At 38.2% G+C, this 123239-nt stretch overlaps 3 protein-coding genes across 3 annotated transcripts; 2 read left to right on the top strand and 1 right to left on the bottom strand.

Moving 5' to 3' along the window:
• Positions 1 to 28548: 28548 nt before the first annotated feature.
• On the top strand, positions 28549 to 36361 carry Inx7 (innexin 7). Its single transcript, XM_034985295.2, has 8 exons — positions 28549 to 28686; positions 29948 to 30239; positions 30848 to 31025; positions 31700 to 31847; positions 32358 to 32547; positions 32967 to 33117; positions 33509 to 33698; positions 35536 to 36361. Exons 2-8 carry the CDS (start codon positions 30000 to 30002, stop codon positions 35708 to 35710), a joined length of 1272 nt encoding a protein of 423 aa, XP_034841186.1. The 5' UTR covers positions 28549 to 28686; positions 29948 to 29999; the 3' UTR covers positions 35711 to 36361.
• Positions 36362 to 52478: 16117 nt separating this feature from the next.
• Positions 52479 to 121152, top strand: ogre (optic ganglion reduced). Its single transcript, XM_034985311.2, has 8 exons — positions 52479 to 52792; positions 72113 to 72493; positions 92595 to 92702; positions 94269 to 94424; positions 112152 to 112309; positions 113025 to 113219; positions 116895 to 117056; positions 117989 to 121152. The coding sequence occupies exons 2-8, from the start codon at positions 72242 to 72244 to the stop codon at positions 118044 to 118046; spliced, it is 1089 nt and encodes a 362-aa protein (XP_034841202.1). The 5' UTR covers positions 52479 to 52792; positions 72113 to 72241; the 3' UTR covers positions 118047 to 121152.
• Positions 77389 to 79897, bottom strand: LOC138402219 (uncharacterized). Its single transcript, XM_069498085.1, has 3 exons — positions 79812 to 79897; positions 79199 to 79258; positions 77389 to 78502 (listed from the first exon to the last, which is right to left on the bottom strand). The coding sequence occupies exons 1-3, from the start codon at positions 79823 to 79825 to the stop codon at positions 78241 to 78243; spliced, it is 336 nt and encodes a 111-aa protein (XP_069354186.1). The 5' UTR covers positions 79826 to 79897; the 3' UTR covers positions 77389 to 78240.
• Positions 121153 to 123239: the final 2087 nt, after the last annotated feature.

The raw sequence follows: 123239 nt of genomic DNA on the forward strand, positions 1-123239 counted from the left end.
CAAAATAGGTAATAAATTACTCGTATTGATGGTCTGGTATGGTGTTACATTTGTAAGATATAGTGGTGATAATTATTACGCAAACTTAAAACTAAAGCTACGAGGGTTCCAAACGCGCCCAGGTCTGAGAAGAGCCCACAACAATAAAACTTAAAGCTAGCCTTATCTAATTACTATATAAATCATGACCGCGTGGAATGGTGCCAAGAATACTGGCTGCATTTCCGCGTTGGACAGCCAGGCTGATCCGTTGCGCAAAAAATGAGCCAGCCCTTCTGTCACCAGATGAGGCTATTAATCGGGGTGAAATGTCTCGTAATTTTTTTTTAGCACTAAGACTCCATGGCCCCAGGGTCTCCACGGCAAACGACACAAAAATGTAACTCTCTATGAGAGAGGCATACTTGCGCCGCTTGCCGTTTTCAGCTGTTTCTGCTGCGGCTCCCGGTCTTGATGCTGTCTTCCTGATATGACACGGGGTAAAACAATTGGGTATTTGACTAACATCAAAAATAAATTATTTTTCAGTGATTATTAAATAGAGGGTCTTTCAGAATACGTATATATATTATACGTAATAACCATTTTAAATTAAGGATTAAACTAAAAAAGTACGTAATTATGATGTGACGTTACATTCCAGTATTTCACAGAATATCGCAGTGCACGTTTCGACGTTTGATAAAAATTTACTTTAATAATTTACCCGTAGTACAAGATTTTACGTCTCACCAAACGAAACCAAATTCGAGAGTCGAAATACTTTCGCGTTACAGTAAAATGGACCTAAACTGCCTTGAATTGAAGTCAAATATTCAATGCCACTGATTTTAATTTCGCAATGTTTCCGCTTGGAGCGCTGGCTGTAGAAGTGTAGACAAACTTGAGCTTTAAAACAAGGCATTTAAGATCCAGTTTACTGTAACGCGGAAGTATTTCGACTCTCGAATTTGGTTTGGTTTGGTGAGACGTAAAATCTTGTACTACGGTACTGATTTGACTAGTGGTCAAATACCTACCGTATTGCGAATATCGGACTTCGAGTCTGTTTTTGCATGTTTGGCTGTGACACGGTAATAATATTATGCATGCTGTGACGAACAACAATGAATGCGTACTTCCTAAAACTGATAATGACAATAATGTACGTAAAGTGAATCATTATACAACCCGAAGCGTAATTGAATGATAGTTAAGTAGGTACAGTGCCTAATCTATATATATAAAATTCAAAGTCCTGACTGACTGACTGACTGACATATATATCAACGCACAGCCTAAACCACTGGTCCTAGAGACATGAAATTTTGAGGGTGTCTTCTCTGTAAAGAGTAGGTATCCGCTAAGAAAGGATTTTTCGAAATGCCACCCCTAAGTGGGTTAAATAGGGGATGAAAGTTTGTAAGAAAGTCCGTCATTTTTCAAGTTATTTGCATGAAAATTGGCATTTGGGTTTTCGGTCACAAATGAAGAAATACGTGTGCCAGGATGTTTGGAAATTCATCCCCCATCTCGATTTTCTAAATTCCACCCGAGCGAAGCCGGGGCGGGTCAGCTAGTATATACATAATATTATTATTTATTATCTATATAATTTTGACCGACACACATTTGGCGTTTTACGGTGTAAAATAATGATGCAATTGGTTCTATTAATAAATGATGTAATTGGAGGTACAGTACCCGGCAGAAAATATTGTACATCGACCTTTAGAAAGAGATAGGTTGCAGTTTCGTAGAGCGTAGTCTCTCCGTCAGAAAATTACCTTACCTACGTACAAAGAGCCTCAATAGCTCAACCGGTATAGGAGTGGACTGAAAACCGAAAGGTCGACGGTTCAAACCCCGCCCGTTGCACTATTAATTGTCGTACCTACTCCTAGCACAAGACTGACGCTTAATTGGAGAGGAAAGGGGAATATTAGTCATTTAATATGGCTAATATTCTTAAAAAAAAAAAAAAAATTACTGTCCATCCACTCCATCCCATTTTATTACCTACCTTTAGTACGCTACAGGTCGAGATAGCAATCGGGGAGGGGACATGTCCCGCACATCCGCACAGGCCCTGTGCCAAACCGGTGCGGGCGAGCGCGGGTGACGTGCGAGTGTGTGGGGCGTTCCCCCGCCTCATACCCCGATTGCCATCTCGACCTGTCGCGAACTATACCTATAACAGTTAAAAAGAGATAATAATCATAAATCATTACTAAACATCGCCTAATTGATACGAAAAGATGGGATACCTAATCGTATTTAATCCACATAATTACTTTAGAAGGCTTGCGCGCAGACGGAGGGGACAGCTGGGGCCCAGAGGGGCATGGCGGGGCAAGGGGAGCCGCGGGTAACACGGAACCCGTCAAACCTGCAATCCGTAGGCCACAGAACCTCGCGAAATGCCTTTTACCAAAACAAACAAATTTAAACCCTATAATTAACATTTTAAGGTTGAAAAATCCTTGCAGGAATATCAGGCTTTCATATGTCAGTTGACTGGAGATCCTATAATATTCAATCTTCGCTGCTGAAGCCTGTGACATAAGTGCCTTATTAGTCTGTGCGGTTACATCAACAATACTCAATAGATTTTCAACTTTATTCAACTTTACATAAAGTAGAAAATTGTGTGTTTTGGTGGAAATGCTTGTTACGTTTTAGATTTGTAATTGAAGGTAGTCTATGAGGCTTTAGTAAAGAGTGTTAACGTAAATTAAGCTTTATTTTGATATAAGTTTAAAGTTTATAATCACTTGTTAAAGATTAAGAAGCTTGTTACATTCAAGAATTGCAATAATTCACAAGTCTTTCGGGTTTGGTGCTTCTTGGAAGTTGGTGGCGTGTCGTGTTGCTATGGTGGGATACTTTTTTTTAGAAAATTAAGTTGTGATTTGAAAACCATAAACATTTTATTGTTTTTAGGGTTCCGTACCTACCTCAAAAGGAAAAACGGAACCCTTATAGGATCATTTTGTTGTATGTCTGGCTGTCTGTCAGTCTGCCTGTCTGTCTGTCCGTTTGTCCGTCTTTCTGTCCAGAAACCTACAGGGTACTTCCCGTTGACCTAGAATCATGGCAAGTATGTAAATCTTATAGCTGACATTTGGGGAAAAATCTGAAAACCCTGAATTTAGGGTTAGATCACACAAAAAAAATTGTGGTCATGAACTAATAATTAGTATTTTCAACTTTCGAAGAAGAAGAAGAAGTGAGATAACTAAATCAAATGGGGTATCATATGAAAGGGCTTCACTTGTGCATTCTGAAACAGATTTTTATTTATTTTTATGCATCATAGTTTTTGAATTATCGTGCAAAATGACGAAAAATACGATTGTAGTACGGAACCCTCGTTGCGCGAGCGTGACTCGCACTTGGCCGGTTTTTTTAATTACCTAGTTTTTTATGGGATGACATTATAATAAATAGAGATTAAGTAGATACCAGTAGATACAGATTAGAGTCGTAAACCTCTATATGCCTCTATGATGCGTACAAAATTACTTATCACGCGCCATTTTTACAAATGTGTCAAACATGTCAAAAGTATGATTTTAGTAATTAGTCCTTATTTTAAAGGTGAACCGTACTTTTGACAAGACATTTATTTAGTACTAGCTGACCCGGCGAACTTCGTTCCGCCTAACAGTCGATTCACATTTTCTTTTTTTTTTAAATATCAATTCACTATCAGAAATTGTAAAATCCCCACGATTTAGGACTTCAGTACTTTGCAGCATCAGGATTGAGGAGTTAGGATCCGAAGTTCAATGATGTAGCCTATGCTTGGTACCTAAAATAATTTTGCATCATCCGCAGTTCCTGAAACATTATAGTTTAGGAGTGCTGTACCCTACATCATCAGGGTTGAGGAGTTGAGACTTGAAGTCTGAGAATAAAGTCGTTGCCTGGTACCTACAATATGAATTCACTATGAACACTTCCTGAATCTTGATAACTCAGGCGGGCAGTAACCCTGCAGCATCAGGATTAAGGAGTTGAATCCAGAATTTTTTATGTGACCACCACGAAAACTTTTTTTGTTGATTTAAAAAAAAAATTTGCAAATCGGTCCAGAAACCTCGAAAAAATCGATGTAGAAAAAAGAACCACCTCCTTTTTGACAGTCGGTTAAAAACCGATGACCTTGAAATATTTACGGAACAATTTTTAAAATATCCCCTTTCTAACAAAAAAAGAATGAATGAAATCGGACTAAGCGTTAATGAATTACAACTCAGTATACATTTTAACTTTCACCCCCTCTCCTACGGGAACCATGCTGAATTTCAGGATAAAAATTATCCTATATTCTTCCTCATAGTATAACCTCAAATCGTACCAAGTTTCATTGGAATCCATTCAGTAGTTTCAGCGTGATGCGCGGCCGTGATACAGACAGACAGACAGACAGACAGACAAAAATGAAAAAAATTACAGTTTTGGGTTCAGTATCGATTATAGAGTGCCCTCGAAAAAAAATTTTCAAAATATCTTCAATGTACAGAATTTGACCTGTTACAGTTTTATTATAAGTATATTGATTTACTGTTGACCCATGGAGTTAAAATGGCGCAGGGCACGTGAGAAATCATTTTGTACGGACTAAATAAGATTTTTTTTAAAGGGTAAAGTAAAAAAAGATATTATAAATGCGAAAGTGTATTTGTTTGTTTGTCCTTCCTTCACGTCCTAACTAAGCAATCAATCGACTTGGTTTTTGGCTTAGAGATAGTTGAAAGGATGGATAGTAACGTAGGCTACTTTTTGTCCCGGAAAATGAAAGAGTTCCCACGGGATTTTTAAAAACCTGAATCCACGCAGATGAAGTCCCGGGCATCAACTAGTAGTAGTTAGATTATGTTTGAATTTTTATTAAAAATTAACTACTACAGTAGTAGTAACTAGTAGCATAATTCGGAAACCACTCACGGTAGTTTAAACGCTAATATAGTAGCATAATTTTAAAGTATTTTAAAAGGCAAGACTAAACTTGGTACCTAGGTACTCTCTTTAGATTTTAGCCTAGTCCATGTGCCTTTTCCATGCTGGGACTCTGTCCCACGGCTAAAAAGCGCCGAAAAAATGTCCGAAAAAACCTGAGGCCACGTAACGTAACAAGTTACGTAGGTACCTATGTTGTGAGGTTATTTACCGCACCTTCTGTTTGAGGCTCGACGCGCTATTTATTACGTTTTGATTAGGACTAATGAGCAATTAGGTATGTACCTACTAGTATTTAATTGAATTAATCAAAGTGTTATTGGCATCATTTATCTTCCCTAGTCCGTGCCTTGCATTTCCACGCTAGGACTCTGGCTAAAAAGCGCCGAAAAAATGTCCGAGAAAACCTGAGGCCACGAACAAGTGACGTATGTTGTGAGGTTATTTACCGCACCTTCTGTTTCAGGCTCGACGCGCTATTTATTACGTTTTGATTAGGACTAATGAGCAATTAGGTAGGAACCTACTACCTACTAGTATTTAATTGAATTAATTAAAGTGTTATTGGCATCATTTATCTTCATGATCCAATCCCATTGATTTATGTATATTCTACTCGCACGAAACGTTTTCGCTCAACGTTTCTACTTTCGGCGATACGAAGACGAACTGCTATGGAATGCCCTCCCAGCGTCCGTCCTTCCTGTCACGTAATAATCTAATACTTTCAAAGGCAGAGTGAATAAGCATCCAAACAGTCCGCTGAAACTACGCGTCTTGCTATGTGGAGGTCCCGGCATCAGCGTGGAGGAGAGACTAGCCGAAAAATACAACCTCAGCTGGCCTATCTGTAAGTCGCTCAACCGCCTTAGAGCAGAGGTGGGGAAGTCTAGGGCAAACTTAGCGAGGTGGGGCTTCATCTCTGGACATGATACGGAGTGCATCTGTCATGTGCAATGGTCTGTCTCGGATGACACACATGACGGTGCCCTGCGTGCCGGACAATCTGTACGAACTAGGAGCTACACGAGGCTACCGACCGAGCTATCGCGGTTGCAGATTTTTGGGCCGGTGACCGTTGACTCGAGAAGAAGGAGAATAGGTATCTTCTTGGCAAACACGCTTCAACCTCGTGGTTCATGATCATGATAGATACAGCCCGCTGACGGACGCTTCAGGTAAGGAACCCTAAAAAGTAATAGGTACTCGTATGATTTAGTATCGTACCTATTAGCATCGTCTATTAGTGCTCAAATTATGATTTGAGTCACTAGTGCTTAAAAGATTAAATAGTTACCTACATACTTAGGTACCTACCTAATTAAAAACAACAAAAAGCTTATCAACAAATTATTAACTTAAAGGTTAATCGCCATTTGCTGACCCTGTACCAAGAGCGGGAGGTTATCTTGTATCATAAACGCTATGAACTTAATTAATACATACTTGTCATTTACCGACTTGCTGTAGGTAAGTAGCACAGAAAAGATGTAGGGTATTGAGATAAGTAATTTCTGTTCGAAGAAATTGTTGGCTATGACTGATGATCTAGTAGCGGAGGGAGGTTTCTCCGCGTGTCCGTATGACTAGCAGAGGGCACATTGGTCGCCCGTAGCGCATATCGTAGGTGCGCCTAGAAATTGCTTGCGGTGGCGTGCGGTGTGGTTGTAAAAAAGGAGGGTGGAATGAGGTCAAACAGCTCTTCAGAGCACTCGATAAAGGTGATAGAACACACATAGATAGCTTACGTCTCTGTGGTGCTCCAAACTTTCCAACGAGCCCGTTAGTTTGAGATCGTCCACAAGTCAAACAGTCCGCTTATGGATCCGATCAAATGGAAGAAGTTGGTACTGGGGTGTTCCGGCTCAAAGGTAAGAGCAATACTCCATATTATGTGGGTGGACTTTATAGAGAAGGCTAGACTAATAGACTTTATAGAATACTACTAGAAACGCGCGTTCATCTTACACCTAGTTCTAGTAGCTAGCGAATGCATGGTTCGTGGTGTGGCATGCGCTTAGGGTTGCCAGGTAGCCCAATCTAATAGCCGGACAGACCAGCCAGTTTGGCCGGACATTTGGGTAGAAAGGCCGTGGTAAATTAAACCTGACTATTCATAAGCACTTTTAAAAAGTTTACATGAATAAAAAAACATTCTATTCTATTCTATTATATTCGAACACCCTACATTATTGAGAATTTTTTGTCTTAGTATTAATAGGTACGACAAAAAATTGCATGTAAAATCATGTTTTTTTTAATTATTGTCATACATTTTGTTGTTAGGCGGCACTGCCGTCTGCGAGAGCGACCGACAGTCGACTCGCGTGCGCTCGGCTACGCTCGTTTGCGAAATGTAAAAAGCCTAACAAAAGCCGGACAAGCCGGACACCGTTTATTTTGGCCGGACGCGCAATCAAAAAGCCTACCTATGTCCGGCTTTATCCGGACGCCTGGCAACCCTACCTGCGCTTATAAATAAATAGGTGGGTGGGTAGGTACGTAGTCTTGGTATCAATTACAAAAATTATAAGGACCTGGAGTCAATGATAGGCATGAATCGAGTCCACTTATGCGGGGCAGAGAGGTCGACGCGAGCATGCGATATCGCATGACCGAACACAGTGATCATTACTGATTGTCGTAACCTATTTAGTATTTACACGCATGTTTAATTAGTATAAGGATGGATGACTTTGGAGTTAACTTCTGGTCGAAGTCTTGGAATTCTTATGAAGGTTTAATGGTCTGCATTTTACAATAGAATGCTCTAGAATTATAACAAATTAAGCTTTTGGTTCCTTGTACCTTTCGTCGAAATCAATTTAATGGATTGGCCATGTAAACCTATCAGATAGACAGTGGCAGAGAGATATACCTTTTGCATTTATATAATAGGTACTAGATGATGCCCGCGACGTCGTCCGCGTGTATTTAGGTTTTTAAAAATCCCGGGGGAACTCTTTGATTTTCCGAAATAAAAAGTAGCAATGTCACTCTCCAGGTCTTTATCTATACCCATGCAAAATATCACGTCAGTCCGTTGCACCGTTGCGACGTGATTGAAGGACAAACCAACAAACCAATAAACCAACAAACAAACACACTTTCGCAATTATAGTAAGGGTACTGATAATAATCTTATAGTTATCTACTTATTTTATTACCAAAGAAGCTGTACTACTTTCTGTAGTAGGTAGATAGCTGTGATAGCCTAGTGATTAGCACGTCCGCCTCCTAATCGAAGGTCGGGGGTGCGATCCCGAGCACGCGCATCTAACTTTCTCTCATCTCACCTTTCTGTAAAGAAAACGTGAGGAGACCTGCATGCCTAAAAGTTCTCCGTAACGTTCTCAAAGATGTGTAAAGTCTGCCAATCCGCAATCGGCCAGCGTGGTGGACTATGGCCAAGTCCCTTCTCACTCGACCCGTGACCCGTGCTCTGTAGTCTGTATTGAGCCGGCAATGGGTTGATCATGATGATATTTAGGTACAATAATGTAGTGATCAGTAATATATGTAGGTACTTACACAAATCGAGGATACGCTGATTAGAACTACTTATAACAAACAATCAGTTCTGCTAAGTACAAATGCATTATGTGCATTTATGTATCGATAAGATTTCATGGTTTTAAGTGGACTGCCACAGATTAAAGAAGAAATAAACAACCAAAACCGAAACGCGTCTGGAAAAGCCGATCTTTCCGCTATAAGTCCTGCAAATTGCTATTGCGCTGGAATCATGTCTCATTAACATCGAAATGACGTTATTTTGACGTCAGTCGAAATAAAATATACCATCAGCTCGAAACTTCAGTCTACTGCTGACGTCACTAAAATGGCGGCCACGCGCAGTAGCAATTTGCGGGACTTATACTTAACTTGCATCTTGCACATAGAGAATTCAATCTCAAGAGTACGCATATCCCTACAAGGTTTTGCATGAAAACAGAATCGTAAAATGTTGCGGGGGACAGGGGAGAATGCTTTGTTGTGATTGGTGGACTCAAAAGTCACGTACCTAATCAAGACAATGTGCGCATAGTAATACTTAGTTTTTGATTTATCGTGGAAAATGTCGAAAAAATACGACTGCAGTACGAAACCCTCAGTGCGCAAGTCTCTCTAACTTTGCCGGTTTAAAAAAAATAACGAATGGGTTTATGAACATTAAATAGTTTTCTTGAAACAAGGACTCCATCTTTTTTTACCGACCGACTTCAAAAAAAGGAGGAGGTTCTCAATTCGACTGTTTGTTTTTTATATTTTTTTTTTGTATAATTAGGTATTATGTGCGGAATGCATGATACTGACTCAGTGTCCTATTATACAAATGATACCTATACAAATATGATATACAAATCTTGAAACATGAATTGCACTTAGTATGTGCTATCGAATTGTTATCGGAATAATATAATTAAATCTGACTAATGCATTTATGTCGTATCTACTTACATAGAAGAAAGTCGTCAAAATGATAACTCAGAACGAGGAAACCGTGTCAAACGTTTTACGTGGAATTGCAATCATCATCATCATGATCAACCCATCACCGGCTCACTACAAAGCACGGGTCTCCTCTGAGTGAGACGGGTTTTGGCCATAGTCTACCACGCTGGCCATGTGCGGATTGGCAGTATTTTTTTTAAAATCGACCTTCATAAGCATAGGGTCTTTGGTTCAAGCGTGGGTGATAGCAGGAACCTATCAGCAGAGCTATATCTAGCGCGTGTAGTCATTACTGCATTATCTCGAAGATAGATCGCGGGCGGCAAGGTCAAAGCAATTGTGCGCTTCCCGCGGGACCCTAGCCGACCCGTGTATAGGATCGGCAATCGGCATGCAGGTGCGCATAATGTAAGTACCTATCAGCGATGCAAATTGACGAATACGTATCTATAACTAGCTGATGCCTGCGACTTCGTCCGCGTGGAGTTAGGTTTTTTAAAAATCCCGTGGGAACTCTTTGATTTTCCGGGATAAAAAGTAGTCTATGTCACTCTCCAGGTCTTTATTTATACCCATGAAAAAAATCACGTCAATCCGTTGTACCGTTGCGACGTGATTGAAGGACAAACCAACAAACAAACACACTTTCGCATTTATAATAAGGGTACTGATTTTATAGTGGTTTATAGTAGATCGCCGCGTCCGAAAAATTATTGGTCATCACTGATCAGAAAGAAAGAAAACCGGCCAAGTGAGAGTCAGACTCGCGCACCGAGGGTTCCGTACATTAGTCATGCTGGCATTTGGAGAGTGTGCTCAGGAATTCCACATCCTTGTTCCTCCTTCACAGTTCTACACAGAGCAGCGAGAAGTAGTAAGCATTGGCTTCCTTATGTGGGCGACATGGCCAATATATTCGCACGAAACGTGTTTGTGACACGAACTGCTAAAAGAAACGGGTTTCTGGTGTCCGTGTTTGCTGTCACGTAGTACCTGGCTTCTAGGCAAGAGTATGCATCTTCTAGGCGAGCGCTGTCCATCTTAACCTCAACATGGCTTTCTTGTCGTCTAGCGCAAGCTACTGCAAATTTAAATAGCCTCAATAGCTCAAAGGTTAAGGAGCGGACTGAATTCCGAAAGGTCGGAAGTTCATACCCCACCCGTTGCACTATTTAACCGACTTCAAAAAAAGGAGGAGGTTCTCAATTCGTCGGAATCTTTTTTTCGTACCTACTCCTAGCACAAACTTTATGCTTAGTTGGAGGGGAAAGGGGAATATTGGTCATAACTAACATGGCTAGTATTCTTTTTTTTAAATTTTTTTTTTGAATATGCAACGGAAACATTTAGCTGTAAGTTGTAACTTCTTGTTGCTGAACCGATAGGTCACTCTTTGCGTCATTTTCAAGTCCGCTGTGGCAAAGGTGAGCGAATGACTCAGGTGTACCTTTCTGTGCGAACATGATTCAAATGACCTAAGTCTTAAGCAAACTAACTAGATAGCTTAAGATGCCAATTAAGATAAAGACATCATGATGATTTTGGATAAATAAATAAAAAAACCGGCCAAATACGAGTCAGGCTCGCGCAACGAGGGTTCCGTATCATAGTCATGTTTTGTCGACATTTTGCACAAACGATGATGTATAAAAATAAATAAATATCTGTTTCAGAATGCACAGGTGAAGACCTTTCATATGATACCCCATTTGATATAGTTATCTTACTTCGAAAATTGAAAATACTAATTGTAAGTTTATGACCACAATAAATTTTTTTTTATGTAATGTAACCACATATTCACAGTTTTCAGATTTTTCCCCGAATGTCAGCTACAAGACCTACCTACATGCCAAATTTCATGATTCTAGGTCAACGGGAAGTACCCTGTAGGTTTCTTGACAGACCGACAGACTGACAGACAACAAAGTGATCCTATAAGGGTTCCGTTTTTCCTAAAAATGTGAATAATAGAGTTTTATAGGTAAGTATTTGTATTTTAAGTTTTATTTTCCATCTACACACACGAAACGCTTTGCGTCACCATTCCTCGTACGACATGACTATAAGGCACAGAATATATTGACTAAGCTTTGCAATTTAATCATGATATTGATCAACCAATCGCCGGCTCACTGCAGAGCACGGTTTTCCTCTCAGAGCAAGAATGGTTTGGCCATAGTCTACCACACTGGCCATGTGCGCAGTGCGGATTGATAAACTTCACACACCTTTGAGAATATTATGGAGAACACTCAGGCTGCAGGCATACAGGTTTCCTCACGATATTTTCCTTCACCGTTAAAGCAAGTGATATTTAATTACTTAAAACGCACATAACTCTAAAAAGTTAAAGGTGCGTGCCCGGGATCGAACCCCTGACCTCCGATTAGAAGGCGGACGTCCTTACCACTAGGCTATCATAGCTATAATACTCTTCCGCAATTTGTGTTTTCTAACAATTAGATACAATCTGGGTATCTTTAAGGCAAGAGTGAATAGGCAACTTCTAGGCACACGCGTCCCATCTAAGGCCACATCATCCCTTTCCATCAGGTGTGAACAGTGATCAAGCGTGTGCTTATATCTACCTAGTAAATTAAAAAGTTCTTAGTTACTATGTGATTAGAAGTTAATTCTGCCAGATTGCTCTTAACTGTTGTTATTCCAACACTGAGTAAACGTCTATGTTCCACCAGCATTACATAAGTTGCATGATATGATTTCATTCTTTGTCCGGAATCCGGATATCCCTTTTCCGGTGATTACGACTACCACGAGTTGGAGACTGGAATAATAAAAGTACCTAAGTATTGTGTTACTGTATTGGTGGATTTATATTATGACTAGCTTATGCTCGCGACTTCGTCCGCGTGGACTACAAAATTTCAAAACCCTATTTCACCCCCTTAGGAGTTGAATTTTCAAAAATCCTTTCTTAGCGCATGCCTACGTCATAATCATAATAGCTATCTGCATGCCAAATTTCAGCCCGATCCGTCCAGTAGTTTGAGCTGTGCGTTGATAGATCAGTCAGTCAGTCAGTCATTCAGTCAGTCAGTCAGTCAGTCAGTCAGTCACCTTTTCCTTTTATATATATAGATTATAGATTATAGCCATGATTTTTAAGGGGAAAATTTATAAGACAGTCGTTAGACCTGTCTCGTTGTATGGTTCAGAATGTTGGGCGGTAAAAGGGACGGATGAATACATGCGACTGAAAAGCGAATGTTGAGATGGATGAGTGGTGTGACAAGGATGGATAAGATAAGGAATGAATATTATATAAGAGAAAGTAGCGCCAGTGGTAGAAAAGATGAGGAGCTGGCATGGTATGGACATATAATGCGAAGGGAAGAAAGCCATGTCACTAGAAGAATGTAAAGTATGCATATGGAAGGAAAAAAGAGGAGAGGACGACCAAAGAAAAGGATGGGTTGCGTGAAAGAGGATATGCGTGAAAAAGGAGTTGACGAATGATAGAAGTGAGTGGAAGAAGAAGACATGTTGTGCCGACCCCACGTAGCGTGGGATAAGGTGAGGAAGAAGAAGATAGCCATGATTTTTTAAATAATTTTTTTTTACAAAAAAAAAAAAAAACCGACTTCGATACACAAACACTAAAAATTGAAAAATAATTTAATTTATTACCGAATATATTATGTATACAAGAGTTAATATAGTTCCATAATAATACTTTTTGGTGCCGGTGCCAATTAGCTTTAGCTGCCGCGAATCGTCTAGACTTCATATTTTTATGAGGCTCCACAATGGCACCTCATTGGCACCGACCCCAAAAAATAATATTATGGAACTATATTAACTCTTGTATACAAACGAGCAGGTGGGTCATCTGATGTTAAGAGATTACCGCCGCCCATAAACATTTGCAGTACCAGAGGAACCGCTAATGCGTTGCATTTCAGGAATTTGTTATTCCCTTTGAATAACTCCATATTGTAATCAAATAGGAACACCGCCGAAAGGAGTTGATTCCAAAGTTTGCATGTGCGTGGGAAAAAGAATCTGGCAAAATGGGCGCGGTCGAAGTACGCCAGGCACCCCAGGTGGTGAGGGAGAGGGTGTAATTGCTTGCGGTGGCGTGCGGTGCAGTTGTAGAAAACGGAGGGTGGAATGAGGTCAAACTATTCAGAGCACTCCCCATTATAAAGGCGATAGAACACGCAAAGGGAGCTTACGTCTCTGCGGTGCTCCAGGATTTTCAACGAGCCAGTTAGTCTGGAATCATCCACAATTATTTTTTGATTTATTAGCCTAGTGGTTAAGACGGGAGGTCATGAGTTCGATCCCGGGCATGCATCGTCGACAGCTGATCTACGTCCGCGGGGTCTATTTTATCTGATCTTACCAGCGACTACCTAGGCAGGTATCTCTGATTATAAGATTTCGTATCCGATGGCCATGAGCAGAATCTCAAACGAAAGGTAGCAAAAAACGTAGTCTAAATATATAAAAGGAAAAGGTGACTGACTGACTGACTGACTGACTGACTGAATGACTGACTGATCTATCAACGCACAGCTCAAACTACTGGACGGATCCGGCTGAAATTTGGCATGCAGATAGCTATTATGACGTAGGCATCCGCTAAGAAAGGATTTTTGATAATTCAACCCCTAAGGGGGTGAAATAGGGGTTTGAAATTTGTGTAGTCCACGCGGACGAAGTCGCGAGCATAAGCTAGTCTGACATATTATTATGGTTAAGCAAGTCCTATTTAAGAATCAATACATGATATTATTATAAAACACATACCTATATAAGGCACTTGAGGTAAAATTGCAAGCGTATAAATTCCCACTTATATGGTTAAAAGATCAAATTATAAAAACATCATATCACCAGAAGGTACTCCAGTTATGTGCAGAGGATTTCCACGCTTAAAATTTTAGTAATAAAGATTAATTTACTCTAAACAATTGTAACTTATACATAAGTGTTGTCCAAGAGATATCACATGGCATCCAAGGATCAGATGTTGTTTGGGAGTGTTGTCTTAATTGCAATGACGTAACGGCTAAATTGCCGTGTTATGGGTAATTAGGAACGGTATCACATTGGTTTGATATCGAGTTTCTTAAATTAAGCAATGTATCAAGATGATACGGAGCAGAGATGATTTTTTCAATGTTACATTTTTCTTGAATAGGGACTCATTGATAAAATTGTTATGACCTAGCTTTTGTCGATTTTGTCCTAGTAGGAACTTAGGAAGACAAAAGAGTGGCTAAAATGAGAGATCAGAGAAAGTCTGACAAACTTTGACCTCCTATTCGCGGCGTCCGGGATTCGATTTATATTTTTCAAAATCCCGCGGGAACTCTTTGATGTTCCGGGATAAAAAGTAGCCTATGTGTTAATCCAGGGTATAATCTATAACCATTTCAAATTTCATCCAAATCCGTTCCGCCGTTTTTGCGTGATTAAGTAACAAACATCCAAACACCCAAACATCCAAATATCCACACTTTCACATTTAGGTATAAAAGTAGGATATAATATTAGGATGAATTATATCCTACAGTAAGTAGGTATAAGTAAATGCTTTGCTGGTATAAAAGACTAGACAAAAATCAATCTCTACAGCCCAATATCCCGCATCCAGCATCCATCGATCGCTTACATAAATACAATAGTTAGTGGTGTGAAACAGACTACGCCATTAAGCGGTTGATGAATGTCTGTCTGAGTCATCCTGTCGGGCGCAGGTAGAAACCTGCTTTGTTTTTTCACAAGTCTCGCCCTCTTGCTAGGGATGTGATGTTGATTTGTCGATAGTTCCTGTCCTACAGATCAAAATATGGGAGGAATCTTCTTCAAATACTCTTGGGAAGAAGTAAAAAGGTTCACCCAGACGGAAAAGCGTCGGCATCTACCTTCGTTACCTTGACATCAACCTTCATTACCTCGAAATCACACTTCGTTACCTCGAAATCACGCTTCGTTACCTCGAAATCACGCTTTGTTACCTCGAAATCACCCTTCGTTACCTCAAAACTACCCTTATAATTACCTTGACATCCACCTTCGTTACCTTGACATAGACCGTCGTTAATTGAAAAGTTGATGTATCGGTGGTAATCTACCTTTGTTTGGCTACAGGTGGAATAAAATGGAATTTTCTTCAGATACTCTTCATCATCATCATGATCAACCCATCACCGGCTCACTACAGAGCGCGGGTCTCCTCTCAGAGTGAAAAGGGTTAAGGCCATAGTCTACCACGCTGGCCATGTGCGGATTGGTAGACTTCACACACCTTTGAGAACATTATGGAGAACTCTCAGGCATGCAGGTTTCCTCACGATGTTTTCCTTCACCGTTAAAGCAAGTGATATTTTATTAAATAAAACGCACATAATTCCGAAAAGTTAGAGGTGCGTGCCCGGGATCGAACCCCCGACCTCCGATTAGAAGGCGGACGTCCTAACCACTTGGCTAACACTGCGGCAGATACTCTTGGGATAAATTGGAATACTTGCCTATAGACATCTGCCTCCTGAGTTTCTTGCCAACTCTTGTCAGTAGAATATTTTCACAGTAGAACCGAAAGTAGTGTTCGTAGAATAAGAAATCTTCAACTATAGTTCTAAGTCCAACATTTCTGTGTACATAACCGTGAGTTAAGGTACATTTAGTAGCTGTTGTATCAAATTGTAGTAATACTCCACAAAATATCGTTAAATAATCTACAAAAGAAAGGAAAAATAAATAAATACTTAAGTAGTAACCCATCAGATTTTCTTATGATAGTAAAGTTTTGGCTGTAGGTATCTATATACTAGTAGGAATGTCATTGTCACTCGATAAACAAGGCATGACGAAACACTAACGGTGCTAGAATGATAATGAATGGACTCTGGTTTCGTCATGAGCGAAGATTGTAGTTTAGTAATTGACGTTTCAACGAGATCAATTAGGTATAGTTAATGCGTTCTGAGTAGGGCCGATAAAATATCTGATAAGTCCAGGGTCTAAAGTTCATGTCGATTTAGTTAATCTATTTTAAATATTTTTAGCCAAAACGTAAAAAGCGTTCGTTAGTCATTAGGAGAAAGATAAAAGTTGAATTGATATTGAAAGTAACTAAATAAGGGATGAGAACAGAACTACATTTTTACGAGAAGTGCAAATGAAAAGATTTAAATACTTAGTGAAGTTAAGCTCTGTAAGATTAGGTACCTATAGGGAGGATAGAGAGAGAGATGTAAAATCAATTAGCAAATCAATAAGGCAGATCTTGGAAAATCGATTCAATTCCTTGGTCAAGACTAAGAAACGTAGTGATAGAGATGACTGAAAGAAACATGAAATGTAACCCACCTGTGAAAATAAATGGGCACGATGGACCTTGGACCAGAAATAGAATTTTAGACGTTTAAAAAAAAGAAGGTGTGAAAGAAATCCTGGAATGGAATGAAGAAAATTATTGAGCTGGTGGTCTCAAATAAACGTTTTAAAGAATTGAGATATTATCGTGATGTGAAAAGCGAAATAAATAATATCAGTGAAGTGAAACCTACTGTTTCCTACTGTTAAAAGACAGCAGGGGCATAATAGGTATACTTCTTGCAGTTCACGAAGGCGAGTGAACTTTACTTGTGGTAAAGTCGTTTACATGGGCATTACGTAAGTGTGCGTGCATGTCGGACCAATCAGTCGCGAGCAAGCGCTCGCAAAGTTTCTTGCTGGTTCTTCTCGGTAGAAAAGGCATTCCGAACCAGTGGTAGATGCATCCGACTATTCAAAAATACTTGTAAAAGTTTATTTGAATATAAAAGATTTTTTTTTGAAACGCACACATTTACTGTACCTACTTTACTTATACCGATACGACTTAAACACAAGCATGAACCACTCGGCTTCGTGAATTGCAAGAACTGTACCTATCAAAGGAAAGATAAAATTTTGTAGCTACCAGCAAAAACTGCGTGCCCGTTTCATATTGCAGACAGGTTTATATCATTAGGTAGGTATATTGTTATGCAAATTGCAATCGTGATTTTGGTCACGTTCAACTTGTTGGCTAAACAGGATAATTTTAAATCTTAGAAATTCTATCGTCATAGACTAAATTTGTACTTTTGTGTTTTAGAGAACTCTGGTTTGGTTACACGTCTGGCATTAATGAAGGTGGTCATTGCCATCGCTAGATATCATGGCTTAAAAGATTATAAACTTGTAGTACTTGCGTAATATACTGGAATTGTTGACTTAAGTTTGTGAGGGGTTTTTTTTCTTATTTGAGTTTTTTGTTTGCAACGTCGGACGACCTTGTTTTCAGATTATTTTTATTTGTAAAGTGTTCTTTTGGATTTTTTTATGTCAATTATACTGGCTATCATTATTACTGACCCTAAAGATTTCCTTTGATACGATCAACTAGCTGCCCCGGCGAACTTCGTTCCGCCTAACAGTCGATTCAAATTTTTTAATTTATTCTCTCCGTAAGAAATATCCTCGTACTTCAAGGAATATTATAAAAAAAGAATTAGCGAAATCAGTTCAGCTGTTCTCGAGATTTGCGATCAGCAACACATTTAGCGATTCATTTTTATATAGAGAACTTTGAAAAGATGAAATCATTTTTGCGCTTCGAAACTGATTACCTACAGATTTATTAATTTTTAAGCAACGGGGGACTTGCATATTTCCTTACTCCTGGTTCATGTACCCTCAATATTTGTATGCCCAGATGTCTAGCAGACTCAACTGTATTATTATCGCTCAATCAACTCAAAACCACAATCGATTTGATTACAAAGCCTATCAGTTTCATAACCAGTTAACTACAGCAAGCTTACAGTATCGACATACGAGCTTCACTATTCATGCGTAAACGTAGTAGTCAAGTCTACTTTCCTAACGGGCCATATTTTATCTCTTTTCGACGTGGTACAGTCTGTCCTTGTCTACGTGGGTGTAGGCTGGTAAGATTAAGCAAAAAGGTGGGAAGGCTGATAAGGCCCTTAATTGTGTACTCTTTGTTGATGGAATTCCAGCCTCTCAATATGTTGTTAGGGAACTTTGGTCCGATCGACAATTAGATGATATTGTTAGCAATTCTGAATGGAATAAAGGTCAGAATACCTTGTCTGGTGATGCCAATTGTGTTCTTATGTATAAACTAGCTTATGCTCGCGACTTCGTCCGCGTGGACTACACAAATTTCAAACCCCTATTTATAACTAAAAATCCTTTCTTAGCGGATGCCTGCATCATAATAGCTATCTACATGGCAAATTTCAGCCCAATAGTCCAGTAGTTTCAGCTGTGCGTTAATAGATCAGTTAGTCAGTCAGTCAGTCACCTTTTCCTTTTATATATTTAGACTCTATTGCATTAAAAGTGATATAGTAGGTGTCTTATAAATTTTTTGATGTGGTCATTGAAATTCGAGATGTTACGCAAAGTGCAGATTGCAGAATATATATGTTACCGGCCAAACCCGATTTCAGGACAAACTAGTTTTGCCTAGGCTAAACTAGTTCTTCCTATACGGGATAGGATGAACCTAGTTTAGGCTAGTTCAAACTAATTTGTCCTAAGCCCGATAGGATAGACCAGTTTAGGCTAGCCCAAACTAGTTGATCCTGATGTAAATTACAAAAAAACATTCGACAAACATTCTATTAACAATTGTTTTACTTTGCAAAAGACAGAGGCCAGGTCAAGCCAGGCTAAGTTCTCTATGCCTGTTTTTCCTATATAGTTTATTTTTTGTTGACTTTTCATGTTATTTTTGTTTGTAAACTGGTTTATCCTATCGGGCTTAGGACAAACTAGCTTAGCCTAGGCAAAACTAGTTTGTCCTGAAATCGAGTTTGGCCGGCAACATATTATATATGTACCTAAGTATCGAATTAAACATGTCTTCGCGAAATATTATCGCTGTTTCTTATGCTACTGCACTGAACTGTTTCAAGTTTTCATTTCTTTCAAAGCTCAAATACCTACGTATGTTTCCAGGTGTGCCATAAGTGAATCAATCAATTCATCCATCCATCCATCTGTTCACATGCACACTTCTACCGCTTGCATACATCCACTGTTGAGACTTGAGAGAGCGCTATCAAACACGGTCCTGCGCCTTCCTCATCCACCCGGTTCCCACCACCTTTTTGAAGCTTTTTGGTCGTCGGTCCGGCGGGCTGGAGGTCGTCCCATAAATGCGGTCTCCACTCCAGAACACGACTGCTCTATATAGGTATACATACCAATTACCATCTAAGTAAGTATTACTAAATCTAAAAATATAAAACGAAAAGGTGACTGACTGACTGACTGACTGACTGACCGACTGACTGATCTATCAACGCACAGCTCAAACTACTGGACGGATCGTGCTGAAATTTGGCGTACAGATAGCTATCATAACGTAGACATCCGTTAAGAAAGGGTTTTTTGAAAATTCAACCCTAAGGGGGTAAAATAGGGGCTCAAAATTTGTGTAGTCCACGCGTACGAATTCGCTGGCATAATCCAGTCGTTTCATGAAACGTCTTTTAAAACTTGAAAAACGGGTGAAAGTTGTTTCGCAGAATTTTTCGCAACAGTCCTATTGCTTGGTCAACATTCGAAACTTGATAAGCGCAAAATCTCAATCTAGATTAGTGACTTACCTGCGCCGAGTTGTTTGAAGCAAATTAAAAAATGTGGACTTTAAACCAATTTAATAAAGCACAAGACGATATAATTAATATTCTTGTGATTAAATAATATATTATTTTAAACTCCACTTTTTGTTTCGAACTGCGAATAACTTTTAACGTTAACGAAAACGAAACGATTTTTAAATAAATATTTCGGTAAGTAGGCTACAAATTATTTTGATCGAACGCTAGATGTTTGGAGTACCTACCTAATTGGTAACAATTGAAATTAATGTATGGAGCACTTCGACCGTCCGCTGCGCCAGATCCTTCTTTCCACGCACGTGCAAACTGTGGAACCAACTCCCATCGGCGGTGTTCCCACTAGATTATAACATGGGGTTATTCAAGGGGCGGACCAACAAATTCCTAAAAGGCCGGCAACGCATCGGCTGCTCCTCTGGTGCTGCAAATGTTCAAGGGCGGCGGTAATCACTTAACATCAGGTGACCCGCCTGTTCGTTTGCTCGCTATATCTATTAAAAAAAAAATGAACATGGCAATGCATGGAACAAAAAGAATGGTCAGTATGTATATTGTATAAGTATAAAAATTCGTTTCTGTTGGGTTCCATAGCACACATGGGTCAGTAGTTATTGCCTAAATAGAATAATTTACATGCAAAAAGGCATGTACTTATCTAGAACAGGTTTTACATGTGTGCGTGACTGCATACGTGTAGATTTTTTTTTTATTTTTTTATTCAGATACAAGTTAGCCCTTGACTGCAATCTCACCTGATGGTAAGTGATGATGCAGTCTAAGATGATAGCGGGCTAACCTGGAAGGGGTATGGCAGTTTTTATTAAACCCGTACCCCTTTGGTTTCTACACGGCATCGTACCGGAACGCTAAATCGCTTGGCGGCACGGCTTTGCCGGTAGGGTGGTAACTAGCCACGGCCGAAGCCTCCCACCAGACCGAGACTTACCATAAATATACAGACTACAGAGACTACACATGTTTGCATGTGTAGGTGAGTCACAGGTCAAATTGTGGTCAAGTTTGAGACTTGACTGTCCTCGATAAATAATAAGGTCTTAAGTATAATATAAAGGAAGATATCGTTTGATGAATCCTCATGTAAGAATGCGTTTTATATAGGCTTCCGTTTTAAATGTAAAAGGGATAAAAGTTCGAAGCTGCGGGGCGATTGTCTAAAACCTGCATCAATCGTTATTACAATCTCAATTGTTCTGATTGGCTGAATTTGTGCGATTCTTGTTGCAACAATGCATTGTGGCCAATAGTGAGCGAGCATTAACCAATCAGAGATGATTGCGATCGTGACATTGTAGCTGTCAAACAACCGCGGTAGGGCCACTGTTTCACTTCTCAAGTGAAGTTTCGCAAGTTTGAGCATTTTTAGGGTTCCGTAACTCAAAAGGAAAAACGGAACCCTTATAGGATCACTTTGTTGTCTGTCTGTTTGTCTGTCTGTCGGTCTGTCAAGAAACCTACAGGGTACTTACTTCCCGTTGACCTAGAATCATGAAATTTGGCAGGTAGGTAGGTCTTATAGCAGACATTCGGGGAAAAATCTGAAAACCGTGAATTTGTGGTTACATCACACACAAAAAAAATTGTGGTCATGAACTTATTAGTAAACTAGCTTATGCTCGCGACTTCGTCCGCGTGGACTACAAAATTTCAAACCCCTATTTCACTCCCTCAGGAGTTGAATTTTCAAAAATCCTTTCTTAGCGGATGCCGACGTCATAATAGCTATCTGCATGCCGAATTTCAGCCCGATCCGTCTAGTAGTTTGAGCTGTTCGTTGATAGATCAGTCAGTCAGTCAGTCACCTTTTCCTTTTATATATATAGATTAGTATTTTCAACTTTCTAAGTAAGATAATAAGTTATCTTACTTAGGGTAGGAGGGTATCATATGAAAGGTCTTCACCTGTGCATTCTAAAACAGATTTTTATTTATTTTTATCTATCATAGTTTTTGAATTATCCTGCAATGCTGTTGAAAAGATACGAATGTAGTACGGAACCCTCATTACGCTAGACGATATAACCCTTTTTGACGTCAGCCGAAATAAAAATATACCATCAGCTCGAAACTTCAGTCTAGTGCTGATGGCGGCCACGCGCATTAGCAATTTGCGGGACTCATAATGAATATTTCGAGATTATTAAGAAAGTACTATTAGCAAGCTGAAGTGGCAGTGGGCAGGTCATGCCTGTCGTAGAGGCGATGGCCGTTAGAGCCGGAAACTCCTTGAGTGGAGACCGCGTTTAAGCAAGCGTAGTGTGGGACGCCCTCCAGCACGATGGACCGACGATATAAAGAGGCTGGCGGGAAGTGGCTGGATGAGGAAGGCTGAGGACCGGGTGTGGTGGCGCTCTTTAGGGAAGGCCTATGTCCAACAGTGGACGTCCACAGGCTGATGATGATGATGATGATGATGATGATTAAGAAAGTAAGTATGACCACAGAATATGGTATGACCACAAACATTCAGTTGTCCAGTTTGTCGAGATTGCGGCGAAGAATGCAGTCGCGCTGGCTCGACCACACTATAGTGCTTATAGACGGACTTATTTACTTGCGCTGTAGTGTGCGTGAGGAATACTACGGTACCAACTCGAAAGTCATTTTATTTTCACTTTTAAAATTAATTTAAGTCACTTACGGCTGAAGAGTCAATCGGTATGACCACAGAATATGGTATGACCACAAAGATCCAGTTGTCCAGTTTGTCGAGATTGCAGCGAAGAATGCAGCCGCTCTGACTCGAGCAAACTTAGTGCTTAACACGTAATACACGGACTTATTTATTTGCGCTGTAGTGTGCGTGAGGACTACTGCGAAAACTAGAATGCCAGTTTATTTTCACAGTCATATCCAACAGTAGTGAGTTTTAAGTTGTAACACTGAATGAACTGTAATAGTGGTAATAATATTATAATGAATAATTTGGGTGATTTTTTTGTGCAATATTGGTTTGATTGGTAAGATTGGCGCTTGACGAAAATCACGCTTATAAAAAGCAATAATGAGATCCAAGTTGGAGCACGCTTGCCTAGAAAATCCTTATTCACTCTTGCCTTGAAGGTATTTAGGTTATACGTGGGAGGGAACCCTAATCTAAAACCAAACCTTTAAATAGTTTCTACGCGGCTGGAACGCTAAATCGCTTGGTGGCACAGCTTTGCCTGTAGGGTAGTAACTAACCAAGGCCGAAGACTCCCACCAGACCAGAGAGAAATTTCTCTCTCTCTGCGACGTGTTCCCTATTACTGAGGGTCGCGAGTCGCGACCCGTCGCATCAGGGATCTTCCAGTGGACAACGTCGCAATATGCGCCTGTATTCTTCACAACATGCAGGATTTCAAGGACCTGTTCGTATTATCAAGAGTGGTGCGAATTGACCCGGCCAATACGTCGGACTGCATCTCCGACTTACCGTCAATCACAATCTAGGCATGTGATTACTGTTGTGATGGTGGTTTTAAGGGTGTGTGTGTAAGCAGAGAAATTTCGAAATTATAAAATTTCGAATTGCTCCTGCCAGGAATTGGACCCGAGATTTTCCTCTAATTTAGAGCACAGCATCTACTAAGTCACCACTGTACCAGGGAGGGAAATCGTCAAAATACTAAGTCTATTATAAAAACAATCGAGTTCGAGTGATAATCCCGTGAGAATTTCCAATGGTAGCGCTGCCCCTGTCCGCGGTCGTGACCACACATTTGCATTTTTTATTGCAACAAATGATTTTTAAAGTCCGATAGTGTAACCGCGCGCCGACCGGGCGTTCTGGGAACCGGTAATATTATGACATTAAAATTTCTGATGACGCGACAACCTGAGGGCGTTAGTCGGCGTTACCAAGTGTCGTTATTCAGGTTTTTTCATAAAAAGGAGGATGAAATCTTTATTCATAAATAGATGGGATATGGACTATGCCTATGTGACGATTGATTACTGATCAACGAACATAGATCCCAAAATAATGTAAACTGTACTTATAAAGAGCCTCAATAGCTCAACCGGTAAAGGAGTGGACTGAAAACCGAAAGGTCGACGGTTCAAACCCCGCCCGTTGCACTATTGTCGTACCTACTCCTAGCACAAGCCTGACGCTTAGTTGGAGAGGAAAGGGGAATATTAGTCATTTAACATGGCTAATATTCTTTAAAAAAAAAAAATTAGTTACTTGGATGATGTAAAAGTAAAAGTAAAACTTTCTTCATATTTCAGCTGCTCGATTGCGGTAGAATGACAGCTACAATGTCACGATCGCAATCACCTCTGATTGGTTGACGCTCGCTCACTACTGGCTACAATGCATTGTTGTAACAAGTAGGGCGATTGTTTAAAACCTGCATCAATCATTATTACAATCTCAATTGTTCTGATTGGCTGAATTTGTGCGCTTCTTGTTGCAACAATGTGGCCAATAGTGAGCGAGCATTAACCAATCAGAGATGATTGCGATCGTGACATTGTAGCTGTCAAACAACCGCGGTAGGGCCACTGAATAGCACAAATTCAGGCAATCACAACAATTGCGATTGTAATAATGATTGATGCAAGTTTTACGAAATCGCCCTACAGGTCGGTCGGTACATTATTATCGCGTATCAGCAGCAATGATAACCTCAATTCTCTAAGCAAGAACACCTGCACGTTGACTCGAGCACATTGTAGCTACATGCCTTGTGTAGAAGTGTGACCCACATTCGATGACTGCATTGGAAATAGATACATTGTAGGTAATGGAATTTATACGGGCATTGATATTGATAAAATGAAAAAATGAAAATGAAAATCTTTTTTATTCGTATAAACTTTTACAAGTGCTTACGAATAATCGGATGCATCTACCACTGGTTCGGAATGCCTTTCCTGCCGAGAAGAACCAGCAAGAAACTCGGCGGTTGCTCTTTTCAAATATTTGATATAGGTACAAGATTATGCCATGTATAAAATAGTATTTGCAGTCTTGTGCGTTGCTGGAACGAGCTGCAGGTCAAATCCACGCTCTTTTATCATTTAGAGAATCTTCAATTATATATATAATAGTCAGACAATCAGTCAGGACAAGTCTTTCTAGATGTATAAATTACTAGCTGATGCCCGCGACATCGTCCGCGTGGAATTAGGTTTTTTAAAAACCCCGTGGGAACTCTTTGATTTTCCGAGATAAAAAGTAGCCTATGTCACTCTCCAGGTCTTTATCTATAACCATGCAAAAATTCACTTCAATCCGTCGCATCGTTGTGACGTGATTGAAGGACAAACTAACACACCATCATCATCATCATGATCAACCCATCACCGGCTCACTACAGAGCACGGGTCTCCTCTCAGAGTGAGAACTTCACACACCTTTTAAGAACATTATAGAGAACTCTCAGGCATGCAGGTTTCCTCACGATGTTTTCCTTCACCGTTAAAGCAAGTGATATTTAATTAATCAAAACGCACATTACTCCGAAAAGTAAGAGGTGCGTGCCCGGGATCGAACCCCCGACCTCAGATTAGAAGGCGGACGTCCTAACCACTAGGCTATGACAGCTTATAACTTATAACACTCAAACCAACAAACTAACAAACAAACACACTTTCGCATTTACAATAGGTGTAGTGATACCTTGAGGCTGGAATCGCGAAATGTAAAATCCACTACAAGATTTGGTAATCCGCCGGTTGAAAAGAGCAACCGCCGAGTTTCTTGCTGGTTCTTCTCGGTAGGAATGGCATTCCGAACCAGTGGTAGATGCATCCGACTATTCGTAAGTACTTGCAAAAGTTTATTCGAATAAAAAAGATTTTTATTTTTATTTTGATTTTTTAAAATCATTGGTATAAGGCCCACTTTTGTGACGTATGTATTTGTGTCTACAGACTGTGCGTTTCATGATTCATCAGTCATCACGCACGTTTTCCCTGCACGCATGCCAGTAGAGGTATTCCCATTGAAAAATAAAACTAAGTTTTATGTGAATCACATTTCTTATTGCCAAATACCTATAACGTGATATGCAATATTGCATTTACCTTAAGCAAATAGTCATTCGTCACCATCCTCATCAACCCATAAACAGGTCGCTTCTCAGCACGAGAAGAGTATGACCATAGTCCACCACACTGGCCAAATGCGGATTAGTAGACTTCACACGCACCTTTGAGAACATTGTGAAGAACTCAGGCATGCAGGTGAGGTATCCTCACGATGTTTTCCTTCACCGTAAAAGATTTTAGACACCTACAGTACGCGGCAGAAAGTAATGTACATCGACCTTTAGAAGGAGATAGCAGATTTGTAGAGCATTGTCTCTGTCGTTGAAACCGACAAAACGTCATAAGGGTGTGAGCCAAATTTCATAATTCTAGGTCAACGGGAAGTACCCTATAGGCTTCTTGTCTTGACAGACAGACAGACAACGAAGTGATCCTATAGGGTTCCTTTTTTCCTTTTGAGGTACAGAACCCTAAAAATAAAAATAATTAAAAGATTACTATTCAAAAATAAGTAAATAAAACATGCATAATATAACTTAAATAATTAGTTAAGGACCAATCATCGCATTTCCTCATCATTCTCCTCAATATCCAGAGTTTTTAGGGTTCCGTACCTCAAAAGGAAAAACGGTCTCTGTCTGTCTGTCTGTTTGTCTGTCTGTCTGTCTGTCCGTCTGTCTGTCAAGAAACCTACACGGTACTTCCCGTTGACCTAGAATCATGAAATTTGGCAGGTAGATAGATCTTATATTTGGGGAAAAATCTGAAAACCGTGAATTTAGGGTTAAATCACACAAAAAAAATTAAATTGTGGTCTTGAACTAATAACTAGTATTTTCAACTTTCGAAGTGAGTGACTATATCAAGTGGGGGATCATATGAAACGTCTTCACCTGTACATTCTAAAACAGATTTTTATTTATTTTTATGCATCATAGTTTTTGAATTATCGTGCAAAATGTCGAAAAAATACGACTGTAGTACGGAACCCTCATTGCGCGAGCCTGACTGGCACTTGGCCGGTTTTTTTTAGTCTGATCCATTGATCAGACTAAAAAAAACGTGGGACGAATCAAGTCTCATCAGACTAAAATAAGTATTTTTAGTCATGTGATTTTCAGATATATATAGATATATATATTTATATATATATTATATTTATAGCTACATTGCGACTCCCCGTCTTACAGTTCTATAAGTTCTTAAGTATGGGTTGCCTGGAAGAGATCACTTTAGTGATAAGGTCGCCCTTTGTTTTTTAAGTGTATCTTGTATTCTTACTCTCTGTAAATCTATTAACAATAAAGTTATTTTAAATTAAATTAAATTAAATTAATATCTAAGTATTATATTATATGTCATAATACACACTAAACTTTACGAAAATATTAATTAATCAGTGTTTTTTTAATCCGCATCTAAAATCACCGTCTATCATTGATTAGCAATATCGAGTGGAAATAAAATTGATTTTAATCCCTGAAGAGACAGAAAACATTAGATATAGGCACTCCTTTTTTGGGAAATCTTGTAACATTTATATTATAAACTAGCTTATGCCCGCGACGTCGTCCGCGTGTACTACACCAAACTCCTATTTTACCCCTTTAGGGATTGAATTTTGAAAAAGCCTTTCTTAGCGAATGCCTATGTCATATTTGCTATCTGCATGCCAAATTTCAGCCCGATCCGTCTAGTAGTTTGAGCTGTGCGTTGATAGATCAGTCAGTCAGTCAGTCAGTCACCTTTTCCTTTTACATATTTAGACTAGCTGATGCCCGCGACTTCATCCGCGTCGCGTATAACTTGTTTTAACGGTGAAGGAAAATATTGTGAGGAAACTTGAATGCCTGAAAGTTCTCCACAATGTTCTCAAAGGTGTGTGAAGTCTACCAATCCGCACATGGCCAGCGTGGTAAACTACGGCCAAAACCCTTCTCAGAGAGGAGACCCGTACTTTGTAGTGAGCCGGCGATGGGTTGATCATGATGATTATGATGAATCCTTAACAAATACTGACTCTTTGAAATCGGAACCACCTGACACGCAGCAAAAATATTATAAGCAAGATCTACTTAATCAAACAATGGTACTGATTCTGAACACACCTTAATTTCAGAGTATTCGCATCCTCTTCTTACTAATGTAATATGAAAAGGACAGACACATTTTGACAATTTTAAATTTAATTTAGAGCTGTCAAACCTCGTGACTTTAGCTGCCAGTCGCAAGTAGTTTTTAGTGCACGCTACAGAGTCTTTAAATGAAAAGTTCAGTCCTTTTTTAGCAATATTAAAAAGAAAAAGATGTAGATATATAGGTACTCTAACGTTAGTTTAGACAAAGACAGCAGAATCGGCACCAAATGTTACCTATAAACATGCCGTACCAGCACCAAGCTACCTCTATAAATAAAATGATTTACGATTGTCGAAATGTAATGTAATTGTTTATCATATTATCGTGATAGCTTATCATTATCAAAATGATATCACTGACATACTCTACGGGGCAGAAGTGTGAAGCGCACGTTGCTTCGAGCCGCTTTGTTTCAATTCAGAATTCCCGGTTTAGTGATAAGTGCACTCTTGAGATTGATAAGGATTGAAGGCTGTAGAATAGACTGTGGATGGTGAGTGAGTGTTTATAATACTTTTTTTTATATTACAATAAAACTTAAAGCTAGCCTTATCTAATTACTATAGAAATCATGACCGCGTGGAATGGTGCCAAGAATACTGGCTGCATTTTCGCGCTGGACAGCCAGGCTGATCCGTTGCGCAAAAAATGAGCCAGCCCTTCTGTCACCAGATGAGGCTATTCGCTATTAATCGCGGTGAAATGTCTCGTAAAAAATTTTTTGCACTAAGACTCCATGGCCCCAGGGTCTCCACGGCAAACGACACAAAAATGTAACTCTCTATAAGAGAGGCATACTTGCGCCGCTTGCCGTTTTCAGCTGTTTCTGCTGCGGCTCCCGGTCTTGATGCTGTCTTCCTGATATGACACGGGGCCAATGTGTCAACGCAAGTTGCGTCCCACATTAGCGCCCGTCCCCGTTCCCAGGGAACCAGCGTCAATCCATCAGGTCTCTTGCCATCATAATTAATTAATATAATAATACTTAATAATTAATTAATAATAAGCTTCCAGAAGACATATTGGAGATATTTCTCAACAAGTTCAAAGTTTTCATAAAACGTATGTAAGCTTATTGAAAAATCCTATAACAATGTACCTAAAGGATTATTTGCATGATAAGAAAGCTTGGGAATGAGTTGCTTAACTGCTTTGTGTTAGTTCTAAGTGATTTTGTAAAGTGGTGATAATAAAATAATATCCGGCTGAGTTTGTTGTGGGCTCTTCTCAGACCTGGGCGCGTTTGGAACCCTCGTAGCTTTAGTTTTAAGTACGTATTAATTATCTCCACTATATCATATCATCTTACAAATAAAAATTTATGACAATCAGAAAGCGTAAAATTTTACCAATTATTCTGAATAAATATTTTGAATTTGAGTTTGAATTGATGTCTAGGGTTCCGAAGGGTTCCAACGGGTCCCTTTTAGCCTCCGCTGTCTTTCTGTCCGTCCGGTGGTCTGTCTGTCAGCGAGCTGTATCTCGTGAACCGTAATAGGTACCTACTTAGCTAGTTGTTCACAGAATGTGTATTTCTATTGCCACTATAACACCAAATCACTACCCATATTATAAATGCGAAAGTGTGTTTGTTTGTTGGTTCGTCCTTCGTCCAGCAAAAATCACGTCAATCCGTTGCACCGTTGCGACGTAATTGAAAGGCAAATCAACACACTTTCGCATTTATAATATGGGTATACTGAAGAGTACTGATTTTCAATAAAAAAATATATAAGAAGACGATTTTATTTCAGGTGCGACAGAAATCAAGACTTCCTTAATGTCAAGCTAGCAAAATAAATCAAAATGCTAGTAGCATCCTTAAACACGCTGACACCACGTATGCGGTTCAGCTTCTCGAAGCCAAGAATTGATAACATGGTCTTCAAGCTCCACTACAAGGCCACTGTGACGCTGCTGTTGGCCTTCGTGATCCTGGTCTGCGCGAGGGAGTACTTCGGAGATCACATCAAATGCATTTCTGATCAAGGCGTTCCTGATCATGTTATTCAGACTTACTGCTTCTTCATGGCCACATTTACTATTGTAAGTACAGGATGATGTAAATTTAAAGGCTGCATGTTTTTGTAGACAAAGACAGAGAACTCATGTCCACTATCATGCGATGGAAGCTCGCTTTCTTTGGACATTTACAAATGGTTGGATGATATAAGCGGGTGGACAGGGCTTAGCTACCCAAAGTTAAAAGAGGCGGCTTTAAATAGAGAAGCTTTTCGCATGATGACTTCGTTACGAAGAAGGCACGCGATGATGATGATGATGATGATTTTAAAAGTGGTATTATTGACGGCTTCTGCGGGATTAGTGTTGCTTTTATCGATGACAAGATGATGCTGCCAAGTTCGTTCTCTCATTTCTCTTATTTGAGTAGGGAGACTCTAAAGCGTAGCTCTCTCCATCGCCCGCTGAGTGACTCTGAGCTTCCTTATACAACTGAACAACTTGAACTGGCAAGGGAAACACGCACTGTTCGAAGACATTGGTCTTCAAGCACTGAGGAATTTCGGACGGGAAGAGATCTCAAAGCTTCCCGAACACTGCCCAACCAAGTTGGATTCGACAGCTAACCTCCTTCTCGAAGTTAGGCCTACCTAGCTGTCTATTCCTATAGTTCCATACTTTATATTTGACAGGTTCGCCACTACAACGAAAGCCTTCTCGAAACCGGGTTCCTCCCTCACCCAGGGGTCGGACCCATCCTTTCGACGGATCAGACTTTGCACCACACGTACTACCAGTGGGTACCCTTCGTCCTCTTCATACAGTCTGTTTGCTTCTATATGCCGCATTACATATGGAAGAAGAAGGAAGGTAAGGTTCCAAGATTTTTACCATAGAAAGGATACCAGCGCTATCCCAGCCATTTCAGATACGAAAATTTAAGTGGTTAAAGAGCTTGCTCAATTTTTTGCGCAAAAGATCAACTTGGATGTCCAGCGTGGACATGCAGCCCGTATTCTTGGCATTACTTCACCTAGCCATGATTATTGCAGCAATTAGATTAGTTAGCTTTAAGTTATAGGTTGAAGTTACAAGAGTTAAGAAAGTTAGTGGTAGTAATTTGAATTTGAAAAAACTGAATCTCACTTCTAACTTTTCGGAGTTAGGTATGTGCGTTTTGAGTAAGAGGAAACCTGCATGCCTGAGAGTTTTCTATAATGTTCTCAAAGGTGTGTGAAGTCTGCCAATCCGCACTTCGCCAGCATGGTAGACTATGACCAAAACCCTTTTAACTCTGAGACGAAACCCATGTTCTGTAGTGAGCCGGCGATGGTTTGATCATGATGATGATGAAATGATTTTTTTTAAATAAGAATATTAGCCATGGCCCTTGACTAAGAGTGAAGCTAGAGAATAGAGCAACGCAACGGGTGGGGTTGAATTGAACCGGCGACCTTTCGGATATCAGTCCGCACCTATAACCATTGAACTATTGAGGTTATAAATTATGGATTATAAATTTATGAGGAGGTTGTTTATTCTAGGTGGAAGAATCAAAGCCCTTGTAGATGGCTTGCAATATGCCGGTTTGGCGTTAGCAGAAGAGGATATGAAAGTAGGGGCCAATACGGTTCCATCGAAATCCACGTTAGATAGTCGCATCGATCTCATCAAAAAAGATATTATACTCAGGTATTTTTATTTTAATAGCTTAGCCGTCAAGATGGAAGTTATATAAAACCCCCAAATTGCTAATGCGCGTGGCCGCCGTTTTAGTGACGTCAACACTAGACGGAAGTTTCGAGCTGATGGTACATTTTTATTTCAGCTGACGTCAAAATGACGTCATTTCGATGTTAATGAGACATGGTTCCAGTGCAATGGCAATTTGCAGGACTTATATTAAGTGCGATCTATTTCTTTTTTCTATGTTCTTTTTATGGGTTTTTTGACAAAATCTCATTCATTACTTTCCTTTTACAACTTCAGTACAAGACTTTATTCAGTACTTTCTGTTAGGTCTTATTTTTGTGATTTTATTTCCTCTTTAGTTTTTTTTACTATAAATATCATACAATTATTTCAGTTCTGATCGCTGTAAAGTTTTTAGTCTTTGATAAATTACGTACCTACTCCTTTTTTTAAATTTCCGATGTTTACGCTTTACTCCTTACTTTTTAATATTCTGTTTTTCTTCTTCAGGTTACGGATAACCAGGACGTGGTCAACATGGCTGGTCCTAATGGAGATAGTGAATCTAGTCCACCTCATGTTCCAGATATGGATGATAGACGTATTCCTCAATGGCGCTTTCATGGGCCTGGGACCAAGCGTGCTTAATTATAAACAGTGGCAACAAATCAATGATCCACTTGAGAGAATATTTCCTAAGGTAAACGTCTGCTTGATACTAGCAAACTATTGATAAGATATTAATAAACTGTAGTCCACGTGTTTTTTTTTAATTTTATTAGAAAAAATTAGATATATTCAGAGACAGGCTTGCGCTTGACGACAATTATGCTTGACTCATGAGAAACAGAGCAATGATGAGGTCTAGGTTTGAGTGCACTTACCTAGAAGATTACTATCCACTCTTCACTCACTCTTATCCTGAAGGTATTCAAGTTATACTTGGCAGGAAACACGGGCACCTAAAGGGCATTCCACACCTTAGAAGTTCGCATCAGAAACGTTGAGCAGAAATGCTTCGTAAGAGTAGATTGGATGACGACCACATAATGGTGCCAGCGTTCACGATTTCACGCTGTTCTGTAGTAAATATCCAATAAAATTTATTTTCCTTTGCAGGTGACAAAGTGCACCTTCCACAAGTATGGTCCCAGTGGCTCCATCCAACAGCACGACGCGCTCTGCGTTATGGCTCTCAACGTTATAAACGAGAAGATCTACGTCGTGTTGTGGTTCTGGTTTTTATTCCTCTTCATCGCCTCCCTGCTTGGTAAGTTCCGATATTTTTCTTTTGTATATCTGTATTTCAGCGTGTTATAGAAACATAATAATATTTCTTCTACTCTTTCAAATCCCACATCTGGTTAAAATTTATTTAACCTACATAATGTAGAATGATAATGATTTTATGCAAAAATGCGTTAGGTACCATAATTAAGTCTCGAAGAAATATATTCAGATACACACAACACATTTCGCACATATAATTTATTTTGAAATTTTATCATCTTAATAGTCTTCAAATATTTTAAATCTAACATTTCAGTAATTATATACGGTGGATCAGGATTATTTTTAAAATGTTTATTGCTGTGCGTTAGGTCTTTCTTCTGTTTTATCAAACCATTGGTTTCAAATACTGTTTCTTTGCATTTTTACAGCTGTTATCTGGCGATTCCTATCTTTCTTCATGTACCGACGGTCACTCAAGTTCAACGAGCTAATGTTCCGGCACGCTTCTCATAGGAAGTTTAGCCCATACAACGTGATCCAAGTCGTCAATGGCTGCCAGTTTGGTGACTGGCTCTTCTTGTACTACCTCGCCAAAAACATGAAGGGAATCGTGTTTCAGTAAGTTAATCATTTTTCATGTTTTGATATTTTCAGCTGTTCAGTCGTGCAAAAGATTTGGTTCACGATTTATTTTCTACAGAATTGAAACAATTTTATATTAATTTAAAATGATTTTATTTAAAGCGTGGTTGTGACATAACAGCCTGTAGATATTTTGATTAATCTAAATATATAAAAGGAAAAGGTGACTGACTGACTGACTGACTGATCTATCAACGCACAGCTCAAACTACAAAACGGATCGGGTTCAAATTTGGCATGCAGATAGCTATTAAGACGTAGGCATCTGTTAAGAAAGTATTTTTGAAAATTCAACCCTTAAGGGGGTGAAATAGGAGTTTGAAATTTGTGTAGTCCACGCGGACGAGGTCGCGAGCATAAGCTAGTTAAGTATAATTATCGAAAACTACTGTTTTCAAGAAAATCAATAAAATTAATTAAAATGATAAAATTTATTTTCATTGAATAGATATCGTTCTATATATTCAAGTAGCTTATGCTCGCGACTTCGTCGGCGTCGACTACACAAATTTCAAATCCCTATTTCACCCCCTTAGGGGTTGAATTTTCAAAAATCCTTTCTTAGCGGTTGCCTACGTCATAATAGCTATCTGCATGCCAAAGAGCCCGATCCGTCCTGTAGTTTGAGCTGTGCGTTGATAGATCAGTCAGTCAGTCAGTCAGTCACCTTTTCCTTTTATATATTTAGATGATTACTATAATGTTAATAAAAAAAAAATAAAAAAAAATTATTTCAGGCAATGAAAATACAAGTTACAACCCATAACAATATACACACAATATGGAGCAGATTACATTAGACATTGAATTGAATAACAATATAAATGTAAAAAAAAAATGGAGCTAACAATTTAAAAATAAACTAATCTAAGTAAAGGTGTTATTATCGCACCGATGCAGGTTGGACCAATGTTTTGTGAAAGGATTACTAAGATCCTCTACAATAGCACATAAGATAGCGTTGGTACTGTATGTCAGTCTTTCCCAGTAGGAAGCCATCCTCGCTCGGAGTATGGCGAAGAAGTCAGGGACCCTTGCAGCAGCAAACATAGCTTTAGCACTGCAGAAACGCGGGTGCTTCATTAGGATGCGGAAGGCGTTGTTATATTGTACCCTAAGTGCATTATAGCTGCGCTTGGTAAACTTTGTCCACAGCTGACATGTGTAGAAACATTGACAAAAAGCTTTAAATAACGTCACCTTCACATCATCAGAGCAACGAGCGAATCTGCGCGCTATCATGTTAGCCCGTACCGAAAGAGCCCTGTGCTCCCTCTCCATATCTCCGTCATCTTTCATGTCTTCTGATAAAATATGGCCCAAATATTTAAATCTCTTAACAACCCAAACCGACGCGCGACGACCCATTCAAATACACCAGCGGAACGGTCTCCGGGCCCTTGCCCGCTTTGAAGACGAGCATTTCAGTTTTTGCTACATTATATTTGAGAGCATGTTCTGCAGCAAACTGCTCACAAATATTGAGCAGTTTCCTAAGTCCGTTTATTGAGGGGCTGAGAAGCACCATGTCGTCAGCGTAGCTCAAATTGTTAACACAGATGTTACCAATATGGCAACCGACTTTGGTACTTCTCAGCCTCCCAATAAGGTCATTGATATAAAGGTTAAATAGGTCCGGAGACGTCAGCCCTCCTTGACGAACGCCACACTCTAGTTTCTAACTAATTCTACTCCAAGTAACTTGTCCATATTATTTATTGAGAAATAAGAATATTTTTACCAATATAAATTCTAGAATGATTAAGAAAAAAATTCTTAATACTGTTATTAAGTATACATAACCTTATTTCAGGCAACTTTTCGAGCATCTTGCTGAAGAATTACAGAGGCGCGAAGTGCCATTCGGTCACAAAGAGGATGAAGAGAAAGGAGCCGAGCCTATACTATTGGGAAAAATCGACTACGATGACGAGACTCTACCATTGAAAAGCTCAAAGGATGATCTCTTGAAAGAAAAGTTTTCATGAAACGCTCAAGAAAGTTATTAAGTAGACTATTTATTATTCTGTGATAGCAATTTTGCTGTAATATTTTTTATTTTTAAATAAAAACAAGCAGAATTCTTGCTCAAGTAATGTTAGACATTAATATTATGTAATAAGCATAGAAGCTACCGATTTTATTATACTTTAGTCTGTATACAAGTTAATTATTTGAGAGAATGTGTCGAACCTGAAAAAGCGTTTAGTAATATGCACCGGACTATAATAAAGTAAATATTTTACCCGGATATAAAAATAATTGATGTAATAATTATAGGTAGGTAAGTATATTATAAGTCTACCAATCCGCACATGGCCAGCGTGGTAGACTATGGCCAAAACCCTTCTCACTCTGAGAGGAGACCCGCGCTCTGTAGTGAGCCGGTGATGGGTTGATCATGATGATGATGATGAAGTATATTATGTGCTTGGATGAAAATGTTTGCAACTTTTGGAGAAGAATTTATACTTTGTGTCAAAAATTATCGAATAAGTAACGAGATGCTCAAAATTTTGATTAGGTATCAGGATTATTTTAGTTTTGATATTTTTTTTTCGAGACAAAGCCTAGGTAGGTGAAGATTTTGTGTAAAATAAAAATTTATTAAATAAATAAATTCGTAGTACAATTTTCTCAAGGAAGTTCTTTCGTGCTAATTTTATTTCTAACTAGCTGATGCCCGCTACTTCGTTCGCGTGGACTTAGGTTTTTAAAAATCGTGATTGAAGGACAAACAAACACACTTACGCATTTATAATACTAGCTTATGCCCACGACTTCATCCGCGTGGTCTACACAAATTTCAAACCCTTATTTTACCCCTTTAGGGGTTGAATTTTGAAAAATCCTTTCTTAGCGGACGCCTACGTTATAATAGCTATCTGCATGCCGAATTTCAGCGTGATCCGTCCAGTAGTTTGAGCTGTGCGTTGATAGATCGGTCAGTCAGTCAGTCAGTCACCTTTTCCTTTTATACGCATTTATAATATGAGTAGTGATGATGCATACCTACTCGTGAGATTATTTTCATTAAGTATACCTAGACAAAGTTGTTAAAGATTTTATATAAGACTAGCTGATCCCCGCGGCTTCGCCCGCGTGTATAATATAGCCTATGTCACTCAGGAATAATGTAGCTTTCTATTGCTTTCTGTATCAAAATCGGTTCCAGAGGCGTCTTTACCTATGGTGCAGGGTGTGCGGCGCACACGGGCGCCGGGTCTAAGGGGGCGCCGAGCGCCCTCTAATGCGACACCTCCAAAGATGCGTCGAAGCCGGCGCTCTCAAAGACCCAGCGCTCGCTCGTGTTATGGCCGACGCCGTTATCATTTAAAATTGCACCATTCGCATCCGAATTTCCGTTTGAAAATAATATAACTGTTAGTATTCCATTTTGACCCTGCTCCTACTAGACTAGCCCTGCCAGGGTACTGGTTGCACACGGGCGCCACAAGGGCTAGAGACGCCTCTGATCGGTTCAGTAGTTCCAGAGATTACCCCTACAAACAAACTTAACGACATTACCTCTTTATAATATTAGTATAGATAAACATATATGATGGAGAGAGCCATGCTTGGTGATGAAATCAGAAATGAGAAGATTCGTAGGAGAAACAGAGTAACCGACATAGCTCAACAGGGTACGAAGCTGAAGTGGCAATGGGCAGGCCATATAATTCGAAAAACCGATAGACGTTGTGGTCCTAAGGTGCTAGACTGGCTCCTACTAGGTGGACAGGCAACATCAAACCAGTCGCAGGGAGTCGCTGGATTCAGGCGGCGCAAGACCATGGCGTGTGGTAGTCCCTACAAGAGATCTATATCCAACAGTGGACATTTAACGGTTGATAATGATTATGGTGAAACATTTAACCCAATTATTTACTTTATTAGTTAAATAAATACACTCGTAACTGACTTTATTGGTCCCTCGCCACATAAAATGAACGAAAGAATATATCGATTCGCGAAGTGGCGGTGATGGAACACCAATTGTGTTAATTGGACCGATTGTTTCGGGTTTAGGCAGTGGTCCAACCGCCGGCCGGCGAGAAAACGACTAACTATCGGCGATTTTGTCTCTCAAGAAACGCACAATAAATGTACCTACATTTCGATTTCCGTGTAAACGGAAGAGATGCATATATCAAAAGTTGCTCTCTGACTGTCCACACTGCCGGCGACGACTCGCTTTACTAGTCCTGTCGCTGAGCGACGAGCTTTCAAAAATAAATTCGCTCTGCGATATTCGTTCAGCGATGCTCGCTTGCTTGAACACGTGTAACGCGCGCGCAGGTTTGCACAGATAGTACTGACGTAACAGGACTGAGTAACCGCGGGCGAATAGCGTGAATAATCGCTCGTCGCACTTGCACATTCGCTTATAGCCCGACGACAAAACCATCGAAGCTACACACTCGCTTCCCGCTGATCGCCAACTCGTTTAAGTTTCTAGTTCTACTCGTTTCTCGTTCATCGTCGGCGCCATCGTCAACTGCCTTAGGTTTGGGAAAATTTATGTGAAAATTGCTGAACCGATTATCTGGTTGAACAAAGGATTTATGTTGGCTACCTCTGTTAATTGTACCGGATGATTCGGATTGCAGTTTTATTTGCAAACTAGCTTATACTCGCGACTTCGTCCTCGTGGACTAAATAGGTACATAAATTTTAAACCCCTATTTTAAACCACCATTTTCATCTAAATATATAAAAGCGAAATACCACTCACTCACTGACTGACTCTAATCACGAAATCTCAGGAACTATAAAGCCTACAAACTTGAAATTTGGAAGGTAGGTTCTTTCTACGACGTAGGTGTCAGCTAAGAAACGGTTTTGAAAAATTCTCCCCCTAAGGGTGTGAAAGGGGGGGTCGAAGGTTGTATGAAAGTCCTATGTTTTTGAAGTTAGAGATATGAAAATTGGCATTTAGGTATTCTGGGTTCCGTACCTTAAGGTGAGACTGAGTGAGTAGGCCTTTTGCAGTGGGAAAATTTCAGATCTCATGAAGATACCAGAAATTTTACGCGGACGAAGTCGCGGGCAACTGCTAGTATTATATGAGTAAGAAGAGGATGCGAATGCTCTAAAATTTAGTTGTGCTTAAAATCAGTAGTACCACTGCGTAAGTCTTGTGCGTGCATGTCGGACCAATCAGTCGCGAGCAAGCGCTCGCAAACGCACACAGATACGACTTAAACACAAGCATGAGCCACTCGCCCTCGTGAAATGCAAGAACTGTATCTCAAAAGGCAATAGAGCTGAGCACTGCACAGCACGTGCAATGCTAATTCATTCCTGCACGAGTTTACTGCCGAGTGTTGACCCCCAATGGAGGCTTCGGGACGCTGTGCCTGTGACCTACCTATTAAAAAAATAGGTATGCGTATGCTGTGGTCAATGATCTTATGACCTATGTATACCCACTAGACGGGGGTTCCCAATTTTTTTTGTTGCTGTAAATCGCTTATGCTTATAACTTTTAATTGCCAGCTTTGATAACTTCATAGGTATAGGATAATGTTTGTTAAGACCCATCTTGCGTAATACCTGATAATCTTTTTGAGCTGACTACTCTTTCACCTTTCTATTATCGTACCGGTATTGTCAAGATCTACACACATCGGTACGTACTTAATCGAAATTCTACGGACATGTAGGTTACGAACATGTTAGGAATCTTCCAGATCTTCAACTACCTACATCCATGTAAAATATCAGATCAATCCGTTGCTCCTTTGCGGCGTGCTTAAAGGACAAACCAACAAAGCAATCAACCAACAAAAAACAACCTTTCGCATTTATACTTAATACTAGTGATATTTTGTCAAAGAGTTCCTATGGGATTTTTAAAATCTAAATAACTGTAAGAAAATTATGACCGGCTACGCCTTCGACCAGTTAAGTAGATAACTAGGTATAATCTGAACTATGTGTGATTGGTGTCGCTGTTCCCATAATACCTAAGTATTGTGATAGAATGAAGTCAGATTGGTACAAATAAAGTACACGCTAAAGGAAACTATAGTGAGGAAACCTGCATGCCATAGTTCTCCATAATTTTCTCAAAGCTGAGTGAATTCTGCCAATCTATAGTCCACCACGCTGTCCGAGTAAGACGAAGTGGACTATGGCCAAACCCTTCTCATTCTGAGAGTAAGCCCTTGTTCATTCGTGAGCCGGCGATAGGTTGATAATGATGATATCTATGGATGTAAGAAGAACCATCTTAGTACAGTACGCGGCAGACAATAATGTACATCGGCCTTCAGAATATCAATTCGACCTTTCGACTTTGTAGAGTTGAGAGAGTTGTATTTGTCACTTATACCTAGGGTGACGTTTTGTCGGTCTCAACGACAGAGACAGTGCTCGACAAAACAGCTACCTCTTTCTAAAGGTCGATGTACATTATTTTCTGCCGCATACTATACGAAACTGCGTCCCGCAGCACACGGCATACGGCAGTACCTGGAATTTCGGCCGCACAGGTAGCGGGCGACTGGTTTCCCAATAGCACCACGTAGACCACACGTAGACGTATGCCTCGATCGCCCTAGTCGACCAATACTGCTCAATTCATCGATCTATGGCGCCCAGGATTAGATCCGCAAGAGATCGTAATTCACTAATTCATTAAAGACTAGCTTATGCTCGCGACTTCGTCCGTGTGGACTACACAAATTTCTAACCCCCATTTAACCAGAGTTTCAGTTTTACAAAGAACACACACATCTCTATAGGACCAGCGGTTTAGGCCGTGCGTTCTTTTTTTTTTGTTTTTTAAAATAATATTAGCCATGTTAAATGACTAATATTCCCCTTTCCTCTCCAACTAAGCGTCAAGCTTGTGCTAGGAGTAGGTACGACAATAGTGCAACGGGCAGGGTTTGAACCGTCGACCTTTCGGTTTTCAGTCCACTCCTTTACCGGTTGAGCTATTGAGGCTTATGCATGTGCGTTGATATACATATAGGTATGTATAAGTCAGTCAGTCAGTCAGTGCAGTTTTTAGTGCATGTCTACGTTTATGGAACCTTCGTCAAGCCTCTGTGGGTGGGATAAGTCGTTTTAAGGTTCCGTACCCGAAGGATGCCAACGGGACCCTATTACTAAGCCTCCGCTGTGCGTCCGTTCATCCGTCCGTCTGTCTGGCAGCGGACTGTATATCGTGAACCGTAAAACATAGATAGACAGTTGATTTTCACAGAATATGTATTTTTACTGCTGTTATTAAATACAATTTAATAATATAAATAGCCGCCATGAAAATTATAAAAGTAAAATGTGTTATTTCTTGTACGATGGTAAGTAGGTACCTACAGAACCGTAGATAAAGTAATAAAGTAATAAGTTATAAACGGTGCTAATTTTATTAAGTTCGTATCTATTAAATTAATAATTATTAACCGGTAAATGTTTTCTTTGGGTGAGATTAATATAAATTCACGCGTGCATAGGAACGTTTTGTTTAAAATTATTTAAATGGCAACATTACATACAAGATGGCGATAGCGCGCCAGTTTTTAGTAGCCAGAGCTTTGATAAATGCAGTTATCTCTTTCCAACATTGTAAGTTGTAATGAGGAATCTAGCGCTATCGCTTTCACGCATGTAAGGTAAATCATAGATGTATAGACAGAGGGCAGCCGGCAGAGGCTGGCATTGTAATCTGTGGAAAAACAAAATAAATTTTTAAGTGTGCGGGTCGGCCGTGTGTCTGGCTTATTTTATTTTCCTTTCGAAAGGTTACGTTTTTGTGTAATAATAATGAATAACAATAAGATAAATGATAGTAACAGTAAAATAACTTCAGACAATAAATAATTGTGCTTATAACTAAGGCGTTATAATATGATTTAATGTTTCGAAATTTGACTTCCCTTGAGCTGTGGCAAAAACAAATGAAGATTTAAGTTTCTGGACGAGAAAATAGACAAATTGGACGACACTCAGTTAACTGGTAAGTTAGAACGTTAATTATTTCACATAAATTGTTTATAAAACGCGATAACTTTGTACGCAAATTATTAAATACAAATTCGCATTGCGAAAAACGTCAAGGAAAACTTTACTTTTGTTGTTAAAATTGCAATGATGCATAATAATTTTTAATAATATTTAACAAACGACGCGAGTGTTTTGTTTATAAAACATGCACCTACTTGAATTTTGAGGAATAAAAATTAAAATAACAAAAAAACTTGAGAACTTTTGCTATCATATTTACTTATTATTTCAAGCATTTTTTTTGTACTTAGTAAATTACACTGAATTCTTAACATACTAATGGTATTAAATGCTGCAGTTAAATTTTCTCTTGGAAACTCATTAGTTCACTTCACTTTACTTCCTTCACTTTAACCAAATTAATGCATAGTAAAAATAACTTACTTACAATACATATAATAACTGTATTAAATACTTTTAGTAGTGACTTTAAGAACTTGTTTTACACCCCTGAAAAGACCCTAATAAGTATTGTTTGCATGCAAATCACTGCACTGATTTTAGCAGACCAGACCAACTAAATTTTACTACACTCTTTGATAAATTAAAGAACAGTCAGTTGCCGATAAGTTTTAATTTAATTTGATAGAAGCTTTAATAGCTTAATAGTCAGGAAGTTGATTTATATTCAAAAGTTCATAGGTTGAAAACCCATTGACTGCATTGTTGCCACGTGGCCTGATCCGTGGTGATAATGTTTTTGTTCCCCCATAGAGCATAGGGCTGCAGCAGTAGATATCAATGGCCCCCTATCTTTGGGTGCTGTCTTCACACGGTTCCACAAAACATCCACTCTTAGGGCGAAATATATAGAGCACACTCTGACTTTGCTTAGACTTAAGACAGAGTTAAAACGAGACAGATGTATATCTCTCACATAAATCTCTCTCGTTTTAACACAAACTTAAGTCTGAGCAAAGTCAAAGTGCGCTCTATAGATCCCTTAAAGTTGGACTTCCAAGTGTTAGTTGGTCAACCAGGTTTCCTTCGACCAGCCCCATATTATGTGGTCAGAGGTTCAATCCTGGGCATGCACCTCTAACGTACCCGAGTTATGTGCTTTTTGAGCAATTAAACATCACTTTCTTTAATGGTGTACGAGTAATATCTTGAGGAAATCTGCATTCCTGAGAGTTGTCTATAATGTTCTCAAAGGTTTGTGCAGTCTGCCAATTTACACTTGGCCAGCGTCACGGACACAGCATATGGAAACCTGTGCTCAGTATTGGACCGGTGATGGGTTGATCACAATGAAAAGCTCTTGATTCACAGCTGAATAAATCGTTTTAATCATAAGAATAGCTGTGTTAAGTGGCTAATTATAGTTATTTTATCAATTTATAGGTGAAAATATGTCAAAAACTGTCACTTGACTTTTGAAATACTCAAGCCAGTTGCACTTTATCAGAAATTGTCTAGCAGATAAGTTCTGACATGGGTACACTAAAAGGCATGCTTACAGCTCATACATTTTGTATGATTTTTTGTACATTTACAGACTGTCAGAGTTTTGTCCGATCGTACATTCGCTTCTGATTCTCCCAGATTGAGTTTTAAAATATTATGTTTCAGTTAGTATTCATTGATTACTTTATTATAACAAATCATGAATCTATAAATTACTCCAACAAAATTATACCTTCTTACATTTTTATTTGATGTAAGTATTTTATTTATAACTTACAGGTAGTTACAGAAAGTAGTTAGAAATGAAGACAAAGAAAAGTATAGTTAATAACAAGGTTCTAAGTACATAGAAGTTACATAGGTAACAAGTTACAGCTCATTTTACTTCTTTAACTTAAAGCTTTCATGTGGAGTGTATAGGTATGTGCTACTGTGTCATAGACTTTCACTGTAAAACTGCTAAGCTGTCTAACTAGGTAACTGAGCTTAGAAAGTCTGCATATTTTTTTATTAAGTAACCCTACTTTATGCGTTGATAGCCTAGTGGTTGAGTCGTCGGCATCCTATTCCAGGGGTCGGTGGTTTGATTTTGAGCATGCACCTCTAACTTTCGGAGTTATGTGCGTTTTAAGCAATTAAATATCACTTTCTTTTATGATGAAGGAAAACATTGTTAGGAAACCAGCATGTCTGAGAGTTCTTCCATAATGTTCTCAAAGGTGTATGAAGCTTGCAATTGGATAGCGTGGTGGACTATGGTCTGAACTTTTCTCATTCTGAAATGAAATTCGTTAAATATCGCTTGCGTTAACGATTGTGAAGAAACCAGCCTGCCTGAGAGTTCTTCCATAATGTTCTCAAAGGTGCATGAAGCCTGCACTTGGCCAGCGTGGTGGACTATGGTCTGAACCTTTCTCATTCTGAAAAGAGATTGGTGCTCAGTAGTGAGCCAGCGATTGATGATGATGATGATGAGGATGAACCGTACTTAGACTAGCTCGATGGCGCGATGTCTTGTATTGTCAACTTATAAGAGTTGTACATGATACGTTTCTGAAAATACGCTTTTTGAAATAATGCCTAAAAATGTTTCCGATTGTTTTGTTTTAACTCAAATAAAATAGGTATAGAACAATAGGAAAAACAATGCAAATTATCCTTGGAATAGTGATGAAAATATCAATTGGCCGCGGCGCACGTGCGCTCACCCATTAGGTCATGGACCGCATTTTTGTGGTCCGCACTCCGTTCAGCCAGGGCTTGAAAATCGGACTATTTTTCATCTCCGGAGTCGAATTTCGATGGTCAGCGTTCCAAGTCCGGAGTTCCGGAGTTTCGTAACTTTATTGAAAAAATTGAACCATGTGATTAAATGATGCGTTTAATTTAAATATTTCTTGCTCTTTAATGAATGTTCAAATCGGTTAAGCATGAAATAAAACTAACCAGTTAGAAAAATGAAAAGGAAACTTTATTTTACGACCTGTGCCCTGTTTATCAAACATTACAAGTCTACAAGCTCACAAGTTACAAGTTACAAGAACTTTTTTACAAACTCTTGTAAATTATGTTTATCAAATAATTTCACAAGACTTGTAGGATTTTACAAGACTTGTAGAACTTGTATTTTTAATTTATACACTTTATTTTTGCTAAATTGCAAAATAATTTTTCAACCGTAATAAAATGTCGATAAAATAGAAATTACGGTACCATAACTAGTCAAGTTATTGTTAAAAATAAAACTTTTTTCAAATTATTTAATTTTGTGTTAAATAACCTATTTGCAAAACCTATTGCTTCTTATTTTATTTACCTACCTACTTTTATTTATTCTATTTCGGTACCTACACCAACAGGAAGTACCTATACTATACATTATTTTTCATGAATTAAGGTTAGACTTAAAATTTGGAAAAATAGATAGACTTTAAAAATTTTCGCTAGTCGAATTACATCGCAAAAAATGGCAAAATCTGATGCGAAAGTTACAATTATTCTTCAATTAAGTAATTCGTGACAAAAAAGATATTTTATTTGGCGCATTTACTGATAAATTATCTAAAGACCAAAAAATAGCAGAGTGGAAAGAAATACTATTGCTATGTCAGTCGCTTGGACTTGTATCTGCCGAAAAAGATTATGCCAGCATACTCGTATGTACATGAGACACGTTTTGGTCAAATTTAAGAAGAGCAACATGGATAAGTTTAATAAAATTACACCTTTGAATTATTTTATAGTTATTTTACCTATTTACTACTAGGTACTAGATAATTTAATTATTCTTTTATACAATATCATACTTGTATACAACTTGTAAAATAAATTAAGAGTCAACAGAGGCTCTCCAACTTTTTCGTTACAAGTTACAAGCTACAAGCTACAAAGGCATTTTTGATGAACAAAACCACAAATACAAGTGTGAAAAACACTTGTATTACAAGTGATATTACTCGTAGCTTGTAGTTTACAAGTGTAGTTTTGATAAACGCATTCTTGTAAAAATGCTCAAATTTACAAGAGAAACGCTTGTAATACAAGACTTGTAACGTTTGATAAACAGGGCACAGGTAAAATTAATTAGTGAGATTTTCCTTTTACTTTTTTTAAAAAGCTTGTTTTTTTCCTAAAAATAAAATTGAAACTCCGGTTGTGTTCACGACGACTCCGGTTTTATAACGAACCTATATCACGGAGTAATGATGGTATGTTATTACCTTTTTTAAATCGCCGGCAAAGGTGTTTACGCAATCCCCCCCGGAAGCCAACCAGCCAGCCAGGAGTACCCACTAAAACCAAGCGTGTGGTGACCGAGTAACTAATGACCCGGGATATCCATAGTAATGTCGGGACACCACGAGATCAAATGCGTCCGACTACTGTGTCTCCTTATGCCTATAATATAATCTTCCGAAACTCCGGAGTTAGGTACATCAAAACCGGAGTTCCGGAGCTCAAGCCCTAATTCAGACCGTATATATAATTTGGTCCATCCTGCTCTCGCTTTAATCACCTTTAATGGCACACGGGCAGGGGCGGTCGCACTTGATTTATTACAAGTAACAACTAGATTAATGACCACCATACACAGCACCATTTATGTACCACCCTCAATAGATATGAGGGATCAGGAGTTAATGGGCGACAATGCGTTTAGATTGGAATGCTGTAATGGTCCGTGGTTCGGACTTTGGGTGATGCTTTAGGAGTTAGACTGCCGGCTTTGATTTATCCAATATCTGTAATATGTAATTATATTATATTTGGAACTCTCGTGATTTTTTTCTGGATTACCTATTTGATACTAGCTGATGCCCGTGACTTCATTCGCGTGGATTTACGTTTTTCAAAATCCCGCGGGAACTCTTTGATTTTCCGTTATAAAAAGTAGCCTATGTGTTAATCCAGGGTATAATCTATCTCCATTTCAAATTTCAGCCAAATCCGTCCAGTAGTTTTTGCGTTTCGAATTAGTATAGATTAGGATTAGGATCACAAATCATTGCCAACTCTCAGTTAACTAACTACCCACTCATCTGATCAACCCATCGCTGGCTCACTACTGAGCACTGGTCTCCTCTCAGAGTGAGAAGGATTTGGCCATATTCTACCACGCTGCCCGAATGCGGATCGGCAGACTTCACACACCTTTGAGAACATTATGGTGATATAATCTATGTGTAGTGTGCACCTCAAATCGTCATCGTCTCCTTGTTACTATAACGCCGGCCCCACACGTTGGCCCCAACGCTGGCACCGACACTATTCGCCCAACGTGTGGATCGGGAAATTAGCCTTGCCAACGTTGGGGCCAATGCTAATTTCCCGCGGGGTGGTTACATATCTCGCGACAGGCTTGCGACAGGCGTAAATCTCGCGAACATTGCTGTCAAACGTCCGGCTAGAGAGAGAGACCTCAATAGCCACAAAGCAAAATAAGAAGAAGAAGAAGAGATACAGCAAATGAACTGTCGGATTGCTACTGCTGTCGCGTTGCTGTCGCTACTGCAACGTTTTACGTAATCACCCCGCCGATCCACACATTAGACTAACAGTGTTGGGGTGAACGTGTGTAGCGCGCGTAAAACAAGTGTCTGGTAGCCACACGATATGTACAGATAAGGTCCTATAAGGTCATAAAGACAGATGGCAATATAATCTCAGAGCCCTTTACTGACACGGCAAAAGGTAATTAACATAAGCGTCAGGACCAAAGCGGGTCTCTCGGTCAAGGCGAGCAACATTCAAGTGCACTTGTATCAGGTTTCCAGCATAACTGATCGGCTAAACTTCGCTGAGCTTAGATTACGTATTATGCTGCAATATTGGATTGTACATCTTTTTTCAGTAAGTACTTCTTCCTGCGTCGCTCCTTCAACTTTGAGGGTTGTGGTTCCACTTTTCAGTACAATAGGATACTATCTTATGTAGACCTGTGTATAGGAGATCTGCGATGGTAGCCGTCTCCACACATACATGCAATCACCAAGCAACTCCCTTTACGGAGTTTCTGATGACGTTTTCATTAATACTACACATACTACACATACGAGGATAATATTAATACCATGGTATAATTTCTGACTTTGTGACATTATAAAATTGTACCTAGTCATTATTATGTATTTTGCTTATAATTGTTTTTTGACTATTAATTTAATTTTTTGTTTCATTGACTATTAAGTAATTATTTTACAAATTGGTACTCAAAAATATTTGCACACTATTAATTTTGTAGAATGTTATGGCCTCTGATTATAGTGTAATTTTCATCTTTCTTGTACAAACATTCTTGCAAATAAATGATTATTTTATTTTTATTTTATTTTTACTATGAAGGCGATTGTCTAAAACCTGCATCAATCATTATTACATTCTATCTCAATTGTTCTGATTGGCTGAATTTGTGCGATTGCATTGGCAACAATGCATTGTAGCCAATAGTGAGCGAGCGTTAACCAATCAGAGATGATTGCGATCGTGACATTGTAGCTGTCATTCTCCCGCAATCACGCAGCAAGGGTTTGATTAAGGTGAAATGACAGCTATAGTGTCACGATCGACTATCACCGCTGATTAGTTGACGCTCGCTCACTATTGGCTACAATTCATTGTTGCAACAAGATAGGTAATCTTGTCCATAAATTCAACCAATCACAACAATTGCGATTGTAATAATGATTGATGCTTAGACTATAGAGAATAGGATTGATGCAGGTTTTCCGCAATCGACCTACAGAGAGTCACTACAAACAGACACTTTGTGTTTGAAGACCCTGCAAAGACGTCGTATTTACTTGTTCAACTTTTCCCTTTTCCATGGATGGCTTGAAGATGCAATATTTTTCCAGTTGTATGAATTTCCATTTTCTTTGTATGAATCAAGAAACATTACATATCTACATTCAAATGAAATCAAATTAAGTGTAAATCTTCCCAATTGAAATTTGTATTATTTTTTGTATCAGCCAAGTTTATCATGCTGACTAAGATTCCCCCTTCCCCTCCAATTAGGCGTAAAGCTTGTGCTAGGAGTAGATACGACAATAGTGCAACGGGTGGAACCGTTGACCTTTCGGTTTTCAGTCATCTCCTTCAACCGTTGGCTCTAATTAAGTTTAAGTAGGTACATTATGAATTACATTGCGAACAGCGTGAGCGCAAAGTGGTGAAATTTGTGTTATTGCCAGAATTCAGGTAACTCTTGCCAAATCTGTGTAATTTGCCGAAAGGGGTTGGGAGCCAATCAAAAGGATTGCGATTATTCATTATGCAGTAGAGCTAGATCTGGGGCGCTACTACCACAGCTTGTAAGTAGTTTTTTTGAAAATTATAGTGCATTTTAGATGACGAAAATCGGTAAATACTCTTTTTTAATAAATGAAATGTAATATTATAGATATGTATTATAGAATGCTTGTTATATATGCTTCATTCATGGTGAATTTTAGTGAATCCACCGTAAGCAATTTCACCCTCACCACCTGTGTGTCTGGTGCACTTCGAGCGTCCGTTGTGCCAGTTCCTTCTTTCCACGCCCATGCAAACTCAAAATTTTTAATTCACCATGGCAAGTCCACTAGAAGATTGCACCTTAGAAGAGCAGCGCTCAGTCATTAGATTTTTAGTCGCACAAGGTGTAAATCCAAGTGAAATATTTTCTAGAATGTTGATACAGTACCTACGGTAAAAGTTGTATGAACCGTGCGAATTTTTACAATTGGGTTGATCGGTTTAAAAGTGACCGAACAAGTTAGGTGATGAACCCCAATGTGGACGTCTAGTGGAGATTTCTAGTCCCTCGTTGGAATCAAGGATTGACGGACTTAATCGTGATAACAGAAGAATTACTGTTGAAATGATAGCTGAGGAAGTGCTGGAACTGTTCACAATGTAATTTAAACAGTTTTTGAGCTATAGCCATTTGTCTCTTTACTTATTGAATGACCCTCGTATATTTGCATGATAGGTACCCATAAATATAGCGTCAACGCAAGCACACGCAAGTAGCAATTGGAAATAATATTCCGAGATTCGCGTGGTGTCCTCATTAATATTCATAACGCACATAGAGCTGATGAGGTAAAAGCTTTAATTATAATGACCCAACTTTAAATTCTGACAAATGAATCTTTAATTCTAAAATATTACAGGAAAACGTTGAATTAAAGAAGCAATAACTGAAATTGTCATAATATTTGTCTTCTTGTCTTGTGATTTACCCTAGCGAAGTTTTCCAGTCAGCTTCGAGTTTACCACAAAATTGTTTGGGGTCTACTTTGAGATAGATGATTTTAATACAAACAATCGTAGGTACCTTTAGTTGTTGTCTTATATTGTTTGAAGTTTTCGTTAGGAATGACATATTATGATATTTACAAACAGACATTGTAGTGTATTATTCAATAACTAAATACCTAAATACATATCATATGACGCAGTGTTTACACTATGCAGTTCTATCGTTTATTATTTTGTTTTTGTTTACACATATTTAACTGATATTCAATTAATATTGTTTTTGTCAAAAAAAAATATGTGTAAATACTGAAGTGTTTAGTAAATAAATTTCAAATGAATAAAAATATATGACTGTCAGTTCTTGATTCATAATAATATTGTATTAATTTTTGAAAATATTTCATTCCTACTAAAGCTTTGCCTTTTCCTTCCCATAATCCTAAATAGTTACCACGTTACCATGTTTTTGAGGACCTCTTATTCATTTTGCGGTCAACCGAATGATTTTGATGTATTGGTTTTCCTCTATTATTTTTTATGAGAATTTACCTTCTTTAGGCTTTACCATAATATATCATATAGTTACATAGTATATATAGTATGGCTACAACATTTCGCATTTATAATAGTAGTAGAACAACGCAACACAGATAAATATCGTTCCCCGCGACTGGTTGGAGAATGTCAATTGGGAGTGACACGACAATTGGCCAATTTGGGGCGCCCTCACCAACACGAGCCACGAGTCTGGATGTACCGTACTCTGAGGGCCTTTGCACATGAAACACAGGTTAAATAATATACAAACCGTGGGTCAAACGCAACACAGATAAATGCTCTATCATTACCCGCGGCTGGTTGGAGAATGTCAATTGGGAGTGACACGACAATTGGCCAATTTGGGGCGCCCTCACCAACACGAGCCACGAGTCTGGATGTACCTTACTCTGAGGGCCTTTGCACATGAAACACAGGTTAAATAATATACAAACCGTGGGTCAAACGCAACACAGATAAATGCTCTATCATTACCCGCGGCTGGTTGGAGAATGTCAATTGGGAGTTACACGACAATTGGCCAATTTGGGGCGCCCTCACCAACACGAGCCACGAGTCTGGATGTACCGTACTCTGAGGGCCTTTGCACATGAAACACAGGTTAAATAAAAAGAGCAAAAATTTTTACAAAAAAAATAAAAACCGACTTCGTTACACAAACACTAAAAATTGAAAAATAATTTAATTTATTACCGAATATATTATGTATACAAGAGTTAATATAGTTCCATAATAATACTTTTTGGTGCCGGTGCCAATTAGCTTTAGCTGCGCGAATCGTCTAGACTTCATATTTTTATGGGACTCCACAATGGCACCTCATTGGCACCGACCCCAAAAAATATTATTATGGAACTATATTAACTCTTTTATACATAATATATTCGGTAATAAATTAAATTATTTTTCAATTTTTAGTGTTTGTGTAACGAAGTCGGTTTTTATTTTTTTTGTAAAAATTTTTTATTTCACAATTTTTAGTGGCCCCATGGAATTATGCTATGACTGGTTAAAAGTCTACTGTTTACTAAGCTATTACACTGATCGCGAGCAATTTACTCTTATTCGTTGAGGAGTTCCAGTATCTATCTTCGAAGATGTTCATCAGATCTTCACCAAATTGAAATGGGACCAACTTTGAAGTATACCCTTTCAAACAAAAAAATAATTTTCAAAATCGGTCTAGGCGTTTTCGAGTTATCGGGGAACATACATAAAAAATAAAAAAAAAAAAAAAAAAAAAAAAAAAAAAGATTCCGACGAATTGAGAACCTCCTCCTTTTTTTGAAGTCGGTTAAGTCCACTCCTTTACCGGTTGAGCTATTGAGGCTTATGCATGTGCGTTGATATACATATAGGTATGTATAAGTCAGTCAGTCAGTCAGTGCAGTTTTTAGTGCATGTCTACGTTTATGGAACCTTCGTCAAGCCTCTGTGGGTGGGATAAGTCGTTTTAAGGTTCCGTACCCGAAGGATGCCAACGGGACCCTATTACTAAGCCTCCGCTGTGCGTCCGTTCATCCGTCCGTCTGTCTGGCAGCGGACTGTATATCGTGAACCGTAAAACATAGATAGACAGTTGATTTTCACAGAATATGTATTTTTACTGCTGTTATTAAATACAATTTAATAATATAAATAGCCGCCATGAAAATTATAAAAGTAAAATGTGTTATTTCTTGTACGATGGTAAGTAGGTACCTACAGAACCGTAGATAAAGTAATAAAGTAATAAGTTATAAACGGTGCTAATTTTATTAAGTTCGTATCTATTAAATTAATAATTATTAACCGGTAAATGTTTTCTTTGGGTGAGATTAATATAAATTCACGCGTGCATAGGAACGTTTTGTTTAAAATTATTTAAATGGCAACATTACATACAAGATGGCGATAGCGCGCCAGTTTTTAGTAGCCAGAGCTTTGATAAATGCAGTTATCTCTTTCCAACATTGTAAGTTGTAATGAGGAATCTAGCGCTATCGCTTTCACGCATGTAAGGTAAATCATAGATGTATAGACAGAGGGCAGCCGGCAGAGGCTGGCATTGTAATCTGTGGAAAAACAAAATAAATTTTTAAGTGTGCGGGTCGGCCGTGTGTCTGGCTTATTTTATTTTCCTTTCGAAAGGTTACGTTTTTGTGTAATAATAATGAATAACAATAAGATAAATGATAGTAACAGTAAAATAACTTCAGACAATAAATAATTGTGCTTATAACTAAGGCGTTATAATATGATTTAATGTTTCGAAATTTGACTTCCCTTGAGCTGTGGCAAAAACAAATGAAGATTTAAGTTTCTGGACGAGAAAATAGACAAATTGGACGACACTCAGTTAACTGGTAAGTTAGAACGTTAATTATTTCACATAAATTGTTTATAAAACGCGATAACTTTGTACGCAAATTATTAAATACAAATTCGCATTGCGAAAAACGTCAAGGAAAACTTTACTTTTGTTGTTAAAATTGCAATGATGCATAATAATTTTTAATAATATTTAACAAACGACGCGAGTGTTTTGTTTATAAAACATGCACCTACTTGAATTTTGAGGAATAAAAATTAAAATAACAAAAAAACTTGAGAACTTTTGCTATCATATTTACTTATTATTTCAAGCATTTTTTTTGTACTTAGTAAATTACACTGAATTCTTAACATACTAATGGTATTAAATGCTGCAGTTAAATTTTCTCTTGGAAACTCATTAGTTCACTTCACTTTACTTCCTTCACTTTAACCAAATTAATGCATAGTAAAAATAACTTACTTACAATACATATAATAACTGTATTAAATACTTTTAGTAGTGACTTTAAGAACTTGTTTTACACCCCTGAAAAGACCCTAATAAGTATTGTTTGCATGCAAATCACTGCACTGATTTTAGCAGACCAGACCAACTAAATTTTACTACACTCTTTGATAAATTAAAGAACAGTCAGTTGCCGATAAGTTTTAATTTAATTTGATAGAAGCTTTAATAGCTTAATAGTCAGGAAGTTGATTTATATTCAAAAGTTCATAGGTTGAAAACCCATTGACTGCATTGTTGCCACGTGGCCTGATCCGTGGTGATAATGTTTTTGTTCCCCCATAGAGCATAGGGCTGCAGCAGTAGATATCAATGGCCCCCTATCTTTGGGTGCTGTCTTCACACGGTTCCACAAAACATCCACTCTTAGGGCGAAATATATAGAGCACACTCTGACTTTGCTTAGACTTAAGACAGAGTTAAAACGAGACAGATGTATATCTCTCACATAAATCTCTCTCGTTTTAACACAAACTTAAGTCTGAGCAAAGTCAAAGTGCGCTCTATAGATCCCTTAAAGTTGGACTTCCAAGTGTTAGTTGGTCAACCAGGTTTCCTTCGACCAGCCCCATATTATGTGGTCAGAGGTTCAATCCTGGGCATGCACCTCTAACGTACCCGAGTTATGTGCTTTTTGAGCAATTAAACATCACTTTCTTTAATGGTGTACGAGTAATATCTTGAGGAAATCTGCATTCCTGAGAGTTGTCTATAATGTTCTCAAAGGTTTGTGCAGTCTGCCAATTTACACTTGGCCAGCGTCACGGACACAGCATATGGAAACCTGTGCTCAGTATTGGACCGGTGATGGGTTGATCACAATGAAAAGCTCTTGATTCACAGCTGAATAAATCGTTTTAATCATAAGAATAGCTGTGTTAAGTGGCTAATTATAGTTATTTTATCAATTTATAGGTGAAAATATGTCAAAAACTGTCACTTGACTTTTGAAATACTCAAGCCAGTTGCACTTTATCAGAAATTGTCTAGCAGATAAGTTCTGACATGGGTACACTAAAAGGCATGCTTACAGCTCATACATTTTGTATGATTTTTTGTACATTTACAGACTGTCAGAGTTTTGTCCGATCGTACATTCGCTTCTGATTCTCCCAGATTGAGTTTTAAAATATTATGTTTCAGTTAGTATTCATTGATTACTTTATTATAACAAAATCATGAATCTATAAATTACTCCAACAAAATTATACCTTCTTACATTTTTATTTGATGTAAGTATTTTATTTATAACTTACAGGTAGTTACAGAAAGTAGTTAGAAATGAAGACAAAGAAAAGTATAGTTAATAACAAGGTTCTAAGTACATAGAAGTTACATAGGTAACAAGTTACAGCTCATTTTACTTCTTTAACTTAAAGCTTTCATGTGGAGTGTATAGGTATGTGCTACTGTGTCATAGACTTTCACTGTAAAACTGCTAAGCTGTCTAACTAGGTAACTGAGCTTAGAAAGTCTGCATATTTTTTTATTAAGTAACCCTACTTTATGCGTTGATAGCCTAGTGGTTGAGTCGTCGGCATCCTATTCCAGGGGTCGGTGGTTTGATTTTGAGCATGCACCTCTAACTTTCGGAGTTATGTGCGTTTTAAGCAATTAAATATCACTTTCTTTTATGATGAAGGAAAACATTGTTAGGAAACCAGCATGTCTGAGAGTTCTTCCATAATGTTCTCAAAGGTGTATGAAGCTTGCAATTGGATAGCGTGGTGGACTATGGTCTGAACTTTTCTCATTCTGAAATGAAATTCGTTAAATATCGCTTGCGTTAACGATTGTGAAGAAACCAGCCTGCCTGAGAGTTCTTCCATAATGTTCTCAAAGGTGCATGAAGCCTGCACTTGGCCAGCGTGGTGGACTATGGTCTGAACCTTTCTCATTCTGAAAAGAGATTGGTGCTCAGTAGTGAGCCAGCGATTGATGATGATGATGATGAGGATGAACCGTACTTAGACTAGCTCGATGGCGCGATGTCTTGTATTGTCAACTTATAAGAGTTGTACATGATACGTTTCTGAAAATACGCTTTTTGAAATAATGCCTAAAAATGTTTCCGATTGTTTTGTTTTAACTCAAATAAAATAGGTATAGAACAATAGGAAAAACAATGCAAATTATCCTTGGAATAGTGATGAAAATATCAATTGGCCGCGGCGCACGTGCGCTCACCCATTAGGTCATGGACCGCATTTTTGTGGTCCGCACTCCGTTCAGCCAGGGCTTGAAAATCGGACTATTTTTCATCTCCGGAGTCGAATTTCGATGGACAGCGTTCCAAGTCCGGAGTTCCGGAGTTTCGTAACTTTATTGAAAAAATTGAACCATGTGATTAAATGATGCGTTTAATTTAAATATTTCTTGCTCTTTAATGAATGTTCAAATCGGTTAAGCATGAAATAAAACTAACCAGTTAGAAAAATGAAAAGGAAACTTTATTTTACGACCTGTGCCCTGTTTATCAAACATTACAAGTCTACAAGCTCACAAGTTACAAGTTACAAGAACTTTTTTACAAACTCTTGTAAATTATGTTTATCAAATAATTTCACAAGACTTGTAGGATTTTACAAGACTTGTAGAACTTGTATTTTTAATTTATACACTTTATTTTTGCTAAATTGCAAAATAATTTTTCAACCGTAATAAAATGTCGATAAAATAGAAATTACGGTACCATAACTAGTCAAGTTATTGTTAAAAATAAAACTTTTTTCAAATTATTTAATTTTGTGTTAAATAACTTATTTGCAAAACCTATTGCTTCTTATTTTATTTACCTACCTACTTTTATTTATTCTATTTCGGTACCTACACCAACAGGAAGTACCTATACTATACATTATTTTTCATGAATTAAGGTTAGACTTAAAATTTGGAAAAATAGATAGACTTTAAAAATTTTCGCTAGTCGAATTACATCGCAAAAAATGGCAAAATCTGATGCGAAAGTTACAATTATTCTTCAATTAAGTAATTCGTGACAAAAAAGATATTTTATTTGGCGCATTTACTGATAAATTATCTAAAGACCAAAAAATAGCAGAGTGGAAAGAAATACTATTGCTATGTCAGTCGCTTGGACTTGTATCTGCCGAAAAAGATTATGCCAGCATACTCGTATGTACATGAGACACGTTTTGGTCAAATTTAAGAAGAGCAACATGGATAAGTTTAATAAAATTACACCTTTGAATTATTTTATAGTTATTTTACCTATTTACTACTAGGTACTAGATAATTTAATTATTCTTTTATACAATATCATACTTGTATACAACTTGTAAAATAAATTAAGAGTCAACAGAGGCTCTCCAACTTTTTCGTTACAAGTTACAAGCTACAAGCTACAAAGGCATTTTTGATGAACAAAACCACAAATACAAGTGTGAAAAACACTTGTATTACAAGTGATATTACTCGTAGCTTGTAGTTTACAAGTGTAGTTTTGATAAACGCATTCTTGTAAAAATGCTCAAATTTACAAGAGAAACGCTTGTAATACAAGACTTGTAACGTTTGATAAACAGGGCACAGGTAAAATTAATTAGTGAGATTTTCCTTTTACTTTTTTTAAAAAGCTTGTTTTTTTCCTAAAAATAAAATTGAAACTCCGGTTGTGTTCACGACGACTCCGGTTTTATAAACGAACCTATATCACGGAGTAATGATGGTATGTTATTACCTTTTTTTAAATCGCCGGCAAAGGTGTTTACGCAATCCCCCCCGGAAGCCAACCAGCCAGCCAGGAGTACCCACTAAAACCAAGCGTGTGGTGACCGAGTAACTAATGACCCGGGATATCCATAGTAATGTCGGGACACCACGAGATCAAATGCGTCCGACTACTGTGTCTCCTTATGCCTATAATATAATCTTCCGAAACTCCGGAGTTAGGTACATCAAAACCGGAGTTCCGGAGCTCAAGCCCTAATTCAGACCGTATATATAATTTGGTCCATCCTGCTCTCGCTTTAATCACCTTTAATGGCACACGGGCAGGGGCGGTCGCACTTGATTTATTACAAGTAACAACTAGATTAATGACCACCATACACAGCACCATTTATGTACCACCCTCAATAGATATGAGGGATCAGGAGTTAATGGGCGACAATGCGTTTAGATTGGAATGCTGTAATGGTCCGTGGTTCGGACTTTGGGTGATGCTTTAGGAGTTAGACTGCCGGCTTTGATTTATCCAATATCTGTAATATGTAATTATATTATATTTGGAACTCTCGTGATTTTTTTCTGGATTACCTATTTGATACTAGCTGATGCCCGTGACTTCATTCGCGTGGATTTACGTTTTTCAAAATCCCGCGGGAACTCTTTGATTTTCCGTTATAAAAAGTAGCCTATGTGTTAATCCAGGGTATAATCTATCTCCATTTCAAATTTCAGCCAAATCCGTCCAGTAGTTTTTGCGTTTCGAATTAGTATAGATTAGGATTAGGATCACAAATCATTGCCAACTCTCAGTTAACTAACTACCCACTCATCTGATCAACCCATCGCTGGCTCACTACTGAGCACTGGTCTCCTCTCAGAGTGAGAAGGATTTGGCCATATTCTACCACGCTGCCCGAATGCGGATCGGCAGACTTCACACACCTTTGAGAACATTATGGTGATATAATCTATGTGTAGTGTGCACCTCAAATCGTCATCGTCTCCTTGTTACTATAACGCCGGCCCCACACGTTGGCCCCAACGCTGGCACCGACACTATTCGCCCAACGTGTGGATCGGGAAATTAGCCTTGCCAACGTTGGGGCCAATGCTAATTTCCCGCGGGGTGGTTACATATCTCGCGACAGGCTTGCGACAGGCGTAAATCTCGCGAACATTGCTGTCAAACGTCCGGCTAGAGAGAGAGACCTCAATAGCCACAAAGCAAAATAAGAAGAAGAAGAAGAGATACAGCAAATGAACTGTCGGATTGCTACTGCTGTCGCGTTGCTGTCGCTACTGCAACGTTTTACGTAATCACCCCGCCGATCCACACATTAGACTAACAGTGTTGGGGTGAACGTGTGTAGCGCGCGTAAAACAAGTGTCTGGTAGCCACACGATATGTACAGATAAGGTCCTATAAGGTCATAAAGACAGATGGCAATATAATCTCAGAGCCCTTTACTGACACGGCAAAAGGTAATTAACATAAGCGTCAGGACCAAGCGGGTCTCTCGGTCAAGGCGAGCAACATTCAAGTGCACTTGTATCAGGTTTCCAGCATAACTGATCGGCTAAACTTCGCTGAGCTTAGATTACGTATTATGCTGCAATATTGGATTGTACATCTTTTTTCAGTAAGTACTTCTTCCTGCGTCGCTCCTTCAACTTTGAGGGTTGTGGTTCCACTTTTCAGTACAATAGGATACTATCTTATGTAGACCTGTGTATAGGAGATCTGCGATGGTAGCCGTCTCCACACATACATGCAATCACCAAGCAACTCCCTTTACGGAGTTTCTGATGACGTTTTCATTAATACTACACATACTACACATACGAGGATAATATTAATACCATGGTATAATTTCTGACTTTGTGACATTATAAAATTGTACCTAGTCATTATTATGTATTTTGCTTATAATTGTTTTTTGACTATTAATTTAATTTTTTGTTTCATTGACTATTAAGTAATTATTTTACAAATTGGTACTCAAAAATATTTGCACACTATTAATTTTGTAGAATGTTATGGCCTCTGATTATAGTGTAATTTTCATCTTTCTTGTACAAACATTCTTGCAAATAAATGATTATTTTATTTTTATTTTATTTTTACTATGAAGGCGATTGTCTAAAACCTGCATCAATCATTATTACATTCTATCTCAATTGTTCTGATTGGCTGAATTTGTGCGATTGCATTGGCAACAATGCATTGTAGCCAATAGTGAGCGAGCGTTAACCAATCAGAGATGATTGCGATCGTGACATTGTAGCTGTCATTCTCCCGCAATCACGCAGCAAGGGTTTGATTAAGGTGAAATGACAGCTATAGTGTCACGATCGACTATCACCGCTGATTAGTTGACGCTCGCTCACTATTGGCTACAATTCATTGTTGCAACAAGATAGGTAATCTTGTCCATAAATTCAACCAATCACAACAATTGCGATTGTAATAATGATTGATGCTTAGACTATAGAGAATAGGATTGATGCAGGTTTTCCGCAATCGACCTACAGAGAGTCACTACAAACAGACACTTTGTGTTTGAAGACCCTGCAAAGACGTCGTATTTACTTGTTCAACTTTTCCCTTTTCCATGGATGGCTTGAAGATGCAATATTTTTCCAGTTGTATGAATTTCCATTTTCTTTGTATGAATCAAGAAACATTACATATCTACATTCAAATGAAATCAAATTAAGTGTAAATCTTCCCAATTGAAATTTGTATTATTTTTTGTATCAGCCAAGTTTATCATGCTGACTAAGATTCCCCCTTCCCCTCCAATTAGGCGTAAAGCTTGTGCTAGGAGTAGATACGACAATAGTGCAACGGGTGGAACCGTTGACCTTTCGGTTTTCAGTCATCTCCTTCAACCGTTGGCTCTAATTAAGTTTAAGTAGGTACATTATGAATTACATTGCGAACAGCGTGAGCGCAAAGTGGTGAAATTTGTGTTATTGCCAGAATTCAGGTAACTCTTGCCAAATCTGTGTAATTTGCCGAAAGGGGTTGGGAGCCAATCAAAAGGATTGCGATTATTCATTATGCAGTAGAGCTAGATCTGGGGCGCTACTACCACAGCTTGTAAGTAGTTTTTTTGAAAATTATAGTGCATTTTAGATGACGAAAATCGGTAAATACTCTTTTTTAATAAATGAAATGTAATATTATAGATATGTATTATAGAATGCTTGTTATATATGCTTCATTCATGGTGAATTTTAGTGAATCCACCGTAAGCAATTTCACCCTCACCACCTGTGTGTCTGGTGCACTTCGAGCGTCCGTTGTGCCAGTTCCTTCTTTCCACGCCCATGCAAACTCAAAATTTTTAATTCACCATGGCAAGTCCACTAGAAGATTGCACCTTAGAAGAGCAGCGCTCAGTCATTAGATTTTTAGTCGCACAAGGTGTAAATCCAAGTGAAATATTTTCTAGAATGTTGATACAGTACCTACGGTAAAAGTTGTATGAACCGTGCGAATTTTTACAATTGGGTTGATCGGTTTAAAAGTGACCGAACAAGTTAGGTGATGAACCCCAATGTGGACGTCTAGTGGAGATTTCTAGTCCCTCGTTGGAATCAAGGATTGACGGACTTAATCGTGATAACAGAAGAATTACTGTTGAAATGATAGCTGAGGAAGTGCTGGAACTGTTCACAATGTAATTTAAACAGTTTTTGAGCTATAGCCATTTGTCTCTTTACTTATTGAATGACCCTCGTATATTTGCATGATAGGTACCCATAAATATAGCGTCAACGCAAGCACACGCAAGTAGCAATTGGAAATAATATTCCGAGATTCGCGTGGTGTCCTCATTAATATTCATAACGCACATAGAGCTGATGAGGTAAAAGCTTTAATTATAATGACCCAACTTTAAATTCTGACAAATGAATCTTTAATTCTAAAATATTACAGGAAAACGTTGAATTAAAGAAGCAATAACTGAAATTGTCATAATATTTGTCTTCTTGTCTTGTGATTTACCCTAGCGAAGTTTTCCAGTCAGCTTCGAGTTTACCACAAAATTGTTTGGGGTCTACTTTGAGATAGATGATTTTAATACAAACAATCGTAGGTACCTTTAGTTGTTGTCTTATATTGTTTGAAGTTTTCGTTAGGAATGACATATTATGATATTTACAAACAGACATTGTAGTGTATTATTCAATAACTAAATACCTAAATACATATCATATGACGCAGTGTTTACACTATGCAGTTCTATCGTTTATTATTTTGTTTTTGTTTACACATATTTAACTGATATTCAATTAATATTGTTTTTGTCAAAAAAAAATATGTGTAAATACTGAAGTGTTTAGTAAATAAATTTCAAATGAATAAAAATATATGACTGTCAGTTCTTGATTCATAATAATATTGTATTAATTTTTGAAATATTTCATTCCTACTAAAGCTTTGCCTTTTCCTTCCCATAATCCTAAATAGTTACCACGTTACCATGTTTTTGAGGACCTCTTATTCATTTTGCGGTCAACCGAATGATTTTGATGTATTGGTTTTCCTCTATTATTTTTTATGAGAATTTACCTTCTTTAGGCTTTACCATAATATATCATATAGTTACATAGTATATATAGTATGGCTACAACATTTCGCATTTATAATAGTAGTAGAACAACGCAACACAGATAAATATCGTTCCCCGCGACTGGTTGGAGAATGTCAATTGGGAGTGACACGACAATTGGCCAATTTGGGGCGCCCTCACCAACACGAGCCACGAGTCTGGATGTACCGTACTCTGAGGGCCTTTGCACATGAAACACAGGTTAAATAATATACAAACCGTGGGTCAAACGCAACACAGATAAATGCTCTATCATTACCCGCGGCTGGTTGGAGAATGTCAATTGGGAGTGACACGACAATTGGCCAATTTGGGGCGCCCTCACCAACACGAGCCACGAGTCTGGATGTACCTTACTCTGAGGGCCTTTGCACATGAAACACAGGTTAAATAATATACAAACCGTGGGTCAAACGCAACACAGATAAATGCTCTATCATTACCCGCGGCTGGTTGGAGAATGTCAATTGGGAGTTACACGACAATTGGCCAATTTGGGGCGCCCTCACCAACACGAGCCACGAGTCTGGATGTACCGTACTCTGAGGGCCTTTGCACATGAAACACAGGTTAAATAAAAAGAGCAAAAATTTTTACAAAAAAAAATAAAAACCGACTTCGTTACACAAACACTAAAAATTGAAAAATAATTTAATTTATTACCGAATATATTATGTATACAAGAGTTAATATAGTTCCATAATAATACTTTTTGGTGCCGGTGCCAATTAGCTTTAGCTGCGCGAATCGTCTAGACTTCATATTTTTATGGGACTCCACAATGGCACCTCATTGGCACCGACCCCAAAAAATATTATTATGGAACTATATTAACTCTTTTATACATAATATATTCGGTAATAAATTAAATTATTTTTCAATTTTTAGTGTTTGTGTAACGAAGTCGGTTTTTATTTTTTTTGTAAAAATTTTTTTATTTCACAATTTTTAGTGGCCCCATGGAATTATGCTATGACTGGTTAAAAGTCTACTGTTTACTAAGCTATTACACTGATCGCGAGCAATTTACTCTTATTCGTTGAGGAGTTCCAGTATCTATCTTCGAAGATGTTCATCAGATCTTCACCAAATTGAAATGGGACCAACTTTGAAGTATACCCTTTCAAACAAAAAAATAATTTTCAAAATCGGTCTAGGCGTTTTCGAGTTATCGGGGAACATACATAAAAAATAAAAAAAAAAAAAAAAAAAAAAAAAAAAAAAGATTCCGACGAATTGAGAACCTCCTCCTTTTTTTGAAGTCGGTTAAAAACAGTATTAGCACATTGATTGAACATGCTTGATAACTTCGTAGCCATAACTAAGGATGCAGTTTTGCTTATAAGCTTCTTGTCAGTTTAATATATTCTTGTACCCTGCCTACTAGGACTATCCATTGTAACTTCTTCTTTGAGAATCTCGTATTTCTTTTCAATTTAGAATAGAGCCTCAATATCTCAACGGGTAGAGGAGTGGACTGAAAACCGAAAGGTTGACGGTTCAAACCCCGCCCGTTGCACTATTGTCCTACCTACTCTTAGCACAAGCTTGACGCTTAGTTGGAGCGGAAAGGGGAATATTAGTCATATAACATAGCTAATATTCTTTAAAAAAAATTGTTTGTACCCAAAACTTTCCAAAATGTTAATCAATTAAAGGTGATCTTTATCTAATCTCAAATCGATTTTAAATTAAAGAGACAAATGAATGAAAGCGGTTTCTTCGATATATGATAATTGATTGGGAAGAGGCAATTAGACAATTTGGGGCGCCCTAATCTGCAATAGACAGTCAATGGCCAATGCAAGTGCATCGATTTCTTCATTGCTTCAAATTGATAGATATATAGATTATCATCATCACCATCATGATCAACCCATCGCCGGGTCACTACAGAGCACGCATCGCAGAGTGAGACGGGTTTTGGTCATAGTTTACCACGCTGGTCGAGTGCGGATTGGCAGACTTCACGTACCTTTGTATAATGTTCTATTTGGAGAACTCTCATTCATTCAGGTTTCCTCACGATGTTTTACTTCACCGCAAAAACGAGTGATATTTTATTAATTAAAACGCACAATTCTGAAAAGTTAGAGGTGCTTGCCCGGGATCGAACCCCCGACCTCCGATTAGGAGGCGGACGTCCTATCCACTAGGCTATCACAGCATCACAGCAGATAGATGAGTCTTTATTTGCCTGAATTTGTACGATTTTCGTTGCAACAATGCATTGTAGCCAATAGTGAGCGAGCGTCTACCAATCATATGTGATTGCGATCGCGACATTGTAGCTGTAAAAAAAACGAATTTCTATCCTTATTGACCTACTACTCGTACTTACTAGCGGTACACGGTCTTCAGGGCTGCTGAATAATTGCCGATTGCTTCCATGCAACTTGGTCGAGATACTCGTAGATTGTACAAAAACCTCGACCTAACAGATGTTGCTTACTGGGTGGTTATTCTAATTACCTATTCTTTATTGTAAAATTGAAAATATTACAATGAAATTAATCGTTATCTAATTACTGTACAAATCATGCCCGCGTGGATTTTTATTTCAGATTCTATACCGAGAAGTGGACAAGTAATTTTGATGTAATAACATCAGAACATGCTTGCAAATTCACTTTAATTTAAAAAATGTCAGTTTCCTAAACAGCCCGATTGTTATCGCAATATTAATTTAATTTTCGTACCTAATCGTAATAAAACATCTCAATGTCACAGCCCGCGGTGAATTGTTAATGGAAATTAATTCATTGATACAATAGCGAAATAAGTAGGTAATTGTACATTTTTCCGGGTCATAAATGTATTTTTTTGTATTATAGTTATGCACATAGATTAGTTCTATTGACCTCGGCTGCGTCATCAAATGAGGAAACCAGTATATTTGGTACCTTTTTGTTGTTAAGGAAAACAGCTGATCCGATCTGACCGTAGGAAATCATTAGTTATTTTTATCTGAGGAAATAGTAGAAATTTATTAGTCATATTATTACGTTTTTATCCCTCAGAATATTATTGTTTATATCAACGACCTACCATTAACATGCCATTATTAGAAATATACTGTTAATCGGTGTTTAGAAAATTTTCCTTTGTTGTTCCATTGTTCTTATCAAGGCAGGTTTCTGATTGAGGAAACTTAGAATAGATTTATTGTACTTGCTTAATTAAGTCTTTCTCTTATGGCTTACGCAAATATTTTACGCTATTGCTTTATCAATTTTATCATTGAGTTAAGTCTATTTTTATACCTATTTATAATTCTGAGCCGAACAAACAAGAAAGAAATCTTTTCGAAAGTTGTCTTCACAGAGATAATATTAAATATTATAATATATATAAAATAATATAAAAATGAATCGCTGAATGTGTTGCTAATCGCAAATCTCGAGGACAGCTAAACCGATTTCGCTAATTCTATTTTTATAATATTCCTTTAAGTACGTGAAATTTTTTAAATATTGCCTGAAATAAGTCTAAAAACAACACTTTTCTATATTCCCGCATAAAAGATTCGTAATAATACTTAAAAGTCAATTATTTTGAACTTTAATACCATACCATAAAGCTAAAAGTGTTAGTGGAGGGGTTAAAAAAATTAAAGAATCGTTAGCTAGTAAAATATTAAACAACAGAAGCTCATAGACGATCAGTTAATTATATAATAGACAAGTTCGTTCAACACAGACATTTACTTAGCCTACATACCCACCATTCGGTTAGTTACAACAGTTAACATTTCGTCGCCAGTAGTAATTGACATTTTCGGTACGCCCGTTATTCTTTCCACATAATCATCTTGCAATGCTCATCTAAACCTTGAGTTATCTGTCATTGTTCATTCTTGGCTCTATATTCTTGTGCAATATTTTAGTGCTTTGAGGTTAATTACTTGTCCACTGTCAAGTTACAACTTGTAACTTGTACACGCATTGTAGGCGTTAAATGTAGGTAAGCTAGGTAGGCTATGAATCTTAAATACATAAAAGGAAAAGGTGACTGACTGATTGACTGACTGATCTATCAACGCACAGCTCAAACTACTGGACGGATTGGGCTGAAATTTGGCATGCAGATAGATATTATGACGTAAGCATCTGCTAAGAAAGGATTTTTGAAAATTCAACCCCTAAGGGGCGAAAATAGGGGGTTAAAATTTGTGTAGTCCACGCGGATGAAGTCGCGAGCATAAGCTCGTTATATTATAAATCGTTTTCTGATATTTCAGGCTTTTGTTACATTTTGTTCACGTGTATTTTTCATATTCTCTGAAGCAATTTTTTTCAGTACACATGACACTCTCGTTTGTTAGCATAGTGGTGATTTGAGGTCGGCTTTGTTTAAACTGTCAAAAATTTTCACAGTTCTAAGAATACTGTATCTGATCTACATTATTTTGCTTTTTGTAATTTCAATTTTTAGACATTAATTGACCTCAGCAGTGTTAATCACAGTATATTTCACGAAAGTTACAAGAGTCAACAGGGTAGAGCGGTTAAACGGTTAAACGGTTAAACCGTCATTTTGATGATACCTTAAAATTTACTCCAGCAAAGTCAAGTTTCCAGCACCTCGATTGCGGGAAACCTGCATCAATCATTATTACAATCTCAATTGTTCTGATTGACCGAATTTATGCAATTCTTGTTGCAACAATGCATTGTAGTCAATAGTGAGCGAGCGTCAAGCAATCAGAGGTGATTGCGATCGTGACATTGGAGTTGTCATTTTGCCGTAATCGAGCACCTGTAGATATAACAAAGGTTTTGAAAACATGAAGCTTTTATGTTATGGGGTCTATCACTACCCATAATATAAATGTGAAAGTGTGTTTGTTGGTTGGTTTGTCCTTCAATCACGTCGCAACGGAGCAACGGATTGGCGTGATTTTTTGCGTGGATATAGTTTAAGATCTGGAGAGGGAGATTTTACTACTTTTTATCCCGGAAAATCAAAGAGTTCCCACGGGATTTTTAAAAATCTAAATCCACGCGTACGAAGTAGCGGACATCAGTTAGTTCTTAATATATCACAGATAATGTAGTGGGTGAACGATAAAAACAATCGTCTATTCTTCCTTAACGTTGGCTCCAAATTTGCGTTCAAAAGATTATACCGTGCTCACCTACTAAATATTCAAAAGTCGGTAAGCTAGTTTGTGGCAGTCCAAACAACAACATCACCCCTAAATTAACCCCTAGATTAATCTATAATAGCAGTAACATAAAAATAAAGAACACAATTTTGACCTATTTTTATTATTTTATTTTATTTTAAGTAACCAGGACTTCCCTCGTTTGGGCTCGAACAGAAAACCAGCGTTGTGGTTACATCGTGTAACCACAACATTCAGCTGAGTTCGGGCCTTTTCGTTGGCACGACACATTTTAGATAATAGGTACCTATTAGATTTTAAGGAATGTTTTTTTTTGTAAATATTTGTGTTTGTGTTTATCATGTGTCGGATCAACTAATAAACTTCTATTCTATTCTATTCTATTCTATTGAGCGCGTTGTTTGCACAACTGCACCGATTCGCTATACTCTAAAGCGCCGATCCGTGATACGGCTAAGCACCATTACACGAGTGCTCGAGAATCTTGAGTATTTGAACATTCAAGTTACATACTTCAGTAAAGTGTTATGCAGAAGTTTGCAAACTTTTTGTTCGGTTGTGTAAAATAAAATAAAATAAAAATATTTTTTATCAGCTGATGCCCGCGACTTTGTCCGCGTTGAATTAGGTTTTTAAAAATGCCGTGGAAACTCTTTGATTTTCCGGGATAAAAAGTAGCCTATGTCACTCTCCAGGTCTTTACCCATCTATACCCATAAAAAATTACGTCAATCCGTTGCACCGTTGCGACGTGATTGAAGGACAAACCAACACAAACACACTTTCGCATTTATAATAAGGGTACTGTTTCAAAAATATTTTTGAATCGTCAGATGTATCTACCACTGGAATGCCTTTCCTACCGAGAAGAACCAGCAAGAAACTCGGAGAGTGCTCTTTTCAAAGATTTGATTTTATTTGGGCCTTTGCCAACTGTCAATAGGTTGTGAATAACATGTTATGCTCCGTTTAATCAGCACTTTCCAATCAGATAAAATACCGAATATAATCAGTTAAATAAGTTATCTCTAATTTTGTCATGTCTATTATTAGGTAAATTGTGTTTTTGTGTTCTCGTAGCGGGCATAAGCTAGTTTGATGAAATTGTGAAGAATTTATGATGAAAATTTTCCGGTTACATAATGAAATTTTCCAGTAGGTATAATTTCTTATCAAGTCGTTACTCTGCAATTGCAGGTGCGGTATTTATGAACTATAAAAATAAAGCAAACAATAAAATTTTAGACGATAAAAGTCGTTGAACTGAACTTATAACTTAAACATATTAAATTCAACTTCACATATCACACTAATATTACAAAGGCGAAAGTTTGTGTGTATGTTTGTTACTTTTTTCACGCAAAAACTACTGAATGGATTTCGCTGATTTTTTTTACAATGGATTAACACATGGGCTTCTTTGTGTCCTGGAAAATGAAAGAGTTCCCACGGGATTTTTAAATACTTACCTAACTCCACGCGGACGAAGTTGCGGGCATCATCTAGTAAGATAAGAAAACGTACCTACGTACAGTACGCGGCAGAAAATAATGTACATCGGCCTTTAGAATGACATTTCGGCTTTGTAGAGCTTTGTCTCTGTCACTCATACCTATATGACGTTTTGTCGGTCTCAACGACAGAGACAACGCACTACAAATCCGCTATCTCCTAAAGGGCGATGTACATTATTTTCTGCCGCGTACTGTACGTATTTGCGTATCCGAAAAGCCTACTATTTATGGTTTGAAAATTGTTAACCAAATAGTACTTGATTGTGTTAAATAACGTATGCAAATGTCGTTCCGTTTGAGTAAGAAGATATGCTTACTTGTAAATTGATCCATCACGATCTTGTTAGCAAAACCTAGATACCGATATAGACATTGTGTGTTTGGCACGTTTCTCTGTTGATATAAGGATTACTGTAAATTATATGAGGAAACATTATAGAAATGATAATGATGTAATTAATTTAAAAAAATGAATATTATGATCCAAATAAGTTACGAAAGAATAAAAAAAGCATATTTATCATCTCTAATTATATCCCCAAGGAAGAATAAAGAAAGTATATAATCACTAATTAAATCCCTTAAATCTAAAACCGTAATCATTTTAGCACTGAAACAATAACAGCAGCGCGATTGCCGTAAACTGACATGTCGCATTGCAATAGAAATATCCTTAAGGATCGTGATCGTTACAGTTGATAAATTTCGTAGCACGGACGATCGATACACTACATCGCAATCGGTAAGGATCACGATCGCAATCGACACAGATTTAAGGAACTGGATATCGATCATTTATAGTAAAGAAAGTACATACCTACTAAAAGCTTTAGATATAAGATCTTGCTTAGAAAGCGTTAATTTAGAGATCGTATGAAATCGAATCTCATATTCAGTTAGGCCTAAATATATTTGGTACTTATCATATTATTAGCGCTTATACCTACTTGGACGTTGTCCGCGTGGATTTACGTTTTTTAACCGACTTCAAAAAAAGGAGGTTCTCAATTCGTCGGAATCTTTTTTTTATATTTTTTTATTTTTTATGTATGTTCCCCGATTACTCAAAAACGCCTGGACCGATTTTGAAAATTCTTTTTTTGTTTGAAAGGGTATACTTCAAAGTTGGTCCCATTTCAATTTGGTGAAGATCTGATGAACATCTTCGAAGATAGATACTGGAACTCCTCAACGGATAAGAGTAAATTGCTCGCGATCAGTGTAATAGCTTAGTAAACAGTAGATTTTTAACCAGTCATAGCATAATTCCATGGGGCCACTAAAAATTGTGAAATAAATTTTTTTTACAAAAAAAATAAAAACCGACTTCGTTACATAAACACTAAAAAGTGAAAAATAATTTAATTTATTACTGAATATATTATGTATACAAGAGTTAATATAGTTCCATAATAATATTTTTTGGGGTCGGTGCCAATGAGGTGCCATTGTGGAGTCCCATAAAAATATGAAGTCTAGACGATTCGCGAATCGCGCAGCTAAAGCTAATTGGCACCGGCACCAAAAAGTATTATTATGGAACTATATTAACTCTTGTATACATAATATATTCGGTAATAAATTAAATTATTTTTCACTTTTTAGTGTTTATGTAACGAAGTCGGTTTTTATTTTTTTTGTTAAAGATCTCATTGGAATTACTCAAAATTCTTCCTTTGTAGTGCAGCCTTAGGGTACTTAAGGGATATTTCTTCCCAATCCCAAATCTTTAGTTCTACCGGTTTCATCATCATTATCAACTGATAGACGTCTACTGCTGGACATATGTCTCTTGTAGGGACTTCCGCACGCCACGGAGCTGCCTGAATCCAGTGGCTCCCTAGGACTCTTCGAGGCCTTAGGTTATGTCTATCTGTCACTTCCAGTGGTGACAGTCTTCTGTGGTGACATACTTCCATTGCTGGATATAGATCTCTTGTAGAGACTTCCACGCGCTGCGGTCTTGCGCAGCCCGACTCCTTGCTGCTACTTGTTTCGTGCCGTCTGTCACCCTAGTGGAAGGTCGAAGGATCTGTCAGCGCTGTGCTTTCCGATGAAAGGTCGCCAATTCAGAACCTTGTTACCTCTAACTATATCATCCGCCCATTGCCACTTTAGCTTTGTAGTCTGTGTTTGACTGTGTTGGTTACTATGGTTCTTGAACGGGTCTCCTCATTTCTATTAGTTATGGTACTTCTTACTACTTCTTCATGGTTCTTTTTTCGGGCTTTGCCACACATGACACAGTTTATTTCGGCGCTTCTTCTGCTTTAGGCACGTTGGCTTTAATGCTCAAGTGGAGGAAGCGCCGGTATAATTAAAACTTAGAAGTGATATGTGGCATAATTTAAGCAATTAAACGTTTTTCTTTTTTTCTTACTGTACACGGTACTATTGATGACAAAACGATATTGGAATTGCAATTGGTCACTTAAGCACTGATGAGTTCGGGTCTAAGGTTAACTTCAATTGGTCTCAATCTTGCGACACTGTCCGTGGCGGGAATTGAAATTGTTTAATTTTGTTAATTAATACAGTTACTATAAAACTTTGGAGATAACCCAGTGATCTTGAAAACATGTAGAAAAGGGTATTTTGTAAGTTCAAGACGTAGACTAGTCTAAAGTATGGTTTATACGAAGCTAGTGCGCTGGTGCCAGTCCGACTGGCTTGAAAAATAGCTCTATTTTCTTTTCTCGCTAGCGCTGTTAGCCCAGCAACGAGAATGTCTTAATTTTAACAGTGTTCAGTAACATTTAGTAGATCCAAAATTACTGTTGCAGCTTACCTACATTGAAATTAATTATGAGAAAACCTTACAACGCTAGGTAAGACTAAGGATTCAAAAGGACTATTTAATTTTGCTGAATGTATAGCTGGCTGGTTTGGGTTGAACAACTTTTTATACTTGGCCAATACCAAGTTAGTGAGACTGGCAGCCAGCGATGGCTTCGTATAAACAATGCTTAAAAGTTTCTCCCTAGACATTTTGCGGTAGCGCTATATAAACACTTGCTCTTCTATCTCAGCTAAAACTAGTTCCCTAGTCTGGTTTCACACTTGACATTTTATGGTAGCGCTTTACAAAATCTTGGTCCTCTATCTCATCTCAAACAAGTCTCTTAATCAATAACATGGTAAATCTCTCAATATTGTGCGTACAAACTTACATATTTGTCGTACCCTCTCCACGCGAGGTCAAGTCGCACTTGTCCGGTTTTTGAAAAAACATAATTAGTCGCCAAAAGGTGCATGTTATCATGTAGTAAGTATTATAGAGCTTTGATTCTATGGGACTAACTATTCAGTATTTTGAGATCCCTGGATAAAGATGACTGCCCCCAAAACAGCTGTTTCGTTTGGCGCCACAAGAAAGGACATGGCGCTAATCGCTTAGTAGACCACCTACGTACATTTGCTCTACGCGTACCCTTCAGGATTTTAGTGGTCTTATAATTAAGTAGTGGTCTTATAATTAACTCTTTGAAGTAGGTAGGTACTTAGGTGTAAGATAACTGTCTGTTTTACACATTTTTTGCTCTGTCTTTGCGATTTCAATACGCTTTATGACACGCAATATTACTTCTAGACATTTAGTCGTTTTATTATTGGAATCTATCAATCATTTGCGTGCTATCGATATTTCATCATTATGCGAATGCTAAGTAATCATTATTGCCATTTTAATAGTAATTCAGATTTGTTATTTGTAGTTTTTCCCGCAGAATCAGCAAGGCCCTTTTTTCTCACGAATAAGCGATGCAAATTACGTGTTTTGAATATCAATTAAAGTACGGTTTATTGTGTCTGATTCTACCAGCATTTTAGATTTCCATATGCCTTTCGATCCTCTGTTTAATGTAAACTAATTCGTCTTTCTATTGTTCCAGATGCCGACGACAATAAACTAGAATATCGCAACGATACATTCCGCGATATCGAATCAATTGAACAAGACTGATTTTAAGTAGTATACGTACATTCCTCAGCAAATAATGTTAAAGTAAGCAAACACAAACATGTTCAAGTTACTCGGAGGCTTGAGCGTTTACTTCAAGTACCAGCCGATTAAGACAGATAATGCTGTGTTCAGACTGCACAATGTATTCACAACAGTTTTGCTTTTGACGTGCTCGGTGATTATAACCGCGACACAGTATGTCGGGCAGCCCATACATTGTATTGTTGGAGGAGGGCTTCCAGCGAATGTTGTTAACACTTTCTGTTGGATCACATCTACGTTTACGATGCCGGATGCTTTTGCTAGAGAAGTAAGTGTGTGTTTTATTATTTCGTTATTTTTAGATTTTCGTACTCATCTTAGAAGGAATAAAGGAACTCTTGTAGGATCACTCCATTGTCCTTCCATCTGTCGAGCCCCGTTTTCTCAGGAATGCATGGATATCTTCTTGAAATGCCGTCTACTATCGGAGGCTGGCAAACATTAGGGCTATTTGCACCTTGGACACGATGTTCTTCTTCGGCCGTCTGGTCTTCTGTCGGCTATTTTCCCCTGAATAATGAGCTGAAGGAGGTCGTATTTGCTATTTCAAATATTATATTATATTAAAATGATATATGAGTAGTACCGTTTTGAATCTACTATGTCAAAGGAGTCAATTTTATACGAATTGGTTTTCTTGGATTGTGTAAACAATACATAATTTAGACTTGATAAATGAAAACGGTACAGTGTTACGTTACTTTCAACAGATGTGGGCGCGGTCTAAATAACTTGCTAAAGAGATATCAAACATTTTGGTGTTTGTTCTCCTACGTGAGGTCATGTATGTTACTCGGTAGACGTTAGTTATTTTTATTTTACTTAGATCATGCTTAGGTCTAACTCTAGTGGAATTTTATGCGGTTAAAGTTCCGTTACACGAAAAGCTTATCCACCAATAAAAGTAAAATTGGATTGCATAACATGACATTCATATAATCTAACTGACTGACTGACTAATCTATCAACGCACAGCCCAAACTACTGGACGGATCGGGTTTACCCTCTAAATTAATTACTAAAATCGTACTTTTGACATGACAGTTGACACATAGAGCAAAAATGGCAAGTGCGTTCTCAAAATGTCTTCTTCTTCTTCCTTACCTTATCCCACGCTACGTGGGGTCGGCACAACATGTCTTCTTCTTCAACTCACTTCTGTCATTCGTCAACGTATTATTTACCCCTTTTTCACGCATATCCTCTTTCACGCAATTCATCCACCTTTTCTTTGGTCGTCCTCTCCTCTTTTTTCCTTCCACATTCTTCTAGTGACATGGCTTTCTTCCCTCCGCATTAGGTATATGCCCATACCACGCCAGCCTATAACCCCTCATCTTTTCTACCACTGGCGCTACTTTCAAACTACCCCTTATATATTCATTCCTTATCTTATCCATCCTTGTCACACCACACACCACACATCATAATCCATAATTCATAATTTTTTATTGCAAAAAATACACGTGAAGTGGTGTTACAATATTTTTTTGGAAACAGTGTATTACCAAGTATGGCGTGCAATGTTATTAAGTACAATAAATGTCAATAATATATACCTAATTTAAATAAGTCATCAATAATTAGTATTTTAAAGGAGAATATTGAGTACGAAACAAAATAAAATATTGCGATTACAAAATGTCAATTATTAAAATTAATAAAATATAATGTAAACAGACATCAAAAGTGGAAAAAAGTATGTCAACATGCTATCATTAAAATTATTATTAGTTATAGTACTTAGATTAGTAGTTGTTAACAACAAACACTTTATCCGCCAAATAATCATTCTTTGAAATTTAAGAAGTCATTAACCGAGTAAAAACAATGAAATAATAACCACTCGTGTAGCTTCCGTTTAAATTTAGGAAGTGTCATTTCTTTCATGGCCGTTGGTAGATTATTGAATATTTGAATCGCCATACAAAATGCATTTTGTCTATACAAAGTTAGTTTGATTCTGGGTACAAGCAGTCTATCTTTATGCCTTGTTACTCTTCATCCATCTCAACATTCGCTTTTCAGTCGCATGTATGCACTATAATTAAGTTGATTGTTTCCAAACACTAATGTTGAGGATACAGCTGTCGCAGTAAACAATATTGACCGAGCGAAAGTTTCGCTAAAATAGCCAAGCTCTGGCACGGAGCCAAACGCTGAAATTGAAACGGATGGCATGGTGGTAAATGCCCATTGTGAAGTTATGTTGTCTTAAATATAAAAAGGAAAAGGTGACTGACTGACTGACTGATCTATGAACGCACAGTTCAAACTACTGGATACCAACTCTCTTCTTGAAGTTATCAAATGACACAATAATCGTAACATGGCACTTTTATTTATTATATATTATTTATTTTATATCTTATTAGAACGGCAGTGCCACTTACACTAACTAGATGATTAATAATAAATTTAAGTACAAATAAAGGTACAAGAAAAAAGACACAAAATATAAAACGATAAAAGATTTTGATTTAAAGGATTTTGAATATGTACGCTGAGAACATTGAATGACATATTCATGCAATGCTCTCAGCGTACTTCAGTAACTCCCGAACCAGTATTATAGACCCATCATTAAATAGGTCCCATTGAGCATTATTGTCCAAAAGCTCGTTGAACGATGCTAATGAACGGGGTATATTATTTTATGTTCATGTAAAATCGTCTGGTCACGCAGATGACGTCATTTAGATCGCCTATGAGCTCTATTACCGCTTGATTGTGATTGAAATCGCAGGCAATTACCGCTTCACTTCAACACATCGAGATGTGTCATTGTGATTCCTGAAGACAACTAAAGTATATACATCCTGAAGACAACTAAAGTATATACAGGATGTAACCAGAACGCTGGTAAAAACAAAGACAGGTGATAGTACTGATGATTACTGATATGATACCACAAAAAAAAACGCCAAAATAACTATTAAAAAACCCTTCAAGTTTACGATTAATTGCAAATAAATCATCTGACTGACGCTAGAGTTCAACGAACGTTGGGAAAATAGGTCAATCGGAGTCAATGCCGCGTCGTAGGTGAGGCATTGACCCGAGTCTTGCACGCTATACATTGCGGGTTCGAAAAATTCTAAATCACTAAGAGTACAAAACGAGGCAAATGGTTATTGGTATTGGATTGTGTTTAGGTAGTATGACAATAAAGATAAGTTTTTGCTAGCGTGCTGGTTACACCCTGCATGTAGATTGTAGGTAGTTACAGAGTTGCATGTATTTAAGATAAACAAGTAGGTGTATTGATTAGCATTGTGTCAGAAGTCGAGTAATTTGCGATGCATTGTTAAGTTTTATTGTGTGTCACATTGGTTTAATGAATGACAAATATTTTGTTCTTTGTGATCTTGCAATGCCCCTAATATTGGAAAGCTTCGAAGCCGTAAGCGAGAACATTTTGTGTGATTATTCATTACTAGAGTTAGTGAGAATTAATCTCACTATTACTTTTATGGTACAAAGCATACAATGCATACATAGGAATAAAAATTTGTGTCTCTAGCGGATAATAATTTGTGTAACTTTCACAGTATTGACGTGTTTTCTACTGCGTTAACTCTTTTGTTTTCTTAAAAAATATCTCCGTTCGGTCAAACAAATAGAGACCTATTAGTTTGATTTGTTCGTTTATTGTTATTCCATCGAAATTGGCAACTATTAATGTTTCGGCTTGAAAAGTTGAAATTTTGCAGACACGTGTGGTTTTGATAATAGTAGATGATTATAGTACCATTGAGCGTCTTTGATGATGCAGATGAGAGTTGGATATTGGAAGGCATATATTTATGACAAAATGTTCGAATTTGGATTCATTTGCTTTGTTTTCGCGAGTAGGTACTTTCCAAAGTATACAGTGATAAGATTCTCAAGATGGAGTTAAAAGGTGGAAAGTGGAACTCCCTGATGCCATACGATTATTATAGGGCCTTGATTATAGGGTCACAGCCTTGAAATATTTAGTATTTCGTTAAACTGTGGTATAGTCATGTTTAGACTTAAGTACCTATATAATATTAGGTACATATTGTTAGCGACATTGCTTTGCCTACAGTTGAATTTAAAAAAAGAATTACGAGGAGATGTAAAAATGGCGGCCATAAGAGCCGGAGCTATTGATTTGAAGCAGGGAAAATTAGAATTTATAATTATGTCTTGAAGAAGTTAATAGTTTAGAACTAAGATTGAAGTTTATTAAGTATTGTCTAAATGGAATAAAGTCAGTTCCTATAGTTGAGGATATTTTTATTAGTTCCGAAGTGAAGATTACTCATCGCCCACAATTTTGTGAGTATTTGTATTCGTTTATTATGTAGGTACTTTGAGAGTGTTAAATTGAGTTTTAATTGATTCTGTCTTGACTAAAATGCAGAACATACCTAAATATTATAATATTTATCATAATTTATATTTCAAAATATTTTAAGTTGTAGTAGGTATGCATAGTTCGATTCGTTCCTCGAAAAGGCAAAGGTCGTAGACCATACAGCCTGGTAAGTCGTAGGTGACTATTAACACTTTAACTGCGGCAAACGCAAGTGCTGTGTTTTATATTGCGTAACGCGTATGCGGCTCGCACACGCCACGCACGTTCTATACAGGAATGCGGCACAACGAACATAATGCGTTTTTTTCGCCACTCCGCGAGTGCGGGCGTACACAAACCCTGCGTTTTATTGAATGCCAAGCCAGTGAACTAGTCAAATCAGTAACTTTTTATCAAACGTCAAAACGCGCGCTAAGTATACAAGATTCTATGAAATACTGGATGGTAGGGAATCCTTCGTGTGCGAGTCCGGCTCGCACTTGACCTTTTTTATGTTGATTATAATAAAAATATTAAATTATTAGTTGTTTTTTTTTTCCAAATAATATTTGCAGTTGAGAACCACCTCGTTTTTGGAAGTCAGTTAAAATAAAGTCCTATTATCTGCAGCTGGAAAGAGATTAGGAACTCTGTAATATTGTGGGCTCTTTTGTTTAGCAGTAAACGCAATAACAACAAGGCCGGAAGCAAAATAAAGCTAAAGACTTAATCCAAATCCTTTCCCTGGAGAGATTAAGAATAACAAAAATTATTACTTCATTCCACAGATAAAGTATAGATAATTTGGATTGGGTTTATCCTTAAATAAAACAATAAGCTTGTCAGTTCATTTTTATTTACAATTATTTACAGGTTAAAAATTATTATAAAAGAATTATTTACAGGTCAATTATCCATACTAATATTATAAATGAGAAAGTGTGTGTCTGTCCGTCCGTCTGTCTGTCTGTCTGCTAGCGTTTCACGGCCCATCCGTTCAACCGATTTCGACGAAATTTGGTACAGAGACAGCTTGCATCCCGGGGAAGGCCATTTAGGGACTTTTTATCCCGGAAAATCAAAGAGTTCCCACAAGGAGTTCTAAATACACGCGGACGAAGTCGCGGGCATCCTCTAGTTATAAAATATTTACATTACATACCTATTCATTTTTTTTTTTTAATTTTTTTTTTTTAATTTTTTTTTTTTAATTTTTTTTTTTTTAATTTTTTTTTTAATGTACAAGTTCATTTAATAAATTCATTGAGGAGCCCTGGAAAATTGGAGACCCTTGAGCAGTTTAATTGACTCGCATAACCCCCCTTTCGCACGGCGTCCAGTTTTTTGCAGGATCCCGTTTGATGGCGAATGTGTTCGTATGCTAGCGTTCACACGAGCATCCCGCATGCGGGATGCTCGCTAGCATATAAACACATTCGCCTTCAAACGGGATCCTGCAAAAAACTGGACGCCGTGTGAAAGGGCTGTAAGGGTGACTGGCCACTGAAGCGGAGCGGAGCGGAGATGTGTTGAGCAGACCAATCAGATTGTCGGTAAATAACGTAATAATTTTATTCCGTCATCTGACGAAGCTCTGATTGGTCAACTATACACATCTCCGCTTAGCTTCGCTTCTGTGGACAGGCACCCTTAGTGTTAAAATACGAGTCAATTAAAACTACTAGCCCATTTTACCAGGGCTCCTCGTGCCTCGCTCCTAGCGCGCGTTCGTGCTGCGCCACGCGGCGCTGTACGCGTTTTTGGACTGCGGCCATGGTCGCGTCCCAAAGCGCCTGCAGTTCTTGGAGCTCCTGATCCGTCATTGGTGGCCTCCTCCTCTCCGGAGGAGAGCACCAATGCCGCGGCGGCTCCGGCAGCCGCGTAGTCGGAGGGGTGCGGCGCTCGGGCTCAGGTGACGGCGGAGGCGCCGGTGTACACTCAGCTGTCTCCACTCTATAAGATGTCGAAGAAGATAGTTTTATCAAGTCCACTTTGATTACACAAAAACAAAAAGTCAGACTCGCTCACAAAGGGTTCATCACATCATACAAACATGGCAGCCAATTTGAAATTTTTATTATTTTTAGGGTTCCGTACCACATAAGGTATGAGGTACGATTTATAGGATCCTAGCCGAGTCTAGCAAGACCGCTTTTTGCATCCTGGCTGCGTGCGAACTGCCACGGAACCTCAGTCGCCTTAGATGGTGAGCGAGGCTGATTGGGATCAACCCATTCGCAGATATAACGATTGGGATGATTTCAGTGGACTCCACAGCTCAGTCTCTGTGGTCTCAGCTCTCACGAGGTTCTCATCATATGAAATGGTGATGTCCACCAAAAGCACCCTCGACTGTGCCCGGTCCACCACCACGAGGTCAGGCTTATTCGCTAGTATACTCCTGTCCGTGATGATGGACCGGTCCCAATAGAGCCGGACTCCGTCAGTTATTATTATTTTTATTATAGCAGACATTAGAGAAAAATTGGAAAATCGTGAATTTGTGGTTACATCACACAAAAATAATTAAATTGTGGTCATGATCTAATAATTAGTATTTTCAATAATCAAAGTAAGATAACTATATCAAATGTTCATTCTTATTATTTTGCACTATGCAATAGATGAATATTGAAATTGAAAACTTACTTTGCTTGGCAGCAAAACCAACGCTGCCACCACTTAGGCTGGCTGCCTAGCAGGGGATACCTGCAAAAACAAAATCAAAATTCAACCACTCCGGCTGAGATCTATAGAGTGCACTTTGACAGATTTATGTGGAAGATTTAGCTCGTTTTAAGTCTAAGCTAAGTCAAAGTGCGCTCTATAGATCTCGCCCTTAGTAATTCACAATAATTATTAGGTATCTATATATTTATTATAGACTAGCTGATGCCCGCAACTTCATACGCGTGGATTTAGGGTTTTAAAAATCCTGTGGGAACTCATTGATTTCCCGGGATAAAAAGTGTCACTCTCCATGCAAAAATCACGTCCGTTGCCCTGTTGCGATGTGTTTGAAGAGGAAACCAACAAACAAACACTTTCGCATTTATATTATGGGTACTGATTTTTATGCAACTGTCCGGCAGATAACTGTATGTATAGTAGGTAAAGGACAGACAAAACAAAGGTAAACTCTATGTATTGCAAACTTCTATAATATGATGAAACTTGTTTTATGTTGTTGTTGAACGAATTGCTACTACCCTTATGTTGAAACACTGAGCGTAGGTATTTAGACTCCAAAAAATTTACTTGCCTTTCAGTCTCCATCGTGACGCAAATAATCACCGACCAGAAATAAAAATAATAATAAACCGAATAAATTCCATCCACAACTGACAAGTCCGCGTCCACAGATAGTTCACAGACTAGTAATGATTTTTTTTTACGGCTCTGGGTTCTTTTTCTGGCGGCTCCACGTGCTTGGTGTTTGGTAACTATATTCATGATAGGTAGGTTATATAATAATATTGTATATTTTAGTAGGTAGATAATGTAAAAAAACCGGCCAAGTGCGAGTCAGACTCTCACACCGAGGGTTCCGAACGTATTTTTTTCGACATTTTGCAGGATAGCCACCAAAATAAATATAGAAACTTTTAGCAATTTTTTTAATTATCAATAGTTGAACTCTATTAATTATTAGTGATTATACCTAAAGAAATCAGGTTTGTGACTTTCGGCGTAGTCTATGGTAAGCAGCGGCATCATCAAAGGTTTGCGGCGACACGATACAAACAGCGCGCCGCCAGTTACACTCGTGCCGACTGACCAATCGCGTGCAACCGCCATTCGCGTTTGCTCAAGCAACTGGTGTCATATTTTGTTTCACAGAGTACTTTTTACATATTTTTGTTTTTAGTAGGTGTAGCGACGCGAGGTGTACTAGATGGAAGTGAGTACTTACCGACTTTCTCTATTAATTATAGATAGGTATTGTGAGGAACTCTTATGTTATGAAGTTGAGGTTTACAGTTGGATTTTCGAGAACCTATGTAGGTACCTGTATTTCTGTAACAGGAGGTGATGTTTTGGTTTTGCTTATTACCTTATGACATTGTTTATATTTTATGCTGTTGACTAAAGAAGGTAAGTACCTACGTACTTAAGTACATTTATTTTGTTGTGTTAATCAGGAAGATCAAGACACTAATCCCAGCTCGTGGACCCCTGCGGCTGATACCTGCGCCGCGGGCACCGGCTCTGGCGGAGACGGCAGCGCAGGAGAGACGAATTTATCGGCTCTCCTGCGAGCTGCGATCGCTGCCGCACATAACCAAGACGCCGGGCTGTCCTGGCGCAGGACAGGTCAAGACGCAGGGGCTCTGCCATCGGGGGCGGCGGCGTCGCAAGCGCCCCCCTCCGCCGCCAACAAAAACTCCCTTTCTAACCACACACCACCACACCAAAGAAAAACCCTTTCGGCTAAGGAGCGGGCTGCGAGGGACCTTAGGGACGCTGGGCCGTCCTGGGCCTACATGCCTTTTGAACGGCCCAGCGTCCAAGAGGCCTCTTGCAGCCGGCGGATCCTGTCCATCAGCGAGTCTGATGACAGTGACACTGATGGGCAGGGTCCGCGGAAGCGAAGATGTATTCGGAAGTGAATGAGATATCGTATTCACTTCCGAATACATCTTCGCTTCGTAGTCGAACTTTTTAGGGTTCCGTACCCAGTTATTATAATATATTATTCAATTTTTATAATTTTTTGTAGTTTCATTATACATAATGTATTACCTAATGTATTGTACCTAATAGGTACATACCTATAAATATTTCATACTTTCATAATTATTATGTAGGTAAGTACGACGTTTTTGACGTGTAATAACCATTATAAATTATCGATTAAAGTAAAAAAGTACGTCATTATGATGTGACGTCACATTCCAATATTTCATAGAATATCGCATACAAACTGCGCGTTTTGACGATTGATAAAAAGTTACTGATTTGACTAATTGTCAAATACCGTAATATAACGCATCTGATGCGTGGGGCCGCACTGCTGTTGCTAAACGTTTCTCGCAAGTGATGCGTTTTGACCGCACGCTCGTAGCGTCCATTCAAACGCAGGGTACTCGTGCCCCGCACGGACGGTCGAGTTTGCTCCACGAGTGCGGGAACGCAACTGTCGCGTTAATCAGCCGCAATGCTGTATTGATTACGCTATAGTTCGCGAAGCAGTCAATGTGACGTAGATACTTAGCGTAATAAATATAGATGCAGGAACGTTTGTTTTCTCATTCGCACTAAAAAGAGAGCACAGATAAAGTTACTAATGTGATAAATAGAGACGCAGCTAACCTATTTTTGTCCTTTATCGTGTAACTGGGTTTTTTTTTTTCAAGAATACATACAACTTACATACAAGAAGTTGCAAAACAAACTTTGAGATTTCGTGGCGTAATTGTATTTCTCATGAGTTATTTACTTGTTTTCACATAAAAAAACGTTTAATACAAATATTGTTGATCGGTTAATACAAATATTGATTACTAAATAATGGTAATAATTGTCGTGTTATTCATCGTTACGTCGTGCTATCGCTATCTCATACGCGGTTACACAGTAGGTACTTGCATCTACCTATTATTCTATCTACGCTATTAAAATATATTAATTTGGGTTTATAAAAAAAAAAAAAAAAAGTTCTTCTAGACGTTTGCATATAGATAGGCAAGGATTCTCAAGTTTAGATAATTCATATTTTACATCACCGACATTTTTTTTACTGAGCTGTGTTTTGAAACAGTTACTATCCAAGTGTGGAGACACCATAACAAGGAGCATAGAGAATTTGCACAGAAAAAAAAAAAAACTGTAAAAATATATGCGCGGGAAAATGATGCGCGGGAATCATTTAAAAAAAAAAACTTTTACTCGTGAAAATTTACGATAATTACTTATAATTTATTTATTATTTTGTGAGAGGTTTGGAATTACTCTTGAATTAATATTAAATTGTTGTAACAACGTGACTTGAATCGCACGGACCATGTCTGAAAAATCATCAACACCACCACTTGGTAATGTCAAGCTCAGAAGGCGATCAAAGAAACGAAAACGACAACGTTCATCATCAAGTTCATCAAATACGTCAACTTCTAGTGCTAATGAAAAAACGGAATCGTCTTTGCTGAAACAGTTGGTAAAAAGCTTAACTCAAAGCAAACAGGTAGTCCCTAGTGGACACGGGTCTCAACATATGATACCAACATTTGATCCCCAAGCTAAAACACAAACTATGAAAGATTGGTTGAGAAAGATAAATGAATCAGCGTCTGTTTATGGGTGGAATCAAAAGCAAATCAGTTTTTATGCATTACCTCGTTTGGTTGGTCAGGCTAAGCATTGGTATGACGGACTTACTTCTGTTAAATATAATTGGAAACAGTGGCAGGTGAAACTTTTAAAGGCTTTTCCTTGTGAAGAAAATTATGGCGATCTTCTTACCGAGATGTTGGTAAGAAAAAGTCTGCGGAACGAAACCCTAGAAGAATATTATTATGATAAAATTCGTCTCATCAATAGATGTGGCATAGTAAGATCTAAAGCAGTAGATTGTCTAACACATGGTATATATGATAATAATATAAGAATTAATGTGCAGGGCTTAAGCTTTATAGACCCTGAAGATGTGCTTAATTATTTTCGTAAGATGTCATCTAAGAAAGGAGACGTCTTGAACTTTAGAAAACAATTTCTTTCTACTGAGCATCCATCAGTAGAAAGAATCATCAATCAACCGTTGTTGGATAAAACCATAAAACAAGGAGAAAGTTTAGCTCGTTGCTATAATTGCAAAGAAATAGGGCACCTTTGGACGTCATGCAAAAAAGAATTAGTAAAATGCAACCTATGTAATCGTGTGGGTCATGAATCTCAACAGTGTTTTCAGTCGAAAGGGTTCAGAAATGAAAAGACTTAAGTATTGTCCTGGGATAAGATACCTGTGTAGCTTATAATGTGGATGACATTATTATTTAATTTTAATTTAATTTCTTATCTTTATGTTAATTTTATTTCAATTCAAATAAGTACTCTTAAAGTCTTAGTTAATATTTTGGGTAGGTATTAATTAATAAATAAGTTAAACAAACAAGCTATTTTATTACTTTCTATTAATAATGTAGGTACCTAGTTATTTGATATTTTACTGTTATATTTCTAAAGTTACACTCGGTGGGTACCCGAATTTTGGTATGTTTATACCAAAATTCGGGATCCAATTATTACGTACTCCGATCATAATATTAATTGTGCAAATAATTATGTTTTTTTAATCACATACCGATTTTGATTACAAAATACGACGAATAGACCGATTTTTAAAGAGCAATCTACCGATTTCCCACTCTGACGTTCAAAAACACTGGTTACACTGCTTAATTATTATAGTAAGCCTATGCCCTATGATAATTATTACTCATTTAAAGATTTCAGATACTGCTTAATTGTTTTATTTTGTTCCTTTCAAGCAGTTAATAGTTGACATTTAGTAGAACTAAAACCAAAATCAGGTAGGATTAAGTACTACAATAGTTTATGGTCCTTTTAATGATGATTTTGTTGCTGCTTTTTGTTTTTTTTCTGTTTCAGCAAGAATCTGTAATGATGATCAAAACGTAAATGCGGTACAATTAAAATGCATATTAAAGATCATAGTTTAATAGAAAGATTGATGACATACAAGAAACAAAATTTATGAGCTATTGAAATGATCAAAAGATATTATAGCAAGATATGAATGTTGCCATGTCAAATAGACAATATGATGACAATAACGATAAAAGAATGAGACTATTAGTTTGCGGCCATCAGGTTGGTGAGCGGGCCACCATGGCGTAAATGATATAGTTAATTAAGATGATGATTAAAATTATGATTAAGATGACAAGAGAATGAGACTATTAAGTTTGCGACCATAGGCTAGTGAGCGAGCTGCCATGGCGTAAATGATATAGTTAGTTAAAGATGACAAGTAATAATAAGTGAGTATATCTCTAAAGTTAAACTGCATTTACACATTTAAAGAACTCAGATACTGCTTAATTGTTTTTTATTTTGTTCCTTTCAGGCATCATTGACGTAACGATCGTGGATATTTTACTGATGTCATGACGTTGTGGATATGATGACGATCACGATAAGAGAATGAGATTATTAGTTTGCGGCCATCAGGTTGGTGAGCGGGCCACCATGGCGTAAATGATATAGTTAATTAAGATGATGATTAAGATGATGATTAAAATTATGATTAAGATGACAAGAGAATGAGACTATTAAGTTTGCGACCATAGGCTAGTGAGCGGGCTGCCATGGCGTAAATGATATAGTTAGTTAAAGATGACAAGTAATAATAAGTGAGTATATCTCTAAAGTTAAACTGCATTTACACATTTAAAGAACTCAGATACTGCTTAATTGTTTTTATTTCGTTCCTTTCAGGCATCATTGACGTAACGATCGTGGATATTTTACTGATGTCATGACGTTGTGGATATGATGACGATCACGATAAGAGAATGAGATTATTAGTTTGCGGCCATCAGGTTGGTGAGCGGGCCACCATGGCGTAAATGATATAGTTAATTAAGATGATGATTAAGATGATGATTAAAATTATGATTAAGATGACAAGAGAATGAGACTATTAAGTTTGCGACCATAGGCTAGTGAGCGGGCTGCCATGGCGTAAATGATATAGTTAGTTAAAGATGACAAGTAATAATAAGTGAGTATATCTCTAAAGTTACACTGCATTTACACATTTAAAGAACTCAGATACTGCTTAATTGTTTTTATTTTGTTCCTTTCAGGCATCATTGACGTAACTATCGTGGATATTTTACTGATGTCATGACGTTGTGGATATGATGACGATCACGATCAGAGAAAGAGATTATTAGTTTGCGGCCATCAGGTTGGTGAGCGGGCCACCATGGCGTAAATGATATAGTTAATTAAAGATGACGAGTAATAATAAGCATCATTGACGAACGATCATGGATGTTTTACTGATGTCTTGGCGTTGGGGATATGATGACGATCATAATAAGAGACTGAGACTATTAGATTGCGGCCATTAGGCATCATTGACAATGATCATGAATATTAAACTGATGTCTCTGTCTGTCTGATGTGTGAATGAGGACATTCTAAGAAAAGGATGGCCGAAACGAAATAATTGTTCGAATGTAACAATCATCCAAAGAAGTGGTTTGGTTTAAACAAAGATGGTGATTATGAGATTAAGATAAAAGTATGAGTTTGATGAAATGAGAACCCCTGCCAAGAAAAGATGAAATTCTTCGAATGCAACAATCAACCAAAGAAGCGGTTTAGTTTAAGCAAAGGTGATGATTATGAGATTAAGATAAAACTATGAGTTTGATGGAATGAGAACCCTTGTCAAGAAAAGACGAAATTCTTCGAATGCAACAATCAACCAAAGAAATAGTTTGGTTTAAGTAAAGATGGTGATTATGAAATTAATATAAAACTATGAGTTTGATGAAATAAGAACCCCTGACAAGTTCGAATGTAACAATCATCCAAAGAAGTGGTTTGGTTTAAACAAAGATGGTGATTATGAGATTAAGATAAAAGTATGAGTTTGATGAAATGAGAACCCCTGCCAAGAAAAGATGAAATTCTTCGAATGCAACAATCAACCAAAGAAGCGGTTTAGTTTAAGCAAAGGTGATGATTATGAGATTAAGATAAAACTATGAGTTTGATGGAATGAGAACCCTTGTCAAGAAAAGATGAAATTCTTCGAATGCAACAATCAACCAAAGAAATAGTTTGGTTTAAGTAAAGATGGTGATTATGAAATTAATATAAAACTATAAATTTGATGAAATAAGAAACCCTGACAAGAAAAGATGAAATTTTTCGAATTCAACCAAAGAAGTGGTTTGATTAATGAAAAGTTAGTGATCATGAAATTAAGATAAAACTATGAGTTTTATAGAATGAGAATCTCTTTCAATTGAGCCTGAATGTCTGAGGACAGACATGAAGTCAGAATGGCCGATTGTTAGCGACATTGCTTTGCCTACAGTTGAATTTAAAAAAAGAATTACGAGGAGATGTAAAAATGGCGGCCATAAGAGCCGGAGCTATTGATTTGAAGCAGGGAAAATTAGAATTTATAATTATGTCTTGAAGAAGTTAATAGTTTAGAACTAAGATTGAAGTTTATTAAGTATTGTCTAAATGGAATAAAGTCAGTTCCTATAGTTGAGGATATTTTTATTAATATGAAATTGGCGTTTTGTAAGGGAGGAACATAAAGTCGATTTTTGTCTAGTATAATATACATATTTATTTAATCAAAGAATAAACCAAACAAAGAAAGAAAAACCAAAAGAGAAAAAAACAAATGAATTAGGGTTTTCAAAACACAAAAGCATGAGTAAATCAGTACCCTTATTATAAATGCGAAAGTGTGTTTGTTTGTTGGTTTTTTGGTTTTTTGGTTTGTCCTTCAATCACGTTGCAACGGTGCAACGGATTGACGTGATTTTTTGAATGGGTATACATAAAGACCTGGAAAGTGACATAGGCTACTTTTTATTCCGGAAAATCAATGAGTTCCCACAGGGTTTTTAAAAATCTGAATCCACGCGAACGAAGTCGCATGCATCAGCTAGTAGCTGTATAAATTTGAAATAGGAATTCCTAATCAAAAAGGAGATATTTGAGATCAAAGTGGCCAGTACGACAAAACACCAATTTCATATTAATATGTAAGGACCTAATTATTTTGTTTTCATGAATAAGTTTCAATCTATTACCTACGTTAAAAAGGTTTTTTACATTTTCTGATTCCAAGCACAATTTTGTTTTAACTCAGATTTATTTAAGCGTTAAGTGTATTAAAATGTCGGCCTGATAGCAACGTGGTTGGGTCAAAGCAATCAAGGATAACAACATAAATCGGCCGATCGGCACCGGCTGATAGGTGCAATTGAAGATCAACTGACCATTTCCTCTTGCAGGATCGTTTTTGTTGCTCTGTAGATTATTCTTTTCACTATACTGGTTTGACCTGAACTGCAGTAATGTTAGATAAGAGTTTCACCTTTTCGTAGCACAAGAAATATATTTTTGTTTTACCATTTTCCGATGATCTAGTATTTCTCTTCCACATCGATGCCTTCCACATGATATGAAATTATATGCAAAAAAAATTGCACTGTGCATCTCAATGACCTTAATTGAAAAATATCGGATACAATTTATCAATCAAGCATCAGACTACTTTGATGAATGCCTCCTTGACATGCCTCCTTGACTAATGAAATTGCACAAAGCCTTTTTAGGGCTCCGTACCTCAAAAGGAAAAACGGAACCCTTTTAGGATCACTTTGTTGTCTGTCTGTCTGTCTGTCAAGAAACCTACAGGGTATACTTCCCGTTGACCTAGAATCATGAAATTTGGCAGGTAGGTAGATCTTATAGCTGACATTTGAGGAAAAATCTGAAAACCGTGAATTTAGTCTTACATCACACAAAAAAAAATTAAATTGTGGTCATGAACTAATAATTAGTATTTTCAATTTTCTAAGTAAATGACTATATCAAGTGGGGTATCATATGAAAGGTCTTAACCTGGGCATTCTAAAACAGATTTTTATTTATTTTTATGTATCATAGTTTTTGAATTATCCTGCAAAATGTCGACAAAATACAACTGTAGTATGGAACCCTCATTGCGCGAGCCTGACTCGCACTTGGCCGGTTTTTTGTATGAGGGAAGACTTGTTATTTGAACAAGATGTTACGTGACTTGTGCTATAGGTCAAACTGATATCAATGTTAAAAGTTAAAATGAAATAATCTTGCAGAATGTTATTGATAAGTTGATAATACTGGTAGATCACATACCTACTATCTTGGTTCTAATTATTTTATTAAATAAACTAGCTAAGATATTCGACTAATTTCTTAAACTGGACACTTTCAATTTAATTTAATTTAATTTATTTTATTTTGTAGAGACAAACAGTTACAATTAGTTAACTAGATATTATATATATAAAAACACTTAAACCAAAGCAGTCTCCAGTGAGAAATTAACACTTAAAATAAAAATTATGTCCACAACACACGGGCATAGTATGCGTATGAAAAACTAAGCACAGAGTATTTAAAACTAACTAGGTAGGTAAACTTATGGAACACAGAACTAAAATCGACTAAAGTATAAACTATAACTAGGCAGAATTTGATATAACATCCTTAATTGCTAATTTATACCTATGGAGAGAGAGATGAAAAATATCACTTTTCAAGTAAAGATTTTTATATAAGCCTGTGAAGATGATAATGCTACAGGCTCAATTTGAATGCCATAAGACTACTTTGTCGTATTAGTTTACAAATTGCAAAAAACCAAATTAAATTTGAGTTTCGCGGGTAGACCGTGTCTTCCACCTTAACCAAGACGGAGAGGTCACAAATCACAATTGCTCAAGAACGTGGAAAAGTCTTAAAGCGACACTAATAAAATTCTTACTTGCAAATGTGCACCAAGGTCGGCAAGATCTCTAAGTCATCTTACACCACTATGTCGTCACATAGCGTCACATACTGTTCCTTCACGTAAATGAATCAGTACCCATATTATAAATGCAAAAATGTGTTTGTTGGTTGGTTTGTCCTTCAATCACGTCGCAACGGAGCAACTGATTGACGTGATTTTTTTGCATGGGTATACTTAAAGACCTGGAGAGTGACATAGGCTACTTTTTATCCCGGAAAATCAAAGAGTTCACACGGGATTTTTAAACTAAATCCACGCGGATGAAGTCGTGGGCATCAGCTAGTAGGTAGATATATCTAATTAGATGCTGAGACGCATTGCAATACAATAGTTCGTTAGTTAATTAGTTGATAGTATAGTTATGATTGTCAAGATTTATTTTTACTTCATCGTTAACTTGTAACGCCGCCGTGTGAAAATTACATCAAACTATCACCTATGCAGAGCTTTTTATTATTTCGATTTTGGTGGTAATAAGTTTTCTATTACGGCTCTTGCCGCCTCTTCAATTTCAGGTGACGTTAAAGTACTTGAGTTCATCACACTCATTGTCTTCACTTGAACTAATTTTGTCAAATACAATTTACTTTTCAAAATCAATGACGAACAACGAACAATAATAATTTTTCCCGCGTTGAAGTGTTCATTTGTTTTTTTTCCTATTTGTAAGCCACATAGACATTAATAATTATTAATGTCTATGGTATGGTAAGCCAGAAATTTAAATAAAACCTTTGATACGTTACCTCATTGGTTGCCATGTTTCGGAGTAAAAGATGGTTCCATTTTGGAATTACACGACTTTACTATGTAATTTATTTGGCCGCAAAATCACGACAGATATGGATTTTCATACAACTTTTGTCGGCCGTTGCTCGCATGCCGAAGAAAGTTATGCTCAAAATAATGCTCAAATTTCCAAGCATGTTTGAGAAAAAAATATAATATCACTCAGTAAAGCAGCAACCAATCTAAATATATAAAAGAGAAATACCACTCACTCACTGACTGACTGACTGACTGACTAATCACGAAATCTCAGAAACTATAAAGCCTACAAACTTGAAATTTGGAAGGTAGGTTCTTTCTAGGACGTAGGTGTCAGCTAAGAAACGGTTTTGAAAAATTCCCCCCTAAGGGTGCGAAAGGGGGGGTCGAAGGTTGTATGAAAGTCCTATGTTTTTGAAGTTAGAGACGTGAAAATCGACATTTAGGTTATTAGCTTCAAATAATAAAAATCTGTATAATTCAATTTGGGAAATTCCCCCCTTGGGTGGTAAAATAGGGGTGCAATGTTTTTATAGAAAAGTTTTAACAATTGTTATTTTTACTTGAAATTTGAAATGTAGGCTATTTCTTGGGGGTAGGTATCAGATAAGAAAGGATCTAACTAAATTCCCCCCCTAAGGGAGAAAAATGGGGGTGGACGGGTTATATGAAAATCCAATGTTTTTGAAGTTAGAGATATAAAAATTGGCATTTAGGTATTCTGGGTTCCGTGTCTTAAGGTGAGACTGAGTGAGTAGGTAAGTGAGGCCTTTTGCAGCGGGAAAATTTCAGATCTCATGAGAAACCAGTACGCAGACGAAGTCGTGGCCAGCTGCTAGTGTCAAATAAGCTCGGTGGCTATCATTCACTGAGGTAGCGAATCACCCCGCGCTGGTTCGGGATCCCCAACATGTTGGTCCTCCTCACGTGTTAGTCACTTTACGAAGACGACCTTGTTAATGTCATATCACAGTAATATCTTGAAATGTAAACGGATTTATATGCAAATGAGTTCAAGATAGAGAATGATTCATTCATTAGCAGTGACGTCATATGACTTTTATGGCGGATTCCCACTAGAATATGGTATCTAACGGTGTGCGACTGACCCATTGATCTAGTGACCATAACTTTTGTTTCTTTATTCGTTTTAAGATTGTTTTTAGGGTTCCGTACCTCAAAAGGAAAAACGGAACCCTTATAAATCACTTTGTTGTCTGTCTGTCTGTCTGTCCGTCTGTCTGTCAAGAAACCTACAGGGTACTTCCCGTTGACCTAGAATAATGAAATTTGGCAGATAGGTAGATCTTATAGCTGACATTTGGAGAAAAATCTGAAAACCGTGAATTTAGGGTTTAGGTCACACAAAAAAATTAACTTGTCGTCATGAACTAATTATTATTTTCAATTTTCTAAGTAAGATAACTATATCAAGTGGGATATCATATGAAAGGTCTTTACCTGTGCGTTCTAAATCAGATTTTTATTTATTTTAATGTAATATAGTTTTTGAATTATCCTTCAAAATGTCGAAAAAAATCGACATTTACGAGTCGACATGTCGACTGTAGTACGGAACCCTCATTGCGCGAGCCTGACTCGCACTTCGCCGGGTTTTTTTTATTAACGAAAGATGATTTTTTCGGTATTAGACCAGATTGCGGGGTCCAAATCAATTTTTTGAATCGGAATAATTTTCTGAAGAGATTAGGCAAGAGTGAGACATTTTCTTGGCAAGCTCCATCCTATTCATTATTTTTATACTTAACTAGCTTATACCCACGACTTCGTTCGTCCGCGTGGAGTACACACATTTCAAACCCTTATTTTACCCCCTTAGGGTTGAATTTTCAGAAATCTAGGCGGATGTCTGTGTCATAATAGCTAGCCCAATCCGTCCAGTAGTTTGAGCTATGTGTTGATAGATCAGACAGTCAGCTTTTTATACCTAGATTTAGAAGTCAGGCATTTTTGTCGCAAGTCAGAGGCCTACGTTTTAACCACTAGGCTATCACCACTTATCTACGATAAATATTTATTGTCAACTAGACTTTAAGACTTTGGTTTTAAAAATCCTGTGGGAACTCCTTGTTTTTCCGGGATAAAAGTCACATTGAGAAGAACAATGAACCAAAAGCCTTTGTTGCTTTTGGTTCATTGTATATCATGGATTTCCGCAAAGTAACGCCTGCTTCTATACAAGATTGAGAAGAAGTTCATTGAACGTTGACTTGGACCTTGACTTTGATCTTTTAATAGGTGTTTATATGTATGTAACTTAAAGGTTACGGCTTTGACATAACCGGTTCCGATGTTAGGGCAATTTAGAAAACCTTGTCATTTGGGAAAGATCAGTCATTCATCACTACCCATATTATAAATGCGAAAGTGTGTTTGTTTGTTGGTTTGTTGCTTTGTCCTTCAATCACGTCGCAACGAAGCGACGTATCGACGTGATTTTTTGCATGGATATAGGTATGTAGTTTAAGACCTGGAGAGTGACATAGGCTACTTTTTATCCACGGAAATCAAAGAGTTTCCGCGGGATTTTTAAAAATCTAAATCCACGAGTACGATGTCGCATCAGGTAGCACAAATAATATAAATAAAATTACTACAAAATGTTTTCATACTACCTACGTTTGTAGTCGTAGGTAGTAATATACTTACTCGTATTGTAGGTAGTAATTAACTAACCAAGTGTTTGTATTGCAGGTGGGCAAAGAGGTAGCGCACCCCGGCGTCATGAACGAGTATGACAGCTCGCAAGAGAAGAAGTACTACACGTACTACCAGTGGGTGTGCTTCGTGCTCTTCTTCCAGGTTCGTATGTTTATATTGCAGGTGGGCAAAGAGGTAGCGCACCCCGGCGTCATGAACGAGTATGACAGCTCGCAAGAGAAGAAGTACTACACGTACTACCAGTGGGTGTGCTTTGTGCTCTTCTTCCAGGTTCGTATGTTTATATTGCAGGTGGGCAAAGAGGTAGCGCACCCCGGCGTCATGAACGAGTATGACAGCTCGCAAGAGAAGAAGTACTACACGTACTACCAGTGGGTGTGCTTCGTGCTCTTCTTCCAGGTTCGTATGTTTATATTGCAGGTGGGCAAAGAGGTCAATGCTCAAGTTGTTTGCGGGGCACTATACAGGTTAGAAAAAAGAATAAAAAGTAGATGCAAAAAGGCGGTCTTATTACTAAATAGCGATCTCTTCCAGACAACCTTAACGCTAGAGAGAAAACGAACAAATGGACAGTGGGAGGTGGTGTATGTTGTATCTGTCGAACTTTGATGCTAGGTCCGCTGGTAATGTGATGCCTACGATTAAGGGTGCATGTCCACTGAAGCGGAGCGGAGCGGAGATGTGTTGAGCAGACCAATCAGATTGTCGGTAAATAACGTGATAATTTTATTCCGTCATCTGACAAAGCTCTGATTGGTCAACTTTACACAACTCCGCTCCGCTCCGCTCCGCTTCAATGGACAGGCACCCTAATGCTTTTATAACAATCGGGACGTCTATAACGGTTTAAGTCATGCTAAACAGCTGGCCGTTGACTGTTATGTCGCTTCGGAACTTGACCTACTGAGGAAAATGCGGCGCTAAGTGATTAGTGGTAACTTACGTACGTACTGGACGATTAGTCGGAAATAGACTGTTCAGGTCGTTGACCGATAACGAGATAATAGGCCCAAAATAGTGACATGCCTTTACACCCCACTCGTTTTAAACTTTTCGGTGTACACGACTCATAGAGTTGGATTACTGACTAGCTTATTCCCGCGCCTTTTGATTTACGTTTTTTAAAGATACTCAAAATCCTGCCATGATCAAATCCCGATGTCCCCAATGACGGGGATACGGCTAACGAGGACAACGGGACTACATGCCATAGTGTACCTACTCGTAGCTCTAGGGTATCTACTCAAGGAATATTTCGTCCGAAGAATTCTCTAGATGGACTATGACCTAAACCCTTCTCATTCTGAGAGGAGGCCCGTGTTCAGTAGTGGCCTAGTGGACCGGCGATAGATTGAGATGATGATGATACAAGTTAGCCCTTGACTGCAATCTCACCTGGTGGTAAGTGACGATGCAGTCTAAGATGAAAGCGGGCTAACCCCATGACCCTTACCAATGGTTTCTACACGGCATCGTATCGGAACGTCAAAGCACTTGGCGGTACGGCTTTGCCGGTAGGGTGGTAACTAGCCAAGGCTAAAGCCTCCCACCAGACCATACCAGTTTAGAAATTATATAATTCCAAATCCCTGCCAGGAATCGAACCCGGGACCTCCCACTAATAAGACCGCAGCGATTACCACTGCGCCAGGGAGGTCGTCAAAATGATGATGATGATGATTGCTATACCATTACGTTTTCTTCCAGGCAATAATGTGCTACACACCCAAATACCTGTGGGACGCCTTCGAAGGCGGCCTCATGCAAACTATCGTCATGGGGCTGAACGTCGGCATGTGTCACGTCGAAGAGAAAGAGAAGAAGAAAGACGTCATCATCGGGTACCTCCTCCGGCACGAAAGGGTGAGTGACGTGTACTTATATATAGGGTTGGAGGCGTTTGAAGATGACTTTCCGCTTATTATTGTTGTGAGCTCATCTTTGGTATCTCCACCACCTCATCGCCACCTCAAAAGGTGGTTGACGACCTCCCTGGCGCAGTGGTAAGCACTGCGGTTTTATTTGTGGGAGTTCCCTGGTTCGATTCCTGGCAGGGGTTTGGAATTTTATAATTTCAAAATTTCTGGTCTGGGCTGGTGGGAGGCTTCGGCTCTAACGCACTCTTTATACGATTTAGTTGGAGAAAGGATTATTTGTTGTGTTAAAAAAATAGATTCGTTAACTCGTACCGGTCGGCACGCAAAAGATGAACAATCGCCAGTCGCGAGCACCAGGGGAATACCAATCAGCGCTGGGAACGTGAGGCGTGCGCGGCGTCCGTAATGTCGTGAGTTCAACGCTTCTGCTCATTCTTGGATACTATGAGCGCATTGTGAATTGAAATCACAAACGCATAGGAATTAGGGGCAAGTGACATTACCATGGTGCAGTACATACAATAGGTACATGTTCCCACACGGCTTACTGTGCGATAATAAGTATTTTTATTGCCCAAGGGTGGTAAAAATCTACTTAATAGTATTAATAGCGGCAAATTAAGAGCTACGATACGAGCAAATGTATCGCGAAAGAAATAGATTCACTAAGTGGTACCGGTCGGCACGCAAAAGATGAACAATCGCCAGTCATATAAAATTTGATTTTAGTAATAACTAAATTGTTAATTAAGTAAATCTATATTATAAGGTACGATAGGGTTGTCACGTACATAGTGTATAAAAACCATTAAAAAAAAGATATAAAAAAAACAATCGCCAGTCGCGAGCACCAGCAATACCAATCAGCGCTGGGAACGTGAGGCGTGCGCGGCGTCCGTAATGTCGTGAGTTCAACGCTTCTGCTCATTGGATACTACGAGCGCATTGTGAATTGAAATCACAAACGCATAGGAATTAGGGGCAAGTGACATTACCATGGTGCAGTACATACAATAGGTACATGTTCCCACACGGCTTACTGTGCGATAATAAGTATTTTTATTGCCCAAGGGTGGTAAAAATCTACTTAATAGTATTAATAGCGGCAAATTAAGAGCTACGATACGAGCAAATGTATCGCGAAAGAAATAGATTCACTAAGTGGTACCGGTCGGCACGCAAAAGATGAACAATCGCCAGTCATATAAAATTTGATTTTAGTAATAACTAAATTGTTAATTAAGTAAATCTATATTATAAGGTACGATAGGGTTGTCATGTACATAGTGTATAAAAACCCTTAAAAAAAAGATATAAAAAAAACAATCGCCAGTCGCGAGCACCAGCAATACCAATCAGCGCTGGGAACGTGAGGCGTGCGCGGCGTCCGTAATGTCGTGAGTTCAACGCTTCTGCTCATTGGATACTACGAGCGCACTGTGAATTGTAATCACAAACGCATAGGACTTAGGGCCGAGACACATGATGCGGTGTCTCTCGCACCATGCACCACCACATATCCAAGAAACTGCTTTCTTCGAAAGAAAAGAATCTTTTGGTAGAGTGGTGAGGTTTTGAATTCTCCTTCACTGCTGCTCGTGCAATCCCCGACGGAAATAGGCGTGTTCGTTGTGGTCTGAAAGTCTTAACGATTAAGTACATCCACCTAGTTGGCTAATGACCACGTGGACGTGTGCCCTCCACTTGATCTTGTACCACGAGGTGTTCGAAGATACCACTCTTCTTCCTAGAAACTGCTCTTTGAAACTATGCTCCTGAAAAAAGGCATACACATTTATACAATCGAAGATTATATAAATGATAAATGAGCGTGGATTTGAGGCGCAGCTCGCTCTTTAATTTTCCGGGATAAAAAGTAGCCTATGTTCTTCCCCGGGATGTAAGCTAACTCTTTACCAAATTTCTTCAACATCGGTTGAATTGTTGGGCCGCGAAAAGCTAGCAGACAGACACACTTTCGAATTTATAATATTAGTATGGATAGTATGGATTGATAGGTACTGGTTTATATAATTTGAGATCATGATAGATTTCGCTTTTCGGTGCGCGTTTTTTCTCCTGAGTCTATTGGAGCGTGGCAAAAAGAGATCGGGCTATTAAAATTGCCCCGTGGATTTTTTGTATCCGGTCATTGCCCACTGTACGTTCAATGCTCGGTTACGCAACATACGACCGACGTTAACCATTACCTGTTTACTATGTAATATGTACTATAGCGCCGCCGAATTGAACTCGGTTGGGCAGCGTTCAGGAAGCTTCGAGATGTCTTCTTGTCCAAAATTCCTCAGTGCTTGAAGACCAAAGTCTTCGAACAGTGCGTGTTGCCAGTGATGACATATGGATCCGAGACATGGTCGCTAACTATCATGGGCCTCATAAGAAAGCTCAGAGTCACTCAGCGGGCGATGTAGAGAGCTATGCTTGGAGTTTCTCTACGTTAGTCGTTTTCTCGCCGGCGGTCGGGCCACTGCCTTAAGTACCTACTAATGGAGGTTCTATAGAACGATCGGTCGGTGTACGTTTTCCGGTGTTCAAAGCGTGCTCAGTAGCTTTTGTTAGCTCTCCCGGCTTTTCCGCGTTTATCGATTCGGTGGCAGCTGTACTGAGTCACTAAATGAGTTTTGTTTCGCCGAATTTTACCCCTATCAAGGTTTTCGAAAGTCTTCAATTGATCAAGTTTATATTGAACAGCAGGTGGCTGCTGCTCTTGTAATTTTATCGCCCATGTTTTAAGGGTTATTTACCAACTAGCTGATGATTGACTATATCATTAGCTGCTGTGCTTGGGCTTCTCAAAAGGCTACCTGTGCAGGGTTGATACACCTTTGACAACTCGCAAGCGTTGGTAGAACATAGAAACACTATAGAGTCGGAAACTAGTATGAGAAATACAAAGTGCGTTTAATCTAATAGCCACTAATTATGAAAACACGACTCAGCTTAGTAAAAAGGTGTTTTACACGAAATAAATGCCAGTCTTTTAGTGTATTTTAAAGACTACAATAGGGCCGATTCTCTTGTACACAATCTCTAAACTAACTAAATTAACAGGTCTAAATCTAGTGCTATCTTTTTCCGCAATCAACATTATGATAGGGATAGCAATAGATTAAGACGTGCCATTTTAGTTTATACGTAGTACTATTATAGAACTGTTACTGTGGTTGTTTAGAGATTGCGTGCAACGTAATTAACCACATTATTTCCATAGACGCATTTTGCTTTCAAATATTTTTTTCGCTGTTGCCGTACCTATTGCCAACGTCCGGTCTTGGTATATTGTGTTTTTGTCATTCAGTTTTGTTTCTGCATTACGTAGGTATTCATATTTCATACTCATAGTAATATTATTCCGCTCGCTTCCGTAGCCACACAATTTCTCACGTATGTTACTTTACTAACATGTCGACTTACTCGAGCGTGAAGCTTTCATTCAAGAACCATATGTCACGGTGGTTTCTTTCAACTGTTATTGGACTAAGTTGCCTTTGTCCATTTTTATAGCGGTAGAAGATAATGCTTGTGATTTCGTTTGCATAGATTTAGATTTTCATAAACTCCGTGGGAGCTTTTTGATTTTCCGGGATAAAAATTTGCCTCACTCTTCAGGTCTTTAACTATTCTTGCAAAAAAATTCTATCAATTCAAAATCACTACCAACTACACTCACTACAATTTACAGTTTACAGTATATGTATTATGATTTATGACACTATATTCCATCTTATTGTACCCATAACTCTCTATATGAAATTTCTAAATAAATATAAAAAAATTCTTCATACTCGTTCTTCAACGACAACTAGTATTATGTAGTATTTTCTAGAACAATGGTGTCATCGCCACATACATTGTCATTCATATGTCGCTATTCTGTTCTTCACATGCGTGTTTCCTTCGTCGTACGTGCTTACTCGAGCGTGTAACACATTCAAGTGGCCACGTGTTTTCATGTAATTGTCTCGCCTATCGTTTGTTTTGTGTTTTTTATGCTAATGTTTCGGTCGCATGCATCTGTGCTATCAAGTGATACTTGAATTCGTATTTTATCACGTTCCTTCTAGTTTTGATGGATTTGTTTGTATTATTTCTACCGATAGTAATAGGTACTTTTTAAAAGAATACTCTCCTTTCCCCTCCAACTAAGTGTAAAGCTTGTGTCAGGAGTAAATGCGAAAATAGTGCAACGGGTGGGGTTTGATCCGGCGACTTTTCAGATTTCAGTCTACTCCTTAACCGTTGATCTATTGAGACTAATTGAGGAGCCGGTGAACAAAACTGTGTAATTGCATACAATTTTACTCTCATCTCCTCATTTCTGATTTGATCACAATAATGTAAGTACACAGCGTGTACTTCGAACAGTGCGTGTTTCCAGTGATGACATATGGATCCGAGACATGGTCGCTAACTATCATGGGCCTCATAAGAAAGCTCAGAGTCACTCAGCGGGCGATGGAGAGAGCTATGCTTGGAGTTTCTTTACGTGATCAAATCAGAAATGACGAGATCCGTGGGAGAACTAGAGCAACCGACATAGCTCAACGAGTTGCGAAGCTGAAGTGGCAATGGGCAGGGCACATAGTTCGTACAACCGATAGACGTTGGGGTCCCAAGGTGCTGGAATGGCGACCTCACACCGAAAGACGCAGCGTTTGAAGACCCCCCACTAGGTGGACGGACGACATCAGCCGAGTCGCAGGGAGCCGCTGGATCCAGGCGGCACAAGACCGTGGCGTGTGGAAGTCCCTACAAGAGACCTATGTCCAGCAGTGGACGTCTACCGGTTGATGATGATGATGATGATATTATTGTGTGACGTTGGCTACAGTTAGAGTGAAGTACAGTGCCACGATGGCTAGTCGTCGCTGCTTTTTGCCTCACTAACGGTACTTCATACATGTCGCTGTGAGTCAACGCACGCCGTGGAATTGATTTAATGACTTGTGTCAATCACTTCCGTACATTACAAATGATTATGAAAGAAACATTGATGCAAACTTTGATGAAAAATGTGCAAATCATTGCGTCGTCGTCAACCTTAAACTAAAAGTATACCGTAACGCCTCCCCGGCGCGCGTGGTGTTTCCTACCACTTGAACACCTTCAAAGAGTTCAAAGCAATAGTGAAAAGGAATCTTCGAGGCAAGTGCGCTCATTGCTTTTCGTCAGGCATGACTGTCGCATGTCGTCAAGTGCTAGTTATAATGCAAAAAAAATAATTGAAAAGTTAACATAAACGCTACTTCGCATGGTCATTTGAAATGACTGGGAGTTCGACATTTGTTTGTCCTTGGCATCAGCGAAACACAATTAGGCAGACGCATCGGTTTACCTTCCATTCAAATCACGGCTCAGTACCAGTACCGTGTGTAAATTGACCCTTGCTCCGTTCCAATATCAGTCAACTGAATTAGCTGCACAAAAGCAATGACTTCTAAGTTCTATCATACATAAAGACATTGCACAAAAGTGGGTACCGTACCTATTAAAATTAGTACATACCACGGTTGCTAAATTCATTAAGCTTGGAGTCAACTGTCAGATGTTTCTCATCTTTTGGTAAAGATCGGAAAAAAAACTTAGCCTTCGTGACCCGTTGATTTATTCTATTACCTAGGTCCTACCTACTACCTAAGTATAGTTTAAATCTCTCTAAATATATTATTGTCCATTAGTTTATCTTTGTCTATTTCGTCTTGGTATGTATGTTATCAATTTTTAGCTCAATTATAAACCTGCATTATTTTACAAGGTAGTTTAAGCAAGTTTTTGGAATATCGTTTGATAGTGTATCGTGAAAGGAATATTGATAACTGATATAAAAAAGTTGATTGTAATGGATATTTTATCAATAGCGCTGTTTCAACCGATTTCAAAAAGGTGGTTCTCAATTAGATGTGTTTTTTCGCATCAGCTTTCGTTTGCCGTATAAAAACCTGTACCGTGTTTAAATTGGCTTTCGTTTTATTCCGCGAACCAACTGTGCCTGAGTTTACTAGGTACTTTAATTTGTATCATAATACCATTTTCATCATTATTGTTACGACTATAAAAGCTAAGTTCCAGTGGACACGTAAACAAGTAAATCTCATGGAGATTATGATCACTTGTCATTTTGAGCAATTGATAACAATTTTATGTGGACACAGGTTTTTGTAGTCCGCTAAAATACTTTGTTTTGTGTTACTGATTAATATTAAAAAAAAAACATACAGTCGAATTGAGAACCTCCTCCTTTTTCTTAAGTCGGTTAAAAATAGGTCTCTTGTTTAAGATCTTAATCACTGCCTATATTTCACTGCCCATATTATAAATGCGAAAGTGTATTTATTTGTTGGTTTGTCCTTCAATCACGTCGCAATGGAGCAACGGATCGACGTGATTTTTTGAATAGGCATAGTTAAAGACCTGGAGAGTGACATAGGCTACTTGTTATCCCGGAAAATCAAAGAGCACCCACGGGGTTTATAAAACCTAATTCCACGTGGACGACGTCGCGGGTATCATCTAGTAAAAAAATAATTGACCGGGCCTAGTGAGGCTTCAAAGATTATAGTCGACTAGCTTCTGCTCGCGGCTTCGCCCGCGTGGCCTACAGGAAACAAATGGCATTTTTTTTTCAGAAACAAACATTATAACATCAGGACACGCACTCTGAACAGCACCGAATAACACATATAACCTTCCAACCCCCATTTCACTCCTTTTTTTGGGGGGGATTTTCTCATAGTCATTTCTTAGCTCACACCTAACCTCAAGAAAAAACCTACTTTCCAAATTTCAAGTCAATTATAATATCAATAATTAAAACTTTCCCATACAAACTTACATCCCCTATTTTACCACCCTTATGGGCAAATTTTCCAAAATCCTGAAACACGTATTTCTTCATTTGTGACCGAAAACCCAAATATCAATTTTCATGCAAATAACTTGAAAAATGACCGACTTTCATAAAAACTTCCATCCCCTATTTAACCCACTTAGGGGTGGAATTTCGTAAAATCCTTTCTTAGTGGATACCTACTCTTCACAAAGAATAGACCCTCCAAATTTCATGTCTTTAGGACCAGCGGTTTAGGCTGTGCGTTGCTATCTATGTCAGTCAGTCAGTCAGGACTTTGCATTATATATATATAGATATATAGATATTGGCTGGAACCCGATGATTTTTGCAAAAAAACGGCACAGCCAACAAAAACTAACCATTTGTTACAGGGGCAATATTACTCGTAGCTTTCGCAAAAAAGTTTCGAAACCAGTTTTTTTGTATAACTAAAGTTAAGTTTTTGCTTCTTTAGTTTAATATTCTTTATTGTACACCAAAAAATAAAAAAAAAGACACAAAAAGAAACATGTAAAAGAAGAACATACAATCAGCTGAATTTTATACAATTTTGGTATATACAGCAACCGACTCTATTCTTAACTTAATGCATTAGGAAAATATGTAAAAAAATAAATATAAACAATGTATGTAACTTGTATATTGTACGTACGAAATATTTTCAAAAACCCTAAAATATAAAAATTAGGAAGTTTTGTGTAAAAACTATTTTTTGATAAAAAAACAATGCATATTTAAGAACTTAAAAAAGGCCAAAACTACCTTTATTTTCACGTGGAATTTAGTCTACCCCATGTCTACCCTATCTAACCTTTATGGTGAGTGAAAAGGCATGCATTGTTCTTCAAAGGATCAAACAATCTTAAGTACCTTCCATACGCAGTAGATGTAGGTATAACATTCAAATTGGGCACTCTTCAAGTATTCACAGATGCGAATATAATAGCAGCGACACGATAAGGAAAAAGCGTGGGTGTCCCACAAGGTACTCTTTCGGCCCCAATCTTTAGAATGTTCATAGCAAGGGCTGGACTGAAGTGACACTTGAGTCAAAGAACTTGGGGAGAGGGAGCATATTCGCTCAGCTATAATTGTAAAGATATGATTTATTAGTACACTGGTTAGTAGTACATTTTTTGGCTATGATATTTTTCAAAGGCTTTTTAAGCGTTTGAAAAGCTCGCATACACCCTTTCAAACACTTAGATGAAAATAAGCTCTTTTGTTGCATGTTTTAGCTGTCTTTATAAGTGATTTTGTAAAAAAGAATATCATCTGTCAACTCAACTCATTGCCGGCCTACTACTAAGCATGGATCTCCTCACAGATGAGATGGGTTTAGGTCATAGTCCGCCATTCTGACGAAGTACAGATTGCCAGACTTCATACACCTGTGAGAACACTATAGAGAACTCTCATGCATACAGGTTTCCTTACGATGTTTTTCTTCACCGTTCAAGTAAGTGGTATTTAATTACTTACTTATAAGTTATAACGCACATTACTCCGAAAAGATAGAAGCGCATGCTCGGGAGTGAACCCCCAACCCCTAAGAATACGAGGTCGAAGTCTTAGCTAAGTTATAACCACTTGAAAAATATTTTGCCTTACCTGAATCAACTTTAAGGGCGTTTGTGCACTCATCCGTGATTTTACGGATCTGCCAGAAAATACGGATGAGTGCACATCCGTATTCGGCTCGTATCTGTGATTCTTCAAAGGGGCCGTCATACAATTCCGTACATTCGATTCGAATTTTTGGCAGATCCGTAAAATCACGGACGAGTGCGCAAACGCCCCAAAGGTTAAGGTTTACTTCAGGATTGTTTTGTCTTTTGTCTTTGGTTATCGAATTTTCTTACAATTTTTGTTTATCTAAATATATAAAAGGAAAAGGTGACTGACTGACTGACTGACTGACTGACTGACTGACTGACTGAATGACTGAATGACTGACTGATCTATCAACGCACAGCTCAAACTACTGGACGGATCCGGCTGAAATTTGGCATGCAGATAGCTGTTATGACGTAGGCATCCGCTAAGAAAGGATTTTTGATAATTCAACCCCTAAGGGGGTGAAATAGGGGTTTGAAAATTGTGTAGTCCACGCGGACGAAGTCGCGAGCATAAGCTAGTTTAAAATATGCTATGCATGGCACTCGAGGGCGAGTAGTAGAGAGGCGTCTGTAACTATTCATTAGCTAGATTCACTACTAATAGGTGGTTTAAGTTCCATCAAAGTTTAAGGATGCGTGAAATAATCACACTGGCAGGTTCTGCGAAATCATAATTTTATACTATAAAGATGATTGTAGATTCGATTGGTGTCAGTAGTTAGCACGCAAATTATCGTGTTAGAGGTGCGTGCCCGGGATCGAACCCCCGACCTCCGATTAGAAGACGGACGTCCTAACCACTATTCTATCCTTTCTCACTCTGAGAGGAGACCCGTACTTTGTAGTGAGCCGGTGATCGGTTGATCATGATGATGATGATTTTTTTTTTTTTAATACAATAAAACTTAAAGCTAGCCTTATCTAATTACTATATAAATCATGACCACGTGGAATGGTGCCAAGAATACTGGCTGCATTTCCGCGCTGGACAGCCAGGCTGATCCGCTGCGCAAAAAATGAGCCAGCCCTTCTGTCACCAGTTGAGGCTATGATGATGATGATGATGAATATCGTGTACTTATGTTGCAGTGGGTGGTTTTACGAACCTGTAAGCCCATACACATGCCATGTGAATGGTATGCTAGGTGCTGGTAAGCTGGCACGCCAGGCACAAGCAGAATGCCAGCGCGTGATACACATGCTTGTGTCTGGTTTGCCAGTTTCTAGATCTGGCTGCGTACCGTGCCAGTGGCGTGCGAGTTGAAGATCACAAAATGAATAGGTACTAATTGGGTATTTGACTCCAATTTTTATATTACTTTATTGTAAACTAGGATAAAAATAATGATGTAAACTGAAAAAACTAATTAAATCGATCAAATAACAAAAAAAGTTAGGAGCATTTAAATATTTCTGATTAGACAGAGATAGCGATATAGCATTTTGACGTCACACCTTACTAATGCCGTAGTAGCTTCGTGCGATTTCATACAAATTTTCGTTTTGCGAGAAAGGGATAGGAGACCCTCTCACTCCAAAATTAAAATGCCTATAACTTTGTAAATCTTTGTTGGATTTTAATATTTTATTCAGACTACGTCATTATTTTTATACTAGTTTATAATAAAGTTATAATATTTACCAAATTCAAAAGTAGGAAAATACCCAAATTAGTGTATAACTCTTTAGATAGTAGGTACGGTACACTCGGCAACATACGAGGTCCACATTATATTTTTTAAAACTGATGTTTTGACTGCAACTAAATCTAAACTTTCGTACGGGAAGTCCATCTATCAATCGTTGCAGGGGACAGGGGTAGCACAAAAAGTGCCAGGTGCGAGCCTCGCTACAAAAGGACACTGGCATCTGCCATCCGCCTGCCATGATTGCGATAATACTAAGCGAAAGAATAGAGGCGGGTCTTTTATGGTTGGGGGGCTCTTAAGTTAATTGTTGAGTTATGATTTTAGTGTACTCCTTTTTATTTTTATTTTGTTTGAGCGTAGAAATTACTAGATAATCGCCTGCGATTTCTCCCTCGTGGATTTCCCCAAATCACATGAAACTCTTTGATTTTCGAGAGTAACAAATAGCTTATGTCACTTTCCAGCGACTCAGTGTCTAACATTGAAAGAGAGCCACCGACTTCATTTGACATTGGTTGGTTCTACATCTGAGAGATGTTAAAATAATTTTTCGCAGGAACACCAACATATATTATTATATTATTACTAGCGATCTGCCCCGGCTTCGCGCAGGTAGCTTATTACAATTTTCGCAGGGATCTCTAATTTTTTTAAAAATAAAATATAGCTTGTAGCCTTGTAGCTTTCTACCGGTGAAAGAATTTTCAAAATCGGTTCAGTAGTTCCAGAGATTACCCCCTACTAACAAACTTTATCTAAATATAGGTATAAAAGAAAAAGGTGACTGACTGATCTATCAACGCACAGCTCAAACTACTGGACAGATCGGACTGAAATTTGGCATGCAGATAGCTATTGTGACGTAAAGTCTTTATAATATTGGTAAGTATAGAGTACAGATTTAAACTTTTTCATAATAAAATTATCTCTAGTGACTTACTACTTATCAATTAAAATCTACCGCCAGTTCGTATTTTACTACGCATTAGTTAGGTATATTAGTTATACATAAGCCTGATCAAGCCTGATAGAGGCTCAATAGCTCAACTGGTAAAGGAGTGGACTGAAAACCGAAAGGTCAACGGTTCAAACTCCGCCCGTTGCACTATTGTCGTACCTACTCCTAGCACAAGCTTGACGCTTGGAAAGCTTGGACGCTTGGAGTGGAAAGGGGAATATTAGTCATTTAACATGGCTAATATTCTTTAAAAAAATTAAAAATTAAGTAGGAATTTTAAATACTCTGCAACGGAATTCATCAAGAGTCAAGACGAAACAAAGAGCAGAATTACCATAATATGGTGTCACACTACGCCTTGCCTTGAAGTCTGTACCTATAGTCTAATACCGCTTCCCATATAGATAGATATGCCTTTGTTTAATAAATATGCCTACAAAAGTTCAAATTACAGTTTTTGTTCTCGTCTGCAGTCATTTATATCGATGTCTGCAGTGTAAATATTTTTGTTAACGGATTAAACGTTTCGGTCTCATGAAAGAGATCTTGGTATCCATAATTATATCACAATATCATTAATCATTAGTATAGAAAAGTGTGTCATATGATCTACGTTTTGAAATTAAAAATAAGGGGAAGCGTGGTAGACTATGACCGAAACTCTTGTCACTCTGAGAGGAGACCCGTGCTCTGTAGTGAGCCGGCGATGGGTTGATCATGATGATGATGATGATGAAGCTAGGTCGTAGACCGTGGTTTCTTCTCACGTAGCAACGCATCTTAGTGGGCGATACGACCCGCATGTGTTATATTACGACAAAATTGGATACATAATTATTATGCTAAAATTCATCTAATCATAAACTTGGGAGTCTGAAGTAAATGTTTGTTGTGATGTTTAAAACAGAATCGTTATTCCGTTTCCGGATACAATGTCAATGTTCCTAGTTTCTTGCTGTCATCATACAATACAATAGTGTAAAACTATTATTGTTTATTCTTGTTTAATTTGGTATCTAGGAATATGAAAATATGAAAAATAATATTATATAAATTATCAATACATGTCACTAATTATTCATTGTAAATTAAATATTGTCAATATACTAAGAGTGACATTATATTAAGCTATTGTCAACATACAGTTGGCAATAGCTATTATGTGAAATAATAATGTTGTGTAAACTGACAATTTAAGTCGCTTATTATTATTGTAAATTATTAATATGTAGACCATCAATGTCACTGATTTTATTATTGTAAATTGGGCGTGTCAACATACCTTTTGTCAACAAACCTAAAATAAATAATGATTAATATTAAGATCATGTGATAGTCGATATCCGCCTTGTTTGCGATGGCAGTGTTATAAAAGTACCCTACCTCGACAGAGAGGGGACAGTCTTGTATCGCAACCCAGAGCAAACACAGCGGACCTTACTGAAGTTAAGTATTCTTATATTGTATTATAATGTAATGTAATCATTTGCCTTTTGTAGGTTACCTGTTGTAACTGTGTACCAAATATGTACCTACGACTTTACTCAACGTTCTCATGTTTTAAAAGATGTGTGTTATGGAGTTTCTTTGCCCTTTCTTCTCCATGACTAAACACCTTAGCGAAATGGGTGGTAGATTCATTTTAATATAAATAGATCAATGCTGAACAAAATACAATTCAGTTATTATTCGACTTGGTTGGTTTTACTTCTGTATTTATCACCTACCCTCTTGTGCTATTTATTTTATACATTGAGATAAAAGTAAACACTAGGTTGTTAGCTTCTAATTATTATAGAAGCCTGTTTAGATGATTAGGATTCTTACTTTGAAATAATACAGCAGATGCTTTGCTTGATTTTTAATTACTTAGTATTTGGCCTTACCTGACAAATAATTGATAAATGATAACTTTCATTAGTAATCATTGGATTTAATTTATCATCACTATTAAAGCCCACTGTCTTAACTTCTCTCTTTATCATAATCTCACATCAGAAGTGGGATAGACTCCTGCTATTCATAGCATAAACTAATCGCCTTTTGTGTTTTAGGATGGACCCGACTGTTATTGAGCTACTCAAGGCTATTAAGGATGCAGTATCCGGCAGTCGTCGGGGAGACGATGTAGTGCTGCCACCCTTTGATCCCGATAAGAATGATAATGGTGCCGAGAGCTGGTGTACTACCGTAAACGCTATTGCAGTGGACCTTAACTGGAGCAGCGTAACAACTGTTGCTAAAGCGGGTAAGGCCCTTAGAGGCTCTGCATTATCGTGGTATGAAACATGGGACCCCGACGAAGGTAGAACTTGGGAAAATTTCAAATCAACGATTATAGATCTCTATCCCGAAAAAAGGAACTTATCAGATAAATTAACGAAAGCAGTACTTTTAACGTCAGAAACAGCAGATTCCTATTGTGAATATGCAAGAAAAAAAATTAGACTACTTAAAAATACTAAAATAGCCTTCACTGAGCAGCAGTTAGTCGAGCTTATATGTGGGGGAATAACCGACGTTAATGTACGAATGGCTTCTCATAATAGTCGTGTAGAAACTACGGCAGAATTAATCTCCTTATTTACTACATATTCAAAAATACCTAAAAAGCGCCCCTTTGATAAAACTAGCGAAAAAGGCCAACAGTCTACTAGTACTCCCACAAAAAAAAAACTTAGAAACGAGGAAAATCACAATAGATGGTGTACTTATTGTAAAAGTTGGAATCATACCTGGTCCGCCTGTCTTAGACGCAGATTTCCAAGAGGGGATAATTTCTTTCATAACCAAAGACCATCCAATCCCGATAACCCTCAGCAAAATATGCTAAACCATAACGACATATCATCAGGAATGACCGAGCGTCCTTTGGAAGATACAGGAATCTCTTAATACCACTATCAAAAAAAAAGCACAGGGTTTCCTCGAATGAGGAATTATTGTAGGTAGTTCTTAGTTCTTATAAAGTATACCAATTTAATAATTAATATTATAAAAATTTAATAACAACCGATCCACTGATCTTGTAATAATTTATATAGTAGTAAATGAATGGCACTAACTCAACAAAAGAAAAAAAAAAAAAAAAAAAAAAAAAAAAAAAAAAAAAAAAAAAAAAAAAAAAAAAAAAAAAATAGTATTAAAAAAAAAAAAAAAAAGGGGGAAAATATATAATGTATAATAATGATTTAACAATAATTGCATATTATGTGGTGCACTTTGTCGATCAACAAATAAAACAAATTCTATTCTAATTTCGGTTTGACGTCTAGCTATTCTAGTTTTGTGACAGTAACATTGACATTGAATCATTGAATTTTGTTTTGCGAATAGCACAATCTTATTTTTTTTGTGTCGGTGCTTTTGTTGCCGTAGTTGATTTAACTTCACGGGCTGCACTTTTCTATTTTCCTATGTACTTCGGGAACGAAGTACTTATCAAGATGGCCGAATTATAATAAAACATACTAATAATTTATGCTAAATGACAGAAGGAGAACGGAGGGGAAGGAAAAAAAAAAAAAAAAAAAAAGAAAAAAAAAAAAAAAAAAAAAAAAAAAAAAAAAAAATTTTAAGGGGACAAAATGTTAAAACTCACCATGTGACAAAAAGTTCAATGGGACAAAATGTTACGACTCACTATATTGTGACAAAATGTTAAGACTCCCAATGGGACAAAATGTTAAGACTCACTATGTGACAAAATGTTAAGACTCCCAATGGGACAAAATGTTAAGACTCACTATGTGACAAATGTTAAGACTCCCAATGGGACAAAATGTTAAGACTCCCAATGGGACAAAAAAAAAAAAAAAAAAAAAAAAAAAAAAAAAAAAAAAAAAAAAAAAAAAAAACAAAAAAAAAAAAAAAAAAAAAAAAAAAAAAAAAAAAAAAAAAAAAAAAAAAACAAAACTTGAGAGATTTCCGAAAGGAACGAACTGAGAGATTTCCGAAAGGAACACATATCGAGATTCCCGAATGGGACGAGCTTGAGATTTCCGAATGGAACTAAATATCGAGATTCCCGAATGGGACGAGCTTGAGATTTCCGAATGGAACTAAATATCGAGATTCCCGAATGGGACGAGCTTGAGATTTCCGAATGGAACTAAATATCGAGATTCCCGAATGGGACGAGCTTGAGATTTCCGAATGGAACTAAATATCGAGATTCCCGAATGGGACGAGCTTGAGATTTCCGAATGGAACAAATATTGATAATAATAAAAGTAAATAAATTAAAAATAAAATAAATAAATATGGTAAATGTAATAATAAATACATATTATAGTAAATTTATAACGGTAATAAATAATAAAAATAAATATTTTGAGATTCCCGAATGAGACAAACGTTGAGATTCCCAAACGGGACAAGAGTTTTTAATCCTAAAAGGGACAAATGTTATTATTGCCGAATGGTATTAAAAAAAAAAAAAAAACAAAACATAAGGATTTTTTTTTCCTTTCTCTCCGTATTTCCCTATGTACTTCGGGAGCGAAGTACTTGTCAGTATGGCCGTGTTATATTACGACAAAATTGGATACATAATTATTATGCTAAAATTCATCTAATCATAAACTTGGGAGTCTGAAGTAAATGTTTGTTGTGATGTTTAAAACAGAATCGTTATTCCGTTTCCGGATACAATGTCAATGTTCCTAGTTTCTTGCTGTCATCATACAATACAATAGTGTAAAACTATTATTGTTTATTCTTGTTTAATTTGGTATCTAGGAATATGAAAATATGAAAAATAATATTATATAAATTATCAATACATGTCACTAATTATTCATTGTAAATTAAATATTGTCAATATACTAAGAGTGACATTATATTAAGCTATTGTCAACATACAGTTGGCAATAGCTATTATGTGAAATAATAATGTTGTGTAAACTGACAATTTAAGTCGCTTATTATTATTGTAAATTATTAATATGTAGACCATCAATGTCACTGATTTTATTATTGTAAATTGGGCGTGTCAACATACCTTTTGTCAACAAACCTAAAATAAATAATGATTAATATTAAGATCATGTGATAGTCGATATCCGCCTTGTTTGCGATGGCAGTGTTATAAAAGTACCCTACCTCGACAGAGAGGGGACAGTCTTGTATCGCAACCCAGAGCAAACACAGCGGACCTTACTGAAGTTAAGTATTCTTATATTGTATTATAATGTAATGTAATCATTTGCCTTTTGTAGGTTACCTGTTGTAACTGTGTACCAAATATGTACCTACGACTTTACTCAACGTTCTCATGTTTTAAAAGATGTGTGTTATGGAGTTTCTTTGCCCTTTCTTCTCCATGACTAAACACCTTAGCGAAATGGGTGGTAGATTCATTTTAATATAAATAGATCAATGCTGAACAAAATACAATTCAGTTATTATTCGACTTGGTTGGTTTTACTTCTGTATTTATCACCTACCCTCTTGTGCTATTTATTTTATACATTGAGATAAAAGTAAACACTAGGTTGTTAGCTTCTAATTATTATAGAAGCCTGTTTAGATGATTAGGATTCTTACTTTGAAATAATACAGCAGATGCTTTGCTTGATTTTTAATTACTTAGTATTTGGCCTTACCTGACAAATAATTGATAAATGATAACTTTCATTAGTAATCATTGGATTTAATTTATCATCACTATTAAAGCCCACTGTCTTAACTTCTCTCTTTATCATAATCTCACACATGCTTACGTTATCTGATGACAGACATTCGATGTGTGCCCCTTTATGTTCTGAAGGTGCCATTGTTGCGAGACTTATCAGAGACGTTTCCAGTTGCGGTCAACTGTCAACCATCCGATACTGTATCCGACACCAATTACTCGAATGATCTTGTAGCTGAACTAGCTTATGCTCGCGACTTCGTCCGCCTCAATCCAATCGTACGACAAAGGCCTTTCCAAGAGCGTGCCACCAAACACGGTCGTCCGCCTTCCTCATCCATCCGCTCCCCACCACCTTCTTCAGGTCATCGGTCCAGCGTGCTGGAGGTCGTCCCACACTGCGCTTACCGGTACGCGGTCTCCACTCCAGAACACGTCTGCCCCATCGGCCGTCGGTTCTGCGACAGACATGACCTGCCCATTGCCACTTCAGCTTGCTAATCCTTTGAGCTATGTCGGCCACTTCGTCCGCGTGAACTGCACAAATTTCAAACCCCTATTTTACTCCCTTAGGGGTTGAATTTTCAAAAATCCTTAGCGGATGCCTACGTCCCAATAGCTATCTGTATGCCAAATTTCAGCCCGATCCGTCAAGTGGTTTGAGCTGTGTATTGATAACATTATGGAGAACTCTCAGGCATGCAGGATTCCTCACGATGTTTTCATTGATATTTCTTTTCTTAAAACGCACATAATTCCGAAAAGTTAGAGGTGCGTGTCGGGGATCGAACCCCCGACCTCCCGAATAGGAGGTGAATGTCGTAACCACTAGGCTATCACGGTTTTTATACGGTGTTTCTAAATCTAATCTAATCTAATAATACCAGTGATTTTCTTGGGATAATATCGCTGTAAGCTCTCCAATCCTTCTGCATACGACTCGACTTTACGAGAAAATACTAATTTAATTTTCTCTTTCAGACGCACAAGCTGTACGCGCTAAGGTACTGGGGCTGCGAGCTGCTCTGCCTGATCAACATCGTGCTGCAGCTGTGGATGATGGACGCCTTCTTCAACGGCGAGTTCTTCTCCTACGGCACCAGGGTTCTGGGCTACAGCGAAGTTCCGCAAGAGGAAAGGTATTAACTATTTTGTCAATGTCATCGATCTACTAGGTGCTAGATAATGTCCGTGACATCCCAGCAAGCTGAGGTTAGGACCGACGCGTTGATGTACCAAGAAAATAATAAGCCTCGCAGCGTGATACCCGTGGGAGATCTTCTTTTTCTCTCTTGACAGAGTGGTCGTGGATATGAATTCTTCATTGCTGCGCGTGCGATCTCCCTCCAGCGACTTCTATTGGTGGCATTATGTGCACACACGGAGACCGGCATGTTTGTTGCGGATCTGATTAAGTCCGTCCACCTAGTTGGGGAACGCCCACGTGGACGTGTGCCCTTCACTCGACCTTGCACCACGAGGTTTTCGATGGTACCACTCTTCCTTGTAATGTGCCCAAAGAACTTGAGGATTCGCAATTACCCGTGGGAGATATGAGGACTTTAAGAATTTTAAAACTAATATGACAACCCTGTATATTTCCATCCGCGATCGGCCGTTTACATGATGGCGGATGGAACTCGTAAAAAACTTCTGTGAACTTGAAGAACCGTTCGAACTTTTGTCATGTAGCAGAGACAACGATAGAATCTATAGCACTAACTTTTCGGTATTCCATAACTCATATCTTCTTTAAATATATAAAAGGAAAAGGTGACTGTCTGACTGACTGATCTATCAACTAACTGCTGTATCAAATCTATTAATTTACCTTGTCTTATATTTTCATTTCAGATACGATCCAATGATCTACGTGTTCCCCAGAGTTACCAAGTGCACTTTCCATAAGTACGGAGCGTCGGGCACCATCCAGACGCACGACTCGCTCTGCATCCTACCACTCAATATTGTTAACGAGAAGACCTACATCTTCCTGTGGTTCTGGTACATCATACTCGCGTTCATCCTAGCGCTACTAATCCTCTATAGGTAAGTCCACTACACACGACTCGCTCTGCATCCTACCACTCAATATTGTTAACGAGAAGACCTACATCTTCCTGTGGTTCTGGTACATCATACTCGCGTTCATCCTAGCGCTACTAATCCTCTATAGGTAAGTCCACTACACACGACTCGCTCTGCATCCTACCACTCAATATTGTTAACGAGAAGACCTACATCTTCCTGTGGTTCTGGTACATCATACTCGCGTTCATCCTAGCGCTACTAATCCTCTATAGGTAAGTCCACTACACACGACTCGCTCTGCATCCTACCACTCAATATTGTTAACGAGAAGACCTACATCTTCCTGTGGTTCTGGTACATCATACTCGCGTTCATCCTAGCGCTACTAATCCTCTATAGGTAAGTCCACTACACACGACTCTCTCTGCATCCTACCACTCAATATTGTTAACGAGAAGACCTACATCTTCCTGTGGTTCTGGTACATCATACTCGCGTTCATCCTAGCGCTACTAATCCTCTATAGGTAAGTCCACTACACACGACTCGCTCTGCATCCTACCACTCAATATTGTTAACGAGAAGACCTACATCTTCCTGTGGTTCTGGTACATCATACTCGCGTTCATCCTAGCGCTACTAATCCTCTATAGGTAAGTCCACTACACACGACTCGCTCTGCATCCTACCACTCAATATTGTTAACGAGAAGACCTACATCTTTCTGTGGTTCTGGTACATCATACTCGCGTTCATCCTAGCGCTACTAATCCTCTATAGGTAAGTCCACTACACACGACTCGCTCTGCATCCTACCACTCAATATTGTTAACGAGAAGACCTACATCTTCCTGTGGTTCTGGTACATCATACTCGCGTTCATCCTAGCGCTACTAATCCTCTATAGGTAAGTCCACTACACACGACTCGCTCTGCATCCTACCACTCAATATTGTTAACGAGAAGACCTACATCTTCCTGTGGTTCTGGTACATCATACTCGCGTTCATCCTAGCGCTACTAATCCTCTATAGGTAAGTCCACTACACACGACTCGCTCTGCATCCTACCACTCAATATTGTTAACGAGAAGACCTACATCTTCCTGTGGTTCTGGTACATCATACTCGCGTTCATCCTAGCGCTACTAATCCTCTATAGGTAAGTCCACTACACACGACTCGCTCTGCATCCTACCACTCAATATTGTTAACGAGAAGACCTACATCTTCCTGTGGTTCTGGTACATCATACTCGCGTTCATCCTAGCGCTACTAATCCTCTATAGGTAAGTCCACTACACACGACTCGCTCTGCATCCTACCACTCAATATTGTTAACGAGAAGACCTACATCTTCCTGTGGTTCTGGTACATCATACTCGCGTTCATCCTAGCGCTACTAATCCTCTATAGGTAAGTCCACTACACACGACTCGCTCTGCATCCTACCACTCAATATTGTTAACGAGAAGACCTACATCTTCCTGTGGTTCTGGTACATCATACTCACGTTCATCCTAGCCCTACTCGTCCTCTACATGTAAACCAAATAAATATTTGGCCCTCGCTTCGCTTGTGCTTTTTTGTTCATTTTTGCGATTCTTTCATATTTCTGTGAAAAGTCGGCAAACTGACCTGCGCTCTCCTAACGCGCGAAAAATATACGCGAAATGGCTTAGGTATTAGTTAGCTAAGTCCATTGGCCAAGCTTTGGGTCAATGTGCGCTATTTTACACAATATATATTTCAAAAATTAGCGATAGATTTGATGTAATCTTTCTTTTTTCATATTCTATACAAGCAGAAAAATTTCGCCCTTTATTTTTGAAGCAATAACAGTTATGGCAAATTGCGATTATTGTTATCGTTTACTTCATTTTATTCTGTAACGATTACATAATGTTACCAAGACAAGCATGCTATTCACCTCAGCAGATCAAACATTTCACTTTGTTCTCTTATCGCTGGCTGGTTGTCCTTAATTACTGTTTACTGTCTACGACACTAGCTCACAGTTACGCCTAATGAGGGCCTATTGATTGCATACCCGGAGTCACAAGTGCACTGTCAACATAAGAATGTTCGAGATCGAGATATGTAAAGAATCTTCTAGTCAAGAATGGTTCATTGAGTCAACATAACTTTTATAAATAAATCTTTATTTCCTCAGACATCAAAGGCCCACAATATTATGTTAGTAACCATCTTAACCTATGTTAGTAACTATATTATAATATAATGTATGTTAGTAAGAAACTTATTCTATGTTAGTTAATATAATTAATATACTTATTAACTAATGCAGACATCCAGTGCGCTTTGAGAGCGCTGTCCTGTCTGTCTGCTATCACCTTCAGGATAATGTTGGGACTTCTCTCCAACCTACTTTTAATTGAGGCGATCCTTTTCCGTATGATTGCGAAGAAGCCGTCTACACAGTTATCCGCAAACATACACCGGACGCGCTACAGTACCGAGGCAGTCCCAACATTATTCTGAAGATGTTATTATACTGGACTCGGAGGGCGTTTATAGATTTTTGGGTATAGTCAACCCACAGACTGCACGTGTAGAAGCTCTGACAAAAGGACTTGAACAAGGTGACCTTAACTTCTTTTGTGCAACGAGCAAATCTGCGAGCTATCATATTCCCTCTAACCGCCAACGCCCTCCGTTCCCTATCAATGTCACAATTATCTTTCATGTCTGCTGTAACCACATGACCCAGGTATGTGAACTTGGGCACCCTAACCAGCTCTGCACCGTACAGTCTTACTGGAGGTACATAGCTGGGAGAAATGCTACCCGCCGCAAAGACCATGAGCATGCTTTTTTTTACATTATATATGTTTTATGTGTTGTGGATTCTTGAAATTGTTGTTTTAATTTGAGATTAGTGTAGGATTGTTCATTGATTGCATTTCCTGAGTCACAAATGCACTGTCAACATAAGAATGTTCGAGATCGAGATATGTAAAGAATCTTCTAGTCAAGAATGGTTTATTGAGTCAACATAACCTTTATGTGTTGTGGATTCTTGAAATTGTTGTTTTAATTTGAGATTAGTGTAGGATTGTTCATTGATTGCATTTCCTGAGTCACAAATGCACTGTCAACATAAGAATGTTCGAGATCGAGATATGTAAAGAATCTTCTAGTCAAGAATGGTTCATTGAGTCAACATAACCTTTATGTGTTGTGGATTCTTGAAATTGTTGTTTTAATTTGAGATTAGTGTAGGATTGTTCATTGATTGTATTTTCTGAGTCACAAATGCACTGTCAACATATGAATGTTCGAGATCGAGATATGTAAAGAATCTTCTAGTCAAGAATGGTTCATTGAGTCAACATAACTTTTATGGGTTGTGGATTCTTGTACCTAATTGTTACAGCAGTGTTGTTGTACAGCTAATGAGGGTTCATTGATTGCATTCTCTGAGTTACAAGTGCACTGTCAACATTTACCAGAATCTTCTAGTCAAAAATGGTTCATTGAGTCAACCTTTTATACATAACTAATATGAATTGCGGTTTCTATGTAAACAATGAACCAGAAGCTTAATTTGCTATAATCCGCTGAAACAGACCAAACATGTATGGTGCATCATGCAGCATGAGATATGCCCCGCCCGCCCTCCCACTGCTACTTATGCAGGAAAAGCTTTTAATATGATTTTGTCTAATTACAGACTGATTATAATCTTCGTGCCATCAGTCCGGCCGCGCCTCCTGCACGCGCGGTCGCGGACTATCGCCATGGAGACAGCCGTGATCGTGTCGCGGCGGACCGACGTCGGCGACTGGTGGCTTCTGTACATGCTCGCTAGGAACATGGACCCTCTTATATACAGGTGAGTTCAATAAGCCATCAGTCCGGCCGCGCCTCCTGCACGCGCGGTCGCGGACTATCGCCATGGAGACAGCCGTGATCGTGTCGCGGCGGACCGACGTCGGCGACTGGTGGCTTCTGTACATGCTCGCTAGGAACATGGACCCTCTTATATACAGGTGAGTTCAATAAGCCATCAGTCCGGCCGCGCCTCCTGCACGCGCGGTCGCGGACTATCGCCATGGAGACAGCCGTGATCGTGTCGCGGCGGACCGACGTCGGCGACTGGTGGCTTCTGTACATGCTCGCTAGGAACATGGACCCTCTTATATACAGGTGAGTTCAATAAGCCATCAGTCCGGCCGCGCCTCCTGCACGCGCGGGCGCGGACTATCGCCATGGAGACAGCCGTGATCGTGTCGCGGCGGACCGACGTCGGCGACTGGTGGCTTCTGTACATGCTCGCTAGGAACATGGACCCTCTTATATACAGGTGAGTTCAATAAGCCATCAGTCCGGCCGCGCCTCCTGCACGCGCGGGCGCGGACTATCGCCATGGAGACAGCCGTGATCGTGTCGCGGCGGACCGACGTCGGCGACTGGTGGCTTCTGTACATGCTCGCTAGGAACATGGACCCTCTTATATACAGGTGAGTTCAATAAGCCATCAGTCCGGCCGCGCCTCCTGCACGCGCGGGCGCGGACTATCGCCATGGAGACAGCCGTGATCGTGTCGCGGCGGACCGACGTCGGCGACTGGTGGCTTCTGTACATGCTCGCTAGGAACATGGACCCTCTTATATACAGGTGAGTTCAATTAGCCATCAGTCCGGCCGCACTATAAATTGAAGTTTTCAAAAGAGCAACCGCCGAGTTTCTCGTTGATTTTCGCTAGGAAGGACACTTGCAAAAGATTATTTGATTAATAAATCTTTTTATTTCCACTCGTTTTAGAGAGCTAATAACGGAGCTGATAAAGCGTATGGGTGAAAAGAGCGGGCCGCGCGCGTGACGAGCAGCCAAGCCGGAGACGAGCGTTGCCATCGTCGGGGACTGACCGTGGCCTTCCCGCAACTCTGTATATATAACAAGAGTGTTATTGTAATTATACAAAACGTATTTAATTGTTACTTTTCAGCCGTATGAGACAACACGCTTAAGGCTGTTTTGCGCCGGAGCTTCAATATGCGACAATGCGGCATGTTTTAAATCGGCCTTAAACAGCATTCGGTATTCTATTTTATGCCGGGCAACATTGTGCTGTAGAATTGCAATATTTCGGGTTAACAGTACCATATTCATGCTTTTTTCAGCCGTGATGTTGCACTGTGTTGCTTTGGCGTAAAACGGTCTTAAGGTATCACACAGAGGCTCATTAACTTTGGTAATATTACGTTACTGTTTGGTGATTAGCTCCAAACTAACTGTTATAAATCAGTTACAAATGGACAAAATATAGTACAGTACGCGGCAGAAAGTAATGTACATCAGCCTTTAGAATGACATTTCGGCTTTGTAGAGCGTTGTCTCTGTCACTCATACCTATATGACGTTTTGTCGGTCTCAATGACAGGGACGTTTTTTTCGATGTACAATTTTTTGCACGGGTCGTGCAATTGGGTTGAAATATCGACAAATAAAAACAAAAGCAAAAATTAATCGTGGTATGTACCCGTTATATACATTAAAATATGTAATAATAAAGAAATAAGCTTAAAATCATTAGTCCATGTACATTACTTTCTGCCGCGCACTGACTACTGTAGTTATAGTATTCTGTGTCAATATACTATCTAGAAATTCTAGATTGTCGTTTGGACTCGGCGTCAGTGTGAATCGCCCCTAAAAAATGCGTGACGTAACAATAAAGCAATGTCTAGAATAAGCAAAACTAATATTCCTAAGTTGCCGTCACCTCGTTTTATATATTGATTGGTTTATAGAATCGGTGACAAAGGCGACGAAAAATATTCGTAGATCTTTATAAAAAAACTAGTTTAAGTAATTTTTGAGAACCAAGTGATGCTACTAAATTCTTATACTAAAAACCACAGACTAAAGGAAAAAAATGATAGACAGGCCGCTAAAATAGAAAACACGTTTTAAAAAGTCAATTGCAAAAACAAGCCTATTGAGCATAACAAACTGCGAAATGAGATTGTGCATGAGACAACGTTCTATCTGATATACCTATGTGATCTTTCTTAGTCTACCAAGTCTCGTCGAATCTGATTTATGACGGAGAGAATAAATAGAACACATGGGTGCACACGCATGAGTGTACTTTGACTTTGCTAAAATCAGTGACATTGAATTTTTGACTTCAATTCAAGGCTCTTTAGGTCCATTTTACTTCGACGTTATTGTGTTTCGACTCTCGAATTCTAGCCACGTCGGTGAGACGTAAAATCACTAAGCGAGACATTTTTATTACTTTAATGCAGACGCCCCTATTCAGACAAAGAAAGCAGTCTTACAAAAATTGGAGTATGATCAACTCTTGCAAATCCGATTCGATTTATTACAAAGAGAAAGATAGAATATATATAGATAGACTGATCAGACAAAATGCAGTCATCTGTATTAAAATATTTTTGGCTGAAAGGGGGCTCCATCGCAACTTTTTTCTTTAGTCTGTGGCAAATCTTCAGGCCATGATTACTCTGTAAAGTAGGTTATAGTATAGGATAAATTGAATTGCACTGCCATTTTTAATATTCAAATATTTATAAGCCCCGCAAATTGCTAATGCGCGTGGCCGCCATTTTAGTGACGTCAGCACTAGACTGAAGTTTCGAGCTGATGGTATATTTTTACTTAAATATACGTCAAATGACGTCATTTTGACATTTCGATGTTAATGAGACATGGTTCCAGCGTAACAGCAATTTGCGGGTCTTATACTGTAAAATATTTTAATGACCGATTTAAGGCTAGACGCGCATGTAGATTTTTGTTATGAGCCGATATTAAAATCGGTTATGTCGTGTATGTCTGTATTTATAAACAAACGGACTAGTGTTTTCGGCCTTCATCTTATTTTAGTTTTCTTTTCTTATGAAATTCACTTTATTATTTTTTATTAACTAAAAGGAGAATGCCAAAATTCTTAGAAAAACATCAGCGATTTTTGCATAGTATGTTTGATATGGCATACTATGTATAAATATACATAATATAATATGTACATATGTATAAAAATGGTAAACATATTATGTATAATATCTAATAAATCTCATACGTTCTATATTTTTATTATTATCGCCTCGGCTCGGATTTTTAGCCATCCTCATGTCCACTCGAATATTGAGTCTCAAAAAAACTACAGTAAGCGGCCGAAAGTAATGTACATCGACCTTTAGAAGGAGATAACAGATTTGTACAGCACTGTCTCTGTCGTTGAGACCGACAAAACGTCATATAGGTATGAGTGACAGAGACAACGCTCCACAAAGCCGAAATCTCCTTCTAAAGGCCGATGTACATTACTTTCGGCCGCGTCCTGTACCTATCTTGAATATACCTACCTATATGATATAATTTATTTATTTACACAGTTGTTTGAAAAATGGTTGTAATATTAATGTGACAATTAATTTTATTCAAGTTAGTAGAATCGAAATTTTGAGGGACCTGATGTTTTATTCAAATTAACGATTAATATATTGCAATAATTTGTATGGTACGTTTTCGCGTCACGAAAGTTGATAGGTACAATGCGACCAGGCTATATTGGCGCGTGGCGAAAATCGGAACTAACGTTGGCGTCAAGTGTCCCCTTTGTTCTTGTTTGAATATTCTAAGCCTTTGTTCTCCAACAGCGCCCCCCTGTCAATGTCATTCAAGTGCCAAGAGAGCCTTGTCGCACTGTACCGCATCGTTCTATCAACTTTTGTGTCACCGCGTTCTGTAAGATAGTTTCAGTGTTGCCATTATGTATGAATTTCTACCTTTGAATGTAATATTTAGCAGAATTTTTCGAGGGTATATTGATACTCAATTTTGTTATATGTATTAAGTATGTAATTATTAATTAATTATGTATGCCTAGGTTTAAGTGTCATATTTTGTATGTTAACAAAAAATGTGCCTATTTATTTATAGTGGCATCACACATATACCATAGCTGAATATTTAATAGCTACTTCATATTTGAGGGTAGGTAGTTTACATATTGAGCAGATTTGATTTTGTGTCAAAACACAAGAAATAACCTTAATTCGTTTAATTGAGTATTCCAGAAGATTTGTGTGGTGTAGTGTGTTAAGTGGTGTGAATTGTTTGCTTCTCTTGCTTCTAGTAGTAGGGGGGCGGGCGGTGCATATCGCACGCCGCACGTTGTACACACAGATTTGTCTGTTTTAGCGGATTATAGTAAACTAGCTTATGCTCGCGACTTCCGCGCGGACTATATTTCAAACCCCCATTTAACCCACTTAGGGGTGGAATTTTGAAAAATCCTTTCTTATGGGATACGTATTCTTTGCAAAGAACACAACCTCTAAATTTCATATCTCTAGGGCCATCGGTTTAGGCTCTGCGTTGATATATCAGTCAGTCAGTCAGGACTTAGAATTTTATATATATATACAGATTAAGCTAGCTGTTCCTTGTGTGTCGTGGACTTCTGCAAAGTAGTAAAGACTTAAATATAAGCAGCCGTGCTTTAATTCAAGATTTTTTGACAAAACATCATAATTTAGGATATTATAATACCGAGTTTAAGTAACCTTTCAGTATTTCCGGGCATTTTGGTGTCTGTTTTCGTACAAAAGAACTCGAAATAAATATAAATTGTACTATTCCATAGGTACGTTATAGCAAGTGCCAATAATAAAAACAAACTGATTTATACATATTATAGACATTTTATAAAGACATTTGACTATGCATATCGCCTATATATATGAACTAGCTGATGCTCGCGACTTCGTCCGCGTGGAATTAGGTTTTTAAAAATTCCGTGGGAACTCTTTTATTTCCCGGGATAAAAGTAGCCTATGTCACTCTCCAGGTCTTTATCTACATCCATGCAAAAAATTACGTCAATCCGATGCACCGTTGCGACGTGATTGAAGGACAAACCAACAAACAAACACACTTTCGCATTTATAATAAGGGTACTGATTTGATTTCGTTTATTGCTGTGTTTCAAATATTTTAACATAGGCCGATTCAAAATCTTAAAAAATATCTTGTGCGCTAATTTTCGCCACAACAGTACATTACGGTGCCTGTGACTTATGCACGAGTACCGTATATTTTTATAGGTCGTGTGACCTAAACCCGCGGAATGCTTTTCCGTGACTTAAGTATACTATTTTTGCACTAGCAATATAAAAAATGATCAACTTAAGTCACGGGCGCTAGGCGCGTTTGCTCTCGTAGCTTTAGTTTTGAGTTTTTGTAATTAAATATCACCATCACGTCAAATTCAATTGATAATAATCAAAAGTTTACAGTAGTGCCCAATTTGAATAAATTAAGTCACAGGTAAGCGCTACTTCAGTCACAGATAAGTGCTACGTAAGTCACGGATAAGCACTACTTTAGTCACAGATAAGCGCTACGTAAGAGGGTTTAGGTCACGCAGTGCTATAAATATATGTAGTTTAATTGTGCATTGTAATAATTTCAAAATTATATTGGGATAGACTGAGAATGCCTTAAATGTACGAGGTAGTTCGTGACTGATGTGCGATATGGATTCCATGCAGTATGCAAGATGAATATGTGTGGATTCCATGATTATGGATTCCATAATGTAGAGTACCCGGCAGGAAAACACACATCGAGAAAGAGATATAATCCGGCTACGTAGAGCGTCGTCTCTGTCATTCATACTGTGACGTTTTGTCGCTGACTTCAGTGTCAGTAACAGAGATAAAGCTACACTAAACCAAACCTTCTAGACAAACGCGTCCCATCTTAGGCCACACCATCACTTCCCATCAGGTGTGATCGCAGTAAAGCGTACGCCTATAATTAATTTAAAAAAAGTACAGTACCCGGCAGGTAATACATCGACCTTTAGAAAGAGGATTCGGCTTTGTAGAGCGTTGTCTCTGTCACTCATAGCTATGGGACGTTTTGTCGGTCTGAACGACAGAGACAAAACGCTACGAAACCGCTATCTCTTTCTAAATGTACAATATTTCTGATATTTCCTGCCGGGTACTGTAGCTGATTATGTCTCTTTCTAAAG

Source organism: Maniola hyperantus, chromosome 4, assembly GCF_902806685.2.
Source record: "Maniola hyperantus chromosome 4, iAphHyp1.2, whole genome shotgun sequence".
In the NCBI taxonomy this organism is placed as follows: Eukaryota; Metazoa; Arthropoda; class Insecta; order Lepidoptera; family Nymphalidae; genus Maniola; species Maniola hyperantus.

Coding starts and splice junctions, on each gene's coding strand:
- Inx7 (XM_034985295.2), top strand. CDS start 30,000: ATGCTAGTAGCATCCTTAAACACGCTGACACCACGTATGCGGTTCAGC. Junction 30,240..30,847: donor TCATGGCCACATTTACTATT/GTAAGTACAGGA, acceptor TATATTTGACAG/GTTCGCCACTACAACGAAAG. Junction 33,699..35,535: donor ATGAAGGGAATCGTGTTTCA/GTAAGTTAATCA, acceptor ACCTTATTTCAG/GCAACTTTTCGAGCATCTTG.
- ogre (XM_034985311.2), top strand. CDS start 72,242: ATGTTCAAGTTACTCGGAGGCTTGAGCGTTTACTTCAAGTACCAGCCG. Junction 92,703..94,268: donor GCTTCGTGCTCTTCTTCCAG/GTTCGTATGTTT, acceptor GTTTTCTTCCAG/GCAATAATGTGCTACACACC. Junction 117,057..117,988: donor ATGGACCCTCTTATATACAG/GTGAGTTCAATA, acceptor CACTCGTTTTAG/AGAGCTAATAACGGAGCTGA.
- LOC138402219 (XM_069498085.1), bottom strand. Junction 78,503..79,198: donor TGGTTTTGCTGCCAAGCAAA/GTAAGTTTTCAA, acceptor GACATCTTATAG/AGTGGAGACAGCTGAGTGTA.